The sequence below is a fragment of the Hydra viridissima genome, unplaced genomic scaffold, assembly GCF_058129835.1.
Source record: "Hydra viridissima isolate aposymbiotic clone 2 unplaced genomic scaffold, HvirCarnegie_v1 scaffold_7, whole genome shotgun sequence".
Taxonomy (NCBI): Eukaryota; Metazoa; Cnidaria; class Hydrozoa; order Anthoathecata; family Hydridae; genus Hydra; species Hydra viridissima.
In genome coordinates this window covers 11,851,246-11,991,270 of record NW_028324306.1, presented here as the reverse complement: position 1 = coordinate 11,991,270, position 140,025 = coordinate 11,851,246, and the positions used below count along the sequence as shown (strand labels likewise).

At 29.6% G+C, this 140,025-nt stretch overlaps 17 protein-coding genes, 1 long non-coding RNA gene and 1 pseudogene across 43 annotated transcripts; 12 read left to right on the top strand and 7 right to left on the bottom strand.

Annotated features, from left to right (window-relative positions):
- Positions 1-657: 657 nt before the first annotated feature.
- Positions 658-6,425, top strand: LOC145184760 (matrix metalloproteinase-18-like). 3 transcript variants are annotated; one of them, XM_090093910.1, is made up of 6 exons: positions 658-1,041; positions 1,179-1,293; positions 4,169-4,709; positions 4,836-5,144; positions 5,263-5,471; positions 5,672-6,425. In XM_090093910.1, exons 3-6 carry the CDS (start codon positions 4,400-4,402, stop codon positions 6,134-6,136), a joined length of 1,293 nt encoding a protein of 430 aa, XP_089950036.1. In that variant the 5' UTR covers positions 658-1,041; positions 1,179-1,293; positions 4,169-4,399; the 3' UTR covers positions 6,137-6,425. The 3 variants fall into 3 exon arrangements, with proteins under 3 accessions (XP_089950036.1, XP_089950037.1, XP_079916643.2); XM_090093911.1 differs by lacking the exon at positions 658-1,041 and having other exon boundaries at positions 1,099-1,293; XM_080060517.2 differs by lacking the exons at positions 658-1,041; positions 1,179-1,293 and adding an exon at positions 2,985-3,472.
- Positions 6,426-11,666: 5,241 nt separating this feature from the next.
- LOC145183971 (synaptic vesicle 2-related protein-like) lies at positions 11,667-34,421 on the bottom strand. Of its 6 annotated transcripts, none has more exons than XM_090092905.1 (16): positions 34,272-34,421; positions 26,936-27,030; positions 26,145-26,243; positions 25,952-26,023; positions 24,795-24,919; positions 24,629-24,692; positions 24,022-24,150; positions 23,694-23,825; positions 22,496-22,569; positions 22,283-22,374; positions 14,841-14,927; positions 14,505-14,616; positions 14,228-14,309; positions 13,805-13,894; positions 12,708-12,821; positions 11,667-12,302 (listed from the first exon to the last, which is right to left on the bottom strand). In XM_090092905.1, the coding sequence occupies exons 1-16, from the start codon at positions 34,285-34,287 to the stop codon at positions 12,249-12,251; spliced, it is 1,437 nt and encodes a 478-aa protein (XP_089949031.1). In that variant the 5' UTR covers positions 34,288-34,421; the 3' UTR covers positions 11,667-12,248. The 6 variants fall into 6 exon arrangements, with proteins under 6 accessions (XP_089949031.1, XP_089949033.1, XP_089949030.1 ...); XM_090092907.1 differs by having other exon boundaries at positions 26,145-26,203; positions 34,272-34,412; XM_090092904.1 differs by lacking the exon at positions 34,272-34,421 and adding an exon at positions 27,465-27,815.
- LOC145184243 (uncharacterized) lies at positions 16,170-19,481 on the top strand (annotated as a pseudogene). The gene is made up of 5 exons (XR_016454161.1): positions 16,170-16,633; positions 16,747-17,373; positions 17,426-17,922; positions 19,161-19,222; positions 19,428-19,481. The product of XR_016454161.1 is annotated as an uncharacterized LOC145184243 (transcript).
- A 2,723-nt stretch (positions 34,422-37,144) lies between the features above and the next one.
- LOC145183972 (synaptic vesicle 2-related protein-like) lies at positions 37,145-49,943 on the bottom strand. Of its 6 annotated transcripts, none has more exons than XM_090094015.1 (20): positions 49,303-49,943; positions 45,951-46,089; positions 45,036-45,134; positions 44,508-44,579; positions 43,929-44,053; positions 43,573-43,636; positions 42,878-43,006; positions 41,801-41,932; positions 41,646-41,719; positions 41,442-41,533; positions 41,253-41,339; positions 41,032-41,143; positions 40,652-40,733; positions 40,439-40,528; positions 40,242-40,355; positions 39,873-40,127; positions 39,046-39,573; positions 38,734-38,946; positions 38,131-38,246; positions 37,145-37,741 (listed from the first exon to the last, which is right to left on the bottom strand). In XM_090094015.1, exons 2-16 carry the CDS (start codon positions 46,059-46,061, stop codon positions 40,116-40,118), a joined length of 1,395 nt encoding a protein of 464 aa, XP_089950141.1. In that variant the 5' UTR covers positions 46,062-46,089; positions 49,303-49,943; the 3' UTR covers positions 37,145-37,741; positions 38,131-38,246; positions 38,734-38,946; positions 39,046-39,573; positions 39,873-40,115. The 6 variants fall into 6 exon arrangements, with proteins under 6 accessions (XP_089950141.1, XP_089950140.1, XP_089950143.1 ...); XM_090094014.1 differs by lacking the exon at positions 49,303-49,943 and adding an exon at positions 46,702-48,603 and having other exon boundaries at positions 45,951-46,042; XM_090094017.1 differs by lacking the exons at positions 37,145-37,741; positions 38,131-38,246; positions 38,734-38,946 and adding exons at positions 45,255-45,316; positions 46,702-46,786 and having other exon boundaries at positions 39,394-39,573; positions 40,058-40,127; positions 45,036-45,094; positions 45,951-46,042; positions 49,299-49,941.
- Positions 49,944-52,311: 2,368 nt separating this feature from the next.
- On the bottom strand, positions 52,312-62,900 carry LOC145184254 (uncharacterized). Its single transcript, XM_090092996.1, has 29 exons — positions 62,460-62,900; positions 62,213-62,269; positions 61,897-61,998; positions 61,763-61,803; positions 61,563-61,620; positions 61,009-61,073; positions 60,696-60,786; positions 60,389-60,457; positions 59,896-59,949; positions 59,516-59,554; positions 59,056-59,140; positions 58,798-58,865; positions 58,649-58,714; positions 58,251-58,309; positions 57,866-57,998; positions 57,125-57,201; positions 56,792-56,862; positions 56,326-56,387; positions 55,535-55,632; positions 55,063-55,193; positions 54,648-54,812; positions 54,368-54,465; positions 53,659-54,223; positions 53,440-53,532; positions 53,218-53,308; positions 53,051-53,124; positions 52,835-52,963; positions 52,689-52,751; positions 52,312-52,604 (listed from the first exon to the last, which is right to left on the bottom strand). The coding sequence occupies exons 2-29, from the start codon at positions 62,237-62,239 to the stop codon at positions 52,597-52,599; spliced, it is 2,682 nt and encodes an 893-aa protein (XP_089949122.1). The 5' UTR covers positions 62,240-62,269; positions 62,460-62,900; the 3' UTR covers positions 52,312-52,596.
- A 3,104-nt stretch (positions 62,901-66,004) lies between these two features.
- Positions 66,005-81,815, bottom strand: LOC145184714 (solute carrier family 68 member 1-like). 8 transcript variants are annotated; one of them, XM_090093007.1, is made up of 17 exons: positions 81,596-81,815; positions 79,057-79,141; positions 78,665-78,738; positions 78,361-78,467; positions 77,557-77,632; positions 77,195-77,255; positions 76,562-76,697; positions 76,262-76,324; positions 76,113-76,141; positions 75,839-75,916; positions 72,262-72,306; positions 72,111-72,188; positions 71,929-72,005; positions 71,666-71,749; positions 68,053-68,161; positions 66,421-66,442; positions 66,005-66,236 (listed from the first exon to the last, which is right to left on the bottom strand). In XM_090093007.1, the coding sequence occupies exons 1-17, from the start codon at positions 81,712-81,714 to the stop codon at positions 66,091-66,093; spliced, it is 1,389 nt and encodes a 462-aa protein (XP_089949133.1). In that variant the 5' UTR covers positions 81,715-81,815; the 3' UTR covers positions 66,005-66,090. The 8 variants fall into 8 exon arrangements, 7 of the variants coding, with proteins under 7 accessions (XP_089949133.1, XP_089949137.1, XP_089949138.1 ...); XM_090093011.1 differs by having other exon boundaries at positions 79,041-79,141; positions 81,596-81,768; XM_090093012.1 differs by lacking the exon at positions 78,665-78,738 and having other exon boundaries at positions 79,041-79,141; positions 81,596-81,808.
- Positions 81,816-82,897: 1,082 nt separating this feature from the next.
- On the top strand, positions 82,898-84,031 carry LOC145184572 (large ribosomal subunit protein P2-like). The gene is made up of 3 exons (XM_080060287.2): positions 82,898-83,032; positions 83,445-83,604; positions 83,801-84,031. Exons 2-3 carry the CDS (start codon positions 83,446-83,448, stop codon positions 83,990-83,992), a joined length of 351 nt encoding a protein of 116 aa, XP_079916413.2. The 5' UTR covers positions 82,898-83,032; position 83,445; the 3' UTR covers positions 83,993-84,031.
- Positions 84,032-85,459: 1,428 nt separating this feature from the next.
- Positions 85,460-86,055, top strand: LOC145184311 (NADH dehydrogenase [ubiquinone] 1 alpha subcomplex subunit 8-like). Its single transcript, XM_080059944.2, has 2 exons — positions 85,460-85,605; positions 85,706-86,055. The coding sequence occupies exons 1-2, from the start codon at positions 85,521-85,523 to the stop codon at positions 85,993-85,995; spliced, it is 375 nt and encodes a 124-aa protein (XP_079916070.2). The 5' UTR covers positions 85,460-85,520; the 3' UTR covers positions 85,996-86,055.
- Positions 86,056-86,410: 355 nt separating this feature from the next.
- Positions 86,411-88,398, top strand: LOC145184310 (dynein axonemal assembly factor 11-like). Of its 2 annotated transcripts, none has more exons than XM_090093735.1 (3): positions 86,411-87,195; positions 87,342-87,615; positions 87,693-88,398. In XM_090093735.1, the coding sequence occupies exons 1-3, from the start codon at positions 86,587-86,589 to the stop codon at positions 88,166-88,168; spliced, it is 1,359 nt and encodes a 452-aa protein (XP_089949861.1). In that variant the 5' UTR covers positions 86,411-86,586; the 3' UTR covers positions 88,169-88,398. The 2 variants fall into 2 exon arrangements, with proteins under 2 accessions (XP_089949861.1, XP_079916069.2); XM_080059943.2 differs by having other exon boundaries at positions 86,414-87,195; positions 87,726-88,398.
- A 2,349-nt stretch (positions 88,399-90,747) lies between these two features.
- LOC145184629 (uncharacterized) lies at positions 90,748-92,457 on the bottom strand. The gene is made up of 2 exons (XM_080060355.2): positions 91,877-92,457; positions 90,748-91,464 (listed from the first exon to the last, which is right to left on the bottom strand). The coding sequence occupies exons 1-2, from the start codon at positions 92,331-92,333 to the stop codon at positions 90,800-90,802; spliced, it is 1,122 nt and encodes a 373-aa protein (XP_079916481.2). The 5' UTR covers positions 92,334-92,457; the 3' UTR covers positions 90,748-90,799.
- A 636-nt stretch (positions 92,458-93,093) lies between these two features.
- LOC145184049 (elongin-B-like) lies at positions 93,094-98,082 on the top strand. 3 transcript variants are annotated; one of them, XM_090092986.1, is made up of 3 exons: positions 93,094-93,143; positions 96,025-96,268; positions 97,603-98,082. In XM_090092986.1, the coding sequence occupies exons 2-3, from the start codon at positions 96,037-96,039 to the stop codon at positions 97,698-97,700; spliced, it is 330 nt and encodes a 109-aa protein (XP_089949112.1). In that variant the 5' UTR covers positions 93,094-93,143; positions 96,025-96,036; the 3' UTR covers positions 97,701-98,082. The 3 variants fall into 3 exon arrangements, with proteins under 3 accessions (XP_089949112.1, XP_089949111.1, XP_089949113.1); XM_090092985.1 differs by lacking the exon at positions 93,094-93,143 and adding an exon at positions 93,610-93,763; XM_090092987.1 differs by lacking the exon at positions 93,094-93,143 and adding an exon at positions 93,799-93,932.
- Positions 98,083-98,340: 258 nt separating this feature from the next.
- Positions 98,341-100,896, top strand: LOC145184039 (ATP-dependent RNA helicase DDX55-like). Its single transcript, XM_080059587.2, has 2 exons — positions 98,341-98,805; positions 99,300-100,896. Exons 1-2 carry the CDS (start codon positions 98,613-98,615, stop codon positions 100,850-100,852), a joined length of 1,746 nt encoding a protein of 581 aa, XP_079915713.2. The 5' UTR covers positions 98,341-98,612; the 3' UTR covers positions 100,853-100,896.
- Positions 100,897-101,015: 119 nt separating this feature from the next.
- On the top strand, positions 101,016-104,005 carry LOC145184046 (2-oxoglutarate and iron-dependent oxygenase domain-containing protein 2-like). 3 transcript variants are annotated; one of them, XR_016454101.1, is made up of 7 exons: positions 101,016-101,544; positions 101,848-101,901; positions 101,995-102,105; positions 102,231-102,330; positions 102,415-102,918; positions 103,137-103,409; positions 103,615-103,933. XR_016454101.1 is itself a non-coding variant. In XM_080059601.2 (7 exons), exons 1-7 carry the CDS (start codon positions 101,425-101,427, stop codon positions 103,867-103,869), a joined length of 1,038 nt encoding a protein of 345 aa, XP_079915727.2. In that variant the 5' UTR covers positions 101,016-101,424; the 3' UTR covers positions 103,870-104,005. The 3 variants fall into 3 exon arrangements, 2 of the variants coding, with proteins under 2 accessions (XP_079915727.2, XP_089949110.1); XM_080059601.2 differs by having other exon boundaries at positions 102,415-102,539; positions 103,615-104,005; XM_090092984.1 differs by lacking the exons at positions 101,016-101,544; positions 101,848-101,901; positions 101,995-102,105; positions 102,415-102,918 and having other exon boundaries at positions 102,204-102,330; positions 103,615-104,005.
- Positions 104,006-104,115: 110 nt separating this feature from the next.
- On the top strand, positions 104,116-104,927 carry LOC145184050 (bolA-like protein DDB_G0274439). The gene is made up of 2 exons (XM_080059606.2): positions 104,116-104,270; positions 104,630-104,927. Exons 1-2 carry the CDS (start codon positions 104,214-104,216, stop codon positions 104,819-104,821), a joined length of 249 nt encoding a protein of 82 aa, XP_079915732.2. The 5' UTR covers positions 104,116-104,213; the 3' UTR covers positions 104,822-104,927.
- A 3,833-nt stretch (positions 104,928-108,760) lies between these two features.
- On the bottom strand, positions 108,761-111,546 carry LOC145184170 (uncharacterized). Its single transcript, XM_080059784.2, has 4 exons — positions 110,729-111,546; positions 110,488-110,583; positions 109,309-110,273; positions 108,761-109,177 (listed from the first exon to the last, which is right to left on the bottom strand). Exons 1-4 carry the CDS (start codon positions 110,907-110,909, stop codon positions 108,980-108,982), a joined length of 1,440 nt encoding a protein of 479 aa, XP_079915910.2. The 5' UTR covers positions 110,910-111,546; the 3' UTR covers positions 108,761-108,979.
- Positions 111,547-111,748: 202 nt separating this feature from the next.
- Positions 111,749-114,450, top strand: LOC145184179 (uncharacterized). Its single transcript, XM_080059795.2, has 4 exons — positions 111,749-112,482; positions 112,628-112,723; positions 112,938-113,902; positions 114,034-114,450. The coding sequence occupies exons 1-4, from the start codon at positions 112,302-112,304 to the stop codon at positions 114,229-114,231; spliced, it is 1,440 nt and encodes a 479-aa protein (XP_079915921.2). The 5' UTR covers positions 111,749-112,301; the 3' UTR covers positions 114,232-114,450.
- A 5,735-nt stretch (positions 114,451-120,185) lies between these two features.
- On the bottom strand, positions 120,186-120,761 carry LOC149886145 (uncharacterized). The gene is made up of 2 exons (XR_016453923.1): positions 120,607-120,761; positions 120,186-120,449 (listed from the first exon to the last, which is right to left on the bottom strand). It is a non-coding gene; the product is annotated as an uncharacterized LOC149886145 (long non-coding RNA).
- On the top strand, positions 120,397-123,372 carry LOC145184300 (neuropeptide receptor 15-like). Its single transcript, XM_090092276.1, has 2 exons — positions 120,397-122,798; positions 123,061-123,372. Exon 1 carries the CDS (start codon positions 120,803-120,805, stop codon positions 122,024-122,026), a length of 1,224 nt encoding a protein of 407 aa, XP_089948402.1. The 5' UTR covers positions 120,397-120,802; the 3' UTR covers positions 122,027-122,798; positions 123,061-123,372.
- A 5,964-nt stretch (positions 123,373-129,336) lies between these two features.
- On the top strand, positions 129,337-137,024 carry LOC145184040 (equilibrative nucleobase transporter 1-like). The gene is made up of 11 exons (XM_090093712.1): positions 129,337-130,522; positions 130,778-130,824; positions 130,916-130,992; positions 131,491-131,586; positions 131,704-131,948; positions 132,144-132,310; positions 132,438-132,578; positions 132,654-132,877; positions 132,974-133,047; positions 133,131-133,254; positions 136,677-137,024. Exons 1-11 carry the CDS (start codon positions 130,149-130,151, stop codon positions 136,812-136,814), a joined length of 1,707 nt encoding a protein of 568 aa, XP_089949838.1. The 5' UTR covers positions 129,337-130,148; the 3' UTR covers positions 136,815-137,024.
- The last annotated feature ends 3,001 nt before the right edge of the window (positions 137,025-140,025 follow it).

The window sequence follows — 140,025 nt, the reverse complement described above, 5'->3', positions numbered from 1 at the left end:
ATCCTACTCTACTCAAATTCACATAAACGATTTTCCGTTTACGCTAAAAACATAAAATATTTTTAAAAGTAGCACAACATGTAACATACTTTTGAAAAGAAAAGCATTTCTAAGCAGGATAATTTGTCAATTTAAATTTCTTACATATATGGAAAAAAAAAAGTCATGAAACTACAATTCAAAATATTGCACCCATGGCTAAAGGTGAGCTTCCACTCATCCATTTTAACTACGGAACGGGAAAGGGATGGGAAAATTAATCACGTGAGCATGCGCAATTTAATTTTGAAAATTACAAATTGCGCATGCTCACGTGATTAATTTTCCCATCCCTTTCTTTTTCCCAAAGCTAAATCGGATGAGTGGAAACTCACCTTAAGACGACAGCGTGCAATATACCAGAAAAAGTATTAGATTTCTGCTAATCACGTGCCTTGTATGGCTTATTTGTTGTCTGAATTACTTGCAAGATTTAAAGACCAAATAATTATATAATAAATACCCAAGCGGGTTGTCAACAAGAAACTCCGATCCAACGTTGCATAGTCTTTTAAATAAGCGAAAAAAAAAAAAATAAACAAGTTTGTAATTAATGCTGCGAGAAAACAAACCCCCTGATAAATTGTATTAACGATTTAAGTTCTGACTAAACAACTTTTTTCGACTTTGACAAGAAAGCACCTATTCTAAAGGTGTCTTTTTTCGTATACGTTCTGAGTATATAATGGTAGAACATCATTTTGAACTGATCATTCAGTTTGAGTATTAAAGAGTAGAGAAAATTGAGAAAAAAATTTCTGTTCAAGAATAGTTCATTTCATTTTTAGTTTTATCCACAAGTTTGCCGAAAAGAGTATGGATTTTGCATAATTAGTATACCGGTAGTTTTCAAACGAGATAAATTTGCAGAATGGTTGGCAGAACCGAAAAATTTAGCCTACTTAGCCACTGCTCTTAAAATGAAATGAGTGGAAAATTTTACCATTTTTCCTCTGCCTCTCCTCCGGCAAGTGAAACTGCTCAATCATAACCCCAACGCAAGTAAATAATTTTTTTTTTTTCAAATAGAAAAAGAACTGTCAATATTGTTTTATTGTGCGTAAACTTATCTAGAGTGGCGCTAATAATTTTAGAAAAAAATTGTATCCGAGCGTTGTCTTTTTTTTTTCTCTCAATAGAGTTAAACATTCTCTTCTCGGAGGGCATCAACTTCTCTTGAGCGTTGAAGATTGGAAAAGAGCGTTCTCTGGTGACATAATGGAGTTAACTAAAGCTAGATAAATGTTGGCTTAAGTATGATTTTTATGCATTTTATAAAAACTACTTAAAAACTACTTTGGACTCATTTATTTGGTTCAGATAAATGAGGCCAAAATAGTTTTTGTAAACTGCATCAAAAAATACATACGTAAATGTATAACGTTTTTGAATGGCCCCGCACCCTAAATGTAATAGAAGAAGATTAGTAACAAGGATAAAATTAAAAGATAAAATTTATCAAAAGTACGATTTGTGAGAAACAAGCTCTTCACCGATTCTTCTCGGCTTTTTTTAAAGCTATCTCTTTAACTAATTATATTCAAGAACTGGAGTTTGCAACAACATGCTGCAAGTGGAACTTAAACCTGTTATATCAAAATGTAAATAATGAAAAATCTGTAAGTGCAATTATTAAAATTGACGTTTAACGTAGAAAATCTTGGTATATCCTCCACATTCTCTAAATTTTTCAGATTCTTTTGTTATAGAGATAAATATTTTGAATTGCAACGTGATAGCAGTGGTCATCCTAAGTTATAGAGTTAACGAGTGAACTAACATAAACTACGCCGCTGTCTTCCGGATTTTTCATATTTTTCTAGGCTAAATTTTCAAAGAAATCTTTGAAGAATTCATTCATGTCGCATGCGTAAACAAAAACACATGTTTAATCTTTTATTGGATTTCGTTAATTGAAGACTTCGGAAGATAAAGGATCTCCTCAGTTATAAAAAACTTTTAGGTTTTTTTTTGTAATAAATATTTTTGAATAACTCCATTATTCAAACGCTTTCGTGATTTTTTGGCGAAAAGAGCCTTCATCGGATTCTATCGTTCTTTTTGAGTCTTTTTAAAGATAAAATTAATTTTAGTTATGAAACAAAACGAGGTTTAATTTCTTTATTTTATCGAAATTTCTGTAGAGTTGTTTTGCGGAAGTGAAATACCATAAAGCTACTCTTTTCTTTTTTTTTTTTTTTTTTTCCCACTTTGAGCGCCGCCGTGTCATGTGTATTACTGTTTAGCAGCTATAGATAAGCTCAAATAAAATATTATAGCGCTAATTTCTTAAGTAAACTTTTGTAGTTCTTAGTAATTATTTATTGAAAAGATTTCTTTTAATCTCTTTGTATTGTAGGAATGTTTACGCAAAAGTATAAGAAATAGTAAAAATGAGGAATGATTTGTCTAAAATTGCTTTAAAAGGTCATTCGTGACACCATTTCCTTCGTTTTTGATCAACCAAAAAACGACTGACAAAAAAAAGTTTGACCATGAAAATAATTTTTCTTGCTCCTTTATTATTATTATTAATTAATTTATCTTATAAATTACTTAGTTTTGTAAAAGACAGAGAACTTCTATAAAAACTAAATTTTGATAAATTTCTAAAAAGATTTATAAAATCATCGTTCGCTATTTCATCGTTCGTTCAAAGTCGATAATATCATCATTCATTATTTCATCGTTGATATAACTCTTATTTTTGAAAAGGTCCCCGAAAAAATCATTCTTTAAAAAGATAGAATGCGTTTGGAGCTGCATTTAACAACTCAAGTGGCTAGAGCTATTCGTAATCTAGTGATATAATATGGTTCAGATAACCTCGATTAAAATCTAATAGTAAATTTTCAATGTGGGGTCTAAAGTCTCTCATTTAGATTTCAGTTATCTGCGTGACCAGTTCGAGTTTAATCTGATATTTTTTTAACCGCACGCAATTTCATTGATGATTTCTTTTTCTTTTTCCATTCATAAAAAAACTCGGCGTTGTAGTGTAGTAACAAACTTTACTTATAAATGCGAGTTTAACAATAGAGATTGTCATTACAATGTATCTAAACTTAACCTAATCAAAACACTTTGTAAGAGTTGTTAAGCGCAAGTAGCGGCACTTTTTCGTTTGTTTGCGTTAGAAAAATAAACGATTTCATTCATTTTGTCTGGCACGACGAGATCACCTTCGATATAAAAGCAACGGTTCCGAAAGTGGTAAGAGCAGAACTAGATAAAACGCGACACAGTGGATGCTGTGAGGCTACTAAACGTTGCTGGAATAGGTATTTTCACGCGTGTAAACTTGACAAGCAATACGATGAAGCTCTGCATCGTTGCAAAACTAATAGTTTTTTTTACTAAATTTATTTATGTTCATTCTAAACCTCTGGCAGGGACATTATCGACGATGTCTATTGACAAAGATGAAGCTTTCGTAAGTAATTTTGTGAAACTTTTTCAAATTCTTTTTTGTAGAATTTGAATTATGTAAATGAACTTTCGGTTTTACATCAAAAGATTTGTGATCATTATCATCACTCGTAGATCACTCGTATCATCACTCGTGGATCACTCGTATCATCAGTCGTAGATCCTGTGATGTAGATCTTGTTGACCAGATCGAGATTTTCATTTTCCAATTACAGTTTAAAACAAAGATTGAAAAAAACAAAAAAAATTACTAAAATTTTAAATAATAAATTTTTATATTTGATAATAAGTAGTAATAAATTCTTATGTTTAATGTAATCTGGATAAATAGATATTGCTTGCAAGATTGCCTTCAATATGTTCTTGATTTACATAAAAAAAAAAAAAAAAAAGAAAAAAGATTGCTCTTTTGTAATTGTTCTAAGTGCTAATGCGTGTCTAAATTACGATATCATAAAGAATTAAGTCTAGACTTTGTAATCAAATAAATTAGTTGAACGCAGTAAATTTGATTTAATCTCATGTTATCAATCGTTTATTATTATTCCTCGAATATTCCAAATATGGTATGCTTTTCGGATAAAATTCTTATAATTTTTTTAGTTTAGCAATACGTCACAGAAATCTAAGAAAAATATTTTCAATTTTTGTTGTTGATCTTCCCACGCTTTATTGAATATTTTATATTTAATTCTCTTAGAATTACTTGACGAAATTCGGGTATCTCGTAGAAGAAAGACCGAAAAGATTAAAGGTATTATTAGGTAAAACCAAAAATACGAATACAACAAATCCTGCACCAACTAAAACAGCAGTGTCGCTTTTAAACAAAGAGCTATACACGCAAAAACTTAAGGAAGCTATACTCAAATTTCAAACCTTCTTCAATTTACCAAAAACGGGTATACTCGACAGTGCTACAGCATCACAAATGCGAGTTCCCAGGTGCAATAAAAAAGATAAAGCTGATGATTTCTTAAAGCTAAATGTAATGCTGAGTAAACATGGAAGATTAAAAAAAAGATCATTGAGTGTCTTCCAAAAATCGGGTTTTGCTAATACTGAAATGACGTGGACATTAGATAACAATCAACCGGATGGCAAGTATTTGCATATGGTAAATGTACTCGATCTTATTGAGTTTGGATTAAATATTTGGGCAAAAGTTACCAATATCAAGTTTAAGCGAATGCCATACAGAGATTTTTATCAAGCCGACATTTATTTCAGTTTTCATACAGGTAAACTGGTTTAAATAAATCAATGAAGAAGCAATCCTTAGAATTAAAATATAATTTATAAAATACTGAAAGTAATTTATAATTTAAATTCTAATACTAGTTTTATTATTATTTTTTTTAACAAAGGAGATCATGGTGACGGAAATTCCTTCGATGGACCAGGTAATTCTTTAGCACACACTATAAACAAAGAAATTCACTTCGACAAAACAGAACCATGGCAATACAATCTAAAATATTCTACCCTTATGAAACGACCCGCAGGTACTCCAGACTTTGTATACACAGTAATTCATGAAGTAGGTCATGTCTTGGGCCTTTCACATTCTTCAAAACTAACCTCTGTTATGTACCCAACAGTACAAGGTTCATTCAATAAAGACGATGATTACACTTTAGATGAAGAAGATGTGACACGAATAAAGGCTGATTATGGTAAAAAAAGACATTTTGTAATAAATAAACTTGAATTTGATTTTTTTAGTTTAATAAAACTTCTTTTTTTAAATAATTTTAAAAAAGCCACCTTTTACAAATGTATGTGTCAAAATAGGTAAATGTTGGCCCGACAGCATAAAGTCTGCTTTTAGCGACTTGCGCAATGGAAAAACCTACTTTATCGTCTCTCCCTTTGCTTATCAGCTTAACGATGGAAAACTTCAGGTCGAAAATGGATGGCCTAGGCTTGCGAAAGAAGTATGGGGTGAAGATCAAATTGACGAAATCTTTTATCACGTTGATAACAAAGTTTACTTTTTTGTTGTAAGATGTTTAATACTTTTGTTCATTATTTTTGTTCATTATTTACTATAATTTTTATTTCTTTTAAATTTCAGCGAGTAACAACAAAATAAAATTGTTCATAAAAAGAAATATTGACAAAATAATACTTTTGATGTTTAAATAAGCAAAGTTCTATGAGTATTTCGATAGTAAGAATATGAAACATTGTTTCCTTATAGAAAGATCGATATTTTTTTTCATGGTATGGAACTCTTTCACCTTCATCAGTAATTGGACAAGATAAAAATACCGGGCAAGTAGGCTGGCCTGGTCTACCCGGAACGCCAATAGATGCTGCTTTTGTACATACTGATGGAAAAGCGTATATTTTTATTAACGATCTTGTGTATAGATGGGATCCAAATGCTGTAACTTCCAATAGAAATAGTTATCCTAAAGGTGCTGTAGAAAAGGGATGGCCTAAAAAATCATCCGAGGTTTTTCCAGGAATTCCTAGCAAAATTGACACAGCTTTTCGTTGGTATTACAATGGCAAAGTTTATTTTTTCAAAGATAAGTATTTCTGGGAATGGGTAGAAAAGGATAACAAATGTGATGGCCCCTATGGCACCCATCAATGGAAAAACATTTGCGATGTCATGTTTTGTAACCAAGAACCTTGCAAAAGTTGGGATAATCCTTGAGAACTTTTTTTAAACAGAATTGACATAAATGAATAGAGTTCTTTTGCATATAATATAATATAATGGAATAAAAATTGTTAATTTATAAATATATATTGTACATATAAATATCTCATATAAATATCTCATATTTTATATTACCGCCTTTATAAAAAAAATTTAAAATTATTTATTCTGTAAATATAAATATTAGGAAATAATTTATAAAATATTTGTTTGATATGTTGACAATTTAATTCATCAAATATATTGTACATAATTAGTTATACGACGAAATGAGCTGATGTAATATTCATCATTTGTTTTCAATATTTTTTTAATAACTTTCAATTTCCCTAATAACTATATAGAGCCATTAATTAAGAATTTCTTATTAATTTTGTTACTGTTCCAACTCAAACTTTATTTTGAGCGATTTCGTATTTTTTAGAAAACTTGTTTGGTGTTTTCATTTACATAAAACGTTTATTCGTTTAAACGTTTATCGTGATCTCATCGAAATTTTAATTGAACCGGAAGCTTAATTTGTTCATGTTGCGAAAACTTTTTTTTTATAATTTTCCGGTAATTGAGATGTTCAAGTGTTTGAACAACCATTACTCAATGTTTAATGCTATTTTGACAGACCACTTTTTCAAACGTCGAGTTACAAAAATGGGAAGAATTGTTTTTAGAAAACAATTTACATTCAAACATTTTGAAATACAGACAAGAGGATTCATACTGATCATTTTAAATAAACGCTGACTAAAAGTAATTTAAGTAAGTAGAATTGAAAAAGTTTTGGAAAAATTGAAAAAGTTTTTTTCATTTTCCCAGTCAGATTGTAATCCCCACTTTCTAAAAAACTCAAAAACGTCACAGCATTTAAAAATGAGCTAATTACAAAACGTTGCTGTCATGTTATTTGTAGTTTTTTATTCTATTATTTGATGAAACCACAGTGGGGTGAAGAAGCATGCTAAAATGGCCGTTCGCGGCTTTTTTTTCGTATAGACCTTTCGTATAGACCTTCGTATAGACGGTTTAAAAATAAACGTTTACTAATATGTTCTTGTCTGTTTATGCTAAATTCACCTGTCTTCAAGAATTTGGAATGAAATTTTCTTTCCAGAAATAAGAGTCGAAAAAAAATTTCTTTTCAACCTACATCAAATCTTACTTCTAATCTTACATCAAATCTTAAGCATATTGAGATTTAACTATGTGTCGAATGTTGAGATTTATGTGTCGAATATTCACTAAGTGTAACTTCAGTATCTTGTATACGAATATAGAAACGTGCTAAAATATTAATGATCAGAATTTTATATATTCTGAACAATTGCAACTGCTTTAAGTAACTACAATCAATAAACTGATGCCCCACATCGTCGTATATACTTAAATACTCACCTTTTTGCTTCGTAGTTGGAACTAAAGCGCATCAAGTATTAAGGTGGCTCACCCCCATTAAGTCTAACTTTTTATTTATAAAATTTCTAAACTTGTTTTTAATTTTTTATATAAGGAAATTACATTAAAACTTTAACTTTTTAAAATAAAAATTAAATTTGCATTTTTTGATGCTGAGTCAGCATAATTTGTCTAAAATCTTACCTTATCTAAAACAATGATATCTTGAGTAAAATTTGCACTTATTACACCATATTTTGCCAAATTGTAGCTAAATAGTTGCTTTAGGGCTGGAACTAAAATTTTTTTCAAATGTTAAAAAAAACTAAAATGGCAGCAATAAATGTGCCGAAATCGATTAATTGCCTGTGTCAGTCTGACAAACTACATTGAAACTAACTCATTTATACTTAAAATATTACAATTCTAGTTCCGGCCCTCATAAATAAGTTAATACACATACTGTGAAAATTTGAAGAAAAAAGCTTTAACCAAACTGAAGATATTAACGTTTTCGTAAGAAAAACATATTAAAATAAGAAAGTCTTAAAAAACGCATTTAAAAAAAAAAAAAACAAAAACAAAAAGTTTTTTTTATAAAAAGTTACTAAAAACTGCCACTAGCATAAAAGTTCACATCATCCTTCTCTTTCTCAATGTCTAAATAACCTTCATTTATTGATCTTATATGTTTTCTTCGTTTTTTATTAATATCAGTCAATTTTCTTGACATACTTGATTATCACTTTTTATCTTTTTTGTAAGCTCCTTTTTTCGAAATTAACACCTCCAGAAAACCCAAGCATTTTAAAAATGCAACTTAAAGAAGAAAATCCATCATTGTAATTTAAAATAGAAGAATAAACAGATATTCCAAGAATTTTCCTTGCGGTAAAAGTAGTTTTAGAGCATCACTTCCAAATGAAACCACTCAATGACTCTTTGCAGTTTTGTGTCGTCCCATGTAAACACTTTCTTAGCATTTCAGGGTTTGACAATTCTTGAAAAATAGGTTTAATTTCCTCCATAATTGTCACAGGTAAATTAATTTTTTATCCATAGCTTGTTTTACCCATAATGTTATCTGATTGCCATTTGCACCAACTGTTTTTCACTTTTAAACAAAATTGATGACGAGTGACTTCATATGGAAAGTTTGTACAATGGTAAAGTACAGCTATTACAGAATTTCCTATACTCAGTAGGTTATTTTTATTTTGTCTTATAGCCATTTCAACAAAGTTCTGAATTGTGTCACTAGCTTTGAACTAGAAGCACTTCGATTTATAGATGGTGATGAATAAAATGTACTTTCAAAGTCACAGTTTGGACATTGTATTATAATTCCAATAGAAAATCCCATACCTATAGATTCATCATGAAAAATAGTTAGCTTGCTATTACACTCACTGCATGTAGAATACTGTTCAAATACATTTTTAATAATTCTAAAGTTACAAATAAAGAAAAAACTGTCAACTTTGGAATCACAATTTGTTGCAGCACTTAAGTCATGTTGTTTATTAAGCTTTGATACACTTGTTGTTTCTAATTTCCTGCTACGACCATTTACTTCCTCTGCTCTCCATGTATACCTATTTCCTTGATATTTTCACTTTAAATTTCTAATATTATTTCTTTTGTTCGCCATATCCAGATAGATAGTTTTCAGTTCAGTAACATTGTATTAAAGCTACAGAGCATATTTTTAAGAAATATTATATTTTACAGAACAGTAGAAAAGCATAATAGATCTAACATTGAAAAATACTTTAAAACTTAAAGTTGAAACCTTCCAGAAAAAATGAATAAATTTGTTGTTTATACCGTTGCTATGACGTTGCTAAGGAGTAGGAAACTGTATTAACCACAAAAATGGTATTTTTTGTTACTTTTTAAGCATATAATAGTAAAAATATATTATGGATTTTGTACTTCAATGCTTAAAATAACATAATTCAAAAGAAAAAAAAATTTTTTTTTTTTGATTTTTAATGGGGGTGAGCCACCTTAAGTAAAAGTAGTAAAGGTATTTTTTTGTGAAAATTGCAACCGTTTCTTTATTTATTTTGTAATTCGATTATTGTTTATTTCCTAATTATTCATTCATTGTCGATTGTTTATTTCATCGTTATCCATGTAGTTTGGAGGATCTGTACCTTGACCGATTTGTTGCTAATTGGCTAAAAATTTTGCTTTGATGAATCAATGTATTGTTGTTAGAGTGTATGTTCGTATTTTAGTGTTTTTCTTTTATTTGTTCCTCCCACCTACCAATTTACGTGCACTCGTGAAGGTTACGAAGGGTCCATACTAAGGGCCTCTTAACCTTCGTTGAAGATTATGAGAATTTTTTTATCTTTTGAAGTAACTTCATTGTGACAGATTCTGCAAACTTAAATCTCTTTTGTTCCGAAGTATCTTTCTTTTAATTTGGTTTTTAAACCCAAGAACAAATTTATCACGTAATATTTGATACAAAGATGTCTCAAAACTATACTGCTCGACCACGTTCCGTTTGTGACGTATTTTCTTATCGAGGATTCTCTTTCCTATTTGTTGCCGTTGATAAAATTTGTTTCTGCAATAATGATAGAAGTAGGCTTAAAGTTTTCTATCAGGGTTGTTATAAGTAAAGCGAGTAGCTTAGTTGATGGTATTTCTAGAGATACAAGATTACGTAGCAGATGTTCCTCAAATTAAGTAATTTAAATCACGTGCTTCACCTAAAAAATGTCATGGAAACTTAAAGATCAACTTTTGTATTTGTAGTAAAAAAAACTAACTCTTTGAACAATCAAAATTGAAGACTATGAAGACCTAGTTTAAAGTGTGCTAACTCAAATGGAAAAATCGAAGCAAACGTGAGTATCACGTTGCATCTTGACGCTTACCTGGATTGTTTTTCGGAAAGTAGGTAATGAGTTAAAAGAATATCACAGACATCAAAGTTATGAAATAGTATCGTAAAATTAATATCAGTTTATTTCGAATTTATAAGAGTGTTACAAAACACGGGTGAATGCAACAATGATTTACGCAAAAAAACGCAACGAACTAAGAAACCAAGCAAATGGGCTAGTACTAGAAAGTCCCTTATTTTAAGGGTTATTTTTTTTACAACTCTAGTACTAAAAGTTTCTTAAGAATTTCTTGAGCATCAAGAGAGAAAAAGTAAATAAAATGCAATTTGAAAACATGTTAACAAGATAAATTGTTTTACAATCAACTAAAATTATTTGAACCCATCGACATTTTTCGATGTAATATTATCCTCAGATTTGTCGCTGAACAGAGCACAAATCAGGAAATATTCCTCGAACTCTTAATGAAATAAGTTTCTTATCGAAAAGTCACTTAGTACTTAAAGTTTCTAAAGACTTTTAGGCTTCTACTACTTATTTCTTATAAACACGTTTCTTACTAAAAAAAAAAAAAAAAAAAAAAGTGTAAATTGAGCGGTGGCAGGTTTGGCCAGTGTTTAAAACTACGTAATTAAACTTTCAACCACCGAAAGAATCCTTATCAACTTAAAGTTTTTCAGAATCCCTCTATTTATACTTTTTAAAAAAGTCATTAAAAAGCTGCGGGAGTTTTCAAATTCTTTGCCCATTAAATGCTCATAAAATCTAGCAACTACCGTGGTGTGACCTAACAAAGTCCTATACTTTAAGAAAGTCCTAATTTAAAAAATGATAAATTTCATCTATGTAAAATAAACATTTAAAGAAAAAAATTTAGTTATTTTAACTAACTAGATATCTAGTTAAAATAACTAAGTTATTTTCCCCAAATGTTTATTTTTAATACGAAACTTGTCATTTCTTAAATTAGGACTTTCTTAAAGCATAGGACTTTGTTAGGTCACTCCACGGTATATGAGTATTAAACAAAAAAAAATCTAGCAATTATATGAAACAAAAAAATCTATAGATTTTGGGATTTAACCTATTTTAGGCATTTTACATAAAAACATTTCTGTTGTAAGATTACTTAACTTAAACGCAAATACCAACATTTTAAAAGGGTGACTTCCACATGAAATGGAAAGAAAGAGGAAATTCGACTAAGCTCTTTTTATTTTGTTTGTTAAAAGATTTGATAGAACGGAAAACTAATCGGAAACAACTTTTCATTTTCAAAACTCATTAGCTTCACTTTCAGTAACAGCTTAAGCATTTACACCACACATGTTTATATATTTGAGGCGTATTGCTAATACTTTATATATCCAAATAAACATTTAGTTACAATATCAATAAATTTAAATATTGTTTCTTATATCAAATTTATATGATAAAAATTTTTACTTTAGAGAAAACCTGATTCTAAAATTTGTAATGCATTCGATTCTCAATTATTCATCAATATTTTTATTTATTTACAAAGTTTTCACGGATTCCGTAATCGCCCTTCCGACATATTTTGTAACGAACGGCTCAAAAAGTTAAACAAACATTACAAGGATTTAAGCTTTATCGTGTCTGTAGCGGAACTCGGTGAATTTATATTCAACAAGCAGAGAACGTTCAAAAAAACATCTTATAGATGTTAAGGCAACGTCCGGACGTTACCTTGATGTCTCTTGAACATCCTGTGCCCGCAACCCAATAGATTCAATGAGTCAATGGATTGAGAGTTGGCAATTGGTTTTCATTTTAGTAGTTTTTGCTTATTCTTGCAAAAGAAGAAATACATACAGGGAAGAAAATACTTGTCAAAGTCTGGAATATTCTGTCCGTTTTATTTGTATCTCGAAACCCGTTGAGTTCTGAAATAAAAATAAACAAAACAAGACATGAAAACAAGCGACTTAAACGTAAACAAACTTCAACAATCCAAAGCTCAAAGCAAACTAAAAAACTTTACAAACATTAATTACATTTGTGCGTTAATTTTTACGAATAAGTGCACAAATGCAGGCTAACTGACTTGACGTGACCTTAATTCTTTTTTTCTTTTAACTTTAACATCTTTATCCATAATTTGTGAATAAACTGTCGACTTGGATTTTTATTTAATGCATTTTTTTTTGTTTTATGATAAAGCTTTTGTGTGGAGTGAGCAAAGTGAGTGTGCTATCACACTTTTCTATTTTTTAAACTCCTTTCTCGCACAAAGTAACAATTATAAAGTAGGGGATCATATATATAAAAAAAAAAAAAAAAAAACTTACTAATAACATTTTGCCTTTTGTTTCAATAGTTAAGAAAAACGAAGCCATCGCACAGAAAATTATAACTCCTGAGTAAACACCAAGAACAGAGTAAAAAGATTTCAGAATTAACACCTAAAAAAAAATATATTAACCTAGTAAATAGAAATATTTTACACTTCAATTGTAAAGAGAAGCCATTTAAGACTGTTCAATCTCAAACAAAGTAATAATTACAAGAAAGCTGGATTCCTAAGGGAAAACGAAGGATGTAAAAAAATATAATCATAGCTCGAAGCTATAAATAAATTTCATTCATGTTTCTACATCAAACAAGTGAGAATCAAGTGGACTTTAAGTAAATCACAATTTACGCTGCATCTTTTAAGAATGGAAGGAATCAACCTTGTTCATAAGGCTCAAACTCAATTTTCTTGATCTGCAACAGCATCAAAAAAGAAGAGAGATCACCAGACACCACATGCAAGTCTTTGACAGCACATTAGATAAGAGAATAAAACGTAAGACAAAAACCCATAACAACAAAAAGATGCAAACGAAATGGAGATAAAGAAGAAATATTTCTGAGAAGTAAAAACAAGATTTGCTTTAATTGTAAAAAGGTTTAGAACCTTTTTATAGTTAAAGCAAATCTTAAAAATCTTTTTACAATTAAAGCAAAACTAAAAAATCTTCAACAATTAAAGCAAATCTTGTATAGTTTAAGATTTCCGTCAAAAAAAAAAAAGGTGAATTATTAAAAAATATTAAGCATGTACTATACACAAAAATTTATTTACAATATATAATGCTAATATATCTTATTGTAATACACTAGTTCTTCATCATCCATAAAAAAACTGCTATAAAAAAAAACTGGTATAATAAGAAAATATTTACTGTAAAAATCCTGTGATATTCAAAAAACAAACTTATTATGCCAACAAGAATCCAAAGATAAAAATTTTAAAAGTACCTTCTTTACTAGCAACATAAAAACAGTTAAATTTACTGTAAAAATAGTTAAACATATTGGCTTTAAAAACATTCATAATATTTTCCATATGTAAAAATAAGTACAATGATTGAAGTACAATGTATAAGGAGACTTTTAATACCTGAGCTACGAATGGAGTTGACATAGCACCTAACCGTGAGAACATGTAACATAGCCCTAAGCCAATTCCCCGGACATTTGTAGGTAGAACCTGAGAGAAATAAAATTACTACTGACCATAAAATTAATGAAAGAATTAATAAATTTAATAATGATAAAATCTTTTTGAGAAGATAATTTAGACCCTTTTTTTTTTTAAATTGCTGCTTTCATTCAGATTTAAGGAACAGAAAAAAATGTTATTTTGGTGGAAAGATCTCGCTTTCTTTGGCTTTCTATACCAAACTTTCAAGATGGCTGAAATTGGTTTAGCTGCATGATTTAATAATATTAGAAAATTAAAATAATAGTGGCAAGAACAATTTTTAATGTTAAAACTAAAACATATGAAATGTTTGAATAAGATAATAAAATGAAATCAAACCTCAGGAGTGTAAACATAAGCAATCTGAAATGCTCCAGTAACAAGTCCTCTTACAGCAAACAAGACTACCACATTAAGTGTTCTAAATTCATTAAAATCAACAAAAAATTGTTAAAGTGTAACTTCAAACTGCTGAGATATCTTTCTGATTAGAAAAAATTTTAGCATGAATACCATGATTTGGTACAAATCTGAATTTCTAACATACAATATTTGGTTATAAAATATAGGTAACATAAATTAAAATTATAAGAGGTAAAGTTATTTATATAAATACCTAGTTGTACATAAGCTCAAAAATAAAAACCCAATACCAGAGGAGCCAAAAAGTGTTACAAGTGACCACCTGCGACCTATTGTCTCACATAATATTAGTGCTACAACTATTCCTAAATAAAAAAGATACTTTAATCAAAAATACTGCAAAATTACAAAAAATATCTGAGCAGTCATTCAAATCACTTGACATTTTTTGAACTAGTCATGTGATAATGAAAAGAGATCCTTTGAAACAGTTTTGGTAAATGCTACTCTGATAAAATTTTGTTAATAAATTTTGTTAGTCAGAATTTATTTATAAATGGATATTTTAAAATGACAACTTGATGAATACCTGGAAACTCTGCAAAACTTGTCCACATAAAGTCTATATAATCTTTGTTTGTCAGTTTTATGCAATCTTTTGATAGAACAGTGTTGTCTAAAAAAAATTGAAAACATATAAGATGTGAATTCAATTAAATCAACACATCCTTTTTGATTTTACTAAATAAGAAGGATAAAAAAAATGTGTTGTAACTTCTCTATAAACAAAAAATATTATTTTATTGAATATAGATTTTACATATATACATATGTATATATACATATATATATATATACATATGTATATATGTAAAATCATATACACACACAGATATATATATATATCTCTGTGTGTGTATATGATTAAAGACTTCTTGACTCAAGAGTGCTCAATAGCCTTCTGGTGAGAGCAATTACATTAATACTCCATTTAATTAATACTGCAAGGTACAGAAACGACACTGAACTATCAAAGGAAGTGTGGTGCATAAAAGAAAAAAACGCTAAACCAGTAACTAAATGGAGTATAATCAGAAAATGCCAACCTTACCAACCAGCCACAAGAAGATGCACACTATGCTTAAATGAAAAAACTGAAATTGCCATCTTTAGGGGCACAAATTTTTTAAACAAAAAACAAGAGCTGGTGAGTAAGTCTAGGCATATGAATAAATACATGCTTGCATTATTTGGTAGTAAAGATTAATTTGAACCCATTAATAAGAGCAATTCTTTTTTTAACAATATTTTTAACTGTTTTTTTGTTTTCTATAATGTTTTCTTTTGTAGTGCTTTTTTCATTATGTATTTTGGTTGAAGATTGTCGGTATGTCAGTATAAAACTTTAAGTACCAACAAAGTAGTCATCCTTTCACTGTGTCACGAAATGACTATTAATTCGAACCTCTTGTCCCGAGAAAACCCTTTGGAGGTTTGAGAGTACACATGTGTAGAATTACACTAGAGTTGGTTTTGAAATCTTTCATCATTGTCCGAGAAAGAAAAATCAGTTTAAAGTTTCTAATTTTATGCTTATTTAAAAAGGTCAATAAACTAAGAGTTTTTTTTTCTTTCTCAAAAAAACTGTCTATTTTGGTTATTTGTTTTACAAATAGTACATACAAAATATTTTAGCAAAAAAATAATTAACTAAAAAATTCCGGGAAAAACCTGCAAACAGTTTAGAAACCGTTTTAAAAGAACAAGGTGTGCGTCATTTTTCAAATTGCCTAACCAAGCAAAAACTCATGAAGACAACAGGAAAACTGTCTGTTTTCTCTGTATGAACAAAGCTAACAGGCAGCTGACTGATTTTATGATTAAACGCAGTCAAGAAATTTTGGGCCAAAGAATCAACTTTGAAGACCAAAGAGTACCAATTTGGAATCTGTGAAAACTGTCGAGTAAGTCTCAGAAGAAAAGGTGAAGGGAGAGATGTCCAACTTCTTTCCTTGCCAGACTATCAAAACATAAAGATCCGTCCTGCAACAAGAGAACCAGCATGTGATTGCTTGATTTGTAGTGTGGGAAAAGCAAAATTCAGAAGCCCTCAGATAAGTGGAGCAACAAACACTGCCAGTCAGCTTATAGAACAGCCAATTGTTGAGAAAAGATGTTCAGCATGCTTTTCATTGATAGGAAGAGGCATCCCTCATGTCTGTACTAAAGCAATGTTACGACAGAACTTACTCGAAGTTGCAGAAAAGGACAAAAAAGCAGCAGAAAGAGTGGCTGTTTCTGTAATTGCCAACAAAGTTCCTTCCCCCCATGGCACTGTCCGTCTCAATCAAGGAGTAGGAAGACCCTTTCCAGTAACTCCAGGTAAAAACTGTACTTTTTAAACAAAAAAAACTTTTGTCAAAGGGCATAGCAATAAAATATACACTATGAATTTCGGAAATGATACAATGGTAACTTTCTGTGATTTTTTGCAGGTCCATCGCGACAAAGAGAATTATTTCCTTCATCTACACCCACCTTGACTGCACAACATCTAGTACAAGTTCAAAACCAGATTGGTCTTTCAAATAGAGGAATGAATATGCTTGCTTCAACTCTAAACAAAGTAGTTCCACAGCGTGTTGTGGAGAAAAATTTCAGAGAAAAGTTTGAATCTCTTGGAAAGCAACTTTCTGACCTCTTTGTCACCTCAGAAATTACTGATACATCCAAAAGCACTAGCCAAGAGTCTAAACATTTATTGGTGTAATGCAATGAAATGGAGTCATTAAGAAACACTGTTGCTGAAGTCAGAGGCCCTCAGTCAGACCAGCTTATTAAGGTGGGGATAGATGGTGGAGGCGGGTTCGTGAAAGTTTCTTTTGGTATTATGAGCTTAGAAACACCAGATACTTCTCCTCCATCAAAGAAACCTCTCTTTAAAAATTTCAAAGACTCAGGAGTGAAGCGTCAACTTTTGGTGGCCATTGCAGAAAATGTCTCTGAAAACTATGACAATGTCAAACAAATCCTGGATAAACTGTGTTTAGAGAGAATGTCTTTTGTGTTGTCATGCAACATGAAGCTTGCTAACATAATTTGTGGCTTGCAATCTCACTCTAGTGCACACCCTTGCACCTGGTGTGACATTGAGTCAAAGAATCTTCATCACAGTGGTGAGCTTCGAACATTTGGCTCCATTCGTTCTGATTTTGAAGGCTTCCAAGCAGCCGGTGCCCAAACAAAAAAGGCAAGGGACTTTCAAAATGTTGTTCACCAGCCAATAATAAGACTTTCTGATGATACTCTTGTCCTAGATTTTATTCCTCCTATGGAACTTCACCTTCTTATTGGTGCTGTGAACCACCTATTTAAGAACCTCTGTCAGGTTTGGCAAAATGCAGATGAGTGGCCAAAGATGATCAACATTCAACAACAACCTTTTCATGGAGGACAATTTGCTGGCAATGAGTGTAGAAAGCTTTTGAGAAATGTTGACTCACTTCAACAACTTGCAGAGAAGCATGCTTGCTTTTTGGCATTTCCATTTATTGAAACCCTCAGCAAATTTGATGCTGTTGTTCATGCCTGCTTTGGGAATACACTCCAACAGAACTACTGTGAGCTTATTGAAGAGTTTAAAGCTTCCTATCTCAACCTTCCAAACACAAGTGTTACCCCCAAAGCACATGCTGTTTTCTTCCATGTGACAAAGTTTATTGATCGCCACAACCACTCTCTGGGCATCTTTTCTGAGCAAGCCACAGAGTCACTTCACCACAACTTCAGTCTTCATTGGCAACGTTTCAAGAGGCCAGCCATCCATCGGGATTATCCCAGGATTCTTCGAAACTGTTTGATCGAGTATAACAGTAAACATTTATTTTGATTTCTATTTGTGGAAGAGACATTTACAGTTATTAATTACATATGCTATGTAAGAGTTTAATAAAGGCTTGCTTCTTAATCAATTGAGTAGAATAATTTTGTATAAGTATCTAGAATCATTAATGTTTTTCACAGCTTGAATTTCAAAGCTGAAAGTAGAAAACTGTTTGTCTTTCAAGAATAGTTTGTATGTATTTTTTTTGGTTTTGCTTTGTTTAGAGTTGCAAACACATTATATGTTGAAGAAATTTATATGTTATAATAGAGAACAAGATTTTTTTAAAGAAATTATTTTTTTGTAAAATTTTTATTCTGAGCAATAAAATTAAAAACTTTAAACTGATTTTTCTTGCTCGGACGATGATGAAAGATTTCAAAACCAACTCTAGTGTTATTCTACACATGTGTACTCTCAAACCTCCAAAGGGTTTTCTCGGGACAAGAGGTTCGAATTAAAAGTCATTTCGTGACACTGTGCATTGCTGTATTTTCAATATATGCATAAGACTATATATATATATATATATATATATATATATATATATATATATATATATATATATATATATATATATATATATATATATATATATATATATATATATATATATATATATATATATATATATATATATATAGGGTGGTCCTTAATTTTCAAAGTTTGATTTTTAGGGTGGTCCTTAATTTTCAAAGTTTGATTTTTGTACAGGGCACCCTTGAATTTTGTTTATATGCATGCATAAAAAATTCACAAAAAAAAATCAGCTAAATCTGAAAACATTTAGAGGTCCCTACCACATATATAATAGTTAAGTATCATGTGGGGTTCTGTGGCTGCATGTCACTAGTTGTTATGCTGGTGAACTCTTTCACTGCACACTATACCACCTGCATAATTTATCAATATGTTACTTATTTATTGTTAAATTATCCACAATGCATTTCACCAGCTGTCAGCCATTTGTAATCAGACACTGACAGACACTCAATATAACAATAATATTTGATGAATCTGAATTAGTGACTACTGACTCTCTCAGGGAAACTTCCGTACCAACTGACCTAGTGGATACTGGATCAAAAGTGAGTGTTTTCTTTGTTTATTTTTGCTTAAATATTAATTTGCCAATTTATATTGATTTAACAATGAATTATTATAAAACAGACAGAATGACCGATTCGCTGTGCTAAGTCCATTTTAAATTGTTAATTAATATCAAAGTGCCATAGTATTGAACTTGACTTTTCATTTATGCACATAATTGTGTATTTTATTTATTGGTTTTAGACCTTGTCAGAGTTTTCATATGTCATTGTTGTTTATTTATATTGCATAACATAAATTTTTTCAGTTAGTTTTCTGAGCTCTATAAGTTTTTGTTAGAAATTACATATAATTTGAATAATTAAATTGGATGGTAACAAATAAAATTTATTATTTTAAGGGAGATGGCCAATGCTTGCTGTAGGACTTCGAAACCAACTACAAGACGAGAAACTGAGTTGTGGCTGATAGGCCAATGTCTGAAATTCTCAGCTCTACAAAGTTACTGTCAAAGAAGGAAGTCATGGCACTTTTCTTCTATTACAAAGAGGCCACCAAACAGACCGTTTGTGAAGCATCACATTCAACAACTAATGACGTTCTTGAAGTGTGGGCTAAAGCCCGCATCCCGACACGGTTGAAGAAACACGTTGTTGAAAAAGTTGAATGTCTGTTCCATGAATATGACAAACTGAAGAAAAATAAGGAAAATAAAGCAAAGCGCTCTGAAAGTCTACTGAAGAAGGAAGAAGAATGGAAGGATGGCTTAGAGAGTCTTTTTGACATTGCTCATGCGGACGCCATGAAGGTGATTAGCATGCAGGAGGACAGGGAGTTCCTGTTAGCTCAGCGTGAGGCGGGACGACGTGGTAAGATGGGAAGTGTTGACAAAGCCATGGCCAAAAGAGAAAGAGATGTTCACAGTAGAGAAGAAAACTTCAAGAGAAGAAAAGAGAGAGAAGAACAGGACAGAGTGGCCAGAGAGGAGAAAGCTATTCTTCAGAATTCCGAAAGCGAACAGGAGTCTGGTAATGATAATGAAGCATTTGGTGAGCCATCATCAACCACAACTTCAAAGAGAACTAAACGTAAACGTGGCACACACAAAATACTGAATGACAAGTTAGTATGTCTGGATATGGCAAAGGTCAGTGATAGAAATGCTGCACTAGTCCTGACTCCAGCACTGCAGCACCTTGGTCATGACCCAGCAGAGTTTAATATCAATCGATCGTCCATTCGAAGAGAAAGGATGAAATGTAGGCAGAGAATGGCAGAGAACTTGAAAGCAGAATTCAAGCCAACAGTTCCATTAACAATACACTGGGATGGAAAATTGCTGGAAGATATCAGTAGCAAAAAAATTGTGGACCGGCTCCCAATCCTCGTGTCTGGACTAGGAGTTGACCAACTTCTTTGTGTACCGAAGCTGCCATCTGGAACTGGAGAAGCTGCAGCAACAGCTGTTTATGATGTTACTGTAGGTCCAAGAAATGGTGCTTGCATCCTACTGGAGCAGAAGTTTGATAAAGATTTGCTCTGGTTTGCTTGCCGTCATCACATTTTAGAAATAGTCTTAGAGGCAACGGTTACTCTTTCTCTTGGCCCTTCAAAGGGTCCAGACATTATGATTTTTAAAAGGTTTCAAAGCAGTTGGGAAATCATTGACCGGTCAAATTTTCAGGCATCTAGTTCGAATGACATCGTGCACAGTGCCGTTTCCAGTGTTGCAAATGAAATTATTGCATTTGCTGAAAACCAACTGCAACAGTTTCAGCCTCGTGATGATTATCGCGAACTGCTAGAGCTGACAATAATGTTTCTGGGAGGCATTCCATCTAAAGGATGCTCATTCAAAGCTCCGGCAGGACTGCATCGAGCCAGATGGATGGCCAGGGCTATTTATTCATTGAAAATATGGATAAAAGAAGAGAAGGGAATAGCAGACGTGTGTCTTTTCACAGTGACTCTGTATGTCAAGGCCTGGTTTAGAGCGCCGTCAGTGCCATCTTCGCCTCGTGTTGATCTCGAGCTTATCAAGGAGATCGACAAATACAAGGCACAGAATCAAGCAGTCTCTCAGATCGCAATGAAGAAAATTTTAGGACATTTGTGGTACTTGTCAGAAGAACTGATTGCATTGGCTTTCTTTGATGACGAAGTCTCCGATGACACTAAACGTCTGATGGTCAGTGCCCTGCAAGCACCGGGTGCAGAATATCCTTTGAAGAGGATAACTGTTGATCCTACGCTGGTGAGCTCCAAGAACTTGGAAGACTTTGTCACCGAGAGCAGTCGTAGATTCTTCACCATCACTGGTCTACCGTCAACTTTCCTCAACAAAGATGTGAAGCTCTGGTCTGCAGATGCTGACTATCAGTTGGCGAAGAACACTGTCAGTAGTATGAGAGTTGTGAATGACATAGCAGAACATGGAGTTGCCTTAATGGACGAATACAACAAGCTGCACACAAACGATGAGGAGCAGAAACAGTGCCTTCTTTTAATTGTAAAGAAGTACCGCCAGCAATTTCCTGATCGAGCGAAGAATACCCTGGCAATGGACTAACTAGACGGTTTTTGTCACTTTGACAGTCTCAACACAGAAGGACAATAATAATTACAATATGTAACACTGTAACAGTTGTTTAAATGTGCTTCAATAAAGCAATGTTGTGCTCTGTGATCATATTTGTCCTAACCATTCATATTGTAGAATACTGAGCATATGAGCCTTCTGTGGGCACTTTTATAGATATAAACTCTGCGGTAGAGACCCCTAAAATGTATTTTTTTCAAATAAAATTTTCAGTACAATTATTTTTTCATAAACGTCAACCATTGAAGGGGGTGCCCCGTCAGAAAACTGAAGAAAATTTTTTTTGTAATGAATAAGGACCACCCTAATATATATATATATATATATATATATATATATATATATATATATATATATATATATATATATATGTAGAATATATATTATATATTTACATATATGTATATATATTTATGTAAACACAAACATAAATATACATAAATTTTTGAGGTAGAAACCTTTTTGTTTGCTATTAACTAAATAAAGAAAAAACACTAACTAGTAATATGTGGGTTACATGCATTAACTTTAGTTTGGAAGACTTCAGTGGTTAGTAAAACAATTCCATAATAAGCGAAAGGTGATGTAAACCTTAAATTAGGTAAATCAATAGATACAAATATAATTCACTTAGCTATAGGATATAAAAGCAATACTCAGGAAAATACTATATATAACACAGTACTATGGATAAATAAAAAATAAACCAAACCAGATTATCAGCAATATTACTGTTGTCCTACGCCAACTTGATGAAAACAAATCAAACACGTTGCCTCGTTTTATCTAAAATAAGAAACTAGGATTCAAATGACTGTGACCAAGAGAAATGACACCAGAAAATATCAATAGAAAAATGTTTTGAAAAAAAAAAAGAACACTGTTGTCTGACTTCTGTACAAACTTAGATTGCCTTTTACAACTAGGTCACAACTTCCCGTCATTTTTTTTTTGTATTACTGCCACTGCATTAACATGAACAACAAAATCTTATTTCAGCATCTTAACTTTTAAAACAAAGCTCTACTAAAACTAGCTTGTACTTAAAACAACATTTTCATAAATTTTATTTGCTTTTTTCAAAAAGCATCAGGAAAATACTGCTCATGTTTTTTAGGCACAACTTTGATCTTATGTTTAAAACACTACTCATCATATATTTGATAATACACTGTCTTTATAAAAATTTATGATCATTTTTTTCTGTGAAGGTACTTTTAAGTTTCAAATTTGTAAGCCTTACATTCCAAATTAGGGCTAGCACATCTCAAGAGCTTGGTACTCTGCTTCTATTTCTAAACTGTTAACACTCATTTCCAAAATTGGTACTGTTATATAGCTTATGCAATTTTAAAAGTAACCTCTTTTTTGCTCTTATAAAATGTTATAGAAAATTCATAAAAATGTTGTTCCATACTTGATGAAAGTTTTGGATAACTTAATATTACCATGTAGAAATGGCCATTTCTAAATGGTAATGTTAAGTTATCCAAAACTTTCATCAAGTATGGAAAAAAAATATCAACAATATATTACTACAACATTTTTAAACACGTTTAATCTATTGGTGAAAACAGGTAGTTTTGTGTTTCATACATCATTGGTAACCATCTGTTTTTTACATGAATACATTTTAAAAAAAAACAACTTAAGTCATGCAAATTTAAAGACATTTTAAACATGCTAAATATAAAAATATCAGTACTTAATTTGAACTAGATTTTAAATTAAAAAATAAAAAACCCCTAATATCAAAACACCAACACACACATATTATATATTTTTTCATTCCTTTTTATAATTCTTTTTATAGGAGTTCTTTTTTAAAAGTTCAGATGTTTGATATGAATTTTTTGTTCAAATAAAACTATTGCTACAGAAATATTATACTAAATCATAATCATACTCACATTATGCATCACTCTCCTCAAGTTTCCAGAAGGTAAGTCTCTCCTATTGCACTTGGCTATCTGTTTGAGCAATTTTAAAGTATCTGTATAACGATTTGAAACAATTAAGTATCTTGGTGATTCAGGCAACCACTAAAATAATGAATGATGTATAAATTAAACATTTTCTTTAATGCTCATTCAAACTAAAGAATGAAATTTTTAAAAAAAGTTGCTAATATGAATACATCAGGGAACTTACTAAAAAACTAAGAAATCAAAAATAGGACAACTAATTAAAACACATTTGAAAGAAATTGTTTAAAGATTTTTACTAAAATAAACTTACAAACATCCCCACAACTATAAATAGTAACATTGGAATTGTAACAAATGCAAGGTACCATCTCCAACCCATGGAATTAACTGAAGCTATTGCTAAAACAACTGCAAGTACAGACCCACATGCCCAAAAAAACTAAAAGTAATAACAGTCTAGCTTTTCTTATATATAATTATATTACTTTTAAACATATATATATATATATATATATAAAGATATAAAGATATAAAGATATAAAGATATAAAGATATAAAGATATAAAGATATATAGATATATAGATATATAGATATATATAGATATATATATGGACAAAATTTTACACTTACTGTCCACTATTTGTGTTTTTGTTTCCCTGAAAAATATTTCTTTTGTTACTGTCCTCAGTTCTTTTTTTAAACTATTGCTTAATGTAGTTTTTTCTAATCTATTATTTGTAAGTGAACAAAAAAATAATTTGTAGAGAAACAAAATTACAAATAGTGAACAAAGTCATCCCAGTTGACAGTACTTATCATTGTTACAAAAATTAATAAATTCAAATTTTGTAAAAACTGATAGTGATTGCATTTTTCGGAGAAGTATGATAACTAAAAATTACAAATAAAAATATACCGACAAAAAAACAACAGATTTTCCTCGGTTTCTTTTAGGAAGTATCTCAGTCGCAATTGTGACCCTAAATTAAATTGAAATTTAAAGAAAAGTTTAATTTTTTACTGAAAAGCAAATTAATAATCAAGTGACAATAAAAATAGCAGCAAAACAAAACTATACATACGCTTGAGGTACTCCACCAACACCAAAGCCAACAATAAATCTCATAATCAAAATACCAACATAATTGGGGGATACAGAAGTTCCCAGTCCAAATAAAAAAACAATGACTACACTAGCAAACAAACTCTAAATTAAAAAAGAGGTTAACTGAGAGCTAAATTTACTAACAAAATGAATTTATTCTAATCAACACATTCAGTTCTGCAGTACAATAACATGATTGATATATATTTTGATAAGCTCATAGTCTGACTAAATAAAAACTTTACAGTTAAAAAAACATAAGTAAAAATCTGTACAAAACAAATTCACTATTTCTATAAAAACAAAAGATTTTAGTGAAGTTTCTCAACATATTTATCAAATCAAAAGGATAGCTCATAAAATTCTTTTTTTGCTGATGTTTCAGAAGGGTACATTTTTGATTAAATTTGTTTATTTAACAAATTAGCTAGTAAGCTCACTTTTAACAACAGACTCCAAAATACTGAAGCCTAAAGATGTCTTTATCTTGCAATAAAAATACACAATATTATTTTCAGTTCCTAATGAGGAATTTGTTTAAATTTATTTGAAGATCAGTACTGACAGTCATTATAGAAAGTATAATCTACAAAGCCTCTATACTTTAGGTGTTACCTTTATACAAAGCCTCTATATTTTGTCTGCTACCTTTATATAAAACCTCTATACTCTGAGTGTTACCTTTACACAAATCCTTTTTATTTTGAGTGCCACCTTTACATTTATCTTATCCTACTCTCACCTCTGAACTCTTACAGAAAAATTCACAAAAATTCTAAATAAAATTACTCTGCAAAAATGATGCAGAAGGTCTCATACAAATCTAGACAAATATAGGCTCCTTGTAAACATTAAAAGTTATTAATATTTTTTTAATGTTAAAAATTTACCACGCTAAAGCAACCTAACATAGTAGAAATGACAACCTAACATTTGTAGAAATAACATAAGATCATGTTAAAAAAAAGTAACAAAGTTAAAACTTTTAATTTGTTGAAAAATCATTAAACTTTTTTTTTGTTTTTTTCTTTTTTTTTCTTAATTTAATTTTTAACTCTTTTTACTTAAGCAAGTTCAAAAAAACTTAGATGCAAAATTTAAAAAAGTAAAGAAATAGATAGAAAGATTAACTACCTTTGATCTTCCATACATATCACCTACTAGACCCCAAAATATAGACCCAAAACCAATACCAACAAAAACTACCTAAATAAAATTGAGCCTATAAAATAACATTTTCCTCTTCATAGATGCTTGTTGCATCCATGCTTGTTCCATCATTTAATAAAATGATACTTTGCATTAAATATTTTAAAAATTCACATACAGTAGTTATAAGTGCTTCCTGATACTTTTGAAGATTCCATTCACACAACAATATTGGAGCTAGAATAGAAAGAACCATCATTTCCATTGCATCTGCCATCTTAAAATATAAAAATCGCATGCATTTGTTAAAAAATAAAATAATATAAATAATATAATAGAGATAATATAAAGTATGGATGAAGATATATATTTTATAGACAGCACAAAATTTATTTCCTTTAACATAAAATTAATTTGTTTCATTATTCAATCTTGCAAAAATATTCCAGAATGTAAAAGCCAGTATAAATCAACCTGTAATATGATTTTATGATTGTATACAAGGATTCATTATTTTTAAAGGAGATTATCTATATGCATGCATACATGGGTCTTTCTTTATGTTTTTATATGTTTACTTATCATTTGCATGAAATAAAAATTTTAAGTAAAACAAGAAGAACTAAGAAATAACCACTTCTTATATGCTACACATTTGCATTTATTTAAATAAAATAAATAAAGAACTTTTCTAAATGTGTCAACATTACACAAATGGTTACTTTTAGTAACCATTTGTGTAATGTTGACACATTTGGTAATATTCATTCTAAAAAATATAGTGCTTAAAAAAAAAAGTAGATATATATAGGATGGAAAAAATTCCGCAATAGTCAAAAAACAAAATATTATAAACACTTTTATTTATTAATTTTTTTCTTAGATTAAACAAATTATAACTTAATAACATAAAATTTATATAACTATATAAGTTTTAATTTGAAATTAATCAATTGGAAATACAAATACCCATGACAAACCAACAACAAATGTAAGTCGCAGCTGATAAAATCCAAATCCAAAATGTTCAATGGCATCATCTAATGAATACTCACTTTCATCTTCTAAAAATTAAAAAAAAAAAAAAAAATAGTATTGCAGTTAATATAACTTCTACAAATTATATTATTATAACAAAATTTCTAAAACACTGGGGAGTTAAATTTATCTTACATCTTTTCAGGGAGGCTGTTGAAATTGGTATTCTTTCCATGTCATTTTTCTTAATCTCTAAACTTACTTTGATTCTTTAAACTAGTAGCTTATGTATTGATCATAAAAGTGTTTTTGGTAGTTTTGAGAATGTATTTTGTAAAATCAAAAAAAGGTGTTTAAATGAAAAAAAAAAAAAACTTCTGACTCATGAATTAAATTTAGATAAAATGTAAAAAAAAAAAAAGTTAAAAATAAAAACAAACTTTTTATAAAAATACGAATTTTAATTCTTTTATTTAATGTTTGGGAATGCAAAGCCCTCAGTGCATGTACTTATGCTTACCATGCAACGATGTAGACTCTTCTAAATTTATCATCCTGACAAAACTTCGTTTAGGTATTATTTATCAAACTGTAAGATGTCAGTAACTGCTTTATAATACCATGGTAACCGATCTTATGCTTTTTCTAAGTGCACGTGTTGTATGGGTAAAATTTAATCAGTTCCTTTTACCAAACTTTCTTTCATAGCCTAAGACAGATGTTTAACAAGTGAAGAGTTTGTTTTTTAAATAATTCTTTTTAATGTGAATTTTAAACATGCCATGTGAACTGTTCAGTTCCTAAATATGGTGATTTTAGAATGTGAAGTACTATCGTGGGATAACTAAGGCTGAAATATACGATCACATTTGTTCCGCATGGTATCTTATGATATTTATTTCCGTGTTAAACCGCATAAGATTATTTAATATCAAATAGAAATTACGGCATCATTTCAAGCGAATTAAGTAAAATTTGAAAGTTGTAAAGTAATAAAAGTATAACAAAAATAACTGGCATAGGGTCTTACAATTTTTATATAACAATTACGGATTTTACTTCGATTATGGAAAATTTACATATTTTAAAAATAATAAAACGTTACTCGATATTTCTAGTAATGATAAAAGACCTTGATAGTGCTCTTAAAGCAATAGTGGAAAATGATGGGACCACGACCACCAACTGCACTGAATCTCGACATAACCAGAGTTTGTGAGTTTGCATGGTATGTTTTGATTAAGTACTCGGACATGTCAAAACAATTTTGATGTTTAGAGGGGGGGGGGGGGGCTAGGGTTCTTGACTATGGAGGCTGTTTTAACCTTACTAAAGTGATTTTTGAAAAAAAAATTTTTTAAAAGAAACTTTGTGTGGAATTCAGTTAAAAATCATTTAACAGAGCTGGGCAACTGATAGTTTTTTAAAATCCAACACCCGATAGTCCGATCATTTTCCAAGTTCACCGGTCCGTTAATCAATATTCCGATAGTCCAATAGCTCAAAAAAAAAACGGGTCAATTAGTCTAAGCCCGATCTTCTATAATTTACATATATATATATATATATATATATATATATTGTAAACTTGTTAGCATTTTTGAAATTTCTTTAATCGAGACTTTCCAATTTCTTTAATCGTCAGAAAAGATCGGTATTAAATCAAAATTCTAACTTCATTTTTAATTTTTCCTCAAAAGTTTAAGTTTAAGGATGACATTTTTGCTATGGGACTGTAAAAAATGTTCGAAAAATGGAAATGATCGAAATAACGCGGTTCAAAATAAGCGGTATAACTTCTAAGAGATTATAAGGAAAATTCCGGGGACTTAAAGTTTTGTTCTAAACTGCGAAAGCTTGAAATAAGCAGCTTTCGAAATATGGACATTTACTTTACAAAAGTTGGACTGTCCGATTGTTGAAGCCTGAGTTGTTTTTAGCCCGATAGTTTTTACTTAGTCCGATAGTTTTTAGTTTGTCCGATGGCCATCGAATAACAGAAGTCTAATGTTACCAATCCGATAGTCGATAATGGTAATCGGAATAATTTCTATACTTAGAAATAAAGATTTCTTTCCTGTCATAAACTTGTGGTTTTTAGATAATAATTCGTGAATTATCATTAAAATCACCAAATATTTAAAATATTTGGTAATTGCGAAGAGAATATCGCTTTATCAAAAACGAAAGAAGCGATTTCTAAAGCCCTCTATGAAAATTTCTAAAGCCCTCTATGAAAATTTTGACAAAATATTTTTTTTTACTTGTTTGTTTTATGTACGTGAGCGCTAAACGTCAATCGCTGCTGAACTGAGTGAAAATAAGTTTCATATTTTCTCCTTGAAATCAGGGATTCCACAACACATCCTGGTCCTTCGATTGTCTTCGGATGAATAATAAAATGGGATAAACCATATGTAAATTATTCTTATAATTTTTCCACAAACTTATCGATTGTTAGAATTTGATTTACATAAACATCGTGAACGTCATGGCATCTGAAATCTTTAACAAAAAAAAAAGTTAAAAATTTCAGATGTCATAGCGCAAATATTTGCTTGATGAATAATTTCATTGTTTTAGAATTTTTCAACTTTTTGAAGATTTGTAGAAAGTCGTTCATTAAACAATTAAAAAAGAAGCCATTTCTCACTAAAGTTCAAATGCTAAATTCGAATATAACAAAGTTTAAGAAAAAGTTTCAGAAAAAAAAAGCCATTTCTCATTAAATTCACATACTGAATTCAAATATATTACATTTGTTCGTTTGCTCTTCATTCAAACGGAAAGTTTACGGCTCCATTTACCTTGATATCTTCTACATTTTTTCCATCAAATTGTCGAAGCTTTTAAGGACATGTTACAAACAATATTTGTTGGCTTGGATAAGCTTTTCTGCTACTTTTAATTTGTTGGTTTATTATTTACGAAAAATTTGATGTCACGGATATGAATGTTATTCACGCAGCCTCCTTTCTATGCAACAGATAAAGAAACTCATAATCCTAAATAATCTAACTGATCTGTGGAGCCAACAAAAAAACAGTTATGATGTGCGGTTTAGCAGATGAGAATTGCAAATAATCCAGATTATGAAAGGCTTCATTCATAAAGCTTACTAAGTTTCTTTCTCATTGAACTCAATTGAAATCAGGTGCTTTTGGAATCGGCAGTTCTTCTGTGAGATTAAAGGTGTTGCTGATGGAATATTTGGATATCGCAAAAACAACTTTATTTCTTAATAAGACCTTTGTCAATTAAAGGCAACATAAAGCAAACGATAATTACTTGATCAGTTGGTCCTCTCCGAATTGATAGCACTGAAAAAGTTATTGATCGTTCTAAAGACCTTTTACCCTCATACAGTACTGTGAATGAGTTTTAGCCCACTAATTAAAACTCATGTTTTTTTAAAATATTTTAAATAATAGCTTCCGATTATTTTTTTATATAAAATAATGTCTAACTTCAAACAATACTAAACACTATTTTAACAAAAAAAAAGCAATATCTATCAAAATTTTAAATAGATTTTTGTATTTAGATATATAACGTGTTTATTTTTATTATATGCTGATCTGAACCCAATTTGTATCAGCTCATTTGTTTTTAGTTTGCTCTTGCATTTTTGTTTATTTATTGCTGTGAAGGCTTCATATTAGATGATAGTACAGTTTACAAAGATATTTCATAGATATTGTGTGTTTAATACTATTTTTTGTTTTTCTAAGAGCAAAACTTATTTTACTTTAAGTATTATTATGTTTATTGTTATTAAAGTGGTAAAATGGGTAAAATTCCACAACTGAAACGTAAAAAAATTATTGTCCTTCATGAAAAAGGTTATTCTAAATGACAAATTGTCCAAAAGATAAAATATTCAAGGACAGCCATTAAATAAATTATAAAAAAATTTAAAAACACGCGATCTCTTGAGGATTATCGCCCTGATTGTCTACATCCAACAGTCAAGCATGGGGGAGGCTCTGTTTTAGTTTGGGGTTGCATTTTATCATCTGGAGTAGGTGATTTAATCAGAATTGATGGCAAATTGACAGGAAAACAATATATAGAAATTTTAAGATATCATGCAATACCATCTGGAATGAGACTAATTGGTAATAATTTCATTCTACAGCAAGACAATGATCCCAAACATTGTTCCCGAGTGGCCAAAAATGTTTACAGGACATGTGTGAGGAGGGAGTTCTCGAAGTAATGAACTGGCCTCCTCAAAGTCCAGATTTGAACATTATTGAACATGTTTGGGATTATTTGGATAAAAAAAAGACTGATTATAACCCCAAAAATGTCGAAGAATGTTTTCGAATATTAAAAAGAGTGGGCCAATATACCACAAAACTTCATTACAAATTTATATGAATCAATTCCCAGGAGATTCGCTTGTGTGATCAATGCAAAAGGCGAACATACAAAGTATAAACTATTTTTTTCTTTTTGTATCATATTTTACTAAACTATTTCTAAATATTTTTGTTTGTAATATGTGTCTGCAAACCTGATTTTTTTTTTCTTCATAAGTTCTTCATATTTTTACGATTAAATCAAAAGAATTATAAAATCGTGGTAGGTTAAAACTTATTCACAGTACTATGTATATCCTTTGGATCTCTTTTCTAAATAATATCATTTAAGCTTTTATCACTGTTTTGCTTTTGACCACAAATTTTTTTAGTAATTCTTGATGAGACAAATCTCAGAGTACTGCTATGAGTATACTATAATGTATATCGACTCTTGACTCTTGAGGTGGCAATTTTAAAATATTCTCAAATAAACGGTTGCTATTGGCGTTGCTAGATAAACTTACCTCTTTCTTAATTTGATCATTTTATAACCAAATTTAACTAATAAATTCACCTCCATCATGTTCTACATTTTTAGAAATATTTGATTACGTCGTGTAATTTAAAAATGAAAAAATTGGAGTCGGAAAGGCTTTACAAGTAAATTAGTCCAGGATCTCTCTTTATCTAAATCCGACTCTAATCAAGAGTCACACTAACATATACAGTTGTGCATATATAGTTATAGACGCATTATAATTTTTACACAGATAAGTGTTTTTTTTTTAAATTTAAACAAAAACGGAACATAAAAAATGCCCATTTTAAGCTAGTCTTATTAGAGTTTTTTATCACCTATCTCTATATACTACTTTTATTTTTTAATTCTTTTAAAAATAGTTGAATTTTAACAAGTGTTAATTAGTATGAGATGAAACAAATGTGCGTATATAGTGTGTTTAAAGACGAAAGCGGAAAACAAAAATTCCGCAAAAACCTTTCCAGATTGGAATTCTGAAAATTTGATCTTCTAAACTTTATTTTAAATAAGACCTACATGCAAAAAATTGTCAAACTTTTTGATAATTTGCTTTAAAAGTTATTTTAGTTGGTAAAAAGTTGGTAATTTTCGCAGAAATAAGAAAAAGCATAAGAAAAGTGAGTTAAAAGGATTTTAGATAAAAAAGAAATCATTTCATATAAAGGTAGCAAGAAAGTCATTGTTCAATGTCACGGATCAAAAGGCGCAAAAGTCATTGTTCAATGTCACGGATCAAAAGGCTCAAAAGTCATTGTTCAATGTCACGGATCAAAAGGCTCAAAAGTCATTGTTCAACGTCACGGATCAAAAGGTTCAAAAGTCATTGTTCAATGTCACGGATCAAAAGGCTCAAAAGTCATTGTTCAATGTCACGGACCAAAAGGCTCAAAAGTCATTGTTCAATGTCACGGATCATAGGCTCAAAAGGCAAAAAGTGATGCAAAGAAAGATTTCATTAGACCCTAGACAAGTGGTGCAAAATCATCTTTAGCGATTAATTAAATTTTGAAGCCTTCAATCGAAGATCAATAGTTATGGTAAAAAGATTGAGTTCCAGATGATATGTGGACCGATTTGTTATACCAAGGTATATAAAGGAGGAGGAGGCTGACCTATCTGGGGTTGCATTTTCCAAATAGGGGCAATGAACGTTGCAAAATGTGTCCTTGAAAATGAGCTTTTGCCGTCTGCTGAACTTTTTTATGTTTGAAACAAAGTTTAGAAATTCTAGCAAGACGGAGCTACAACTCATACGGCGTTGTCAGTCTAAGACTGGTTTAAAATTTAGATCTTTCCATGATCTAAAGCCGATCGAGAGCATTTCGTCATATATGGATTTCAAAATGGTACCAAATATGATAAGGTCCGTGGAGCCTCTTAAGAGTTGGAGAGAGTTTGGCCCGATATTCTGAAAGTATGAAGTTAATCAAATGCCGAAAATAACGTTGGAGTCTGTTGCCCAAGGTGGCTGCTTCAAATATTGATTTGGCACTCGTCTTTAAATATATGCAGTTTTTTTTTAGTGCTAATTAGAAATGAAAATTTTTTTACGTTTATGCTAAAAAAAACTTTTTTTTTATGTTTCAAACAAATGTGTTTTTTCAATTAAAATAAAAAAATTACAAATAATTTCTTAACCCATTTTTTTAATGGAAAATTTAACCTCATCTGAAAATATTAAGTTCGTCTATAAACACATGTACAACTTTGCATTCAGTGAAATTCATAAAGGTTAACCTTAATTTTTCCGTGGAAAAACTTGTTTTAGTCGACGATTTATTTACGTAAAACCGTTGGGATGTAATCCATGAGGAATGTGGCGTGGTACTAAGAGATTTATGGTTTCAGATTTACCTCATTCACTTAAATTAATCGCGTATTAAACAAATAGCGATGTAAAATATAGTAATTCAATTAGCATTCAAAATACGAAATAGCTATTTCTAACAGGGCTCGAACACATTTAGCAGAATTACGAACTAGTTAAGCGCGTAATTTCTACGCATCAATATTAGTGAAGTATTCGTAACACTGATGAATATGTGATTTTTATTCTTAGCAAGATTGTTTTCGGTCGATAAGTAGCACTGCTAAATCAGGGAACTCGTTGTTGCGATGCGCGTCTTTATTTTCATATATTTTGTCATTTAACTATACCCAATTCAAAGCGTGCAATTAAAGTCTCGCGTAGAAATGCGATAAAACGTAAATTCATCCCGGTGAATTTGCGTTTTATCGCTTTTCTACGCTAAGAGTGCCGCAATTCGGTTAAATAGTGGTTTGCATTTTTTACTTTCGTTTGTAAAATATATTCTTACAAGATCAAGTTTCTTAAAGCTATCCTTAATGAGAAATTGCTTCGAAAAATTTTGTACCCTGGACAATTCACAACTTTTCATCAAAAATTTACTTTAATGGATCAAATGTAATATGTAGAAAGCGCGTATATCAAGAAAGACAAAAAAAAAAAAAATTTCACCTGATTTGACGGACATTTTTTCGTTCCTGTTTGTAATGCGGTTTATTAATAAAACTGAATAAATATCCTACATGGCAAAAATCCCACATAAAAACTTTAGAAAACAGCAACGAAGTAATCTCACAGTTTACGAGTCTGTTTGATTTTTATTAATCTCTGCGGAGAAGTAATAAATTTCTACTGCGAAGAACAAATAGTTAACAATTATAAATAAACAAAAAAATGATTGTTGCTTATTTATGTATGGTGTTATACAACAATATAGTTAATTCGCATCAGCATTGTTTTGAGATAGCTCGCGTTAAAGTTTAGCGCTTTATAGAAAATAAAGAATTTTAATTGTTGATATTTTTAAGCAATCAGAAAATAAAAACATTTTTATTTGCTTCAAGTTAGAAGTGTACCCAACAAGCTAGATGCTTAACTCATAAGATAATGTCGGTTAACCACATTGTTGCATAACACTTTCTAAGCGTGATGCTTTCCAGTACACTGTAAACAAATAGTCCTGGGATCAAACAAATAGTCCTGGGATCAAACAAATAGTCCTGGGATCAAAGTATCCTATATGTTTTTTATTTCTTCTTCAATGATAAGAACAACTTCTACAAAGAAGGAGTTTCATACTCAAATTTAACTCTTCACAAAATTCCCTTTTTATCGATCGAAACTCTGTTTTTACGACCATTTAATTACGATTAGATTATTTTCTAAGAGTTTAAATATAAAGCCTTAAGGCGGATTATAGACTATAATTGCTGTTTTATGGAAGTGCCCCAGACCAAATTATGATATAATAAAGACAGCTTATCTCCAACGTAATTTAAGCAGCTATTAACACAATGTAAAGTAATTCTATGTATTAAATAAATTTATCAAAGCTGTTAGCTTACAGATAACAATAGAGTATTCAATTATAGCTGCTATAGATAACAACTGAGTATCCAATTTTCAAAAATAAACCGGAAGTTCTTAAAAAAAAGTTACTTTTTCTTTTTACAGCTGTAATGAATTTTACAGCATGATTTTATTTGTCATTTGTGATGCTAAATACTGTTTTACAATGGCCAGCATTGGGGCTTATGGAAGGGGTAATGATGCTGCCATTTTAAATGCAAGTACAATTGGTAGAGCATTTAGTAAGGGAAATTTTCATTTACCAGAAATGTCTGAAATCGATCCTAAAGTTCCACTAGTCCTTGTTGGAGATGATATATTTGTACTTAAACCATGTTTAATGAAACCATTCCCAGGTAAAAACCTTACTGTTCAGTAAAGAATTTTTAATTATCGCCAATCACGGAGCATGGAGAACAATTCAAGATAGTTTTGGAATTTTGGCTGCTAGATAGAGAATTTACAGATCTCCAATTAAAGCAAAGCCATTGAAAGTGGAAAATATAATAAAGGCTACTGTCTGCTTCACAACTATTTGCGTTTAACAGATGGAGCACATTACATTCCTTCTGGTTTTGTTTATAGTGAAAAGTAATTTAGGTTTTGTTATTCAAGGAGATTGGAGAGAAGAATTACAAGACCAAGCATGCTTGCTTAATTTCTCCAAATCAAAAAGTAATAGATCTGTTTTTGATGCAATTGCAATAAGAAATACTTTTAAAGATTATTTTAATTCATGAGAAGGAAGCCTTTCGTGGCAATTGGACAATGTTTAATCATGTGGCCACAATCCAGTTAATAACTAGAGTATATGTAATATACTTTAATAAACTTTCTTTTAAACGACAATATATATTTAACAAAGAAATAATTTTTTATTTTTTTAAATTTTAGATATGCACAAATAGTTACTTAAAAATTAATAAAAGATGTATATTATACCTCTGTATATATCATGTATGTGTATATTATATATGTATTATACCTCCCTGATTTTAATGAAAATGTGCAGTGTTTTACATCAATTGGTTAAACAAAAATAGTAAGCTAGACTGTAACATTTACGTTATTTATTCACATTAAAAGGTTAAACAGAGAAGCTAACGATTCGGAATCTGATGTTAAACTACTTGTATCTAAATCGGAATCGTTCCTTGTCTCTTGTCTGATGACTTCAGGTTGTTTTAACAATTGTAAAGCTTCTTGATGTAGAGATTTTGCCGGTCTTTGGGGCAATTTCCTGATGCTCGAGAGGGGTTGTTAACGTGACATCTTTAACAACTTGAGCAGCATGTACTTGACCAGAAGTCCTTAAAATCATTTGAGCAGCATATGCCAATTCTTCTGTAGAAAAAGTAGAAAGTAGTTCTTGAGTCTTTCGCCTCTTTGATCTATTACTAGATGAAGCAAAGGATTGCGAAGGTCGCCCACATGTTCCTTTTTTATTATAATTCTTCACAATCTTCTAAGATGTTGTGCATTCAGTATTAGATAATTTTGAAAATTGTACGGTGCCCTTAGATCATTCTTCGTTTTTTTTTCAGAAAAAATCTCCCCATCTTCCTGCTGCTCTCCATCTTGATCGAAAATTTGCAAATAACCGTGATAATGACATTTCATCCTCGCCTACTTGTATCACATGTTCCGTTTTTTTGAAAATTGCATCTGTCAAAACATCAATGATGAATTTATATTCATTTTTTAAACTGTCTTTCACCTTAAAGAATAGGGGAAAGGTGCCTATGATGGCATACTTAACTTTACCGTTTCTTTGAGTCATTACCTGAAAACTTAAAAAATAATTTTTGACATGGGTGTATTCCCTTTAGCATGCAGAATAATAATGAACCTCAGAATTTTAACTACTTTGCTTTTTTATAAGTTTATACCATTAAAAAAAAAAATACAAGTATGCCATCATAGGCAACTAACTGCTCCTATGATGGCACACTTTAAATAAAATAGACAAACAAGAATTTTTTTTGTTTTTTATTAATCGAAACACAACTTATCAAAAAAACAGAGTTAATAATAAATATTTGGTCTATAAGCATAGTTCACATATAAATTTTTTTTTACTTCTCTTTATGCTTGCAGATAAACAATGACACCAAGATCTGCATTTTTGACAACAAATCCATGGTTCTTTAGAGCAAGACAGCGTATAAAGTTCATAACAATACAAAAATGCTGTATCAGATTTGAAATTCATATTATTATTACTTCCTTTAATCTCCTCACTGTAGTATTTTTCTTCAACAGTCGTCTTTCTTTTTGTTTTTCTAACAAATTTTTCCTTTTCTTTGTTATCTTTTTCTTTTGCCTTATCTTTTAATTCTTGGATATCCGGTGTGGTATTCAGAGGTCCAGTTTTTCCACGTTTTCGTGCCCTTTTAAATTCGATTTTAGGGGTTGCTATAGGCACCGGACACAACTTTTGTATTACAGATTATATCCTTTCGTTGAAACAGAAGATCCAATGTATATGGAAGCTTGTGATGGGGGAGATTTCATTTCCAAACGTGTTGGTTTCTCAAACTCTTGTATTTCATCTTTGTTCTAAGCCTGATCACCTTTTTATTAGCATAAAAGTTTATTTCAGGCATTTTTTTCAATTTATTTTGCAGACTTTCCAATGTTGGCAACTCCTCGGTATGCCATCATAGGAAAGAGTCACCATATTTATTAAAACAAGCTGTGTCTACCTTATTCTACACATAGCATTAAAATAAGTATTCTAATAAATGTACAAAGCCTGCAGATGAAATGCATGAAAATTTCACTTCTGTATGATGTATAATAAAATCGTAATCCTGAATATATGAGGGCATTAAAACTACAACACAACATGCGAAAATTTATGTTCGTTGATTACAAAAGCATTATTTATGACAGAGGGACGAATTTTTACCAGAAGTAATGAATTACTAATATACACATGTTGGTCTAATCACTTACGTACCAAAACTAATATTTTTGGAAATATGACCAGTATGTCATCATAGGCGCTATGCCATCATAGGCACCTTTCCCCTATATCTTTTCTTGACAATTCCATATTTGATGATTTGGAAGATTCTGTAAAAAATAATACAGTTATAAAGGCTGAGAGTTCTTTGAGGAGTATTTCATAAAATTTTGAGATTATCATAAAACGGAACGAGAAGTAACTTGTAAAGCATATATTTAAAATAATAAATTATTGTATTAAAATGTAATTAGTGCCATTAAATAATGTTAATTCACTAATTTCTATGACCATTTTCAGACATTAATCTATGTTAATAGAATAATGTCGCACCACGCATTCCTCCATAAAATCTAGTCTCACTATTAAAATGGCACTCAATGGCAGCCAGTTTTTTTATATGTTATATTTAACGCTATACACCATCAATTCCTTGTTGAAAGAAGGTGAATAACCGCGGTTCAATTTTTAAAACGACATTAGAAAATTGATTTCAGATAAAAAATTTAAAATTTTTTATATTTACTTGTCGCGCGATTTAAATATTAAAAAAATTAAAATTAGCAGTAACAGTGCATAACCATATATTCTACATGCCTTCAAGAAAGTAATTCCATTTTGCTGAATTCCAATTGAAATAGTTTCTTCAGTTTAACAGCACTTTAAAACAGGCAAGAATTTTTCGACGTGTCTACTTGTTTAGTGCGTACCGAACGGAGGCTAAATGTCAACTGATGTCCAGGCCAGCCTAGAGCAGGTATATACCTACCCTGTTCGGAATTTTGTTCTAGGACTATCTGTAAACAAGATCTGAACGTAAAAAGACGAAAATTTAAAACTCAAAAATTTGACTTTTGGCTACGAAATCGGGATTTCGTCCCACTGTGCGACGTTAAGTTTGCAACTTACACTAGAAAGTGTTTCCATTACAAAACAAAGTTGTTGTGCGCAACTGTTGTACGACATTCCTACAACTATTGGAAACCAAGCTTGAGTGCAAATGCGGAATAGAAGATTTTACTCAAGACTGAATAAACTTTCTTAAACATCTGCTGAATTGAGGGTTTTCCCTTATAAAGTAAGCCATGATAGAGCATTATAAAAGCGATGTAAATGAATTTTTTGAATTTATTTGTTTGGGATTGGTGAATCTTCAAATGCATCTTTGAATTAAGCATGATAACCACGAGTTCTTCTGCTTATTACGATTAAAATATTTTACAGTTTCCAAGTAAATTTTTGGTTTTTGTAAATATCTTTTTTTGGAAATTTCAATATCCTAAAAATTTACACAGAGGTTCAGGCTGATTTTTCGATACGAGTCTATCTTTATTTCCGAAAACAAGCCGTATTAAGATCGCGTTCGAAAAAATTGTAAAAATTATCAGTAGACATGCGAAGAAATATTTTGTGAACGAAAATTAGTCTCTGCCGAAACTATGAGAAAGAAAAAAAAACTTACTATGGTTTTTTAACATCAAAAAATATTGAACCATAATAAATACTAAAATATATAAAAAGTAAGATTTATAATAAAAGATTGTCATAAATAAATACAACAATATAATTATATAAATAGTAAGACTTGGAATAAAAAAGATTGCCTTAAATAAATACAATGCGTTATATAAATATAAAGACTTAAAATAAAAAAGATAATAATTTCAAAAACTAATTTCAATGAAAAATTCTGATGAATAAAGTAATATAAAATTTGATAAATATAGAAAAAATACCTTAAAAAAAATCCAATTTCGAAAAAGCGAGTTCCACTACTATTTTTGCGTTAAACCGCAGGACTAAAATAAGTATATATTCAACTAAGACACAATCACACCGAAAAATAAGTATATTAAACTAAGACACAATCACACCGAAAAATAAGTATATTAAACTAAGACACAATCACACCGAACCACACTTTGAAGAAAGGAATAGTATTTTTAAAAACACTTCTTCCTCATTTTGGCGATTCCGTCTCAGGTTGAATTCTGAAAGCAACACAAGAATACTAAATAACTTCCAGAAAAATATTGCGACTTTTATCACACGCGATTTTAAACTTGCGTGTTATAAAAATTAACTTATTTACTGAAAAAACCTACCGCCAGTAATTTTCCTTTTGTTTCGATGGGTAGAAGATACGAAGCCAACGTACAGAAAAACAGAAGGAATGAGTAAACACCAATTACTGCATAAAAAGAATAGTGGATGAGAACCTAAATTAAACAATCAAACAGTTACATTTATAAAATGCTATTTTACAAATTAAAACAGTTTCGCGTACATGATTTGCTCATACCTGAGCAACAAATGGTGTTGCCATAGCTCCCAGTCTAGCAAAAGTACTACACAGCCCTAAGCCTACTGCACGGACATTAGTAGGTAGTACCTAGCAGAAAAAAAAAAAAACTTTAATCATAGTTCAATAATTTCAACGACATGTTTGCCTCTTAAAATGTCAAAAACTTCAACAAGCACAAAGCAAGCCTTGTAATTTGTAAATTATCTCTACCTCTGGAGTGTAAACATAAACTGTTTGGAAACTCCCTGTTACCAGCCCTCTCAAAGCAAACAATATAACAACAGTAGCACTCCTAAATATATATATGTATATATATGTATGTATGTATGTATGTATGTATGTATGTATGTATGTATGTATGTATGTATGTATGTATGTATGTATGTATGTATGTATGTATGTATGTATGTATGTATGTATGTATGTATGTATGTATGTGTGTGTGTGTGTATATATATATATATATATATATATATATATATATATATATATATATATATATATATATATATATATATATATATAAAGGGAACTTATATTCAAAAAACTTAAAAATATTATTTGTATGCAAATATTTTTAAGCAACATACCTGGTTAAACAAATACAAAGAAGCAGAAAAGTAGCAACAGAGAAACTAAAAAGCAGCATAAGAGTTTTTCTGCGACCCAACCTCTCAATAAACAGCATTGTTACAAATAAACCTAAGAGTAATAACAAAATGATGTTGTCATTCTCTAAACAAATCTAATGAAATTTACAAATTTATTGAGTAGAATTAATTTTAACTGCATTTTATTGCATATAAATCACCTGGGAATTCTGCAAGACTTGTCCACATAAAATCTAAGTAGTCTTTACTTGTTAACTTTATACAATTACTCGAGTTACCTGTTGCATCTAAAAAAGACAAAAAAGGCTTCAATTTTTTTCAGAAATAAATATTGTCAGAATATTTGGATAAACGCTGATACAAATCAAATTATTTGAAAAAATAATTACTTATAATATGTGGATTACACCCATTGATATTTGTCTGAAAAACTTCAGTCGTGAGCAAAACCACCCCATAATAAGCAAAAGTTGATGTAAGCCTAGACATAAATGAAGAAACTTTAAAAAGAAATACATATGCATTCACACACAATTAAAATGTTGTTTTCCATTAGAAACTCAAGTATAGTCAAATATAAGAAAAAAACAAACCAGATAAATAGCAGAAGAGTTGTAGTTCTACGCCATTTAACCATAAATAATTTTGAAACTTTGCCTTGATTTGTCTAAAAAAATACTTTTAAGATGTCTCTCATTGCAATTATTTAAAACTTGCTCTAGGAATAAAAAAAAAAAACCGCTCTTACATTTTGCGTCACCTTCATTAACTGACCATCAGGTAATGATTTTTTATTACATTTTGCAATTTTTTCAAGCAATTTTACAGCATCTGAATGTCTGTTTGAAGTTAGTAAATATCTTGGTGATTCAGGCAACCACTAGAAAAAAGATAACAATTTTCACCTATAACAAAGTGATTGGCTTAGTTTTAAAAAAGTTGTGATTGATTGCAGATTGCATCACAATAAATGACAATTGCTTTGAAAATTTTTTTTTTCAATTCATTTTAATGAAAATGTTATTAAAAAATCAATAAAAGATAATTTTAATGTCTGATATAATCCTGATAATAAAATCAAAACATCTCTGAGCTCAATTTACAAAGTCAAAAACAGTTTAAGAGAACAAGGAGATATTGTTCCATCTGACCATTAAAGGCTCTCAGACTGGAATTTTCCAAAAATCTCCTTCATCTGTTAAAAAAAACAACTCCAATTTTCTTGGACAAAAAAATATTTAACAATTGATCCAGCCAGTAACAACCAAATTGACTGCTTCATCATCAAGAAGATTACCAAGGAATTTCCTGATGTCATTAGATCAATCTAAAAGTCTAAGTAACCTGCACAGGTTATGATTTTGATGCCACTTTCAAGTCTGTCTTTAGAAAGACAGACTTGAAGATGGGTACTACAGTGTGTCTGGATCAAATTTTAAAAGTGCATGCACTTCCTTGGATTGTTACCACTTTTCCTGAACCACAATAAGTTCTCATTTTTCAAAATGGCACTTATTGACACAGCAGAAACTGTACAAACTGGCTGTCTGAGACCATGAACTTTTGTATAAAGCACATCTGACCTTAATTTCTCAGTGTGGGCATATGTTGAGGGCATACCCTTTAAAATAAAAATTGTTATTTTTTGCAAAACAATCTGTAGGAAAAGCTGCTTTAGAAATTTAACACTGAAAATATTTACTAACAAGTATTGATTACAAGAAAAATAAGATAATATGAACCACCATTTATGTTAATTGTAAAACTTATAGCCCAGTTTGCTTGCAAAGAAACTGTGCTGATTACACAAGCATAAAAAACTTACCAATAATCCTCCAACTAAAAATAACAAAATTGGAATAGTGATCAACACAAGGTACCAACGCCAACCAAGTAAATGAACTGAGGGAATAGCAATTGCAGCTGCAAACACAGCACCAAGTCCCCAAAAAAACTATAATTGTAGTATGTGTTACTTAAATACTTTTGAATACTAATAATGCTTTATAGATATAAAAAAAAAAGCAATAGTTATATATTCATTATAAAAACATCTTATATATTTAATGATTTGTGCAAAGAAATAGTTTAAATAATGATTCCATTATCCAACTCCATTTTAAATTTGTATTGGTTGATAATTTTTTTTACTTGCATTAGAAATCTAGAGTGGGTTTTTATCTTGTATTTTTACCAGCTTAAAATTGCTAGCATATTATTACATTAATATTTATGAACTTTGCAAAGAGATGTCCTTTTGAGGGATACTTTTGTCTTTCAACCAACAGATTTGTCTTTCAAACCACAGATTATACATTACACATATATATCAACTGCTATAGCATACAAATTATGCACATAAAAAAAGGTGTTTCCTAAGCTAACCATTACATAACCATAACCAAAAAAGTTACATTTTAAAGCAGCACATAGAACAGGTATAAAACTATAGTACAACTCATGCACAAATGCAACAACTTAAAACCTCTAAATAATAAGCTTTTTTAATAAAAAGTATACCTCTAAAAATACAATTGACTTGCCTCTACTTTTTTCAGGAAGTAATTCAGTAGCAATTGTAACACTAAAAAACATACAAAGTCTTACTTTTTAAGTATGACCTTTATAATACATTTATTTTTATAACCTTTATAGTCTTATACGTTTATTTGAGAGTATTAGAATGAAACACTTCTCAACCAGTACGGGAAAAGAACTAAGAAAATATTTTTAAAGAAAAAGCAAAGAAATGATTTCTTATTGAAATAAACCGTTTGATTTTGTAACACTATTTTACATCAGTATTTGAAAAACTAATTGACAGCAACATAAGTTATGAAGTTAAAAAAAAAAAGAAAAAAAAAAAGAATTTTTACGATTGTGGTACTCCTCCAATTCCAAAGCCCACAAGAAACCTCATGGTTAAAATACCAGCATAATTAGGCGATAAAGAACTTCCCAGTCCAAATAAGAAGACAATGGACACACTAACAAGTAAACTCTAAACGCAAAGTTATATAGAACTTAACAAATATCTGAAATCTATTTTACAACTTCAATTTTTTCTAAAAATAAATTGATTCAATGTGAATGTTAAATTTTTTTGCAATTATCAAAACTCCTTTGGTAATTTTTTTAAATATCAATTTTCAATTTTTTATTGTAATAGCAGGGTACTTTTTTATTGTAATAGCAGGGTACTTTTTTATTGTAATAGCAGGGTACTTTTTTATTGTAATAGCAGGGTGCTTTTTTATGTATTTAAAAAAAAAGTTATTTTTGTAATTTTTGTATTTTCAGTAAATTTTGCCTTTATTTAATCTGTACAGATACATAATCAAATAACTTTACTTTAAATATGTAGGGCAAGCAGAGAGTTACAAATAAACAGCTTAAAAATTTATCTAAATATTTTCATTTAATAAATATAAAAAAAAAAAAAAATATTTCTATACCTTAGCCCTTCCATACCTATCTCCAACAAATCCCCATAAAATTGATCCAAAACCAAGACCAATAAAAACAACCTAAAACATTTTAAGTGAAATGGTAATGAGTTAAATATTTTAAACATTAAAATATTTCACTTCAATAGTTTAACTAACCATTTTTTGACTAAACAATGATTACTTAAACAATATTTAATTATAAGTTGAAATGCCTTACTTCTGCAAAAATTAAAACATTAAACCTTCAAAGTTTCTTGTTTTATTACTTGGTTTAATTCATGATTGTTTAAATTTTAATTGCCAAACATACTTTCATTAGTACATAGTGTTTAAACCCACTTTTCTCAAAAAAGTGTTTTTGTTTCTTAAAATCATACAGCCTGAATATGAAAAAAACTATAAATCTAGCTTAAATTGGCCAACCTAAATATAGTTGAAATGCTGAAATGGTTGAATGAACTGAAGCATTAAATCTTTTTTTACTAAAACAAATTTTATACTGAGGTATTTAAATTTTAAATTTAATTTGCATACAGTTGTTATGAGTGCTTCCTCATACTTCTGAAGGTTCCATTCACACAATAATATTGGAGCTAGAATAGAAAGAACCATCATTTCCATCGCATCTGCCATCTTAAAAATTAAAGTTTACAAGTAAATTATAATTCTATAATTTAATCTGTTTAATCATTCTTTTAGTAAAAAAAAAAATTTATGCTAAAAAAACTCAATTTAATAATAATAAATATATACATTAAGTTTGTTCATTCTGCAGATAAAAAACGTCTTTCATAAAGCGCTTTTTATGTTCCTTTCTATATCAATAAAATAAATTACACTTATTTTTGGGATATTATTATGTTTAGTAGTGCCTCAAAGCAAATGAAATCTTTATGTAAAGCTGGTTAAGTTGTTTCTATGCAAAAAGAGGACTATTTTTCATGCTTGCAAAAACTAATAAACAAAACCAATATCTAATACCTAATGAATTTAGTAATAACAGACTTGTGATTGTTGATAATGAGACTTTATTTAGGCTAAGAAAAGAATGGTGGTAACAAGTGCTAAAAAAGCACTTAATTTGTGAGCCATAGGAAGCATTTAATGTATAGAGTTATTATCAACATAAAGCTTTCACAGCTTATTTCCATTTTAGGTTAAAAAGTGATTACTTGTTAAAAACTTACTAAACAGGGAAATCATGAATAGTATGTTGAAAGTTATTGAAATTCAAAGACATTCCTTGAAACTGAGGCTGTTCTAAATAGCTATAAATAATCTACTGTCAGATTCGTTTTTTGATTGAAAGAACATAAAAAAGAAATACTTATGAACTTTAACATTTCATTGAATAAATCTTACAAACATAATAGGAAAGCAATGCATTTACATGAATCATTTTTGTAAATATAATAGAAAAAGAATGCATTTATATAAAAAACATCTTACCCATGCCAAACCAACAATAGAAATAAGTCGTACTTGATAAAATCCAAATCCAATGCACTCAATAGCCTCATCCAAAGAAAATTCGTCATTCTCTTTTGAAAGATTGAACATGTATAATATTGTTGTACAAATAAGATATCTTTAACAAAATAAATAATTATTGTAGGACAAGTAAAATTCTTGCATAAAAATAAGACATCTCTAACATAATGTAAAAGTATAACAGTGTAAAGCATGTAAAGACTTTAGTAGTAGTAGTAGTAGTAGTAGTAGTAGTAGTAGTAGTAGTAGTGGTAGAAGCTGTAGCTAGCTGAGCCAGCAAGTTATGTAACTCTTTACATTCTTTTTTGTATCTTTCAATTAAATTCTTGTCTAACCAATTAGATGCACAGTTTTTATATTATAGTTCTCTTTTCACCCTAATCATTTTTCTTAGATTGGAGTTGAACAAAGGTGAGTTTTGCTTTTTTTATGAGTTTAACCAGCACAATCAATTTCTCTTATATGAAAGGTAAAAGTTAAAACAAGATGTCACTTGCTGATATCTCCCAAGACCAGATTAGAAACCACACGACACACTCAATTTGCTGTTTTTTAACAATAGATCAAGCGTATTATTAGAGATCTCATTAACATAATTAATATGATGATGTTATTCTGGGTTTTTTTAGTTGGCTTTTTCAATAAATGATGAGTTGATGCTTTACAGAGCAAATAACTTATTAATTTAAACAAAGTGTTGCTAACCAACCTGGTGAAGTTAAAGTAGCTAAATGTCTACTCTCAGATGAAACTGAAACAAAGCCATTATTTTCTTCTTCCATTGTTCTTTACAGCTAATATTATGAAATTCTTAAAGCAAATACATTAATTTAAACTTTTGTTTTACCTTTAATCTAAAGATAAGACTGATTGAGTCCAAGCTTCAAACAGTGATTAAAACTATTAATATATCTAAAGATTAGAATATAAGATTTGATTATTGTTTAAAGCCTAGCTTAAAATGTTTGAACCTTTGAAGTCTTCAAGCAGTGATCAAAGTTAATAGTCTAGATTAAAGTGACCGAATTCCAATCAGTGACCAAATTCCAGGCATATTTTGAATTTAGTATTTCTGTTTTAGGGTCTGCATTATGCTTATGAATGCAACTTTTTTGAGACCAGCATGAATGCAGCTTTTAAAAAAACATAACTTTATTTCACAGATGCTTGTAATAGAAGCAACATCACCAAAATATTTAATTTTGTAAAGTACCATTACAGATTAAGTTTGTTGCATTAGCATTCACTTTAAAGGCATGAATTATAAAGATGTATTACTTAAGATAATGCTATAAAGTTTAAATAACAAATGTTGTTCATAAAAAACAAAATTTATATTTTATGATTATGCTAAATCATCTCCATGGTTGTATTTTTGACTTAATTGCTACCTGGTTGAATGATTAATATCCTGCAATGCCTTAGCCTTATTCCAGCTGAAGGCCAAATGTAGCACATCTATATTAAGAGATTAGCTATATGTGGATAATAAAGCTTTTAAATAAAATTGGAATTAAAATTTTCATAATTTAAAAAAACGTATCCAGAATAACTTTGTAGAGCAGGGTAAATAGAAAAACTGAGATGAGTGCAAAAGCAGGAAGAAAAAAATTGATACTATTTGAGCTTGAAGAAAAGTAACTAGATTTTGCAGATTGATCCAGGATGGGCATTGGATTGGGAAAAGAAAAACTTTTGACATATGTTGGCAAGCTTGTAAACAAATATGGCTAGCCCTTTTAACAATAGCAAACCATTTAATAAATGGTGTAGACTACTCAACACCCAGCATAAAAAAATCCATCAGCTATACCATCTGAAAGTTACTTATCAAGCTATGTGTATCTGTAGAAATGTTAGTGACTGATCCAAACCTATATTAAATTAGAGGTAATTGATGATGCAACAACAGTCAAGCAGGTTTATCAAACAACAGATAACACAAAAATAATTTCATCTGATATCGAACTGGGACACATTGAGACTGATCTGACTATGTTTGAAGTTGATAAAGCACCTTTTAATTACCAATCCAACATCTACTATAGCAATGGATCATGACTATTTTACTGAACCATTATTGATAGAAGAAATTCCAGCACATAAGTATGATGTTTTAATTATGATGAAAGCTCCATGGGAAAGCAACAACTGGAATGTTTTTAGTACTGCTTACTAAAAGGGTTTCATTTAGACGTGGATCCAATGTTTGTTAAATGGAAAACACTCAAAGCAACATATAATAAAGCTGCAATAACTAGCAAGATTGATGATAGCTTATTTAACTAATGCACACATTGGATTCATATTAGAAATGCTAAACCATACCAAGTTCTGTGTTTTTATTTTATTATTTTATGTATTTGTTTTAAAACTATTCTTAACCAACATGTATTTTTATATGTATGTATGCATGGATGGATGGATGGATGGATGGATGGATGGATGTATGTATGTATGTATGTATGTATGTATGTATGTATGTATGTATGTATGTATGTATGTATGTATGTATGTATGTATGTATGTATGTATGTATGTATGTATGTATGTATTATGTATGTGTACATAGGTATGTATGTATACAGAGGTTATTTTCTTACTCTTATGGATTGACCAGCCCAATCCATAGGAGTAAGAAAACAACCTCTGACATTAATATTTGATTTTCAAGAATATCTTTGTATGTCTCTTTGGTCATAACTGCCTCAGTTTTATGCAACAACCCCACTTCATTGTTACCAAAATAACCCCAAACCTGCCTCCTTGTTTTACTATTGGTACTGAACAAAATTGATGCTTTCTTTAGCTCTGCCAGATCTTGCTTTACTAGCATATGACCTAGTATTCTGAAAGCACTTCCATGTATTTTTATATACAACCACATAATTTTTTTATGGAAATCATAACTTAAGAGTAATCAAAATTCTTGATATAAATGAATAATATAAAAAACATTTTATTTATAAAAACAGAATTGTATGCTTGTATAAGTATTTAAAACTTTAATTTTTTTACTCAGAATAACTAAGTATATTATAAGGATAGTGATACAATACACAATTGAGGTTATATATATATATATTTATTTTGGTCTGTACCCTGCTACAAACTTTTTGTATATGTATATATCATTTTATCTTAAATAAAACAGCTTTTGTTTTATATTTATTAACATGATATAAGAAATTTTAAAATATCAAACTCTTTTAAAACTTTTTCTTCATAATGTCGCTGCGATTTTTAGAGTTATAACAGATTATTAACTCAAATTTTAATAATACTCTTATTTTAAAAGTACTTTACCTACCATTCCCTAAAAGTATTGCTGGCAAAGGCTTGTTTTTATAATGACTGGAATTAGATTCATATCGAATAAGCTTGACTGAAATTCGGTCAAAGAGGCTGTGCTTTGGTCAAATTTATATCCTTTTGTTTTCTGAGTTTGTCTAAGCATTTTGTGAAAACAACAGAGATTATGTCCTCCATGCTGAAAGTTTGCTCTTTCTAACAGTTTGTCATTGTCATAAATGTCTATTCTCAAAATACTTTCAGAAACCATATTGTAAGGATGTGGCTGGATTTCGGTCACTTCACCCTAATGATCAACAATAAGTTTTAATACTCCAATTAATTGAACGTGTCGTTTTTTTCCTAAAAGGGTTTTGCCGATGTCATAGTTACCGCAAATTGCAGGTTATAATTAAAGAAGTTTTGGGCTGGGCTATAGAAACCTTATTTAAAAAGAACTTATGAAGGGTACTTCTAAGTAGTATTATGAAAAACGTATACAATATTCATCTTTTTTATATTACTACCAGAAAGAAAGTTATCATTAATAAGACGGAGTAAACATTAGGATGATAAAACACCAAAAGTTAGACCTCGAAAGAATGATGCTTAAATTATGTTTGTTGCTGAGGAAAAAAATTTTTTTAAATTATGTAAGGCCCTGAGTTGCTATGCCTAAAGGTTTTCATAAGGTCCTTAGTTGGGAGAACATTTGACCATTCCGCAAATAAAGAGCGAGCTCTACGAGAAAAAGAGATTAAATAGAAAAAAAACATTTCTTGAGCATGTAAAAAGAATGTATGAAAATAGCTCTTAGCTCACATTAGAGCTTTAAATATAGAACCAAACACGTCAAAATTTTATCTGAAAATTAAAATACTAAGCTCTTAAGCAGAGATTATGAAAGAGAAATCACTGTTCCTGCTTAATTTAAACTCGCAGTGCATTCGGTGGTTGAAACATGGTGGCTAAATCATGTTGAAAAGAGTTCTTAAATACTGCGGCAAAAAAAACTTTTGTCCAAATCGAAAAAAAAAAATGCTCCTATCCACAAATAAAAAAGAAAAAAGATTGCTTTACGCTAGAAAGTGCAAAAATCTCATGTTAATCAACAGAAAAAATCAGTAGCGTAGCCAGGTCGTTAGGGGCCCGAGTTAAGGTTTTTGGTAGGGCCCCTAACCACCCTGTGGCTATTTAGTAACATACTTAAGAAATTTCTTACGTATTTCACACAATTGAATCGCAGTAAAAAAACTACTGTAATTGACATAACTAGAATTATGTAAGAATTAATTAATAATTTTATTAAAGTAGTTATTTAAATAATTCTTAAAAGTCAAAATTCTCGCTTTTTTTTCGTTAGCAAAATCTCTAACTATTGTATTTCTATCAAGCTCTTTTAAGAGCTCTTATTCAAAGCTCAAAAACTTAAAAGTTCTTGCGTTATTCCAGATCACAAATATGTTTTTATCAATTTAAGCTTCTTAAAAGTTCTTACGTTATTCCAGATCGCAAATATGTTTTTATCAATTTAAGCTTCTTAAAAGTTCTTGCGTTATTCCAGATCGCAAATATGTTTTTACCAACTTAAGCTTCTTAAAAGTTCTTGCGTTATTCCAGATCGCAAATATGTTTTTATCAATTTAAGCTTCTTAAAAGTTCTTGCGTTATTCCAGATCGCAAATATGTTTTTATCAATTTAAGCTTCGAAAAGCTTCGTTTATCAGAGGCCACGGTTAAAAAAATTACAAACGCAGTTACTAAATCTGAAAAACTGGACATCAATTTGAGCTAAATTGTGGTATCGATGAGTTCCTTCACAAGCTGGTCGTTTTCAAGAGTAGGAGCCAATGATAATCAATTTTTATTCCAGCTTTGTTGTAATCTTTAACGAAAAGTTGAAAATCTTCTACTGCTACCTGATTTTGTAGGAAAAGGACCATTCGGTTTGCATGGTCTGTGTTTTACTATGACGTACCTCAAACTGTCAACTTCAATTGCAGTAGGGACCTCTGTCCGACGGGTTCGGATTATTTATATGAAATCCAGTAGTATCGATAATAGACATGGATAAAGTTTTAGACGTTTGTTGATCGGATTTAGTGTTTGTATCTAAAGATTGAGATAGAAAAACCAAAACCAATAGTTGTCCCTCTTGACTCTATTGAGTCAATACAGGTGTCGATGAAGTGTCATGATCTAAAGTTAACACTGAAAGGCTAAAGTATGTGTTCAATTTAGGTACGTTAGCAAAGGCTCGCTTTTTCTTTTCATACTTTTTGAATACGTTTTTGGCTGCCACTCTGGTATGTTCTCTTGGGCATTTTACTTACCTATGTTATGATATAAAAATGAAATCTAGTAATTACTTAGTAGAAAACAAGCGATATTAACATAGGGAACTATGTTAATATCGCTTGTTTTTTACTAAGCATTAGCTGAACGACACTAAACCACAATACCTCAATAGCAATCCATACAATACTGGAAATTAGAAGTCATCAAAGAGAAAGCCACAGTAAAGACAGGATTAACAAATATCATCTGGAGAAAAGTTTGACATCATAGATCATTTTTTTCCATTCCTACCAAAAACAATCTTTATAATACTAAATTCTTAAAAAAAAGTTGTCATTTAACCTGACCATTCGGGCAGGTAAAAATTTATCGATGTTTAAAGACAAAGTTGACGAGCTTATTATAACAAAGTTTAGTTAAGTTCAATCGCATTTTCAGTTCCAAACTTTATGCTAAAATACTTTCCGAAATTTGGTTCTAGCACTGAATGTCTAAAAACTCCTAACTTTTAGTAGACTTGCTCCGCCAAAAATATTTTAACGATCTTTTCTAGCCCAGACGGCTCTAAACTTTCACTTTTACACTAAGAATGGACTATTAGGAATCCTTTATAAACAAATGCCGCAAAAAAATATTGAAAAAAAAAGTGTAGAAATTTAAAAAAAAAAAAAAAAAATTAATAAAATCAAAAAAATATACCGCACGCATTTACAGCAAAACTGCATAAACATTTTTAATGTAAAAAGTTATTTTAAAAATTGGAATAAATATCTATTAAATACAATTAAACAAAAGTTATATTAAATTTAACACCGCTAAATGTTTGCAATTCAGATGTATAAAAATCTTCGGCTGATGTTTTTCTTTAAAACTTTACGTAAATTTTTATTTCTTATTGCTTCTTCCAATACTTTGATAAAACTCTCATAATTATAACAAAATTTAGCCCGAAGCATTTTTACGATTTTCACAATCAGGTGCTCGTAAACTCAAGCGATCAGAAGTTGGCGCGATGTTACTTTTCTAAAAGAATCAAAAAACTTATCGAACTGAAGAGTTTTTTTGCAAAAAATCTCATTGCAAAGAAAAAAATCAAGAACGATTTACCATTTGTTTCGTCTGTTGGAATAGGGCTATCAGCAACCCAATTTTCAGAAAGAACTGATAATCCTAATAAACAGAGTTTAAGAGTTAGACAACTAGCTACTAAACAATTCACAATTTCTTAATTAAAGGAAGAAGTCACAAAAAACCTTCTTCGTGGTATGTGACATCGGTTTTTTCAACACCTGATGGGTAATCTGATTCGTATTCTTCGTTTGCAGTTCTTTCAGAGGAAATTCTTAAGTCTAATAAAAGCTGTGAAGTCCATTTCTCTAAACCTGAGCAAAAACAGAATATTACACAACTTAAGACGATTAGTGAAATAAAAACCAGTGAATTAATAAACTTAAAAACAAAAATATCACCTTGAAATTCTCTTTCGAGACAGCTAGCTGTGCTTTTAGCCTTATTTAATCGATTTTCAACAGATTTTTGCTCTCTAAAAAAAGTTCAATTAAAATAATAAATTCAGCAGGGGCTGATATATATATACATAGAGAGAAAGAGAGAGACGTTACTTTTGTAAATTCACCTTTTACAGTTTGAATTAGCGGAGCGTCGGAGTTTTACACCACCAAGATCTAATGATACAGAAGACTCAGTAACTGATACTGGAATTGTCTCTAAAAAATAGTAAACATTTTAGGTTAAATGTATAATATCTATAGAATTTACTAAAGATAGAAACAGATTATACATAATTATACAAAAATATGTAAAAGAATGTAAGCATAAAGGTACATATAAAACATACCTTGTAACATAGGATTTGCACTGTCTGTCACATGAGTAAAATTACTTTGATTAGATCTGTTGGATGAACAAGAGGATGACGATTGAAGAGCATCTATATTTGACATATCAGATTGATTAACTTTTAGGTTAATGGATTTTTTAACTTTTTTAAGCTTCATTTAGATCAAAATAAATAAATGAACTTTTCAAGTATCATTGTTAAAAAATTGTAACTCACTACTGACAGCTTTTTTTATGTTAGCTAGAGTTATATTGAACCCATTTTTGTTCAGAATTCTCCTATTAACTTCAGATTTATTTTCATCATCAACATTATCATCATCAGCGTCATTATTAAACTCCTCATCAGGGGGTCGAAAATCCTGGTAATAATTTTGATAAGCAACAGAACCAAAAAGGTTGCCTAATATTTTAGAAGCATTTATTGAACTACTTGGGTATAAAAGAAAGTCAGGATTTATTAAACTACTGTCTTTTTCTTCTATTTCCAGCAATTCAAGCAAAGCTCTCTCTTCAGGATCAACACAACTAAAGCTTTGATCTGATAAAGCAGAAGCAGAAACTGAACAGTCAAGTAAAGCAGTTGAAGGAACAACCGATAGTAAACTTTGTTCATTTAAACTAAGATCAGTTATAAAGTTAGAAGAACCATGCTGCTGCTGTTCATCTACATCATTCATATTGCACCTCTCTTCGTCTTGGACATCATGCTCTCCCTCATGTAAATCTTCCTCATCCTCTTCAATAGTTCCATCAGTCGAGTCTGATTGCTCTTCAAGATCCTGGAAGGTTATTAAACTTTTATTTATCATTAGCTTCATATCTATGATTAGCTATAGAGTCAGAATAAATATTTATGTAATTATCTGAAGTTCATAAATTCTTTAAACAGAAATTTAAATCTCTTGCTTCACTTTAAAATCTACCTCGTAGGGATTATCTTCTTCACTATCACTACCATCAGATGAAGACATTTCTTTGTGGAATCTTACTCTAATACTGGATGATTCTTCATTTTCTGATTCTAGAAAAATAAGAAATTTTGCTCATTTAAAAAAAATTAAACTATTTTTTAAGCAATTTTTATTCATTCATCAATTTTATTTATTCAAAGAAACAAAAGTTATTTTCAAAATCAAGAAAACGTAAACTTTTGACTTTTAAAACTCCACAAAAAAAAAAAGGATTTAAAGCAAAATAACAAACTTTTTTCAAATGATGGTAACTTTCTTTTTCCATTGCAAATATCTTTTTTAGTAATAGATCTTAGTGGTATCTGTTTTGTTAAATCTTTTAAAGGACGTGGAACAAGAGACTCAGTTTCAAGCCCTTGTTCAATGGACTGCTCCAATAATGAAATAAAACTCAAATCTATAAGACAATTTAATATCTAAAAATTACCAATAGCTGTGTGTAAAAATTAAAAAACTGTACCAAAAAATTTAATTTTTATATTTTATTTATTCTTACATATTATTAATGTGCAAGAATAAAATTTATAAACTCCTGTAAATTTAAATGCTAATGAATTTATAGAAATTAATAATAAATTTATATTCAGAATCCAATTTTAACACTTAATCTTTAAGCCAACAAAACTTTAGAACTTTTTGCACATTACCTCCTGCAGCCTGTAGGTGTGCAGACACTGCAGCATGATGACTTCTTGATAACTCCATTGCTAATCTATCTTTCAGCTCATTAACCTGTGCAGCATATTGCTTTGATTGTGCTTCTAAGTGAGAGATATGCCTGAAAATAAAAAATGACATCCACAGTCAGCACTATGTGTTTAGAAATTTTATTAACATAATAGTATGACATGGATAACAATGCTGAATATTTAGGCAAAAGTCTGTACAAGAAAAACCAAGTTGATAAATTGTCATAAAAAAATTAATCAATATTTAAATAGAAACACTTTCTGCAGTTATATCATAATAAAACATGACATCTCATGCCATATTTTAATATGGCATCTCATGCCATACTTTATTATGGTATAACTGCATAAATAATTTTTAATTTTTATGTAGCTATACCATATTAAAAATACTAAAAAGGTTTTTCTATTGAAAATGTAAAATAACTACCATTGCTGATCTCGGCATTTCTGGTGATAAGTTGGAGCACGAACTTGAAAGCTTAGCAAGATATTATCACTTTCTAAACTTAGATATCCTTCATTGGCCTTAAAAATAAAGAACCAAACAAACCTACATAAGTTAATATGCCTAACCTTTATACCTAATACAAATCATTTAACAATAACAACAACAACAACAACAACAACAACAACAACAACAACAACAACAACAATAATAGTAATAATAATAATAATAATAATAATAATAATAATAAAAATAATAATAATAATAATAATAATGATAATAATAATAATAATAATAATAACAATAACAATAATAATAATAATAACAATAATAATAATAATAATAATAATAATAATAATAATAATAATAATAATAATAATAATAATAATAATAATAATAATAATGATAATGATAATAATAATGATAATAATAATAATAATAACAATAATAATAATAATAATAATAATAATAACAGTATTAATAATAATAATAATAGTTATTATTATTTTTCTTGTTGTTGTTGTTGTTGTTGTTGTTGTTGTTGTTGTTATTAAAGATATCTAATACAAATAATTGTAAAGTAAGCATTAACCTATGATTCAGCAACATTAAGCATCTTTTTCCAAAACATTTAATATATCATTTAAAAAATTAGTTTTTTAAATTTTGCAGCCTTTAGTAAGTAACCATTAACAACTGAGACTACATATCCTTTGCTTCTTTTTAAATTTTAAACAAACTTTAAATATTAAATAAACAATTTATTTGCTTACTAGCAAGTCCAATCTAAAGAAGCGGTTGTAGCCCCAGCATTCTCCTACTTCAAAATCAGATGCTAGAAATAGTAAAATAAAGTAATATTCAAATCTATTGAGGTGTGAAAATATAGTTGATATAACAATATAGTGATATAGTTGACATAGTTGAGTATGACAAACATAGTTGACATATGTCATAACTAACAAATTAAACCCATACACTGACCTATGAATTTAAATTATGTAAATATTATGTTAAAGTTTTACTCCAATTTTTTTTTGATATCACTACATAAACAGTGGTTTTTATAAACAGATTAACTTTAGATTTTTATTTATACTTGATTCTTCAACAAGAGGATTTTAGTTGATAAAAGTTAAGTTAACAAAAATTTAAACAAAAAAAAATATATAACAATTACTAAATACCTTTACTGGGATAAAACATAAAAATCATTTGATTGACAAGAAAAATGTTTACCAAACTCCCTGACAATATTCTTAGTATTATCTTGGCATAGTTGATGAATCATTTCAACTCTGTATTCATATCTAATTCAAAACACAGACAACACAGTAAGACTTTATATGAAAAAATAATGTTAATCCAAACAAAAAAATTTAATACAAAAATAAACTTTATTTTAAACATTCTTTAAATATAAACCTCTTTGAATTTAAATAACAGAACTAAAGGATTTAAAAAAAACAACAACTTACAAAATGACTAATTGTTAATTGTAGATAAATAAAAATGTAAAGATTTACATCAGTATATTCTTTAAACTTAAAAATATAAAAAGTATTTTTTTACTTTGAAGTTTCAGGAAGACCTGATGTTAACTCAAGAAATACAGATAAGTAATTGCCACGCACAACACCATTACCATCCTAAATGGATATAATACATAGGTAAAAATATTATTATTACTATTATTATAATTATTTTTATTATTATTATAATTATTATTATTATTATTATTATTATTATTATTATTATTATTATTATTATTATTATTATTATTATTATTATTATTATTATTATTATTATTGTTATTATTATTATTATTGTTATTGTTATTGTTATTGTTATTATTATTATTATTATCATTATCATTATTATTATTATTATTTTTATTATTATTATTATTATTATTATTATTATTATTATTATTATTATTATTATTATTATTATTATTATTATTATTATTATTATTATTATTATTATTATTATTATTATTACTATTATTATCATCATCATTATTTTTAATTATAATTGTACCAGTGAAACAAAAAGACTTGTATTTTACATTTAATTTTAATTAGTTAAAATTTAATTTAGTTGTTTTGAACCGTAAACCCATGAACTGATCATTTTCAAAGTTAACAATTAAACTAAAATGTTGATAAAAAGTGAAATAAAAAGTAAAATTAAAAAAGTTATTTGTAAAAAAAAAAAAAAATGTCATATCAAGAATGTATTACAAGAAATTTAGATTTCTGTTTAAATTGAAATTTATTACTAAAATATCTATTCATTTTCTAAAACACATACAGGGTAAACTTTTAGCCTCCAACTGAGACCGTTGATATTTAAAGGATCACTGTAAACAGGATCACCCTTCTGACGTAGTTTGCTGAAACTGCCTATACTAAACATGCTTGAATCATATGGTGGAACAATTTCACTAAAAACAGCAGATCATTTAAGTCAATTAAAAACAGAAACTCTTAAAAAAAAACCAACCTCAATTTTACTGGTTCAACTTTCAGATCATCAAAGTAAATTTTATTTATTATAATTTTTTTAACAAGCTGATAAAAAAACAATTTTCTTTAATAGATTTAGCCTATTTCAATATTTTATCTATTTCTTATCAAAAACATACTTTTAAAAAGAATACATCTACTAAAAGTTACTACTTAGAAAAAATTTTAACCTATTAAAGTCAGCAGGAATTGAAGCAGTAACAAATGAAGCCATTGGTTTTCTATGCACCTGAAAGTCAAAACATTTCAAACTCATTCACAACTTGATATCACAGTGCTGGAACACAAGATGCTTACAGATCAAAATCTAATATTAAGCTATACCATTTTTAATTTAGTTAAATTTGCTAAACACAGGTCCATGAAATATAAATCATGGTGGGTTATTCTCCAAAAAAACCATTAAAGAGTATATGTATTACTTTTTCAGAAAAGCGATAAAAGGATCTTATAGTTTTGATTTTACTACTTTTTGGCTGATATTTTACTAATTACAAGTTTTTATTTTACTAATATTTGGATATAATTTTAAAAATCATTAAAGAAAAATTTTGAACAAAATTGAAACCTGCTGAAACATTTGCAATAGCTCATCACTTTTGTTGATCAGAGAATTTTTAGTTGATATTCGTAACTAAATGTCAAACTAGCATTTTAAAAAATTTAGTAGATTTAAAGAGAGATTTAATTTGAAAATGAAAAATAATTTAAAATTACTCGATGTTCAACATCTTGAAGTAAAGATTCCAGCAATTCTGTTTCCTGAGTCAATGCATTCTTTTGGCCTAACAATAAAATCAACATTAACTCACAAACATTTAGTTATCACTCATGATGAGAGCACATTATACTGGATAAAATACATTTCAAATGAATCTAGTTTAATCAACTTTAAGAATAAAATAAATCTTTGAAGAAAACTAGTAGCATAACATGAATCAATTTTGAAAGTTTTTTAAAGCCATATATGCTTACCCATTAGAGTTAAAAGCTTATTTTTAAGTTGCGTATCTAGTCTGGCAATCATCAACTCTACTGCATTACGTATCTCTCGAACTCTCTAGAACAATAAGATGATATTTCCAATACTACTTTTAAAAAGCAACTTGTATGGAGAAACATTTTTTTTTAAGAAACTAAAAAAATGAGACAAAAAAGGGATAAATAATTCTGAAAATGTTGGCTAAACAAGACAATAAGTCAGCTTTAGTAATAAAAGATTAGAAGATTAATACTAATTCTTTTTTAAAAAGATAATAAATTATATATTAATACTAATATATTTTAAGGTCATAACATTGTAATGCAACTAGTTCATCATCATCCTTGATTACTTTCAAGTCCACTGTTTCTTTAATATATCCTTCAAAATGTTGAAAACTTATTAAAACACCTGGAATAGTTTAAACAAATTAGGTTTCAGCTAAAAAGTAACCTCTTCTTTTGCATTTCTAACACTTTCAACATTTTTTTCCTAAAAAAGAAAAAAATTATAAAAATAGCAACATTAATTTCAAAATTTTAAATCAAATAATTTTAACTTAAAATAATATCAATAACAAATATGCTCAATATAATTATAATAAGCATAATAATAATTATAATTAGCATAAAAATATCAATTTTAAATAGAATTAGCTCCTTTTAATATATAGCTAAGAATTTTCATAAAATAAAAAGATAAAAAGTGAAAACTTGTTTTTTAGAAAAATTCACTAAAATATGATAAATTATTTGAAAGATTGTGATGAAATTGAATAAAAAAAAAAATTACAATTAAATATTTTAAAAAAATTATATGCAAAAATTTTATACCACTTCCTGAACCAAACTTATCACCTCCATAAGTCTTCTACGCAAACAGGTGATCTATAAGGTTAAAAAAAAAATTAAGAAATGGAATTTTTCATAAATATTTTAAATAAATGGCTGTCAGTACTAATATCTCAAAACAAGTTCTAAAATAAATATAATAGCATATTTTATTGCAGAATTAACAGATTTTAAAGATTTTAAAGATGATTCTAAAAGACAAAATACCTTTATGATAAGTAAAGGGCATTTTATGGCAGATTGCCAAAGAAGTAAAAATTTTTGAATTCTCTTAAATAATTTTAATGGATACCTTAATTTATTCTAAACATATATAACAAACTGAAAGTTTAACTAGCTAATTGATCTAATATTGCAACTGATATTCATTAATATTTTACTGGCCTTTGAATTTTTTGTTTGTAATTTTTTTTTTTAGATTTCATCTTAAAGCAGAAAAACTTTTAAAACAAATGCAGAACATTTGTATTTCTACCTGTTCAGTGATTTGTGAAACTCTGCTTTCATAAACAATATCCAATGGCTTAAAACTGTGTTGAGAATGCTAAAACACAAAAGAATATAAAACAATAAGTCTGGTTGATAACTGAAGCAACTGATGATTAACTATAATAGACAGCAACTGAACTTAAAATAAACAACACAACAGATACAATAAGGTTGACAATCATAATTAAGTATTATTTTATTAACTTATAAAAGGAATAAAAGCTGCATTACCCTGTAAGATTTTAACTTACAAGCAATACTTGTTTAACATAAAAATAATAAGTAAATTTCACCTTTCCACCCCATAATGCACACATATGACATATGCAAGCCATGCATGTTTCACAAAAAACACTTAGTTTTTCATTGTGTGTTCCACAGTTTCTAAAGAAAAGAAGTAAACAAATCCAATATCTAAATACATAAATCTTAGCATGAACCTTAGAAAAAAATCTTTAACAAAAAGTTAGCAATCAATAATAGGCTATTTTTACATATTCTACAAAAAATGATAACAATTGTTGAAATCATTATCACTTCTTATAGAAAAATTTTATAAATTCATAAATACTTTATTTCCTTTTTATATACGCTACAAATAACCACCTGTCTTTGTTCTCTTGCTGTTCTTTAGCTGCACTCAGTTGGGTTGTTTGCAAGTTGTCTATTTGCTAGACAAAGAGAGATCATTTTCATTAAATTAGTATTTAAAAAAATTTGTTACAAAATATAATGTATGTTTTCCACTGAGTATAAACATTAATTGCATCCTCATGCAACCTTAGCAAAACACACGTGCATTTTATCATCTATTTTCTGTAGTACTTGCTAGCTAGTGCAGCAGTTGCAGAAATACAGAAGCATGAAATTAAACAAGAGTTATTATGTAAATCTTTTTTGTTGGTTTTATGTTATATTTTAAATCTAACAAACAGTAGGCATCTCTTTCAAACAAACAAAATATTTACTTCCATATTCAATTAGCTCCTAACTTTTTAAGGAAATATGGTATTGTAATTTTCTACCTGCTAAAAAACCAACTAAAACGAAAATAATAAAACAACTAATTTATAGTAATTATACAATAAAGAGAAAAATTGACTGGTTTTGGAAAGCATTATGACAAGGTCAGATAATCTTAATCATTAGAATAAACATACCTCTGTCACATCTTCTACCCAACGACATTGAACAAGTTCATGCAAATGTAAACAAGCCCTGATAAACAAATCACACTTATTTTTAAAAAATCTATAAAATAATCCAACTTTAAAGAAATCATTGAAGAAAATATAAATTTTAATACTGCAGCTACTTAAGAATTTTTTTTCTTTTACTTATAGCTTTAAAAGTACTCTACCTGCAATGAGGGCATTGTGGCCGCTGCTCTGTTAACCATCGCTAAAAAATTACAAAATGTTGTTATTGAAAAGTAGAAATGCATGAAAATATCAATTTTTAATTCAACTAACTCATTTTTAGAAAACTTCTTACTCGAATACAGAGAAAACAACACAGCTTTGAGCAGTGAGGACAAAGCCTTGCATCCTTCACTCGTTCCATGCAAATAAAGCACCGAAACATTTCTGCCAGATTCTGAAAAAATTAACATACATACCTTCATGCATTAATACATACATACATACATACATACATACATACATACATACATACATACATACATACATACATACATACATACATACATACATACATACATACATACATACATACATACATACATGTGTATGCATGCATATGTGTGCATATGCATGTGTTTAATGTGTGTATAGCTACAAATAATTCAAACCTCCATTGTTCCCATTCCATCATTCATGACAATTCTAGTATTGTAATGTTAAACAACCTAGAAACGTAAATCAAAAAATATATACATACATGGCATATTTATGTATACACGGCATTTAGAAGGAATCTTTTATATTTTAAACTGAGATGATATAAATCTTAAGATGAATATTCAACAGTTAAGTTTAAATCGTGGAACTTACAAAAATATAGGAAGATAAGTTTGAAATAATCGGGGTTATATTTACCGAGTTTGTTTGCTGAAACACTAAACCATTAGGATTAACATTGGTTTAACATTAAATGAAGCAAGGAGAATATGAGGAAATCAACGTTGTAAGAAAACTAGCTATGAAAAACCATAACTTTCAGTTGTAATGATTTTTTTTTTTTACTATTGACGATACCGAAGAACAAAATTTTCGGAAACTTGTTGATTAAACAAATTTAAGCAAAACAAACTTCTTTTATAAGTATCGACTGCTTCGGTGCCGGAAGTTTAAAAATACGGACTGGCCACTTTTTACATAAATACTTATGTATGAGAAGACAAAATCTAAAAACCATAGCAATAGCGTCATTATTCATTCGCTGCCGTAACATCTGCTCAACAAACATTTTAACAAAAATAAGCTTTTCTTCTAAATTTACCAAAAAATTTTGTGCTATAGTTAAGAGATTTTTTTTATAAAAGAGTATTGCAGCTGCAGAGGGAGTTAATCTTAATCTGTCTCTAAATCTACATTATTTAAAACTCCCCTTGCCTGGTTTATTACACCTTAATGCGTCCCATATTCAATCTTGGGTTTTTTTGTGCACCTGGCTATACTATCTTTAGGAAAAAAATTCTTAGACAAAAAAAATTTCTTAACTTTAAGCACTCTTAATCTAATTAAGAGCAATCTCATAATTGCATTTAGCAACAAGAGTTCTCAATATTTCTCGTGAATCAACATGCTGAGAATATCACCAACAGATCTATAATGGCGTCATACAAAGGAGATTTTTTGTCTACCTTTTGGTTTATAACTTTTAATTTTTATCGTAAAATTTTGAAGGAATTTTTATAGCAGGTGGCTCTTTGTACTAGCTTTTCATTTTTATGGCTTTCTTTTTATTTTTTTTTGGAATTTCAGAATTATTGAGAAAACTTGGAACAAGATACTTACCGACGTCATCATTACGGTTGTAGACTTCTAGACGTCTTTTTTCATTTTTTTTTTCAAATAACTTAATTATTTGAAAATTAATAAACTTTTTAAATAAAGCAAAGTTGTGGAATGAATTTTTATAGATGTTTTCAAGTAATTTTTATCGTGCTGATTTCGAAAATCCGATCGATTTTTAACTATCAAGTATTACTTCTGTTTTGAAAATGACCATGATATAATTTCTGAATTTGTTCAACAAAAGCTTCTATGAAACAAAAATTAAATTTCATTGATCAAATAAAAAGTTACAAAATTTGAATTAAAGAAAAAATCTTTAAAGTATTTAAATCTCCTTTCATAAAAACTTCGTTTAACGATAAATAACTGGTATTCAACAAAAGTTTGAATGAATTCAATCTTTTTTTGTAGGATTGCTATAAAAAGAAATATGATATTAAAAAGTCTTGTGCATCAAGTAAAAAGACCTTTTAACATTATAGTGTTTAAAGTAGATGAGGAGTCCAGCATAAGAAATACTCAGTTTTATAACGTATTATTTAGTTTTGTGAAAGATGTTTAACAAGGTTGAGAGAATGCTTTTGTGTCAAAAAAATGCTAAAAAAGCAGAGTTATAATGTAGAAAGAAAAAAAAAAAATTCCCAGAAGAACTGCAGACCAATGGGTTGTGGTCTTTACCGTAAGCTTAAAGATTTTTAAATGTCTTATTGATGATGATTCTATTTCTCATTCTCAGACGTCGTAAACAGTTAAAAGAAACAACAATTTCATCAAAATCTCGTATAAATAAATGTTTAACTAAAAGACTTTTTTCTTTCATTGAAACGCTAAATCCGCTATAAAGTTTTCTTTCATTGAAACGCTAAATCCGCTATAAAGTTTTTAAGTTAAAATAATATCGATTTTGTTGGGAAAATAAGAAAATCCTCTAAGTATTTTAGAATACAGAACCATTGAAAACTTTTGGAGTATTTTGAAAAGCGAAGTTTAAAAAAGCAATTGTCTAATCTTTATCAAATCGAATCTAAAATAAAATACCTACAAAGAATCGATCTTGAAGTTGCACAAAGGCTGAGTGCATTAGTCAAGTCTCAGCTAAATCATATTTGCAGAAACAGCTTTATTGAAAGCTAAAAGTTTTCATCCTCCTGGGTTGTAATGAAAATGTTTAAAATACATCTTTTGCTTTGCCATAGAGAGTTTTCAAGAAAACCTGAATGTAAGTGATCGAATTTCTACAGAACATTAAAACAATAGAGAAACATAATTAGAGACGCAAGAATAAAAAATGATGGTTAACTTATGTTGAAAACAGATATCATAGAAAACCATACAAAGTAAAGTTTTTTAACATAGAAATTGAGGTAGACTTTTGTGAAATTATCCTCTAAATCATCTACAGAAAATCTGGTGTATTATGCCACCTAGAAAAGACAGACATTTTTCTGTTTTATTGTTAAGTACTGAAATGTATCAAAATTACCCAATATTTTTTTGGCTTAAGTAATGCCGCCCTATCTTTCAAAAAGGTAGTCCTACCTTTCAAAAAGGTAGTCCTACCTTTCAAAAAGGTAGTCCTACTAAAATATACTGCGAATCTAATTTTCCAAGTTTTACAAACTTTTTATGTTCCGTTCTCTCAATACAAAGATTTTACCGATTCATGCCTAAATATATGAAAGAAATGTAAGTATGTAAAAGTATGTAAGTAATTTAAGTCAATAAAAAAAAAGCTCGATATCAAGAGCAAACACTTAAGTTAGACAATTAGAAGTTCACTCACAAATCAGTTTTTCCATTTCAGAGATTAAAATTATAACACAAGCCATGTGGCCACAGGAATTCAGAAAAAAATTAGATATAATTTTAATTATTGCCAGATTTAACAATTATTTTTCATAATTAGAATTTAAATAATCAGGTGAGTCAATGTCTGCGGAGTGAGAATCGACATCACTACCAGATTGTTAAACTTTAGATACGTATGTATTATCATTATTAACAACATCCTTGATGATTAAACAACTCTGTTATCATTTTTCGTTATACTAACCTTCATCAAAAGAAACTCAAAACGGTCCTTTTTAAGCATTCATATTGAAAATTCTTATGATAACAGAAATAAAATAGATATTTATTTCACTAGATAGTCAACAAAATGTAGAAACCATTTCTGTTGAATAACATTTTATCATAGATCAAGTACTACAATTTTGAACTCTGGTCTCCAACATTAAAATCTGTCAAACTTGTTTCTATTTTACATACGATATTATTATACGATATTATAGTACTTCCAAAAGTTTTTTTTAAGTGTAACCTAGGCTATAGTAGCCATAAAGACCAATGATTTGTTATAATTCTAGTAAACATTTTTGTGTTTCTTTTATTGCATAAAAAAATTTGTGCTACTTGTTCGATTTTTTTTTTTTTTTTGGGCAATTAAAACTCAACTATGTTTTGAGCATCAAGACTCGAAATAGGTTGCACAGAAAAATCATCTAAAAACACTAGTGAAACAGAATTCTCAAGAAAAAAGGAATCTAATCTTTGGAATCTGAAAAGTTTTTCATTAAATATTGCATAAAAAAAAGGTAAAAATTTCCAAAAAAAAAAGCCAAAAATGATTTGTGAGAAATATTTCTACCGTTGAAATAAATAATACAAATAAAAATATATCGAAGTGTTAAATTAATTACATAAAACAAAACTAGAATTTTAGATCTTTTTCATTTCCATCTTTATGCGTATTTTGTAGCGAGTATATGTTCCAAAGCCAAAGCTGCAACACTCCGATAAAAATAGGAACTATAACCATTATGGAAAACATTGCTTCAGAAACTTCAGATCTCACAACTGAAAAGGAATAATATGAAACCCATTAGCCATAATTAGGCAATTAATAACCAATTCTTTAAAAACACTATATATAAAATAAGGATTTCTTTGAAAACTCTCTATGTAAGAAATAATAGCGTGTTATGGTAAAACATTTTACATTAACACCGCAATTTACATTAATATCAAAAAAACACATTACCAGCATTTGCCTCTTGATCGCTCTAAAAATAAAAACATCGATTATTACCGGGGAAAAGACTCTTTTTCAGTATCATCATCAATCATCGATCATCATCATCATCGTCATCATCACATCATCATCGTCATCATGATCATCATCATGATCATCATGATCATCATCAGAAAATTGATACTTTAGAAAAACTTGAACAAAAGTAGTCCAGCTCTCAATTTTGTAAACGGCAACTCTAAATGTTTCCCATAAAATATTTCCATTTTTTAGGTTTATATTTTGATGATCTCTTGAACTCAATGGATTTTGATGAGTACATTGCCAACTGATTCAAAAAAATGTTTGCTTTTTTGTTTTCGTTTTGTTTTTAGCAGTTTTGTCTTACGTATTATTTTCATTTATCAAGTTTTATTTTATATTTGAATTATTTTTTTTTAAAAAAATAAAATAAAAATGGAAAGTGAATGGGTGACCTTCAAGAAAACAGCTGAAATTTTAAAACATGCATTAATCTCAACAAGGGATGAAAATATTAACTTTAAATATTTTCCTTTAACTTTTAACACAAAACAAGCAACAACAGGAATATTCTATCATTTAGAAAAAGTAGAAAACATAAAAAATGTTTCTAGATGTTTGGGATATTTTTTACAAATTACTGAAGCTGGTGCTAACAACCTTAGCCCAAAACACCAATTTAGTAATGAATAAGTCTTCCTTAAATGAATTGGCTTGCATCAAAAAAGAAATAGCTGTATTTGAAGGATCAAATGACTGTTCAAAATACTTTAAAAATTGCACAGTGCTTTAAAGTCTTTATCACCATTAACAAAGATGCTTTAGTATTACTGGACTTTTTATTAAGTTGAGAACATCATTGAGTGATAAAGTGATTGATACATATTTTTTGTATTCTTACTAGAAAATTTAGCTATGTTAAGTCTTGTCATAACTATATTACACTAAAATGTATATAACATTTGATTGCTTGGAAAATAATTTAATTTAAATATAAATAATTTAAATTATTTAATTTCCTTAAGTAACTTGAAAAAAATTACTTAAAATTATTTAAATAATTTTTTCTTATTACTTCAACACCACTTAACTTTGACCCAACAAACTTTGATGCCTTCATCAAAAAAGAATCATAAATTATTAGGTCAAAATGCTATACCAAAGTAGAAAGAACCTAATCGGTCAAATATTTTACCAACTATTTATAAATAAAAGACTATTATAAAATAAACTTTTTAAAAATAAAAGAAACTCATAGAGGACTCTAAGTTATGACATGACTACCACAATCATGTGAGCCATAATCACAAGAGTTTACTGAAATTTTGAGAAAGAGTATAAGTATAACTTTGAGAGCCCCTATTCTACTATGTACTGTACAGCCATTTGAGGAATACCATAACCAAGAATTGGGTAGTTTTTCTGAACAACACAGTGAAATTATTCAGGCAAAATATGGACTGATAGCAGCAATTACTTGAGCAAACAAATTTTAGAAAAATTATATTGTCTCTATCAATCAATTTAAAATTTTGTTTTCTATAATACTTTACACAGATTTCAAAAAACATTACAGAAAAACTAAAAAATTTTTTTAACTATTATAATTAAAAAAACTACCTGATATCCAGCTTTTTTTAACAAAAAGAGAATTATGATCGGAGCCAGAGATTGTGCAGGTTTTGTAAAGAGAGCATTTAAACCAAATATCATTGAGGAAATAGGATGACTTTAAAAAAAAAGACTAAAAATGCAGAAAAAAACACAATTAAGTTAAAAATTATTCCAAAGTTCCAAAAGTTTGAAATCTTTGTACAATTAGTGCCAAAATTCTTTTTTCATTCACTAAAACACAATATGCAAAAAATCAAATTCAACAATTTTTGATAACTTGCTCTTATCTAGTAGACAAAAAAAACCTGTCAACAAATTTGAATGTGTTTATAGGGATTCTTTTTACACACACATACACACAGAGTCAAATATATATATATATATATATATATATACAGTAGCGTCCAAAAGTAATTGGACAAACACCTTTTTTGTTATATTTTCTCATTAAGTAAAGATATTTAAATGAAATTTCGTGTAAGTGTGTCAAATTATACTACAATTATGAAAAACAAAACAAAAAATCCCTTTTGGGAGTAATTACTCAAAATTTTGCTAAAAGAATGGAAATGATTGGCTCAAAAGTAATTGGACAAACTAAACTCTAACAATGTTGATATAACTTACACTATTTTAACTTCTTTTTCTGAAGGCAGATTTTTATAAATTATTAAATGATCAATAATTTGTAATGGAACATAATAAATATTTAAGCGAGGCAGTGAAAAAGTTGATTGTACAAGCATTTAATAACGGTTAGACTGTGCGACAAATTTCAATAGAGATGAATATTCCACGATCAACAGTTGGTTATACATTAGGAGTTTTTCAACAACGGAGTCACTTCCAAGTATCTACAAAGTCAGGACGCCCGAAATCAACAACTTTTCGCCAAGATAATGTTGTAGTAAGATCGTCAAAGGGAGATCCGCGCAAGAGTGCTAAAGAAATTCATAGAGAACTTACACAGTCCTATCAAATTTCTTGCTCTTATGCAACAATATAGCGTCGCTTAAGACAAAACAACCTTTTTGGCCGTCGTCCTGTTAAAAAACCTTTTATTTCTGCAAAAAATCGTAGAGCACGTTTAAAATCCGCTAAAGAAAATCTAAGTTGGACAGCAAACCAATGGTCAAAAATACTATGGAGTGATGAGTCAAAGTTTAATATGTTTGGTTCTGATGGTATTAAATATGTTCGACGTCCAATAGGTCATCGAAATGATGTTAAGTACCAAGTTCCTACAGTAAAGCATGGTGGTGGTTCAATTATGGTTTGGTCATGTTTTAGCCGTGATGGAGTAGGTCCAATCTATCGAGTTCAAGGCATTATGGACCAAAACATGTATAAAGGAATAATCAAAGCTATAATGCTGCCACATGCAAATAACAAAATGTTGCGTGGTTGGACTTTCCAACACGACAATGATCCAAAACACACTTCCAAGCTAGTCATGGATTTTTTAGCTCAAAAGAAAGTTCGTATCTTGGAATGGCCGTCACAATCTCCGGACATGAACCCAATCGAACATCTTTGGGAACATATTGAGAGAAAAATTAGTGTTCGGAAACCATCTAATCAGCATGATTTGTTTGAGTTGATTAAGCGAACTTGGGAGGAAATACCAATTGATGTTTTAATTAATTTGGTTGATTCAATGCCACGTAGATGTAATGCTGTCGTTGCGGCAAAAGGTTTTCCAACGAAGTACTAGGATTATGCTCAGATTATATACATTATGTAACAGAATATAACACTATGTAATATTATATATATTATTTAACAGAAATCTTCATAAAAAATGCTGAAAATTTATCCTTTGTTGAGAAAGTTTTATTTTTAAACGACATATTTAGTTTGTCCAATTACTTTTGAGCCAGTCATTTCCATTCTTTTAGCAAAATTTTAAGTAATTACTCCCAAAAGGGAATTTTTGTTTTCTTTTTCATAATTGTAGTATAATTTGACATGCTTATGCAAAATTTCATTTAAAAATGTTGACTCGATGAGAAAATATAACCAAAAAGGTGTTTGTCCAATTACTTTTGGACGCTACTGTATATATATATATATATATATATATATATATATATATATATATATATATATATATATATATATATATATATATATATATATATATATATATATATATATATATATGAGTATGCAAAAGTTTTGTCATTAAACTTTAGTTTTGAGTTAATTATAGAAATTAAAATATAATCACAACGCTTTATGCATGATTTAAAAGAGACTTTTTCTCCTTAAATATGACTATTTACTTTAAGTGAAGATAATTTGTTATTTTTGAAATATTTTCTCTAAAACAATCGAAATAGAAAAGGTTCATTTAAGATATTTCATGTTTTGTGAGTTTTGACAAGGAAAAAATGCTGTTGAAGCTATCAATGCAAATCCTTCTTTTATGGAGTTGATGCTCTAGAAGTAAGAACTTGTCAAAGATGGTTTGCTAAGTTGAGTGGTTTGCTAGGTTGAGTGGATGCTATGACTTTGAAGATTTGTTAGAGCTGTTTGATGAAAACTCATGTCAACCAACAACAGAATTAGCTCAAAAACTTTCAGTTCATCAATCAACCATTTCTAGATAATTGCATCAATTTGGAAAATTCAAAAAAAAAGAGCTGAGCAAAAGAATTATGATTTAATGATTGAGCAATTTCTCATTTAGCAAAGTTTAAGAAAGAAAATTCTTTATGGTAAATAGTTACTGGAGATGAGAAATGGATCTATTTTGAGAACCCTAATAATAAAAAAACAGTGGTTAAGTTATGGTTAAACAACATTTGTAACTCCAAAAGGAGACTATTACTGTAATAAGGGAATGTTATGGACTTGATGGGATATGAAAGATATATTGTATTTTGAGTTATTGGAACCTGAGCAAACTGTTAATGCTCAACATTATTCTCAGCAATTGAGATGTTTGAATGAAATAATTTTAGAAAAAAGAACTGGACCAGGTCATGGAAAGCAAAAAATTAATATTACATGACAATTGTTGTCCACATGTTGCTATGGAAACACAAAATACAATATTTGAACAAGACTGGAAGATAATGCAAAAATCTGCTTATTCACAAGACTAAGCTCCATCAGGTTACCATTTGTGTCGCAAGCATCAGACTATTGTTTGTACTCACTTGACTATTCTCTTAGAGAGAAATCATTTATAAGCCAGCAAGTTGTTGAAAATCTCCTTGTATCTTTTTTGAGTCCAAACCAATATTATTTTACAGGAATGTCATCAGAGACTTACCTACAAGATGGTAGAAGGTCATCAATTATAATGGAGATAATTTCAATTATGACTAATATAATAAAATTTATTTTTTGAAGTAAAACAAAACAAAACAAAGACAAAACTTTAGCATACTCCTGATATATATATGTTCAATTAATTTTTTTGCTCCCTTTAGATCTCAGTAGATGAACTGATTTCATCTATTTTAACAAAACCTAGTGAAGTAATCATATTTCTAAAAATGAACTTTAACAGTGTAAACACATTTAGATAAGTTTCACCTTTTTTAACAAAACCATAGTTCTAAAAAAGTAAAAATTTTAACAGTGTAAAAATATTTAAAATGTAGCTCACCTTCTGTTATAGCAAATTTGATCATGATCAATTATGTCAGATATAGAAAGGTTGAACATTGAGAATGCAGCACTAACTAATGTGCTGAAAATATAAAAATTCTGGTTTGAATCTCACATTTCCTATAGGAAAACAGCTTTTTCTATATGCAAACAAAATTTACTATATCTCAACTTAAAAGCATAATTTATTCTTCATTGCAAAAACGGACCGCAATAGATTTTCTAAAGATTCTATATTGATGTTTCAAACAAAATTCTCACCTATCAAGCACCATAAAAATTGCAACTAACCAGGGATGATTGTATCCAGATATGAAAAACAACACACCAAGTAAAATCTGTTTTAAAAAAAAAAGACCTTTGATGTTGAATATTTTCTTGAATTGGCTTAATCTATTCACAATCATAAAACATTTTTGTTTTTCTAGTCAAAAGAGACATACCTTGAACAAGAAGGATAGTTTTATTATAAAATATGATCCATACTTTGAGATCAATGGGGATAACATTAAAACTGTGACCTTAAAAAAAGTTGATTAAATTAACTAAGAAACTACTGAAATATAACAAAAAAAAAAAAAAAAAAAAACATACAGAAGGAAGAAGAAAAGCTCCGCCAGCCATCAAACTTTGAAATAGCTAAAGCAAAAAAAACTTATTGAATTATCGAGTGATTTTGGCTTTTTTATGATAAAAATAAAGAAATTGAGTTCATTTGCAAAATTGCTTGTCTAGTATATCTTCATAAAAATTAATTCAAATAAAAGAACTATTAACTAATTAGATGATTATGACATTACATTAAAACTTTACTAAAACTTGACTGAACCATTATCAAGGTTTAAATGCAATTTTCAAATAGCTTTTGAATTTAAATACTTTAATTTTTTTTTTTTTAATTACCAAGTTCCACTAATTCAAAATGATCAATAGGAAGTCAAACACTAGTGAATGATTAACAGCCTATAAACTGAAAGTTTTGTAAACTAGTGTGGTGAATGTAAAGAAAAACCTATAAAGGTCTCTGGTTCAAAATATGTGAATGATTAAAAAGAAAAAGCATGCATTACTCAAAGAGTATGTCTTGAAGCATCTAGCTCCATTTATAAAGAAACTGAAACATGATTGCCACTTTATCTTCGGTTCAGATATGACTAGCACATTATGTACAAATTGCGAGCAATGATCAAAGCATGCACAAGATGTGACCAAAGTGAAAAATGCACTAGCTGTACCTAACCAAAGAATAATTCTGGGCATTGTGCAAGAGAAAGTACAAGCAGGTGAACAATTTTCAAATTTAAGAATGCTTAAATAATAATGATTATGAAGTCTAAGAAAAATGGAACTAATTTGTTTAACCATTTCAAGCATAACCTGTATGATAGTGGTCATAAAGGCCTTTAAATTTATATAAATATAAAACATTTTTGTGTCCTTTCTATTGAAAAAATAATTTTTTATTGCTTTTTATAGTTTTGATTATATTTACACACTCCTGTTGAACCAGATTTTAATTTGATGAAATGACAAGCTTGTCCCATACCTTTTTAGAATCATTAGATATACACCATTCAAAAACAGATAGTGTGAGAAATCATAAAACTATTTATTTGTTAAATATTTGCCATCTTTTCAGTATAATTTATTGGAGAATATATTGGGGAAATGAATTTTATAAAGCTCTGTAGTTACAATCAAACCATATATAACCTTAACATGTAATCAAATATTGTACATACATATAATTTATACATTAAATACAGGTTTGCAGCAAATAATGGGAACAATAATGATGTAAGCAATATATGGGTGATTTCCCCCCTTATACTGAAAGAAAAAATGAATTTTTAACAATTATTTAAAGTTTAAGGTTTGTATATGCTTATGCAGAGCAATCACTAACAAGAAATAGCCTCCTCAATATATTTTGTTCATAAAAAAAATTTCAAAACGTAAGAAAAAAGGAAAACAACTAAATAAAAGTTTTCCATCATAACTGTTTGTTTCAAGCAATGTAATGGTTGAATAATAACCGAGATGAAAATTCTTGTGATGGTTTGTTATAAACTAAAAAACATTCCCACAGTTCTTTTACAAAGATTAGTGAACTGTTTCACTGCTAAACATTCATTCTGCCATGTATAAATATAGCAAGGATAACTTGTTTTTGATTATTTTATCATTATTTGTCAACATTTATGCCACTAAATAGGATCAGTTTTAAAAACTTCTATTCCTCTGGTGATTTAATATCCAAAATTCTATATCATAAACAAAGAAATCACCAAGTTGCTGATCTACATTATTCAGCTCTAATTTTACTCCAGGTTCAACAACTTTTATGTTTTGTGTACTTAATTCTTTTGCTAGCTTAAGTACTTTTCTCAATTTTAAAGTTGACTGTATGTTTATTTTTAATCATAGCAAAAGCTACTTGCTCCATCATCTTTATATTACTTTCAAGCTTTTCCATTATGTTAAAGTACAACTGGGGAAAAATTTGTGGATTTCTTTATTTGCCAATATACAATAGAGAAGTTTAACATGTTAGAAATTTAGCTGAAGACTGAGTATAAATTGATTAGATTTATACCATAAAAAGGGGTTACTTTGTGTCATGAGGGTAACTTTGATCCAGGAAGTAAAAAAATTTCTTTATGCATTTTTATATTCTTTAACTGCTCCAAAATATCTCAATTGGATTAAAAAATCAAACCTAATAAATGATAATTTGGTGTTTCAATAATGTATATCTATTGCATGAGTATTTTTTCAAGATGACCACCATATTCATGTGAAAGTTGTAAATGCCAAAATAAACTGTCTAAGAATCCACCTATTTTTGTAAGTATATCAATATTTATCTTAAAACTAATGTATGGAATAGGAGATTATATATAGTAATTAAACTTATTTTTTACTATTAGAAAAAATTAGAGGAAGCCAAAATTACCTCATAAAAATTGACCCAGAGTACACCCCAAAAAATTATGTTAATAATGGTAACTTGATGTGTACCACTAGCATTTATGATTGAATGACAATGATATATCATGTAATGGTATAAATATTCAAATTTGACTATTACTACTTCATATTTAATATACACATCAAAACCAAGGGAAAGAAATTGTGTCAGCTGTAATGAAGACATTCTGACAAAAGCCATGGTGATAATTGAGATGAGGAACATCTCAAAGAAAAGTTTGCACTGGAAACCACTTGAAGCAAACTCCACAATAAACTGAAGGGCAGAAGCCTGGTTGTCAAGCTGTCCTAATCAGTCCAGAAATGCAAATCATTGTGAAACACTTGATTATCACTACTGATTGGGGGTTTCTATTTGATGGACCTGACATTCTGGAAATAGTCAAGGCTTACCTTGATCAGCTAATGTTTTTTAAAACAACAGGCCAGACTCTGACTAATTGGAAACATTTCTCTATTGCCATAAAGGTCAAATATAAAAGCGAATGTATCAGAACATTTTAAAAAGAGTTAGTGTTTCCCAGCAATTCATCAATGAATTTTTTCTTTGTCAGCCAAACACTTAAATTCAAGTTCAGAAACCTTGCTCTCTGAGCTGGAAATACCAATTTAAATATCAAATGATGAATGAGTCCCTACAAAAAAAGTCACACATTCAAAAATTATTTTTGAAAGATTTGTTCATTTTTTGAAAATTGCTTTCTTAGATTGCCATTTATTTTTTTTTATTATTATTATTTTTATTTTCAAAATATGCTTTAGTTTTAGTTAAATATAATGAGTTTGAAAAAATTTGAACCAAATTGTGGGGAGTACTTTAACCACCTTACTTTTAGAAAATAACTTTTCACTACTGAAATAAATATTCCATCCTAACATATTTGACTTTTCAATATTTGTTCTTAATTGTTTTATTCTTCCCCCTGGGGACCAAATAACATTATTTAAAAATTATTCAGAGAAATAAAATTGTAACTCTTTTTTACTGTACTGTTATTTTTTGAAGGTCCTATTTCTATAAATAAGGTTATTGTAAGGTTCCACCTATGTAAACTTAAGAATTTATTAAATCTTTCTCAAAGAATTGTAACAAATTTAATCTGGTCCAACAAGAGTGTGTTTACCTTTAAACACAGCACAATTAAGCTTTTATCATGCTTTTAAAGATGTTTTTACTCACCGAAGGTAGGGCATCTGTAGCAATAATATATTTACGAAAAATAGTGAAGAAGTTAATACAATATGTAGAGTGAAAGACCTAAAAAGAAATACACCAATCATGTAATCATTATACAAGTAAAAAGTGATTTAATAATCACACTTACATTGACAAATTCAAAGATTTATGTAAGCCATAAATGCTCCATTTTAACACAGTAATACCATACACCTTCAAAAAATGACCTCAGAGTTGTAACTTATGCTTAAGTGAAATTTTCAATAAGAAAAATTACCTGGCAAAAGTTCATCAGAACAAACGAAACTAAAGAAAAAAAGTAAAAAATCAGAGTAACCATAATCGATTCTACAAAATTTAAATTAATTTAACCTACTAATCAACTTTATATTGAACTTTTTTTAAAAAAGTGTTGTTATACTTTACCAAAATTTTTATTTTTGAGAATCTCTAGTGATGTCTTGATTGCTGTTTGGCAATGTTCAAAACCTATATACAAAATTCAATACAACTACAATAGAGCAACAAAAAAATTGAATAATTATCAAATGATAATCAAAACAACTTACAATTAATTACTAAAAGTGAAAAAATCATTAAATACAGCTATCATTGTTTTGTACTTTGCTGTAGCTAAAGCATTTTATCACCAAAAATTTCACTAAGCAGGTAAAAAAGAGGATAAAGTATGGACAAATTTTCATTTAATTTCAAAGATTATTTTACTTTTCTTTGAAACCATTTCATCATCTGTGGATCGATGAACACTAACTTTCACATTGTAACCAGTATATGACATTAACCACCAACTTGCTATTGCAATTAAAACACAAGTGATTTGAAAATTGTGAATGTTGTGCATCTAAAATGAAAATGCTTTTACATTATTTTGGTAAAAAAAATAAAAGAAACAAAAATAAATTTAGGTTATCTAAAATTTGAATATTCTAGAATTGGAGTAAACATTACTCTTTTATCAACTTTTTACAGAATTTATTTCTACTTTTATCCCTTTTTGCATAATATATCTCTGTTTAGTTTAAAGTAAACAATGTTCACATACAGAACTAGGAAGCAAATTAGATCAAAGCTTAGTGAATACTTGGGTTTTTGAACTTCATGTCTCTAAGATAGATTGTGAGATTTGCTTTGGTATGATTATACTTTCAAAAGAACACTAATAAAAGTAATCCTATTCAGAAGTGCACGAAGAGGGTATTTATATTTACAAAAAATCATTTAAAATTATTTTCAGTGATTTCAAAAAGATATTTAAATGCCTAATTGAGCCTATTATGTTTGGGCTATATTACAGCTTTAATGCTTACAAAGTTACATCATTAAGATAACTTGACTTACATTGTTTGATGTAACTTCAGTAATTAAAACAGACGAAGAACCTATAACAGATGCCACTTGACTAAAAAAAAAAGAATAAACTAAATAAGAAAATACAGAAGAACTATTTATAAACTTTATATAACTTTTTTGTCTGCCTAAACAGTTTTTCACTTATAATTGTTTCCTTTGTAAAGTATATTTTAATTTACATTTAATTTAGGTAGATAGCGATCAGAGCCTTTCAACTGCATTTTTATACTAAAAAGAATGTAACTTTTTATTTCTATCAATACTTACAAAAACAATACATTATAATATTGTTAAATTTAAACATCATTTTCAAAGAACTTTTTTTGAACAAAGTGAAACTGATTACTTACCTATAAAACATTAAAATCTGTCTATCAGATTGATTTCTTGAAATCTCTGCAAACAAACTGCACTGTGCAAGTAATACTAAATGTAAATGTTATAAAAATAAATAGTAAAACTGAGTATTGGCTTTTTGTGATGAAACTCTGCCATTTTTAATGTTTTGGGTGCAATATTAATCTAAAAATTGTTGTTTTAAATTTTGTGGTAAGGAATTCAATGAAATTACTTATAATATTTTAAACAGACCCTTTAAGATTATAAATTTATCATAAATTCAGTTGACTGAGCTTAAATTTAAAAAAAAATGGTTCAAGATTTGTACAAGGATTAGACAATAACTTCTATAAAACAAGTTTTTCCATGAAAAAAATGTTTAAAATGTTTCAGCAAAATCAAAAAAGATTTATAATTTTGGCAGAAATTTTTCAAAAAGCCAATTTGGAGCAAAATTAAAATACTTACATCTTTGGAACACTTGAAATAAGAGGTGAACATATAGTGTATTTAAGTGAACTATAAGCTATGTTATAAAGCTATAATTATTTAAATGAATTTATAGTGTATATAAGTAAACATATAGTGTATATAAGTCAACAGATAGTGTATATAAGTGAACAAATAGGCGTATATAAGTGAGTATATAGTGGTGATACTGGAAAAGAAATAATAATACTGTATGGATTTTAAATTATTACCAAATACAGTATTTATAACAATGCCTATTTTAAAACTTTCTTACATACAACATAAACACAATGCAAGAACAATGCACAACAAACTACATAAAAAAAGAAAGAAAAATGATGTACCAAAAGTAAACAAGCAATCATAAAATGAGAGAGATACAATTAAGTGAACACCAGCCACCCATTCTGGAGATGTGTTGTCCACCCATCCAAACCAAGGCAATAGAAAACTATAAATAGTTTTAATTTAAACTAGTATTTAAAAAACAAAATTAAAAAAAAAACAACAAAACACTACCACCATTCAAATATATACAGAATGTAAACAGTAAAAGAATTTGAATTTATTTTGAAATTTTTAAATGCCTTAAGTGTGTATTTATAAAAAATAACTCTTTTTTTATAAAAACAATTCAAGGCCACATACCTTAATGAAAAAAGAGGAGCTCCATATAAAATATTCAAACGCCGATGTTTTAAAAAACCAAATTCAGAATGATCCTGATAAAAATGTATTACTACATACATACATACATAAATACATACATACATACATACATACATACATACATACATACATACATACATACACACATACATATATACACACATACATACATATATACATACACACACACATACATACATACATACATACATACATACATACATACATACATACATACATACATACATACATACATACATACATACATACATACATACATACATACAATATATTGAATTTACATATTATATAAACGATAAACAAAAATAGTGAATTTATATACAATATGTAAAACCTTTTAAAATGAAAACCTGAAAATACCCAAACAGTGGGTCATTAATTGCATTCCAAATCAAATAAATTGTCTGAGCAGTGTTAAACCAATATGAAGAAATTCTAAAGTAAAAAAATTCTTTCAGTCTTTATTTGCAATACATTTAAGTTTTATTACCAGATTTAATTGTTTAAAAAAACTCAAGATTTGTCTAAAACAACTTTTGAATAAAATTGTGAATAGAATTGATTTTTAAATTTTATAAGATTTGAATAAAATTGTGAACAAAAAATATTTATTTAAAAGTTTTACAATGGAAGCCAAAAGAACTGAAGTTTTAAATTCACTTCATGCATGTTTGCCTGCACGTGAAGTGGTTCATATTTCTGGAGTGTCTAAAACTGCATTTTACAAAGTGAAAAAACGTGACAGTGCTGAGTGAGCCCAAATGCCTTTTCCATTAAACAAAAAAAATATATAAGAAGTTCACAGAAAAGCATGTTGAAAAGAATTCTACTGTATCCATCAGAAAGAAAGCAAAACTGTTGATGAGAGGAGCATCAGAAGAACTCTAAAAACACTTGGAAAATTCAGTGTGGCCTGAACAACACACACCAACTTTTGACAGAAAGGCTTAAAAATTTGAGATTGGAGTGATCAAAGAAGCTTCTAAATCAGCTGAAAAGCCAACATCAAAAGTTAAAATTTTCTCAGATGAAAAGCATTTTAGTGTTGATTGTGTGCTCAATAGGCGAAATGACAAATTCATTGTGAAGAAGGGTGACAAAGCACCACCATGCACCCTCAGCCCATCATGATGCTAGGAATTATTGCTTCTAATGGAGAGAAATGTCCACCAATCTACATCAGAGAAAGAAAAAGTTACCTCTGATTTGTATACTACCTTACTAAAACTTTATGTGGTGCCATGGCTAAAGAGGACATTCCCAGAAAACAATTACATCTTTCAACAGGACAATATACCTTGTCATGGGTTAAGAAAAACCCAACAATATCTTTAGGACATTATGGCTAATCTCTGGCCCAAACACTTTTGGCCACCATCTAGCCCTGACCTAAATCCTTTTGACTATAATGTGCTGAGCATAGTTGAGAATAAGGGTTGCAAAAAGGTCCACTCAAGTGTAAAGTCACTTAAGTCACCAATTACCCGTGCTTGGAACTCAATGTCAAGGGACTACATAATCAGCACCTGCCAGTCCTTCTATCCTAGGCTTGAGGCAGCTATCAAAAAAAAAAGAGACCTAATTGAATGTTAAGGTAGGAAAAGCATTTATCTTCAACTTTTCTTTTATTAATATTCATAAATATAATTTTTTAGTGCTTTAAAAATTCATTTTGAAAAATGTTCTAAAAGGTTCATAAATTGCTGCATACATACATACATACATACATACATACATACATACATACATACATACATACATACATACATACATACATACATACATACATTCTTACTTACATTTAGCAGTTTAACTTAAACCAAGAAAAAGCATTAAAAGTTTCAGAGGGAAAGAACAAATAGAGGAACTATTTACATTTTCACAAATTGAAAAATAAGTTTAAAAAACTTGTGACACTAACTTAAGTTGATATCATACTAATCTAGAAGTATTAATTTGTATATTTAACCAATTTTCTTATTACTTTATTTCAAGTAAATTCTGAGAAAATCTAAAAAAAAAAAAAATTCTGAGAAAAACACAAGATCAACAATGTGGTTTGTCATTTAAAGGCTGGAATTAATTTTTTGACATGTCCATAGTAAAAAGTATAAATGCTTTGTTTTAAAACAGCAGTAATACTCAACATTTTTATGTCTATATTTAACCAAATAGGCTTAAAAGAGAAGAAAAGCAAAATAATAGATTCATGTCCTGACACTTAATAACACTAAAATTTATTTTTATTTAAAAGAACCCTATTATGACCAACAATATCTTGTAACCAAAGATATTGGTCTAAATGTTTAATACACTAAAATAGTATAAATTTTTGGTAATGACTAAATACAATATTTATTTACACCAAGAAAAGGTAAAAAGTTTAAAGAAGAAAAAACACAGTTTTAGCAAAAATTGCTAATTTATAAGAAAATAACTTTACAAATACCAGATAAATAAACAACAGCTGTTTATTTGTTTGACTTACATACTTGTTTCAACTATTAAGTAGTTTTTAAGGCAATCCTGAATTTACTGTTAGAATTGAAATTTTACTGTTTTATAATCAATTGAGAACTTGCTTTATAAAATTCTATATTGAAACTTTTCTTTAAAAACAAATTTATGTTTTGTTTATTTATTAGTGTTAGACATAAAGTGTTAGTATTAGTAACACTAGCCATCAAGACTAAATATATAATAACATTTCAGGTAAGCATGGGATTTTCCGGATAAAAGATGTAACTTTAGAAGATAATATTTTAGCGATCACCTAAAGATACCTTTTGCAGCTGAGCATTTTTTGCGTTGTATGTGTAAAAAATTTGGTTTGACGTTGTATACAAAGTGCTTAAATAAGATAACTATCTATTATTTTTAAATACTTACTTGTATTGAGTTAAGAATAAGTTTACATAGTAAAACTGAAAGACAGAATTCATCATATTAGCAGCAACAATTGTTGTTGCATAGGCAACAAAATTTGATTGACGAAAGTGAAGAGACATTTTAACACGTGCAGTTTAACAAACGTTATCAATATTGGATATTATATTTTATTTAAAATAATTAACAACGCTAAACTTAACGTCTACCGAAATTACAAATGTATACACATAAGCAGATATGTATATGCACAAGTATATATGTACATACATATATTTACAAGCGTATGTTTTTTGAAGTCGGTATCAAATTCAGTACATTTAATACAGGTTTTTTTTTTTTTCTCGCGAGTTTAACTTCTTTTCGTAGTCCACACTGCGAGTGTCCCCATTAGTCTATTTAATCTAGTCAGAATCAGTTTAATCCTTCTATTCCACTATTAGTTTATTTTACGTTATGTCGAAGTTAGCTTTGTGAAGAATTACAGCCATTCATATCTTCGAAGTAAATGTTATGATTCTTCATAAGACTCAACCAATATTCTTTCTTAACTTTTTACCATGTATCCCTACATTTTTAGTTATTTAACAAACTTTTCAGTATCTGACGGCAATATTGTAGCGGTAGATGCAAATAAGTTTGTCATCATTAGATATATTGGGTATGGAATCAATACTTAATAACATTTTGTCACAACTACCTCTTAAATTCCAAAGAATGTCTTGACAACAACTTTCAGGAAAAGCAGAGCAATCTTTAAGTATTTTAAACTTCAAGCCATTGCTTAAACTGGATCTAAGCTATTTACTTTTTATATTGGCGTGGGAACTCCAGAATCCCGGGATTGGTCGCATCACTAACTTGCTGCTGTATTAAATCCCTTCCTAATTATGAAATATGGCAATAATTATATTTAGATTAATCAAGTAAACTGAAATTAAGATATCCTGAAAATTGTTTCGCATGCCACAATTCCCTGTGACAGCAATTTCATCCAAGTGTAAAGACTTTAGACAAGATGGTACTACTTGAAATGGACTTTTAGATGAATTGAAATTTTTGAAATATCTCTAGTGAAGTTTCTCAATGCAACCCCCTCTTTCTTCTTTTTCCCTAATTTTTTAAAGAATCTAAGCAACGTTAGCGACTACTGGATGCAACTTTTCTTCAAAATCCCATTTTATTTTATCTTAATAAGTTTAAATATTTTGACCTACTCTATAAACTAACACATGGTCAATTTTTTGATTTTTTTTTATTAGAATGATTTCTTCTCAGCTGTGGTGGAGAATACACGATTGGAGGGCTGGACCGAACTGTCCTTTATTTTTACTCAACTTGTACCACGCTATCTTTTCGAAGTTTCCAACAAGAGTGTTGGTTTACCTTAATCAAACCTTCTAGCGTGCTCACGATTTCGTGTCCAGAGGACTTAAAAGCGTAAGACAGCTATTTTTTAAATCTGTAACTCATAAATAATGATATCTAAATAAATTTACTTCTTAAGACAAGAAAATTTTTAGGAAACTTATGAAAGATTTTAACTAGAATGTCACACGTTAAACCTGATTTCGGAAAAATTTGCTAGATTGTAAAAATTTGTTATTAATAATGTGTTAAAGATAGACCTATAAAATTCAAAATAAGATACCAAAACAATTTCTGTTAACTTAGTTGTAAATAACTCAAGAGAAAACTCCTGAGGCTAATTGTAAGTTTTAAAATCTGCCTAGTGAATTGTTAATGATACAATAGAAGCAATCGTTGGTTTCTGAAATGCTCTTGTGTCTATTATGTTTTAAACAATATGATTAATTTTTATATTTATGTAAGAGTACAATTTATTTACTAGTATGCGTTACGTGGCCGCTTATCTCCTTGCTACCCTTGGTGGAAATGCTTCTCCTTCTGAGAGTGATTTGAAGAAGATCTTAGAAAGTGTTGGAGTTGGATATGATGCAAATCGAGCATCTACTGTTGTGAAGCAACTGAAAGGAAAGTCACTTCCTGATGTAAGCTCCTCATATTTATTGATACTTTTAGAATTTGTGAAGCAGTAGTTAGCTATTTAAAAAAGTCAACTTACTTGGAAATGTTATTTGTAACAAATGGCATGACTATTGTCTAGTTTACGAAGTCTGGCTGTTAAAGATTAAATATATAAAATCTTTGTATCTGTATTGTAAAACATTGTATTTGCTTCTTTAGCTAATTGCAGAGGGATCCAAAAAAATGGCTAGTATGCCATCAGGAGGAGCCGCTGCTGCTGCACCTGCTGCTGCTGCTACTACAGAGAAGGCTGCTGCTGCTGCTCCTGCTGCTAAGGTAGAAGAGAAAAAGAAAAAGGAAGAATCAGAAGAGGAATCTGAAGGAGATATGGGATTCGGCCTCTTTGACTAATTATGTATTATATGTTATAATTAAAGAAGTCTCCTTCAACTTTTGTATTTTCTTAAACGTGTACCTTAAAATACCTTTTTAGTGTAACTCTGTATATGCATTCTCAGTACAGAGCATAATAGGCATCAAATTTCCATCAGTATTGTATTTCATTTTTAAAACTCAAATTAAAAGAGCTGTTTTAATTTTTATGCATTTCCTATGATCTCTTGAGGTAATTTTTAATAGTGCTGAAAATCTCTTGGAATTCTTTAAGTTAGTGGCAATCTTTGTCCCTTTGATTCAATCTACCATGGATTCATTTTATTAATATTAAATGAAACCATGCAGTTTATTACTTAAGAAATTTTTACCGAACAATAAAAGTTACTCTAAATTCTTTGACCTTTTTTTTTTTTCCACTATTGATATCTAATAAGAGATATCAATAATGGAATCTGGTGAATTTCAGATTGTCAAAATATCTAAACTTGGTAACAGCTCTGAGAAGTGTATGTTTAATTGTAATGGAACAGCACCTCTGATTTGTGCTATCCCATAACAATATTTAGCCCTCCTACTAAGGCAAATTGGAACTTGGTTTAAAAGAACTTCAGAAATGAAACGTAATTACTTTTTTTAAGCATATATGGACATCTCTATGCCTATTACAGATAGCAAACGTGCTAATACTATTAGGAAGTGGAATCTTTTCTATTAAATTGATCTAAAATTTTGTCTTCTGCGATATTTGTTTTTTATTAAACGTTAGTTTCTAAATCAAATGCTCATTTGAATGTACCTTATAAAGCTATCAACTTAACCGGTATCGTTCGCACATAGGCTAACTTTTAAGTTCTGTCGTCTAACAGCATTTACAAAGGGTAACGAGGCATTTTTTACACTTTCGACTAGTTTTACTATAAATACTTTGCAACAGCAATATAATGAACTTTTTGAATTAAGAAGTAGAATATCGTCAGGGATAATCACTCATAAAACATTTCATTTAAAATATATCATTTACTTTGAAAATATATAATTTACTTCTCAGCCTGAATTCCATTGATTGGATGTTAGTTTTCCCCTCCGTACTATCTTCTTCCCGTACATTCTTTTTTTTTAATAAAAAAAACTCTCAAATTTGTTCGAGTATGCATGGAAATCAAAGAAAATAAACTACGTTTATTAGCATAATAAACATAATAGCATAAGAGTGTACTTTATTATATTTTGGTCTATAAATCTTAAACCCAATTAAAGTGTAGCATCCTTGTACAAGTACGACACTTGACATTTGTTAATAAGAACCAGTGCATGCACCACACTATCTAACTTCGTTAGTTTTGTAAAGCGAAAGCAACACAATTAATTTCAAACTAACTTAGGTTTTAGATTTTTTGTATAATTTAGATGATAAAATAAGATGTAATTTTTTTTATAAAAAGGTGCGTGTAATGATAATAATATACATGAGAAACAAACATGTAGATATATCTTTGACCAACAACTTTTTAAATGATAATATTTTACTTCTTAAGTGAATAAAATGGAAGCATTTGATATAAAACAGATAGAGACAGAAGAACTACCTGCTACCTCATCTGTGTTACTTGCTGGTGCTCATCACTTAGGTATTTTTTTCTTCTCGTTTTTGTATTCTAAGTTTTTTACTTCCTATTTTTTAAACACAAATTTTCTAAGTGAGATTCTTCTCTTCTTTTTTTTTAAAAGGTAACTACTGCAAACAAGATTTCACTACTTTTGTCCAAAAGAGATTTGAAACCAAAGATCCAAGAGCAACTTTGGAAGAAGGGAAAAAAGTCACAAAATGTGCACTTGAATTTTTTAGATTACTTAGTAAGAATTGTAACAAGGAGTTCACTGATCATTGGAAGTGTCTTGATTACAATAATCATCATTTTGGTTTGTGTAGAAAAACTCAATCCAAATATGACGACTGTGTGTTCAAGAATTTTAATCTAACTACTGACCAACCTATTCATCTGGATGGTGCTGAATAAGATTAATTATGTATTTAAGCCTTGGTTAAATTTTTTCATTTCTAGATGATAGAAATTACATCTCCTTTGTTTTTATATCTTTACATAAACTTAAAGTTATCTATTTTGTGAATTTTTATCATTAAAAAAGAGTTGACTTTTTCAAATACTCATTTTGAATTAAAATAATTTGAAAGTTTAGGATGTTTATGGTAATGATTTTAAATGAAATTTGGTAGTGGTGGCTTGTTTTCTTTTTAATGCTACATTCAGTGTTAAGAGATTCTCAACATGCAAATTCACCATAATAGTTTTGATTATTAAGTTTTACTTTTAACATTTGGTTGTAATTTTGGTTCTAGATAGTATAATTATATTTTTTACCAATCATAAAATAAATAACTTATAAAAAATCAGAAACTGATTCTTAAAAAAAATTTGGTAGCTACTACTAGTAATTTTTTTTATTTTTATTTAACTAGTTTTGTTTATTATAGTTCTAGTATTCTGTCTAAGTAAATATGTTTTTTAAATTAATCCCAAACAGCTTGAATCTAGATTTCAGTCTAAATAACATTTAATCTCCTACAAATTGTTAAGAATAGACTCAATATGGTTTTTATAACTGAAAATCTTATTCGAAAGCGAGCTGAACACAATAACTGTGAACTATCTACATTGGAAGAGGTGGCTTTGCATCAGCTTGACATAGAAAAAATTGACTACTTAGATAAATGGTGCAGGGAGTTAAAAATTTTATATTTACAATCAAATTTAATAATGAAAATTGAAAATCTATCACGATTAAAGAAGTTGGAATATTTAAATCTGGCTCTTAACAACATTACACTCATCGAAAACTTAGAAGGTTGTGAATCTTTGTCAAAACTTGATCTTACTGTCAATTTTATTGTGAAGATAACATGTGTAGAATGTCTCCAAAAAAATGTATTTCTGAAGAGTCTCTATTTGACAGGTAACCCTTGCACAGATTTTATGAATTATCGCGAGTATGTTCTAGCAGTACTACCTCAAATAACTCATTTGGATGGACAAGAAGTTTCTAAAACAGAACAAATATTAGCATTACAAAATATTGTTGCATTAAAATGTGAAATGTTGCAACAGGAAAAAAAATGTTTAGATAAAAAAGAGAAGGAAGGTTCTGATGCTTTAAAGAAAGAGAACTCTTTTCATCAAACAGATTCTCTTAATAAAGTGGTAGACAAATTGGCTTTTTCATATTTAAACACTTTCTTTTTTCTTTTTCTTTTTTTTTTTTTTTTCTTTTTTATTTGCTTATTAGTTTAAAATGTTTAATTTGAGTTTTTTTAATGTTTGTGTTAATTCTCTGCAACTGATAATAGACAGATAAAGAAGATTTTTGGTCTAAACCTTGTAAGTACACTCCAGAAAGTCGTCTTGAAGCTCACAGATATTCAGAAGAACAAAAAAAAGAAAAGGAAAAAGAACAGGAAAAGAGCAAGTTTTCTAGTTCAGATGTTCCTAAGCGGGTAGTACACTTTTTTAACAATGAAGGAAGACCACTGAATATCAATCAGCCTCAGTTAGCATTCAAATTAGAAGATGATGAAGAAAATGGGCAATATATACTTGATGTGGCCTGTTACAAACATTTAGGTAAATTATATATCTTTTAAATTATCGAATGGTTGTTTATGTTTATATTTATGATAAAGTCTTGTGTTGGTTAGCAGACAAAATTTACTTTATGGAAAAAAACATTTCAGACACATCACTAATTGATGTTAATGTGCAGCCCTCTTATGTTCGCATAACATTAAAAGGCAAAGTGTTTCAGCTGGTTTTTGATAAAGTTGTAAGTCCTGATAATACTTCTGCAAAGCGTTCTCAAGTTACTGGAAGTCTAGTTTTGACCCTTCCAAAAGCTGAAGCTTTTATCCGAAGTAAGAAAAATCAGATTGGGAACAAAATCTCTGCTCCATTTGTTGACGTGACAACAAATGATAATAAAAAGTACAATAGTAAAGATATAAAATCTGAAAAACTAGAAATTGAAGAGAAAAAAGTGCCAGACATTTACAATATTTGCGTTCCTGCTAATGGTGAAGTTAATAAAATTATGAGCAGGAAGAAAAATTTTCCAAATCACATACACTTAAAGGCACTTGAGAATTTTACTGATGATGATAGTGTACCACCGTTGGAATAAAAGTTGTATGTTTTCTTTACATTAAATAGATTGTTGAATTTTGAAGTGAAATTGTGAAATATGTAAATAGGAGTTATATAAATATATTAGATTATAACTAATACGCATGTAATTCATTGATGTTTTAGTAAAATAATTAGTTTCTACGAATTTGTATGACGTTTAGATTTTAGCTATTGTATAAATATTATTAGAGAAAGCGTTTTCATATTTTGCGTTAATTTGTAAAAGTACCGTAGTGTCTTTTTTTGTGCAAAAGTACCTTAATGGTAATCTATGGCATTAAAATAGGCAACGAAAATCCGACCCGAATTCTCGAGGGTACCCGTAGACGGACAATTTTAATAAGTTTAGGTACCCAATAGCCTAGCCTTTGGGTCGGGTATTACCCGATATAAACTACCCGCAGTATTACCCGTAGAAGTACCCGAAAATCGGGTAATAAAGTTACCTAATCATCGGACCAAAATTTTCGCACGATTGTGTATTTTTGTTATTTTTTTTTTTTTTTTTTTTTTTTGCTATATTAAATTTTATTTTAATTTTATTTCGATTCTTTTAATATCGCTTTTATTTCTATTTAATAGTTCCACCTCCTCCATCTAAGTATTAGTTTTTAGCTAATTAAAAAATGATATTTACATGGAGTAGGTGGAACTAGTACTCCATGTAAGTATTAATTCCATCTACTCCCTGTGAGTATTAACTTTTAATTAGTTAATACTTACATGGGGGCAGGTGGAATTGATACTCAATTCTCAACAGTTTTTTTTATTTGTGCTATCACTTTTTAAATATAAAAGTAAGTAAAATAAATTTTTTTATAGTTTTATTTACTTTTTTACATAATAAACTACCTGCTTTTGTTAATCGATCATTAGAACTACCCCTATTTTGGAACTACTCGCCAAACTGTTAATAAAATCGGATATCGTACATTAATCATAACATTTCTTTAAAATATGTAAAATAGTTTTATATTTTTTATGACTATTTTAAGGTTTTCCTTTTATCAATTTAATTATGACTATTTTAAGGTCTTTCTATAAAGTTGTGTGTGTGTGTGTGTGTGTGTGTGTGTGTGTGTGTGTGTGTGTGTGTGTGTGTGTGTGTGTGTGTGTGTGTGTGTGTGTGTGTGTGTGTGTGTGTGTGTGTGTGTGTGTGTGTGTGTGTGTGTGTGTGTGTGTGTGTGTGTGTGTGTGTGTGTGTGTGTGTGTGTGTGTGTGTGTGTGTGTGTGTGTGTGTGTGTGTGTGTGTGTGTATTTTTGTTGGTATGTAGGTATGTATGTAAACTTCATTTTAATATTTCTGTTTATTTTATGCCTATTTTAAGGCCGGTTTTTTATGGCTATTTGTAAGGTCTTTTCTATAAAGATATATATATTAATTTATTATGGGAAATTTTCGCTGGATTATGATTACTAGCATCATCAGTTTGTAAAAATATTTTAAGTTACTAAAAACGGTTTAAAATTAACTGACGTCAGCAGTTGAATGGCTTCTTTCGTTTTTATCCTTACCTAAACACGTGAAAAATGGTGTCCTAAATTTAGTTTTTACAAATTACCCATTATCAAGATTAATACCGCCATTTAGAGGGGAACATTGGTGCCTCTGTATCTCAAGAGCCTCACGCTGGATTATGGTTACCAGCATCTTGTATAAGATGCTGGTAACCATAATCCAGCGAAAATTTCTCATAATAAATTGATATTTGTATTTAGAGAATATGTATTATTTGATGTCTTCTTATTAATATAACATACACTCTTATACAAGATGTTAACATTCAAGTCATATATAAATATGTAAATGGAGCAGCTAGTGTTCATGAAGGACAACAGTAAATTACTAGATGAAATTTCAATTTTAAAATGGCCAGGCTACTTCTTATTTTGCTAATGCTGAAATTTGAACTTTTTCAGTGCATATTTCAATTTTTTTTGTACTTTGTAATTCAATGTAATAAATGAATTGAGTTGAATTGTTTCGGGTATTTTTTCTTCTTCGAGTATTTTTACGGGCATTCTACTGGTATCAAGTACCGGGTATTAAAAACAATCGGGTATTATCCGATTTAAAGAAAAAAACGAGTATTTTATAACTTTCGGGTAATTATCCGAATATACTATTCCCGGAAAATACCCGAAATAACTACCCGGATTCGAGTTCGGGTCTCCGGTCCCTACATTGAAACCTAAAACGTTAAGTTATTATAATGCGCACTTTGATTCGTGTTTTAAACACTTTGGCGCAGCATAACTTGCCACGCGCTAAAAGAACTTATTTTGCTAACATCTTTCTAGATCTCATGCCAATTTACTTAAAGACTAAAATTTAGATTTTAGGTTATAATATTATAGAATGCCATAAGGCACTACGGTACTTTTGCGGTTAAAAATGTTGTACACGTGCTGCGAATGTTATCCTGTGTTATGTAAACACTAGTTTTATTTTACGCTTAGAATTGATATATCAGCACTTCGTGTCATCGTGATGAGGTCGTATTTTCTTACAGTATTAGAAGACGAGTAAAGGCCTATGTACCTATCTAATTACAATAGATAAGTAAAATTCGAACACTCGAACATGTGCTAAATATATTTATTATATTTATATCTGTGACAATATTCAACGGAATGACGGTTTTGGATTTTTATTTTTAATGTTACTTTTCCTCTCATAAGTTTCTTCTATACCTGGTGCAATTTCAATTCTTAGATTTGCAATATCTTTACGCATGCGCATAACTTGTTTTCGAACTGTGTCATTTTCTACCTTCAGTTCATACATTTGGTCTTTGATTTTATCCGTATATATTTTTATTGAGTTTTCTATTTCTTGTTTAGCAATTTCTAGACTTGCATTAGAATTAAATTCGACGCGTTCAAGCTGCGAATGAATGTCTTTTAAAATAAGGTCAATGTCGCCGTTAGATTCGTTGTTGTCTTTGCTTCGGGTCATGTTTGGAACATCTTGTGATGTTACATTGGCAGTATTTTTTAATGAGCCATCTAAGTTTTCACTTTGCTTTTGGTTATAAGTACCGCGCCTAAGTAATTCTTCTTTGAATAAGACTTCCCTTTCTCGGCGTAAAAGCTCTTCTTCTCTCCTTCTCAGGTCACTTTCATATAATTTTTTGTAAGAATCTTCACTTAACTTTGTTTCTTCTTTTCTTTCGTCGGTTTTTCTGTTTGCACTTCGATTTTCGCTTTCTAGCGGATCCTCCGGTATTTCGTTGGCCATCTTTTTTTCCATTTCTCTCTTTATTTCAACCGGGGATTTTATAGTCATTCCTAAAAGTTAATATATTTCTATATTTATAATGGTAATAAAAGTTATACCTTAAAACAAATACCATCACATACATAAGATCTTATAGAAACTTCGTTAGCTATTAAATATGGACCTAATTAAAATAAATACAAAAAGCCTCTAAAATTTCAGCTTTTAATTCTTTACTTAAAACATAATTATCGAGTACTAAGTTGATAACTATAATGGTTTTCGTCCGATGGTTTTTTTTCGTTCGATTGTTTTCGAATTGATGCAAAAAACAAACTTCGTTTTAGTATTTTCTAGTCACATTAAAAATTACTTTCCTTAAAAAGGGACATGTAATATCATTGCTCTAAAATTTTCATAAATACTTTTATACATTACTTGCACGAAGAAAATTATTTCGGATAGATATCATTATAATCCCACCTCGTCTGTCGTGATACTTTCTTTTTTTATGCGGTACTTGTAACATGTTATACTCTCTCCATTGATATAGAAGGTGTTCGTAGCATGGATAGCAGATTTTCACCTTAGTAGGCTCTTTTCCTACTTCATGTTCGCCTGTTTCTAAGAAAGGAAAATATACATCTGAACTGGCTGGCATGTTAAAAACTCTTTTTATTTTTGATTCTAATATTTCTTTGCAAACTGGACATCTGGGTAAACCATGATTAATTTTCGGCTTTATTTCGTTTCGCTGATGAGACATTGGATTAGGTGACGATTTGATAATGCTTTTACTTTTAGATTTTGGTTGATGTTGTCTTCGTTGTTCCTCGTCTGAAGAATCGTCGTAAAAAATGAGGCGACGTCGTGAAATAGATGGAATATCTGAGTCCGAATCATCATCTTTCTTTCGAAAAAGAACCGAAAACTCTGCCATAATAATCTACAAATAATAAAGATTTAAAGTATATTTACTTGATGCTATTTGATTTTTTTTATTTAAACATAAAAGACGCTGAACAGGACGGTTTGTCTTTAAAACCGTTTTTGTTTTTTTGCGACTGTTACACTACCTAGGTAACTAAATGAATGACTTCTTAATATTTAATGTTATGCTACAGAACAATTCATGTTACTGGGATGAATCAAATATATTTTGATAAGAATATCTCATTAGAATATCCTTGCGTGAAAGCGCTTACGGGTTTTGAAATAGAGCATGGATATACACAACTTATTTTAAATTTAACATCGAGTAAAACCCGGTAATTGAGCAAGATTTTCTCAAAACTGGCTTTAATTCTTCATAAACTAATAGAAGCCAACTGGTTACTTTTTACAATAAACAAACTTTATAGTTTGCAGTAAGAAAGCAAATGAATTTTAATTTTTATAGACTTCGATGATGAATCTTTATTTTCCTGTTAATGGGCTTTATGCTATATGATGTTAATTATACAAAGAGAAAATTTGATCTTTGCTAAAATACTACGAGTTTAAAATTCTATGTAGTTTCTTTACTGCGTCACAGTATTTTATAAAAAAAAAATTTTGGCAATTGAAAATTTTATTCAAAAGAAAATCAACGCCCAAAAAAATGTAACGCCGTTCGAATATTGCTTAAAGCCATTTTTATTTTTGATTAAATACATTTATTTTAATGCTGTTATATCTTCAGATGAAGATTTTGGAAGAACATTTGGAACTCCAAAAGTTGGTATAACACTAAATCAACTCTTACTCCGAAGTAATTAATTTTAATTGCAATTCTACAATTTTGAACTTTACCTGGAGCAAACTAGTGTATAAAATCTCATTGTTTTAAAACATACACATTTACGGTGAAATAATATATGCACCCTTTTTTAAACGTCAGCTCCAATTGTCATTAGCACAAGGAATATGTATATACAGCCTCTGCATGTTAATTAAGCGCTTAGTAAAATAAATGACATTTAATTTCTGGGCACAGCGTAAATATTTTATAGAGAGGTTGGAGTGGGAATTGTAGTCTGAACAAAGAAAGCAGAGGAATTAGAGATGGAAGTTTATACCCAATTCGGCATACCGATATTTTTAATTCTAGCATCGATCACCTAAATCTAAATGAAAATTATTTAAAATAAATATTGACGTATAAAGTTTAGATAAATCTATTAAATTGACAGTTAGTTGAGGATTCTATTCAATAACTGCTATTCTGATCTTAAAAGCTGCCATTATAGACGATTGAAGAAATTTCTTATTCCGTTAAATTTTAAAAACCAAAAAAAAAAAAAAAATGTATTGTTTCACAAGGTCTGAATAATTCAGCTTTATTTCTGTCAAGAAGACGTCATTTCCAAGGAAATAAAAGATAAACTCATGGTTTGTATAATATAAAGACTGTTTTATAATTTTTATAAAAATTCGACAGTGTTTGAAATATCTTTTTTTATTTTTTTAAAATCTTGCCTACAGGGCCGGATTAAGGCGGAGGCTGGGGTGTCTATAGCCTAAGTCTTACTACAAATAGTCCCACTGAGAAAAATTATTGGTAACACATTGCATAGTTCGTATTTTAAGTTTTAAAAATTTAAATCTTATGTTTCAATCTTAATTTTTGAAAAATTAGTTGTAAATATTTTGAAAATAATATTAGCTGCATGTTAAAAAAATAATTTTTTCTTGCAATTTTTATTTTCAAAATGCTAACAATTTTTTTGTAATAGACCAACTGTAAATCTCTAGCCTTAAGCCCACTTAGCCTTTAACTTAAAATTAATTGGCTAATATTCAAGTATTTTTACATCTCATAAAAACAGCTACTTACACAAAATTTCATGTTTCAATATTAAACACAAAGTTTTGCTCTAGATAATTATGACTGAAACAAGATTTAGTCTTGAAGTTATACTGGCTGAAAGTTTCTAAAGAAAAATAAGAAAATGACCTTGTAAGCTTACAATCTACATACTCTAGCACTACAGTTGTATTTTACATAATGTATTTTTAATCTGATTTAGAAAGCAACAAGAAGACTAAAGTCCACTGTTTTCTAACTACAGTTGATAAAAAAATTCATAAAACACAATATATAATCAAGTTGTTTAATTAGTAAATTTTAATAAGCTAAACACTTTGTAACCAATTTTGTTATAAACAATAGTATAGCTTCGTTTTCTAATAACCATTTTTTATATCCAAAATGCTAACCAAAGTGTCTTTAACATTTTTTAAAATTAGAAACAAAATTTTTTACATCTAGAGTATCTAAAATAGGTAGTATCCCACCCAATATATGACATTTTTAAGTCATCTTTAAGTTGTCTAGATTTTTTAAAGACATCTTAAAGATGTCTTATCTTAGGTGGTGTATTAGGGTGCTAATGAAAACAACTTTTTTTAAAAATGTCACTAAATGTTTTCTATATAATAAAAGTTTCTAATAATAAAAAAAAAAGTTCTTCAAAAGTATGTCAATCTAGATCTCAAAATGAGTGAAATTACAATTTCAAAAACAATTTTTTTTAAATTAAGATCATCTCATAATAAATTATTATAGATAAAACCTAAATTTGTTCTTTACAAAAATGATTAAAATCAAATAATTTTTTTTTTTAAATCTTTAATTTTGCTTCTTTTAAGACTCAGGTTGACCTACTTTTGAAGAGTCTTTTTTAAATATAATATTAGACTCATAAAAAATATTATATTTGTTGGGATCCTATAGAATATAATCAACCAGATCTGGTTTTTGTGAAATTAAAATTATTGATTGGTCAAATCTCTCATTCATCGCAATTTTAAAAATGTTTATAATAGTTTAAAAATATTTACAGTAAATAATCTTAAAATTTAAAAAAAGAGTAAAAAATTATTAGGATTAAACCACAAAAAAGCTTTAATCTTATATACCAATTACAGACAAAACTTTTTAGCTAAGATTTTATATTGCTGCAAAAATAATATATTATTGATTCAGCTAATACTCATATTTTTGTTATCATTTTCTGTGTCATACTCTTACTGGTTTTACTGGTTTGGATTTTAAATAAGTAGCACTTTTATGACTTTTAATGAGTAGTAGCAAATAAATAACAAATAACAAACTTCTATATCAGTCAATTGAAAAAAAGTGAATTTAAAACAATGTATTTGTTATAAGATCCAAAAAAAAAAAAAAAAAAAAAGAAGCAGTATCTTGCCTTTCTTATTTTGTTTCAATCCTTTAAGACATTTTACAGCATTCCAATCAATTAAAACTGTTCAATTAAATGAAAAAATTTATGTATAATTATAAGCTTCCCACACCAAATCTTTTCTGTTTTAAATACATAAAGGATTCTATTTTTGTTCTAATTTTCTTCAGAAAATTCAATATATCTTAAAAAATTGGCATAGAAGTTGTTTACTATTAGTTATTTGTTAAAAACCTGATACTTAATTTTAAACACTGTAACTATAGTATATAGCAGTGTGGTAAAAAAATATCAGTAATTTATTATTTGAATTATTTTTAAATTTCTGTTTGAATTCTGTTAGACTTTATTTTTTAAGGTTGCAATTATGTCTTGCAGCTGGAACCAATTAGAAATGAGTTCTAGCTGCAACACATTATTTTATGTTGATTTTTTTTTTAACTTTAGGAGGTCTTTCTTATGGTAAAGCGTGAAAAAACAGCAATTATGTTAGATGTTAAGGAAACAACCTATGTGGATGAAGTCAAATCAATGTTAGCAAGCCTTTTGAAGAAGTCTGCTGATGATATGCGCCTAATTTATAAGGACAGTATATTGGATGAAAATAAAACTGTTGCAGAATGTGGTTTGACAATGCATACCACAAAACCTCAGACTCCTGCATTAATTGGTCTTGTTTATAGAATATCTGGTACAAACTTATAATTTAAAATAATTGTTTTACATTTAATATACTTTTAATCTTTTAAATTTTTTTCTGATTTGAAGATTTTCTTCAGTAGTTTTTAAATTTTAACATTAAACTAGTCAAATTAACCCATCATCCTCCAATTTGCTCTTTTTTAATACAGATGCAATAATCTGTGGCAAAAAAAGTTGTGCCAATAGTTTTACCGACTAGTTTAGAATCTAGGCTTTAATATCAGAAATTGTAAAAAGATTTTTAGTAAAAAAAATACATTAAAAGTATGGTTTTGAATGAATCAATATTCCACCAAATGCCTAAAGGTTATTAAAGATTTACTGAAGATTTACTGAAGATTTGCTATAAAAAAAGGTATTTTGAAAAAACACTAAATTTTTTAATCTACAATTGTTTCATGTAGCATGTATCTCCAATAATTGAAATTGATTTTATTGTCAATTTTCATGTAAGAAGGTCATTAAACAGAAACATAATTTCAATATCAACTCAATATCAAATTTTTAGAACTATGCTTACAGAAACATAAATGCATTAAAAAATATTATTGAGGCTTCATGAAATGTCTCAACAAACCTATTTCATAATCAAAACTTTTTAAAAAATGTTCCAACATTTTGCAATCTAAGTTTTTTGCATTTATTATTGCTGGTTGTATGGTTGAAATTTTGATTTTAAATTTAGAAACCTGTTTTATAAGTTAATAACAAAATTTTACTAATCTGAGAAAAGGAAAGTTATATTTTGCTTTAGACTGCACACGGGAAAAGAGTTGATGAAGTAGATTAGAAAAGAGTGGCAAAAAGTAAAATATTTTTTTAAGAATATTTTAACATTTTCAAAAATGTTTAAATATTCTTAAAAAAAATCTGTTTTCACTAAAAGTTTTTCGCTGTTGCATAATCTTTTGTTATGCTCTTACTTAAAAATAACAAAGTTGCATAAAAAATTTTGTTTGAAATTTATAAACCATTCTTGAACCTAATCAATTAAGTGGACTTAGTTGATTATATTTGAGAATGGTTCATATGTAATTCAAACCTGTAAAACTTTAAGTTTTAAATTTAACTTTTTTTTTTTTTTTATCTGCAGGAGATACCTGAAATCACTTTCATGTTTAATAATTTTGCAATTAAACTTTTGAAATTATTGGAATAGGTACCAAAAAAAGGTACCAAAAAAAAAAAAAAAAAAATTTGCACAATTATTTTGACATGGTTAACTGTATCTAAATCATTTCCTCTACATAATATACTCATTAAGATGATTTAACATAGAATGACCTGTATATATTTATATGTGCTATTCTAAATTAAATTTAGAAATGGATTTTGAAGAATTAAACATAATCCCAGTATCGTTACCTCCTGAGTTACCAGGGACAATGAAGCCTCAGGATTCACCAGTTGCTGGTTCCTAGATCTGAATCTAAGTTATGCCCTTCTCTTGCATTTTGTGTGCTGTTTAAGCTGTTAATGTAATTTTGTTATTTTTAAAAGGTTGTTACATAAGTCTGCAAATTATTAAATAAACTGGTTTGAATTTATTTCTCTTTTTTTTTTTTCTCCTTTTTGCATTCTTTTGCAGAGGACATGAAAAAGGACTAAGAACCTGTTTTTTTATAAGAATGCTTATGTCATGTTATTTTTAGACTTTGGTTAGGTGTTATATGTTTTTTGAGATCTTCCTATAACTGATTGTTACTTTTAGACCTACATTAGCCAAAATTTTTATTATTCAGTTTGTTTGATTGTATTTTTTTACAAAAGTTTGAAAGAAATAAAATTCTAAAAACCCTGAAATTTTATGAAAGTAAATTTATTGAGATTCCCATATATACTTTGGAACTTTTAGTTGTTGGCATAGTATACTTGTATATTTATTACTCTATTAGAAAATATTTAATGATGTAAACAATTTTATTAGTGTTTAGATATGTCACTTACTGTTTAGAATTGCTTTTGAATTTGAGACCAGTCATTTACTTTTTTTTGGAAGTTAATAAAATTTTATATCTTTTATATGAGATATTTTGGTTAAAGTACAACTCAGATATATATAATTTTTATATTTATATTTTTAATCACTATTTATACTTTTATCAGCAGTGTGGCTTTTGAAACGCAAGTTTAAAATGATATTTTTCTCAATATTACAATAACCCATATCATCAAATGTTTATCCCACTCTGACCTCGATTTTATTGCTCAATCTCATTCTATCAAACCATAGAACCTAAAGTAATATACTGAGGTTTACCCTGCTGTCCCCTGACATACATAACACTCAGTTGTATTAACTATCATTATTACCTTTTGGTCTAGCTAATATTATGGTTGACAGCTTTAAAACATTGAACATTTCTCATCCTTTAAATGAAGCAACTCTTAAAGCAATTGAAAAGCTTGGCTTCACAAAACCAACTCCTGTTCAAGCTATGTGTATTCCATTGATACTTTCTAGGAAAGATGTAGTAGCTGAGGCAGTGACAGGATCAGGAAAAACAGTTGCTTTTCTTGTACCAAGTATGTAGTAATTTATAATTCTTGTAATCTTTTTCAAATGCATACAATTATTTCTTTTGTTTACTTTGTCTTTTTTGTTGTTTTTTTCTTTACATTTGTTACAGATCATTTTTTCAATTTTTTCAAATATTTTTTAAAAAAATTTTTACTTATAATATTATAGACATTGATTTATGAACAAATTTTTGAGGGTTGTGTTTTAACATTTTTACTAGATATTTGAAAATTTTCTCTAATCAATCCTCTACTAATCAATAGCATTCAAATCTTTTTTTTTTTTTTTTTTTTTTTTTGCAGAAAATTTCAAATTAATCAATTTTACATTTGATAGTTTTTCTTGTATCAATCAGCAGCTCCTTAAATCACTTTAGCTGCAAACAAAAAGATTTTAGTGTCAAATTGAAATTATTTGAGTTGTTTACAATTACTAAGAAATATTTTTAGTTAGAATTAATTTTCTTACTTTTTGCTCTTTTACCAAAAATTGTTTTAAGTTATCGAACTACTAATCAACAGAGAGGAAAAGTTGAAGACTTTTGATATTGGTGCCATCATACTCACCCCAACAAGGGAGCTTGCTCAGCAGATCAGCAAAGTGCTTGAATATTTTACCAAAGAAGCAAATCTGTCACAGATAATTTTTGTAGGTGGAAAAAGTATTAAGGATAACATTTTAACATTCAATAAAGTTGGTGGCAATATTGTTATTGCTACACCCGGTAAACTTCTAGCACTCTTTGAAAATAAAGATATTGACTTAAAGTCATCAGTGAAATCTTTAGAAATTTTAATTCTAGATGAAGCTGATCGTTTATTGTCACAATCAAACTTTGAACAAGCTCTAACACAAATATTTCATTATTTACCTAAACAAAGACGAACTAGTCTTTTTTCTGCTACTCAAACTGATAAAGTGGAATCATTTATCAAAGCTGGGTTACGAAATCCTGTTCAAGTGTTGGTTAGAGAGAAAAAAAAATTGTTAACTGAAATCAGTCGCACTCCAGATTCTTTACAAAATTATTATTTTATATCAGAACCAAATGAAAAGCTAAAAAATCTGGTTGCTTTTCTGCGTTTACACAGAGATAAAAAGAGCATAGTTTTTTTTAATACATGTGCCTCAGTGGATTATTTTTCAAAACTGTTATCTATAATATTAAAAACAATTCCAGTTGTTTCACTACATGGTCATATGAAAAAAAAAAGAAATAAAGTTTTTGAAAAGTTCCATAGCATGAAATTAGGTGTTCTAATGTGTACAGATGTAATGGCTAGAGGTATAGACATACCTCAGGTAGATTGGGTTATTCAATTTGATCCACCAAGTAATGTGGAAGCTTTTGTACATCGATGTGGACGCACAGCAAGAATGGGTAATGAGGGCAATGCTTTAATATTTCTCCTACCAAATGAAAGCTCATATATAGATTTTGTTCAAATTAATCAAAAGTGCTCTCTTGTTGAGTATGCTGGATTGGATGAGGAAATTCCAGATATAAAATCTAAAATAAGGAAACTTGTCTCAAAGGACAGAGAACTTTATGAAAAAGGGCTTCGTGCATTTGTATCATTTATTCAATGCTATCATAAACATGAATGTAGTTTAATATTTCAGTTTGAAGAATTAGATATATGTTCACTAGCTGTATCTTTTGGTTTGCTTCATTTACCTAAAATGCCAGAATTAAAGAACAAGGATCTAAAGGGGTTTCAGCCTATGGAAATAAATTATGCAGATATCCCCTACAAAGACAAAACTAGAGAGAAACAACGAAAAATTAATTTAGAAATCCATAAAGAAGATGTGAAAGTTTTTCATAAAAAAAGTGTAAAATGGTCAAAACAGAAAGAAAAACTTGAAAAGAAAAAAGATAGAAAAGAAAAACTTGAAAGAAAGAGGAAGTTGAAAGAAGAAATGCAAGATAATGAAATAGAAGAGTTGATGAGAGAGGGCAGATTGTTAAAGAAACTAAAAAATAATAAAATTACTTCAAGTGATTTTGAAAAAATTATTGGTTCAGATGATGTAGATACCATTTCATAATCTGTTTTTAAATTATTTTTGTGGAAATATAAAATAAAATGAAATTTTCTAGTTTTTCTTTATTTACTATTTATCATTTTATTGTTCTGATAGTTATAGTTTCAAACTTTGTTTTTGTAGTCAGCATTTAACTTATTCAAAACTGCATTCCAATTTGTCAAATACATTGGCTTTTTTGTATTTTTATCTAAAATATATTTAACTGACTGTTGTGCAGAGATCCTCTTTTTCTGTCCAATTTAAATTTAAATGGACACAAGGTGTATAATTCTGGTTTCTTTACCCAGACTAAAAACAAAATTTTTAACTTTTCTTTTATTATTTTTTTTTTCATTCTTGTTTTCTATTATTGTGAGAACAAGTATGAGAACAGTTGTCATTTGCAAATATATACTTACATTTACTTTTGTTTGCAGCTAAAAGATTTGAACCAAGAATATACTAAGATTGTTTATTAAGATCAAGATTTCTAATAAAAATTGAGTTGATTCTATTTGCATGAAATAAATTCAGAAACTTCAAAATAGTTATGAGCTGGCTGAAAGCATTATTTGAAAGGTAAGGTTTTGAAAATGGCAGGCAATACTGAGATGATCTGCAGATGTTACTTAACAAATAATATTTTTATAAAGTCTTGTGGCATCCATTTCACATACAAAGGAGATGAAGAATTCAAAAATGATTACAAGCAGGTAGTTTTTTTTGTGACAATTGCTATCCTATATTTGTATATGAAGTATATATGATAAAGTAATCTTGTGGATTTAGTTTCATTAATCACATTAAAATTTTCATACTTGCTTTTAAGTGGTTTAATCACACGACTTAAAGTTGAATTTTACTAAATATATGCTTGCTATAGATTTTAACTCTCAACCCTTCAGTTTAACAAGAAATAAACTATAAAGTAAACTCTGGAATTATTGTTTTTTAGAAGACACATTTTTGCTGAAACTCATTTTTGTTATAATTTTTCTAAATTTTTGTTATTACAGTTTTTTTTAGCACATGGTTATGAAAATGAAAAGATCAATAGTATTTTGAAGGAGGTAAACAAAAATATTGTTTCTGTAGTTATAATTGATTTACTATAATCAAGACCTTTAAACTTTAAAAGTTTTTATTATTGCTAAATCTCTTAGATACATGCTGAGATAGAAAAGCGAAAAGAGAATGGAAAACTCTCAAAGTTCCGTAAACAGTTAATCAAAAACAGTTACACTCCACTCCATAGAGATGTTTATAATTTGAAGGTGCATTTTTATCAAACACTAAAAACGATGATTGTAATGATGACAATAATGATGGCAATCACAAAAGTAAACATTCTTATCATGTTTATCTTGGTGATTAAATCATAGTGATGTGATTTCTATAGGAACAATATCTACACAGAGATTTTTTAAGTGTGGTTGAATATGTCTGTCAGCCAACAGCCACAAGAGAGGGATTGATCAGCAAACTTTTAAAGACAGATGGTAATTTTCTTAAAATACTTCTTTAAATATGTTTGAAATACTTTTACTACTGTGCTATGCTGAACAATTTTTGTTGTGTTATAGACTCAACAATATTCCTTTTGAGAGTTTTTACTGAAGAATTCTGTGAAACATTTGTTGAAGAGATCAGCAACTTTAATTTAACTAGTCTTCCGAAAGGAAGACCTAATACTATGAATACATCAGGAGTATGTTTTTTTCTGTTATTAGTTGCTAAATTACTTCTTGTAGGTTTAATATATCTTATGTCACTGTACCTTTCAGAAATTGTCACTTCAAATAAATAATAGCTACAATTTTTAATTACTCTATAGTAATTTTTCAGTTAACTTGAAATTTATTGAGCACTAAACTAAGCTCTTCGTATAAAACCTACAATTGACACCAGGTAAAGCTGCTGTGATTGAAAATTAGAAGAAATAAAATATCTTTTTTTTTCTTTCTGCCATTTTCCTTTCCACATCTGTTGTGGGGAGTTAAGAGAAATGTAAAAATGATGTTAATTCAGACCATCTCCAGCTCATTAAACAATTATACTCTGTATAGAAAACTTGGGAAACCATTACAGTAAGAAAGTTTTACATTCTCAACTTGCCTACAAAATTGTTTTAACTTGCCTAGAGTTTTTTAAAAAATTTCTTAAAAACATAATTTTCTTAAAAACGAAATCTATTATTTTGGAGGAAATTTTTATGTCATAAATGATTCATTTTTTCAGATTCATCACAAGCACTTTATCTGTTAAAAAAACATCTTCAGTCGATTGTTCTTTTTTTTTTTTTAAGATTCTTCTAGGCGAACTTGGTTTCAATGAAAACTTTTTTGATGTCTTCAGGACAAAGTATCTGAATCCTCTTTTTTCAATGTTATATCCAAACTGGGTAGGAAGTTCTGGTTTCGATTCACATCGTGCATTTGTGGTTATCTATGATTGCGAAAAAGAAGAACCAGACGATACAGGCTTGAGTCTTCATTACGACAATGCTGAAGCTACTATTAACATTTGTTTAACTCGTGATTTTAAAGATGGTGAATTATTCTTCAATGGTATGCGCAATGTAAGCTAACTTAGTTAAACTGCTTTATCTTATTCAGAAGATATTTGATTCCATGTTTTCCACGTTCTAAAAAATAGTCTAGTATTATTGAATATAAATATTCTTTATGGGTCTGAATTTTAAAATTAGCTTATTAAAGAGTTGGTGAAATATTCACGATGATATTTAGACTAGTATAAAACTATTTTACATTTGTTTTTTTAAGACAAAGTCAAGTAAATTTACGAGAGTGGAGCATCGTTTTAGCTTCGGTGTATTGCATCGAGGACAGCATCTACATGGCGCAATGCCGATATCAGTTGGAAAAAGATATAATTTAGTTATGTGGCTGAGATCGTCAGATGTGAGAAATTCACTTTGTCCTATGTGTGACTCAGCACCATCATTAATAGAGACTGAGGGGGATGGCGATGGATTTACAACTAACAAATCCATTTTAAACGTTTGTGAAATTACATAAGTCTAATCGATCCGGATTTTTACAAATTACAAATGTTTTTTTTTTTATGACATTTTTTGTTAAAGTTCGCTTCTTTTTTTTTGAAAAGTGTTATTTACGAAAATACATTGTCTAGTAAGAACTATCCTTAGAGCAATAACTCCTTAGTGAATCATCCTAAAAACTCACTTTCCTTCTTAATTCTTTATAAGCATAACGAAGTTCTAATTATATCCTTCAAGTTATAAACCTTATGTGGGATAAAATAGCAAATGAGACATTGAATTAAAGTTTTGTTGTTGTAAGTTATAGAAAAATTTAAGTTTTACAGACTTCTTTTGTCAGGTAAATCAGAAAAATAAAACATGTCAGCTGAGGCAATCGAAGCTTTGTTAAGAGAGAAGTTGGATCCAGTCCATTTTGTAAGCTTATTGGTGTTAGCAAGTTATTTAAAATCTTTTTTTCGAATATTTTTTGTTTTTGTTTTTTTTGTTTTTTTTTAAAAAAAAAAAGAATTTAAATTTATCGAGATGTCCGAGAATTCGAGATGAATTCTGAATTTTAATCTAAATATTTTCTCATTACGAAATTTTTTCTTAACAGCCCATGTTATATAGAAAACTGAGGTTTTCTTTAGGAAACAAAATGTTAAAGAATGTCAATAACTTGTTATCCGCTTACCTTATGGAGATAATAGTTTGGATTCAAGAGATTATTTAAATAACTTTCGTTAAAATAATCTGCTGATAATTTCGGAAGAAAATTAATGACTTTCATTTAGGAGATTATTGACAAGTCAGGGGGCTGTGGCTCTATGTATGCTGTCGTTATCGTATCTGAAGAATTCAAAGGTAAAACTTTACTGCAGCGTCATCGTTTGGTTAATGAAATTTTGAAAGATATTCTTCCCACGATTCATGCATTTGAAATGAAGACGTTAACAGTTGAGCAATGGAAGAGTCAACCAAATTGATATTTTTTTTTTGTTTGTTTTTTTTAAGCTAATTTTTTTTTGTTTGTAAGAGCAATTTTTTGTAATAAAAAGAATTATCTAAGAAATAAAAGAAAAAACGAAACCATCTTATGAACACTATATTTCGTGCCATTTATACAAGAGTGCACCATAGTTGTTACACTTCAGTCTGTAAGTGATAAATGAAGAAGAAAACAAAAAGTTGCACAATTTGAAATCATTTTCCAAACAATTTTTTTAATGTTAATTTACATTAAAAAAAAAAATTATGGTAAAACTGAATGTTAAGGTATCGCAACAAAGTATTTTCCACTTGGTAGCTTAGATAAAATCAAAGTTTGAGATAAATATAGTTGAATGGAAAGATAAAAGTATACTTTGGGAAAAAAAAAACGTTTATTTATGGAAAAAAAATCTACATTTATTAACTTTTTCAAGAGTTTAACACGAATAGTTCTTCAATCAATTTAACTGCGAATAAGTTAAATACGGGAGCTCCAATCCGTAAATTTTAATGCTTAAGAAAGCTTTTTTATTTACTAAAGCAACAGAACGACATTTTTTGGTGAACTTTTTACTTACTTTTAGACTTCTTAACAAGTTTAAAAACTCTTGTTCTAAATGATAAGAAATTTTAACGATAACTTAAGAAGGTTCTAAATATCTCCTTATTCTCTTATCTCCTAAAGCTCTTATCCTAAATCACGCTTTTTTTTATTGAAATGGCATTTTAAAGATATGCTGATAAAAATTTATGTTTTGTAAGTTTTTTAAGATATGCTGAAAAAGCAAAATAGTGTGAATATATTAGCCAAATCATGCTACAAGTTCCACTTTCCCAAAAAGTCCAAATACAAAACTTTGTTTATAAAGTTAGTTATTAAGTGTCTTGAACTCTTTGTCTCATATTGTTACAAATGTGCAGCAAACTCAAAAACCTGGTTAAAATCCCATATAATCTTATAGGGTCAACTGTTTCATATTGTTGTAATAATGTTACATACCACAAGTACTTGTTTAATTTAGTTTCAAAAGTATTTTTAAAATTATTTTTCTTCGAAAGAACACATCATTACCGTAATTTTCTTCACAAATAAGAAATCGAGCATGATGACATCGGCGGACTAATCGAACTAATTAACGCTCCACAATGCTGTGGTATAGTTCACAAACACTTTGGTAAGCTTTCATGTGTTGGTAATTTTTCAATCCATTTTAAATTACTTTATTAGTTAGAATTTCACATTATCACTACCGGCCTTAAAGGTAAAAGCAAATTCATTATAAAAATTGAATTAAACAACAAAAGTGATTTTAAAAGGTGACAATCAATAAAGTTCTAATAAAGTTTCTAAAAAACTGAACAAAAGTTGATACACTTAATCGACAAGAGAATGGATTTTACATCAAAGCTCAATTTTATTTAGGCTTACAACAAGTGACTCTCTACTTAAAGATACAATCACAATCGTCATATTGAAATCTTCATAAACAATAAATAAAGGAGCGAGAATTTTATCTTTAAGATTTGTTTTTGTTTTTTCATTTTCAGGACATCATATTAAGGATTTGGATAGTTTAAATATACATAAAAGATTGGCTGTACTTTTCATTGTGATAATCCTTAAATTAAAAATGAATCATCTCCATCGATCCAAGTTTTCTTAATCCTATTTTAGAAAAACGACGGAGTCAGAGCTGCAGAAATGTGCCTGACATATGCCTACACTTATGTGATTTAGAGCGATAAGTTGATAAACACTATGATAAAATCGATGAAAATTGACGCATTGAATATAAACCAAATAGCGAATGGCTTGATAAAACTGCATGAGAATATGCACAGCAAAAAGTTCAACAAAGGTGATATTGTTGTGAGAGCGGGGTTTTCTAAGTGCGTAGAGTGTGAGATTCTGTAATGGACTGGGGTTTATGAGTAGCACAAATTAGTATAGCGCAGAGATGTGTGGGTGACAAAAATGTAAGAGTAGTGAAGGAATAGTGCAAGGTTTGTGATTTTGTGTGGCGCGGTTACTTTTGAAGCAATAGTGTGATGGGGTCAACAATGTAAGGGAAGTGTTCTTGAGTAGCGCGGGAAGAGAGTGCGAGAAAGGTGAAGATTTTTAATGAAAATGTTAATGCATGTAGTAACAACAGTAATGGTGCCTAACTCGAAATCTATACAAAACGATAAAACTTACCACTGGTTTTTCTTTTCTTAATTACATTACTTAATAAATATTTTCAACAACTTATCTCATGAATATATCCTTTTAGTATTTACAAATACAAATAATAATCTTTGTAATACCGATAATATTATGTAATCAAAGTCACTCAAATATTTTCTCTTACTACCTTTGGACTCGTGGCCAAAAAGACTTTCTACATTAGAACTATTTTAACTTTGAAACCATCCTTTTCTCTTTTTCAAAAAAATCTTTTTAAATTCTTCCTCAAAAAAATTCTCCCTTTGATTTTCTCATAAAATTTTCTCACAAAAGAAGCAGCTTGTAAACAAACCACATCCGTTTTTATTTGGCATGTAGCTAACACGTTGAACAATCATTAGGCATCGTAGTTATTGCTCTAACAATATTTGCTTTATTAAGGCATAAAGAAAAACAACTCTTAAACTATTTTTGTGTGAAATATCAAAAGCTTCATAACTATTAACTGTCAAAAGCAGTACTCCACGAAATATTCACTAATACTGTCGTTGTAATCTTATGTAAGTGAAACTACAACGCTTTTTATACAAGTGGCAACTTTTTACAGACTTATACTAAGTATGAATAGCTTCAGTAGAGGTTTTAATTGGTCAATTGTGTAAATAGCACTTTTGACAGCAAGATAATGGCATTTAATGAACGAAACGCTCCTCGATCCGTTGGTTGCAACATTGAAGTTGTAGTCTCTAGTTACACACACCCTGTAAAAATGACAATTAATACCAACTTCATGTCCCCTGGAAATCCTTTTAGGGGTAAATAGTATATGGGTACAAGGTTCACCACAAGAAATTTCAAAATCAAAAATGGCCGTCCGAGCGAGATATTCACATTCAAAGTTTTTGGTCCATAGTTCTCATTTTCGCAGATTAGATTTAGTCAAAACTTAACATGTTGTTTGTTTTTTTCTATATTGAGAAGCTTTTTATTGCTACTAGTAGAAACAGCAACTGTTTGCAACATTGGTACCACAATCATGTACATGACTATACTAGGGTGTAAGTTTTAACCATATCATGAATTTTAAGCCAAAGCATGAAACAGACAAATAAAGGTAACAAACGGAATTTTATTCTGGTCAATTCATTATAGCATGTATAAAGAACACACTCTGATGCTACAATTTCTGTCATTCCAGATAAATTCACATATGTTTACTGTTTAAGTCCACAACACATTGCAAAAGTTGAAGATTGTAATCAGGATGAGTTTGGTCCCTTTTGAATCGCTGCCGATAATTAGCAAAGTTGGAATGCATTGCCTCGGTTGTTTGTTCACTAAAGAGTCCCAAAGAACAGTGATTTCTAGAAATGAACTGAGGAACATGATGGAAAAGAGAATAAACTTTCGGTGTCCCAGTTCTTGGAAGATTTAAATGCCTCAATCTTCTGACTGTAATAGTTATACTTATCCTCAGGTAGAAACACGCGATTTGTCTCAAGCAGTAATTTGCAATCCAATCAGTTATTCGATTAAATGTTATGTCTCGAACAAAGTTCGAGTGAAGCTTACAAAAGTATTCCCTTGAGGTCAAAAAAGCATCATTAGAGAGGTAAAAGCTCGAGTTAACCGAGGGTTTTATAAGCATTGTTCGAGTAAAGCAACAGTTAGAGACAACTTAGTTACTTCGTATTAGAAGTAAGTTTTCTTAACTCTCGTCACCTGCTACAAACATTTTCCAATTCTTAAACTTAATCAAAAACACGACTTTTATACACCCAATTTTATTTTCATGTGCTCACCAAAAACATTACAACCGCTTACTAACACGTGCTATATACAGTACGATAGAAGCTTACATGCCGTTCAACATATCAAAGAAAAATAAAATACATTTTAAGTTTGGATAAATTACAAATAAATACATTTAAAGTCTAAAGTTGCAAAACTAGACTAGAATAAACTGGATTGGGATAAACAAAGTTATTTATTTAGCAGGACTCAAAGCATCAAGTACTCTATCGATGCTGCAATCTTTGGAAATCAATAACTGGCGCAACCATCCACCTTCGTTGTCAAAACCCATTGCTTCCATTTGGCGAAGAGATTTTTCGAGCTTTGACTCTTTCTGATTATTGCTTTCTTTCTCCACAAAAATAAAGTCGTTGGGTGTATTTGAAGGTGGCTAAAAATTTGTAAAACATTTTTTAAGCAATAAATTTAAAAAATATGAAACAACAGCAACATGCTTCAGTGTATTTTAAATATATATAAGTTTTTTGCAAATTTTAGCTATATATTAAACTTTAACTCTACCTGCTGAGCTACAAGTTGAGGAAACAGCTGCCCAATAAATTTACCAAGACCATTTTGTAGATCACCCTGCTGCAACTCAGAAGTCTGTTGCGGCAGCGGATCAACCAGGTTTGTTTGTGGTTTTACAGCTTCTAAAATGTTGTTTGCAACTACTTGTGGTGACTTCATACAATTTTGTGCTACATCAGTAGGTTCAGCTTCAGCTTTGGACTGCTTTTCAATGGTAAAGTCCTTTGTTTCAAAAGAACTTGCTTGATTTACTTCTTCTTTTTTTCCAGACACTTCATTAGTTGATGCAACTGCATTTTCTTTTTCATCACCTCTAGCACATTCTTCATCGCAATTAATATTACATTGTCTCATGAAAGCTTTTGCCATATCATGCATCAGCTCAGCATCTACTCCAAATGCCTCATTTACATGCTTTATTACCTCCTCTAGCTTCTCACGAAAGTTAAACTTCTTGGGTTGATCAGGATTTGCAGACTGTTGGCAACCTCTCAAAGCAATCTCAGGATCAAGACCTAACATTGACATCCACAGCTTTATCGTCTCTTCAAAACACCTTTGATCCGATGAACTGTCATTTGCAGCTTGCTCTTCAGAATGGCAATTTTTGAAGCACTGCTCAGAATCAGTATTCTTTTCTGTTGCAGTATTATTATTCATACCTTTAAAAGGACAACTCTTAAATCTTTTTCTATCTCTTCCTCTGCATGTATTTCTTCCCAAATGATGTGAAAACGGAAATTGACAGTAATATAAACGCTTAGACAAACGTGGTACAGTAATACACAGCATTTCATGGTCTAACGGATGTTCTCCTTTTTGCTGGCACACAGAGCATAAGTCATAGTCATAACACTGAGTGCATTTGAATCGAGAGCCATAAATTTTGGAGTCACATCCATCACACAAAACTCCAACATGTTCTTGCTGTAGTACACTTGGTTCACTGAGTTTTACTGAAACAATAAAAAATAAAAAACAAACTCAAAAAAAAAAAAAGAAAAAGAAAGAAAAAGCAAGTTAAAAAGGAAATTTAACAACTATCTTTACTACTTTCATATTACATAAGTTTGTTCAAAGCTTTTACATAAAAAAACTAGCTTAGCAAGGAACAAATCTTTGCTGTAACTTACTAAAAGTGTTTTGTTTTTAAATAACCTATTTATATACCTTTGACATAAAGTTTAAGGCATCCGTTATTGATGCATTCAAAGGCTTGCTGCAGTTCAATGTCAGATGAGATCGAAATGAAATCACTTTCTAGATCTAAATTTAAAAAGATAAAATTAAACTCGTTTATTTAGTAGCCTATAAAGCTAGGGTATTACATGTATATTTTAACAGCACATAACTATGTCATTAATACTTTAGTATATAAATTATAACGTAGCTACACACTTTAACACTATACCTTGATAAAATAACTCAAGATCTTTTCTTAACAAATCTGTAAACACTTGGCGAATCTTTCCTAAAATGTATTCGTAATTGCCAGCCAGTTGTGTTTCGACTGTAAACTTTCGAATTTCTTTGTTCTGTTGATTTTCAACATAATAAACTTTAACAGAAACTTCCCTCTCATAAGTCGACATCTTTTTCCTTTTGTCCGTAGTTGCTGAAGCAGTTTCTTTTTTTTTCTTTCTTAAAATTTTAGTTGATTAGAACATATTTAGCGCTGGCTTTTAAACAGATTCATAAAATCCTGAGTCATTATGAGTATGCATGACTTGCAAAAAAAATAACATATTTTTTTTGCAAGTCATGCGTATTCTTTACGAAATTTTTCTGCTTTGTTATGATGTTTTGAACAATTTCCAGAAAATACGAAACATGCTTCCTTTGCTTTCTTGTAAAAGTTTGAGTAATAGCCAATGTTTAAAACGGTTGAGAACGGCTAAAGGTCACACGACTACGACACATTAAATATTTTAATATTTTTAAAGTAAAGTTTTTTACAGAAATTGTTATTTTATATGCCTTATATAATTTTGCTGAAAGTCATTTTATATAAATGATACTAAATGTGTGGTAAAATCCCTTTGTGTAAATGAGTCCTTAACTTCTTCTTCAGTTACAGAGGGAATTCAAAAAAGCCCTATAGTAATTTCCAATAGGATATAATTCCATTAAATGATTTCAGCGAAAGTACATAATTTTCCTAATAGTATAGAATTTCATTAAAAAATTTCAGCAGAAAAAATGAGCACTGTCATGTAAAAAAAAAAAAAAGGGGCTGATTTATAAAATCATGTCTCTTTCCTTTTTCTTTGGAATTGCAACAATGCTAGACAAGGAAAAGAGATTTCTGTCTTCATTTCAAAATCTTGTTGACTTAAGATACTTGATAACATAAGACAACCTGGATTATCAAGTTTTTTGTTTGATGTCAAATGCATGTAAACACTTAACACAAAACACATAGATTTGACGCTTGCCGTGAAAATATTTCTTGAGTGCAACATTGACAAATTTTTAAAACATTTCTAACAAATTAATTAAATAAATGTCGTTCAATTGGAATCCTGATTACAACTTTTACATTATTTCAATCTTTCCTTTATCAAAATCCAAAATTTTTAATACCATGTATTTTAGTGACTGGATTTCAAGACGGAAAGTTTTGAATTTAGACACTTATTTTGGTTATTCTTGATCTCATGATGATTTCAACGATTTATCAAACGGTTCTTAGACCAAAAGCCCAAATCAGTTGTGACAAACGTTGAGAAAACTAACCATTACTTTTTAAACCGTTTTAAAGCTAATTGTTCAAAACATCATAACAAAGCAGAAAAATTTCGTAAAGAATACGCATGACTTGCAAAAAAAATATGTTATTTTTTTTGCAAGTCATGCATACTCATAATGACTCAGGATTTTATGAATCTGTTTAAAAGCCAGCGCTAAATATGTTCTAATCAACTAAAATTTTAAGAAAGAAAAAAAAAGAAACTGCTTCAGCAACTACGGACAAAAGGAAAAAGATGTCGACTTATGAGAGGGAAGTTTCTGTTAAAGTTTATTATGTTGAAAATCAACAGAACAAAGAAATTCGAAAGTTTACAGTCGAAACACAACTGGCTGGCAATTACGAATACATTTTAGGAAAGATTCGCCAAGTGTTTACAGATTTGTTAAGAAAAGATCTTGAGTTATTTTATCAAGGTATAGTGTTAAAGTGTGTAGCTACGTTATAATTTATATACTAAAGTATTAATGACATAGTTATGTGCTGTTAAAATATACATGTAATACCCTAGCTTTATAGGCTACTAAATAAACGAGTTTAATTTTATCTTTTTAAATTTAGATCTAGAAAGTGATTTCATTTCGATCTCATCTGACATTGAACTGCAGCAAGCCTTTGAATGCATCAATAACGGATGCCTTAAACTTTATGTCAAAGGTATATAAATAGGTTATTTAAAAACAAAACACTTTTAGTAAGTTACAGCAAAGATTTGTTCCTTGCTAAGCTAGTTTTTTTATGTAAAAGCTTTGAACAAACTTATGTAATATGAAAGTAGTAAAGATAGTTGTTAAATTTCCTTTTTAACTTGCTTTTTCTTTCTTTTTCTTTTTTTTTTTTTGAGTTTGTTTTTTATTTTTTATTGTTTCAGTAAAACTCAGTGAACCAAGTGTACTACAGCAAGAACATGTTGGAGTTTTGTGTGATGGATGTGACTCCAAAATTTATGGCTCTCGATTCAAATGCACTCAGTGTTATGACTATGACTTATGCTCTGTGTGCCAGCAAAAAGGAGAACATCCGTTAGACCATGAAATGCTGTGTATTACTGTACCACGTTTGTCTAAGCGTTTATATTACTGTCAATTTCCGTTTTCACATCATTTGGGAAGAAATACATGCAGAGGAAGAGATAGAAAAAGATTTAAGAGTTGTCCTTTTAAAGGTATGAATAATAATACTGCAACAGAAAAGAATACTGATTCTGAGCAGTGCTTCAAAAATTGCCATTCTGAAGAGCAAGCTGCAAATGACAGTTCATCGGATCAAAGGTGTTTTGAAGAGACGATAAAGCTGTGGATGTCAATGTTAGGTCTTGATCCTGAGATTGCTTTGAGAGGTTGCCAACAGTCTGCAAATCCTGATCAACCCAAGAAGTTTAACTTTCGTGAGAAGCTAGAGGAGGTAATAAAGCATGTAAATGAGGCATTTGGAGTAGATGCTGAGCTGATGCATGATATGGCAAAAGCTTTCATGAGACAATGTAATATTAATTGCGATGAAGAATGTGCTAGAGGTGATGAAAAAGAAAATGCAGTTGCATCAACTAATGAAGTGTCTGGAAAAAAAGAAGAAGTAAATCAAGCAAGTTCTTTTGAAACAAAGGACTTTACCATTGAAAAGCAGTCCAAAGCTGAAGCTGAACCTACTGATGTAGCACAAAATTGTATGAAGTCACCACAAGTAGTTGCAAACAACATTTTAGAAGCTGTAAAACCACAAACAAACCTGGTTGATCCGCTGCCGCAACAGACTTCTGAGTTGCAGCAGGGTGATCTACAAAATGGTCTTGGTAAATTTATTGGGCAGCTGTTTCCTCAACTTGTAGCTCAGCAGGTAGAGTTAAAGTTTAATATATAGCTAAAATTTGCAAAAAACTTATATATATTTAAAATACACTGAAGCATGTTGCTGTTGTTTCATATTTTTTAAATTTATTGCTTAAAAAATGTTTTACAAATTTTTAGCCACCTTCAAATACACCCAACGACTTTATTTTTGTGGAGAAAGAAAGCAATAATCAGAAAGAGTCAAAGCTCGAAAAATCTCTTCGCCAAATGGAAGCAATGGGTTTTGACAACGAAGGTGGATGGTTGCGCCAGTTATTGATTTCCAAAGATTGCAGCATCGATAGAGTACTTGATGCTTTGAGTCCTGCTAAATAAATAACTTTGTTTATCCCAATCCAGTTTATTCTAGTCTAGTTTTGCAACTTTAGACTTTAAATGTATTTATTTGTAATTTATCCAAACTTAAAATGTATTTTATTTTTCTTTGATATGTTGAACGGCATGTAAGCTTCTATCGTACTGTATATAGCACGTGTTAGTAAGCGGTTGTAATGTTTTTGGTGAGCACATGAAAATAAAATTGGGTGTATAAAAGTCGTGTTTTTGATTAAGTTTAAGAATTGGAAAATGTTTGTAGCAGGTGACGAGAGTTAAGAAAACTTACTTCTAATACGAAGTAACTAAGTTGTCTCTAACTGTTGCTTTACTCGAACAATGCTTATAAAACCCTCGGTTAACTCGAGCTTTTACCTCTCTAATGATGCTTTTTTGACCTCAAGGGAATACTTTTGTAAGCTTCACTCGAACTTTGTTCGAGACATAACATTTAATCGAATAACTGATTGGATTGCAAATTACTGCTTGAGACAAATCGCGTGTTTCTACCTGAGGATAAGTATAACTATTACAGTCAGAAGATTGAGGCATTTAAATCTTCCAAGAACTGGGACACCGAAAGTTTATTCTCTTTTCCATCATGTTCCTCAGTTCATTTCTAGAAATCACTGTTCTTTGGGACTCTTTAGTGAACAAACAACCGAGGCAATGCATTCCAACTTTGCTAATTATCGGCAGCGATTCAAAAGGGACCAAACTCATCCTGATTACAATCTTCAACTTTTGCAATGTGTTGTGGACTTAAACAGTAAACATATGTGAATTTATCTGGAATGACAGAAATTGTAGCATCAGAGTGTGTTCTTTATACATGCTATAATGAATTGACCAGAATAAAATTCCGTTTGTTACCTTTATTTGTCTGTTTCATGCTTTGGCTTAAAATTCATGATATGGTTAAAACTTACACCCTAGTATAGTCATGTACATGATTGTGGTACCAATGTTGCAAACAGTTGCTGTTTCTACTAGTAGCAATAAAAAGCTTCTCAATATAGAAAAAAACAAACAACATGTTAAGTTTTGACTAAATCTAATCTGCGAAAATGAGAACTATGGACCAAAAACTTTGAATGTGAATATCTCGCTCGGACGGCCATTTTTGATTTTGAAATTTCTTGTGGTGAACCTTGTACCCATATACTATTTACCCCTAAAAGGATTTCCAGGGGACATGAAGTTGGTATTAATTGTCATTTTTACAGGGTGTGTGTAACTAGAGACTACAACTTCAATGTTGCAACCAACGGATCGAGGAGCGTTTCGTTCATTAAATGCCATTATCTTGCTGTCAAAAGTGCTATTTACACAATTGACCAATTAAAACCTCTACTGAAGCTATTCATACTTAGTATAAGTCTGTAAAAAGTTGCCACTTGTATAAAAAGCGTTGTAGTTTCACTTACATAAGATTACAATGACAGTATTAGTGAATATTTCGTGGAGTACTGCTTTTGACAGTTAATAGTTATGAAGCTTTTGATATTTCACACAAAAATAGTTTAAGAGTTGTTTTTCTTTATGCCTTAATAAAGCAAATATTGTTAGAGCAATAACTACGATGCCTAATGATTGTTCAACGTGTTAGCTACATGCCAAATAAAAACGGATGTGGTTTGTTTACAAGCTGCTTCTTTTGTGAGAAAATTTTATGAGAAAATCAAAGGGAGAATTTTTTTGAGGAAGAATTTAAAAAGATTTTTTTGAAAAAGAGAAAAGGATGGTTTCAAAGTTAAAATAGTTCTAATGTAGAAAGTCTTTTTGGCCACGAGTCCAAAGGTAGTAAGAGAAAATATTTGAGTGACTTTGATTACATAATATTATCGGTATTACAAAGATTATTATTTGTATTTGTAAATACTAAAAGGATATATTCATGAGATAAGTTGTTGAAAATATTTATTAAGTAATGTAATTAAGAAAAGAAAAACCAGTGGTAAGTTTTATCGTTTTGTATAGATTTCGAGTTAGGCACCATTACTGTTGTTACTACATGCATTAACATTTTCATTAAAAATCTTCACCTTTCTCGCACTCTCTTCCCGCGCTACTCAAGAACACTTCCCTTACATTGTTGACCCCATCACACTATTGCTTCAAAAGTAACCGCGCCACACAAAATCACAAACCTTGCACTATTCCTTCACTACTCTTACATTTTTGTCACCCACACATCTCTGCGCTATACTAATTTGTGCTACTCATAAACCCCAGTCCATTACAGAATCTCACACTCTACGCACTTAGAAAACCCCGCTCTCACAACAATATCACCTTTGTTGAACTTTTTGCTGTGCATATTCTCATGCAGTTTTATCAAGCCATTCGCTATTTGGTTTATATTCAATGCGTCAATTTTCATCGATTTTATCATAGTGTTTATCAACTTATCGCTCTAAATCACATAAGTGTAGGCATATGTCAGGCACATTTCTGCAGCTCTGACTCCGTCGTTTTTCTAAAATAGGATTAAGAAAACTTGGATCGATGGGGATGACTCTTTTTAAAGCTAAAATATGTCAGCTGTTTTTTCATTGACTTCTCCATGGTTTTACTCAACCTAAAATGTTCTTTTATAGTTATCCTTTCGCACCTCTGTTGGAAATATCCTTAAAAAATTATCTTCCATGAAGATAGTCATAAATCACATTTGAAAGGATGCGAAGATTTAAAGGGTGCTTGTTAAGCGAATTTAACTTTTCATCAAAAATAGCCTCTTTAAGTCGAGTTGGCATTTTATATGCGCAAAATGCGGAAATGTGTGTGAATATGATGGTCCCAAAACTTTATTTTATGAACAAAAATAAAAGACTTATAACAAACCAATATTTTTATTCTGTGCATTGAAGTCATTTTGTGTTCTGTTTATTATCAAAATATTCCTGGGATGTAAAGGTCTGACTTCAAAGCTATAGCTTGATTGTTTTTAAACGCTGAGCTTTGACGATTTAGTAATTTTCTGTAACCTCGCCTCTATGAATTATTTACCTATGAATTCTGGATAGTACGTAGTATAAGGTACAGCTCTATAAAAAGCTGTATTTAATGCATCACTGTTGGTTAAGTAACTACAGGTCAGTGTTCAAATAATAGTATTTTGATGAAACCTTTATTAACTTATATTCCCAATTACACTATAGCTAGAAAAATTGCCCTGCAGTATTACCATCACTTGTTGTTTCACTTCTTGGCTTCAAAATGTCGAAAAGTAAATCCACTTGTGATCTTCACCCATACATTACTTGCTTTTGATTTTAAACGTTTAATTTTAAAGTTATTTGGAGCTAATCGTATACTTCTTATTAACAGCGCAAATGCAGAAAAAACAAAATTGTTTTAATAGCTCATCATTCACAATTCAAAAAAGCAAACAAATACATATAATTATAGACGATTGGAATTTGTGAAGCAAATATTCATCACAATGTTGCGATTATCTAACAAGTTAAAATTTAACGTTTTTTTCGATAGAATTTCGGGAGTTGTTGGTTTGAAGGAGAGAAAACACTGGCAGTACCGAAAACTCTACCGGCGTTGATAATCATAACATTACAATACTTCATTTCAAATGTTAACAGGAACAAACTTGAATATAACATAAAATGTCTCTAAATATATTTTTAAAGTGGAAAAAAAAAACACGCAATTTTTTTAGCATCAACAACAATTGTGGTTAGCACAAGGAACGAATACATAACCCCTCTGTAGTAAATCCGCCATAAAATCAATGCATGTTGTTTAAAAAAATACAATGCAAGAGTAGCTTGGATTGTATTTTTTTAAACAACAGCCCCCCTCTTTTTATCAAATTGAGAAACTTGTGAAGATGGTTAACTTTCTTCTTGGTCAACAAAATAGCTGCACAAAATATCTTTGCTTTCAAATAAAGATAGAATTATCCTGGTACCATTACATATAAAACTATGCCAGATTAAACAAGTTTTGAAAGGTTTTAACAAAGATTGTACCTGAATTAGATAGAAAACCCATAAGTTACCTGGATATACAATGGAAATATTGAACGCAGAAGTTTTTAACGATCAATAAATAAAAGCATACAGCTACACTCTAATAATAGATATTTTCATTCATTTTAAAATTCTTTTCTGTAAAATGAACGTTTAAAGCCACCTACACAGTCACTTAGTTTTTTAGAGAACCTTGGTGACCGAAAAGTAAGAATTCATTAAGAAACCAGGAAACAATATGCACACACGTTTAATAGTTTACTATTAGAACCTTTTACTTTCGAGTATAAAAGAAGCTTCTTTTGTGTTTGAAATCAGGAGGTCAAACACAAACCTTCTGATTTCAGAGACAATAACTTTTTTTTATGAATACTTATGCTGAATAATTTGCGAATCATTTTTAGATCATATTTTAAGGTATGATCTGAAGTTTACATTGGAGACTTTCACTGTAAGCGAATTAGAAATAAGCAAGCAAAGTTGTATGTTGATAATTTCAGATACCAGTGTTTTCGAAAACGACTACAATTTTCATGTATGCAAACTCTACTCGATGATTGGGGCGCCTAAAACTAGCATAGAGAGAAGAGGGGAAGTGTAAAAAAGAAGTTACATTAACTCAGGGTATTTTTCTGGAAATCTTCTTTATTATTGGAAAAATAACAGAAATTAGCAATACTTCTCTGATAAAAATTATTTTCAGTGAAAGATTTTCTTGAGTGAAATTTAGTTTTTTTAAAAAATTGGAATTTAGTCTTTGAAAAAAATCCAGGAATACTTTTTTCTAACCCTCGCTGGTGACCTGGGGGACGGGAACTGGAAAGATAGAGCGGCCACTCAAATTACAATAGGATCTTCAATCTACCTCAATCAAGTCAAGCCAATGATGCCCATCTTAAAAATTTAGTTCGCCGGAACTTTTATCAAGTAAGCTTCTTGGGGTATTTTTGAATACATAAGCAGGACCGTAAAGCCTAACAAAGTTTTTAATTGGTAAGTGTTTATTGAGAGTGCGCTTAATCTGCGTTAATTCTACTCTCTCTTTGATCATTAATTACTTAAACTCCTCACCATTTTCAACACCTTTTTTTTTTCTTTTATCTTTTGTAAAAAAAATTCTTGGAAAGCCAACAGTTTTTTTATAATTAGTGAAAAGTTGTGAATAAACAAGAAAAATCTGTGTTTTTAAAAAATCTCTGGGCACTCCCTTAAAAATAAAGAATGTGGGATTCGCCATCCATACATAGATTCCAAGTTACAAGAACCCTTGTAATTACTCTACTATGCAAAAATTCCAAACAAAAAATGTGATGTGTAGAACTTATTTTGAAAGCTCTAAATTTTTTTTTAAACAAACGAACAAAAAAATCACAAATGATTGCAGTTCGCAGATTTCGACACGCACATGCAAATTCTACAATATTTAACTGAGAAATTAGCGTGTTATCGATCTGCTAAGCAAATATTTTGAATAGAGTAAGTTGCGGCAGGGAAAAGATTTGTTAAAAGATCAAGAGCTAACTCAATTTTATATCTAAACACCATATGCCGTATCTAAGTAACGTATGATGCAAAAGTTCCACAGAGTTTTTGCTGAACAAAATCCGGATTGGACATGCTTGTAACGCAGCTTAAATCTCTTGAGTTTTGTTAACTATTGCCGACAAAGTTTTTTTTTTTTTTTAACTAGATTGTACTTTAATTTTCAAATTTGATTTTTGCTTTTTTGAACCAAGAAAATAAAAAAGCGGAAAGAAATGCAATTAACACTTTTTTAACAAAGCCCCTTTATTATAAAGCTTGTCTTGTTTGTCTTGCTTATCTTTATGTTGTACTAGCGTCAATTTATAACCAAATAAACTGGAGTTTTTAAGACATATTAACGATCTTACACATCTGAGGAGATTTATTCATTTTATGTTTTTATAAAACCTGCTTCAGACGTAAGTTTTACAAAAAAAATAATTTCTTTTTCCAAATTTGCTTTTTTTTTTTTAGCTTCAACCATTCAGTCAAATTTTTCGATAACATTTTTAAAAAGTTTTTCATCCAAACGCAACGCAACTTTCCACATTTTTCAACCATTTTAATCGTGTCGCTCATCTGTAATATCTTATGCCACGCATTAATATTTTTTGGAAATTCCTGTTTGTGACTTTTAAAATCATAATCGTGAATGTTTCTTCACATCGTAAAGTCAACTTATTTTAAGCTGGTAAAGATAAATTCCTAAAGTAGAAGAAAATTTTCCGCATTTATTTTCTTTTGGAATTGAAATTGTTTTAAACTCACACCAAACACAATGAGAAAACCAAAAAAAAAAATTTTAAGAAATCAAAGGATAAATTTTAACAATTTGGAAAAGTAATATAATAAATTTAAAAACCTTTCTGGCTTGCGTTTTTTTGACGAGACAATATTTACACTTTTGCAATACTTAAACAGTTTTCTTCTAATATTTGTTTTATATTGCACTAAGGTTCGTCTAATGAATGATAAAAGAAATCTTAGGAGACTCTTAGCTTTCTAAGTTCCGTTATTCTGAAAACAACTTTAACTAAATACAACTAGTTAATTTCAACATGCATTTTTTTCCCAGTTTTGTAATTTTTGTAACAATCCTTTTTATGAAAGTTGATTCTACATCAATACAGAAAGATTGGGTGCACAATAAAACGAGTGATTTTAATGTCTGTTCTGAGAATTCGTCAAAAGAACTAACGCTAGAGAAGATATGCTGTGACTCAAACATAACAGCCGAAGAATGCTTATGCGAGAATGTAATCCTAGAAGAGATATGCGAAATTTTAGGTTTTAAAACAGACGTTAAGCCATTACATCTGTGCGACTCTAATTTTCCAAGGTCAATACCTAATATCATACTATCAGTTCTAGCACTTGCTGGAAATGGCTTGGTTATTTGTTTAACATTTCAAGATTGGAGCGTGACTCCAAGGTTCAGAAAATTAATATGTGGATTGGCAATGGCGGATTTTTTTTTTGGATTTGTTTTACTTCTTGTAAGTATACCTGAAGTGTGGACGTGCAAATGGTTATATGGAAACTTTTTATGCAAAGTACTTCCTCCTGCATTACTCTTCTGTGAGAATATTGGCATTGGATTTATAGTCATTATTGCCATCGATAGATTCACAGGAATTCTGTTTCCGTTTAGTTTTTTTTTGTCGAAAAAGAGAGTTTGGCTGCTTATTGTTATGAATGTTTCTTTTGCAGTTGGATCAGTTGCACCACATGCCAAAGCTCTTAATATAAGTATTTTTGGGACATGCAAAGAGGATATGTCAAAAAAAAGTTCCCGAATTTATACTTGGGTTATATTTCTAGCTTATTACTTTATTCCAATACTTTTCACTTCGATAGTTTACGTCATCATGATCGTGTGGTTACGCAAAGTTCATCGAAAAAATAGAGCGCTAAACGACGAACAGCAAAGAATTCGACTGAAAGCAAACAAAAACATCATGACGATATTGATATCCATTTTAATTTCATTCACACTTTTGGTGTTTCCAAACAAACTTTTGTGGATTTTAAAAGATGAGCACAGTTTAAGTAAGTTTAGCTCTAACACCATCGTGATTTTAAAAACGATTTCGGAGACTTCTTACAGTCTCCATGCAGTAATTAATCCTCTGATATACACGTTTTATGATTTATCGTTTCGCAAGAGGCTGATCGGCTTGTTATATTGTTATAGAAGGAAAAATAGATTGATTTCCAAATTTTCACTATCACTGCAAAGTACTCGTACTTCGTCTGCGATTCAACTAAATAGTCTCAATTAAAAGCTTCAGATCAACGCCTCTTAATTGTTAGAACGTTTTAGTTCTTTTATTTGTTACGTTCTTTTATTTGCGATCGAAACGCGATCAAGATAACTGAAGCAAGAAAGGGATAACAAATAAAAAACCAAAGACTCGCTGAATACAAAAAACCAAAGAATTGTTGAAAATATTTGTGTAATAAATATAGTATCAATATAGTATTAAAATAAGTAAAAATCGATTAAAACAAAAAATAATTATCTGAAATGTCTAGCTTCATGATAAAGACGATTTTTTTGTTTGTTTTCAAATTCATCCTTTGTAATCCAAACCGATTTTTCAGTTTTATTTTTGAGGTTTCAATTTGATATCAACTTTGGTTTACATTTGGATAAACTTCATTTTGGATTTCAACTTGAATGAAAGAGTTCTTAATTGAGTATTTTCTTTTAAACTCAAAATTTGAAGAATAATTGTCTCCAAGCAATGATGAACTAGCAAGACTATATATTGAACGATCAGGCACCTTTGAAATAAAACAACTGTGGAAAATTTGCTGACCAGAACATCACTACTAAAATCGTTGATCCCAAAAAAGATAAAACTATTTTGAATATTTGTTGATGACAAACAAGACTTACTTTTTAAATAACATTGTACGTCATAATATGGAGTTATAAATATACATCTTTTTAAAAGATGCGAAATTTTCAATAGATTCATCATTTGAAACGATTACAAAGAATCAAAGAAAAAAAGTTCATTTATTGACTGGTGTTGTGGAAGATGACAGGTATAATCTTTCGAGAGATTTTGATTAAATGGTTCATATAACCAACACCTTGTAGAGATATTGAAAAACCATTATAAATAAAAAGAGGTTTTGAACTATACCAATTAGTTTCAGGAGGTATTGTCTCAGACATGCGCACGTAGATCTACAGCTTGTTAACTGCAAGGCAATATGACAGATTTAAAATACGTGCATTTACATATTGCACGATTTACGCACTTAGGGATTTACGTATTATTTATGCGGATTCATTTTACTCTAGGATTTGTAGATTGTGAGAGCATCATGGAAATCACATTATTCCAAGTGAAATGCGAAATATCTTTTAAAAAAAAGCAACATCACCGTGCCTCCGTAATTTAAGAAAACGTATTGGGCGTGATTTGACTATTTTAATTCGGAAATCACAGAATTGGAAAAAGATTTGAAATTTTAAATATTTTTTGGCACAATTAACATTTATTGTAAAATTATTCAACAACCTAGCATATTACTAAACTTTGTTTTCATACTAAAATGTGATTATTCTTTATTGCTATAAAAAAAGATAAATATGTGTAAACATGATAATAAAGAATAATTCTGTGTTAACAATTATGACGTTAAGTTATCATGTTTGATTATATTTAGTGTTAAAAATTTGATTATATTAAAAGTGCAATTTTATATACGACATAATTATTCATACCTGATGATTTTTTTAGTGTTATAAGTTTATTTTTTTTAGTGTTATAAGTTTATTTTTTGCTGGTAAGTTATTTAACTTTTTTTTGTCTGCACCACAAAAAGTAAAACTTAAAATATTTTAATACCTACTTTTTTTGTTTTATTTTAAAAGTTTTCAAAAACGTCTGAGATCTACGAAATTAGTATTGAGATACGGTAAATGATTTTTGATGATTGTGAAAGAGGCTTCGGGTAAAGAAAAATTACTGAAAAATATAATAAAAGCAAAGGCAACGGTAAAATCAATAACACAAAAAAATGAAAAATTGAAAGTGTGCAAAATAAAGCACGTTCAGGCCGTCCACCAAAAATAATATTTAGAGAAGATAAGGTTGTTGGACGAGAAGTAAAGCGAGAGCCTGTTACTTCTACCAAAGTTGTTAAAGAGAAACTATGCGTGAACGTTTCTGAACGAACAATACAACGTAGACTTCGCTCTGCAGGGTTTTATGGATCTCGTGTCACAAAAAAATCTTTCATTTCGAGAAAAAAATAAGAAAAACGCCTTTCCTTTTCAAAAAGTACTTTTCAAAGCCACTAGATGTTTGGAAATCAGTTTTATGGTCTGATGAAAGTAAATTCGAACTAAGGAACTCATAAAGCAACTATCAAACATGGAAGTGGTAATGTACTTGTTTGGGGCTGTTTCAGTTGAATCGGAGTTAGTAACTTAGTTCAAATTGAAGAAACTTGAACATGAACTGGATTTGTGAATATTTTACAAAACAACCCCCTCCGTCAATAAATTAGGATTAGCAGATCAATATGCTTTCCAACAAGACAATGATCCGAAACATATATTTCAAAGAAAATGAATTAGAGTTATTGGATTGGCCTGCTCAAGGCCCGGATATCAATCCAATTGAAAATTTGTAGTGTTATTTGTAAATATAACAATTTTTTTTTTTAAGTCAATCAAAATTATTAAAAACAATTTGGTTTTTGTTTTATTGCTACAACACATTTTATAACAAGGTTTGATTAATTCTGTCGAGTACTGCATCCAAACTCATTACATCAATTAAAACATAATTTGCTCTACTTGTTTTCAAATCAGTTATGAGCACAATTACTCTTTCCATGATCTCCTTTATAACAATAAATAATCAAAGAAATTTATCAAAAGAAAAGCCGAAACAAGAAAGAATTTATGTATATCAGCTGTTATATTTGACAGCGCTACAAAAATAATTAAAATAGATGATTGATTCAATCAAATGTGCATTGTAATAAGTATGGTCTTTACAGACAAATACAAATGCACCAAAAAATACATATACAGACACGGGTATATAAAAATATATAGATATAGTGGAGTAATGGATTACATTATAGCTCAACGAAAACTTCAATCAAGACAACTTTAAAACTTCAATCAAGGAAATAAAAGAAAGATTTGATTCACCGAGGCAACGTGATTGCACGTTGACGTTAAATCTCATTTCCTTAAGTTTGAAGATACTACCGTCTCGTAAAGCGTTACCGTCTCGTAAAGCGTTAAACCTCATTTCCTTAAGTTTGAAGATACTACCGTCGATCGTAAGAAATCGATACAAAATTTTGGATTCTGAACATAAAAAAGATTTTAGAAATTTTATTGCGAAATAGTTACAGCTACACTGTATGCAAAATTGTTGACAAGGTTTGCTGAACTGAGTTTAATTACAAATGACACGAGTTCTTTCTTTTACTATAAAATTGCCATTGAACAAATTTCACTACGCGATGATATGAACACCAAGAAATGATTCCATTGAACTATTGGAAAAATCTGTAACAAATTTGCTATGAATTCAATATTAGCACAAGTGGCTGCAATATATTCGGCACTGTCATTGTCATCTATACCAATAGAATGTATGTTTTCTACCACTGGCATAATTCTAAATTTTAAAAGGTGTATGTTAGGGGGGCTGATAAGTTTGCATAGAATTTTGTTTATACATGATAACTTTGACATTTTACTATATCAACTGGCATCATGTGATGTGGATATCCGCAAATTCATTAAATTCTTTCTTCCTAAATTTGTTACAGATTCTTCCAATAGATTTTAATGGAACCATTTCTTGGTGTTCCATCGTTGTTGACAGATCCAACAGCTGCAATACTGAAACGCAGTGCTTTTTGGTCCGCCATATAATGAGAGGAATGAGCTGGTTGGTTAATAAACAAACCAGTGAATGACTGAAAGGATTCAAGAAACCTTGCCAGTTCACCAAGCAGGCAAATTTCGTCTGCATTTAGACACAACTTAACTTTCGCAATTTTTTTAGTGAAACCTGTACTTCACGCAATATGTCCAATACAGACCATATCATTTGTATAATTTGTAAAAATGAATTCTATTAAAAGTTGTGTATGGTAGTTTTAAACTTAAATGACAGTGCTAATGCTTTGACTGTATGCCGTTTGTTGATGTTTTTGCACCTTCCTGATCTTCTAACTCCATAAACTTGGACGGTTAAGCTAGCTTTACTTTTAAAATTTCCAGAACAGTTTTCTCTCTGTCAGCTCTTCATCCACCAGCTCAGTCTAGAGTGTAGTGCTGACGCAATATCTCGATATTTACATGACAGTTCATCAACTTCAGACTCTGTATTTAGGCTGTCTACAGTTAAAAGTAAGTTTAAAATATATACTACACAGTGCTGCACACTTTCAACTTTTAGCAGGCTCAAGCATTTCTTCATGTTTCCGCATCATCATTGCAAGTAGAGATCAAAATTTTTGAAATAATCAGCATTACCACAACCAATTTTTTCCGTTAAAATATAGTAGTCTAACGTAACAACGTTAAAATTCCAGTCCTTGATAAAGCTAGCCCTGACCCCAATATAATGGTTTGCCCTGTATCTGTCAGTCCACCCGTCAAACATGAGGTACATCAAATTCATATATTGAAGCATGTCTTTGACAACAGTTGAAGCAGCTTGTTAAACATTGTCATAAGCTGTGGATGACAGTGTTGTAGCACTTCGCAGTCATTTTGTTGAGAATACCTTCTGAAAAAATTTAATCCAAACCTCCCTTTACAACAGCTTTCAAAGGGTAGAAAGTCTCTGCAAAACTAGATCACCAAATCTCAACTAAATTCATGCGTTGTGATGAGAACTTTTCACAGACTTGTTATACTTCTCAATGTAACCCAAAATTGTTGAAGTTTTCTCAGCATTGTCACCACTTAGATTGTGTTTAATATTAAGAGGAGAGTTTAAGGTAACAGCTCCATTAGTTTCTGAAAAACTAGCTACTCGCAAAATGTGACCATTTGTGCCAGCCCGCTTTTGATCTTCAAGACACACTTTACAATAATATCGTAATACCTTAATTCGAACATTTTTTAATTCGCTGTATAATGGGCCAACGTGTTTCCAACAAAAAGATTTGTAATTACCGTGGATACATGATGGTTTGATTCTAACCAAAAGTTCTTGTATTGGCTTTTCGTGGTCAGCAGCTAACAAAGTAATAGTAGCAAATTTCCGTCAATCGCTAACGTCAGGTTGCTTACATCGCATTGCGTCAGCAAGAAAACCAGAAACAGAACTAACATTTTTCGTATTCGGTTTAAATTTAGCAGTTTCAATTCATCAGGCTTTGGGAAGTCTTGTAACTTTACAAAACAATTTTGAAATGTCCGAATCGGCGTGAGGGTGGACTGAAGGTTAATAAAAGATGTCTCATCATTTTTCTCATCATTTTGTTTTTTTTTTTTTTCTTATTATTTCTCTTTTTTATGGTTCTAAGTTTGGTTGAGTTGCTATTTTTTAAATACACTTTAATCGAGAAAATGAAAAACTTAAATTTCATCAGTTTGCTCTCAAGTTTTTTTAGATAATAACGCAACTTTTACCTCACAGTTAAAACCATTTTTTATCTTCTCCACATCTCTTACTTATTTGTGACAAATAAAATCTCTTTTCCATTTGAATCCTTGATTGAAGTTTATTAGGATCTGTTGGTGGAGTAGTGATTTCTTAATACAAATACTTTGGAGTTGGACAATGCACTCAAGATGATTCTGTAGCTTGTGGTGTTCGTATATCTATGTGCAAAATTTTATTTGAGGGCCTGTTTATATGGAAAGCGGGCTAGCTCGGCAAACGAGCCAGCCCGTTTACCGAGATCTCGACGTCGTCCTTATTTCAACTTAATTTTATTTTGAGTTTATATGAATAAACGAACTAGCCCGGATCGCTATAATAGCTCGTTTATTCATATAAACGCAAAATAAAATTAAGTTAAAATATTGATGACGTCGAGATCTCGGCAAACGGGCTGGCTCGCTTGCCGAGCCAGTCCGCTTTCCATATAAACAGGCCCTTAACTTAATTTTATTTTGCGTTAATACGAATAAACGAGCTAGCCCGGACAGGGAGATCTCACTATTTTTTGCCGAGATCTCGGCAAAAAACAGTGAGATCTCGCTATCGGGCTGGTTAGTTTCTTATATAAATTTGTACGCATGCGCACAAGTTCTTACATTTTATTAAATTTGAAAGCTTCCGCATAAAATAATAAAGTTGATAATAAAACTGGCAACTTCCGTGTTCTTAAAATTTTAGTTGTTTTGCTTTTTTAATTTACCAAAGATCCAGTATCTTTTAAGTAATATAAAGTAATAGCTACTATTTTTTTATCTGCTGATAGAGCTCTAGAGTTAGGCGAAAAAGGGTTAGGAGATAAATAAGGGCTTAACTCTGAAACCAAATTCATGAAAAGAAACCGTGAAAGGCTAAAACTTGTTTTCCATACATCACTGGGAGCTACACCAGTTATTATATTATGCCACCATAAATCAGTTCTGCCAGTTTTAAACCAGCAACGACGATTTTCTCTTTTAAGACGCCTCTCTCTTGCTTGTTTCAACTTTTGAAGTGATTATGATCGTTTTCGTAAAAGAATAATATTTAAAAAATTATTAAATTTAAATTTGTGAAGCTTATATAATATAATTAGGCTTTTAAGAAACATTATTTGTGTTATTATACCAGTTAAACATATTTTTAAAATGCAATGTGTTTTTTTAGTTGCTAGCCGCCACCTTTAAAGCTATTATTTTACCGATAAAGAGGCCAGCCCTGCTAGAAAAAAGCCAAGCTGACCTCGATATTATTTTTTATTTTTTTGGTCAAAATTCATATAAACGCAATTTTAAAACTGGTTCGTTTTCAGGGCTAGCTCGGCAAACGGGCCCTTGTCCATATAAACAGGCCCAATACATTCCCTTAATAATTCATAACTTTGTTCAGAGCTCTGACTTATTTAAAGCTTGATCTGAAATTGACAAATTTCTGATCAAGCTTTAAATAAGTCAGAGCTCTGAACAAGTTATTCACGATTTTTAAAATTACAAATAATTAATATCCTCAAAAGGAATGAAGCATGCAAAATTATTGCTTGTAGTTAAGTTTATTTAGAGCGTTGACGTGTGCGAAAACATTTCCATTGAAATACTTATTGACTTATTGATTTCAAGTGAATTTACAAATTTACATAGTAGAGTTTGCATTGGAGTTGTTTAAAAGGAAGTCAGCAAATTTCAGAACATAATTTAAAAAAAGTTCGTTTCTAAATAAAAAAAGATATAAAGAACACGATGAGCAAAAAAAATATTTTATTTAAAAGGGATTGTAAAGTAAAAAAAAAAAAAAAGAAACTTTCATACTTTTTTCGAATACAATTCAAAATTAAAAGCGTGACTTTTAAGCATTTGAGAATGCAAATTCAGTATAATTAGTTTCAAAAATGTAAAGTGATATGTAAAGGTCTGGTGACGAAACTTGTTGCGATGAAACAAAAAAAAATTGTCATATTTCTCGGGTGATGACAAAGAAGTAGTTTTAATGGAAAAAATTTTTAACAATTTGTTAAAATTGCTTCGGGATCATACAATAAGTTTCTTGCATTTGATGTGTAAAATGACGAGCTAATTTTTTTTTTTTTTCGTTTTTTAAATTCTATATGATAAAAGTTTAAAAAATAGGTGAGTTTATTTTGTTGACTTTTTTAAAGTTTTGCTCGTTTTACGGAAACTATTTGTTAAAGTGCTCACACCTTAGACACACTCACGCACGTACGCATTTGGAAAATACTAGAAACGATGTTATTTCATTCAAGTGATTTCAAAAGCATTTTAAAAAATGGTGTTCTGCAACTTTTTCATTTGGTGGCTTTAAAACAACGCCTGTTTTAAAAAAAGAGAGATGTTTTAGGTTTAAACTTTTTAGCGCATATTCTTATCACATGCAGCTAAATAGGATGAAGGTTTTAAGAGAAAAGAGGAGGTTTTCTGAACGTAAGGCACTATTTATACACGTTGTGTCAAACCTATCTCTTAGATGGATCAAGATTCTGGCGAGTTTTCATAACGCTAGTATTCAAGTTGAAAGCTGTACAACCAGTCACTTATTTTGTTATTTAGTTTTTGAGATGAGTTGAAATTGTTCTTTTGTTATTTGGTTTTTATGAATTGAATTTTCAAACAATAAAAGCGCTAACTAATCATCACAATTTTCAGAAGCATTCACAACTTGGATTTTTACTTTATGCTTTGCAAAGAAATATTTAAACAGATTTGAATATAATTTTTCTTTAAAAATTGTTTTAGAATAAGCAACAATGATGATCTATAATATAAACAACAAAGTCTATTTGATATCGTTCTTCTTCTTTGCGCTTTTGGAGACTTTATTATGCAGCGGTATTATATACGGATGGGCAAGCATGGTTGTTGTTTTAAAGATGGATCATTTTTACCTGGACTTGTGTCGTGAATGGTACAAAGAGCACAATAAGACGTTTCCTAATATGATAAGATCCTACGATGGGCTGAAAAATAGTTTAATGACAGAAGAATTACCAGGTTGTCCAAAGCAAGACGACATGTTAAACTTGATATTTACAGTAGCATCTTTTTGCTTATGTGGAATCAAGTTTCCAGCTGGCATTTTTGTTGACAAATACGGTCCAAAACTCACCAGGATGGTTGGAGGGTATGTATTTTTTTTCAACAAGAAGTTTAGATTCTTTGAAAAGATAAAACTCTAGTGTTGAAAATACTAGAGTTTTATTTTTCAAAGTTTTTTTTTTTATTACTTCATTGTTAATACCGTTTACGTTTCTCACATCAGGTTATTTATTGACTTTCTTGTACTCGCAAAAAAAAGAAACTTGATTCATATAGTATTTTTTGTGTGATTTTATACATGTGTATTGAAACATGCAAATTTTGATCTTTTTCATTTCAGAGTTGTGTACCTGGCTGCGTCACTTGGATTGGGCTTTCTTACTTTAGGTATTTCTTTGAAAGCATTTTTTATTTTCTCTTTGCTCAAATATTTCCCTTTTTTTATTTTTTTCATCTCAATAAGTATTTTTATTTTAAGGTTACGAAAATGTTTTATTCGCCGTTTTTCCAGCTATTGCTATGGGAGGCAGTCTGTTAGTGGTCTCAGTTTACCAGGTAAAGATATCTTTGAAAAATGACCATTTTTGTTTGACCAACTTTTTGTTTTTCATTAAAATTGTTATATTAAATTTGTTAGCACCAAAAATACTTCGTCATCGTTTCTTTGCTAAACTTTTGCTAAACTAGTAAATATAAATTCTTTGTGAGTTTTAGTTTTTGCGATGACTTAAATCTCAGGACAAAAAAAAATTCTTCGAAGTTGTTAAAGTTGAAGTTGTAGGTTGGGATTAAGTTAAGCGCTTTGTTTCTCTAGCAATCATTCCTAGGACTATTAACTTACGTAACGTCTGGCAATGTCTTAACGTATAGTTTCTTATTGTATACCAAATGAGTTATTTTTATTTCATGAAAAAAAACTTTCTTTAAATTCAGTTTTTTTTGTTCCTGTAAAGTTTCATTTCGTTGATTCGCTTTGTTTCACATTGAGTCAACAATATGAATTATTAAGTTTGTTAAAGAGGTATTATAAAGAGGTATTATAAACTTTTAAAGGTGAGCAACATACTGTATAGAGAATCGAGATCGCATGTTTTGTGTATTTTACACGGAGCGTTTGATTCTTCAGCTGTCGTATTACTCATTTTCAAAGTAAGTTTTCACCACAATTTTTTATCAAATAAAATTTTTTAACCCGACGTTTTAACCCATGTCTTTTATATTAATTAATAACACTGATTATAATCACGTTGTTTTTAATTGTTCTAGCTGATACATGGGAAATACATTAAATTAGAGTACATAATGTCTGTTTACAGTGGTATCACATTCGTATTTGTTTTCTTTGGTACGCTTATATTGATCCCCCCTCTTTCGGTTTTGTTCGATTGGTCTTCCTCGGAATGTGAAATATCCGTCAAAATCCACAAACACACAACCGCTGGTCCTGATTTTGTTGTTCGTTCATTAGTTTTAAAAAATGGAGGAACAGGATTTGTGGGAAGTGCATCAAAGTATGAAAATATTTTTTTGTAAAAATATTGTTCTTTTATGTAAAAAAAAAAAAAAAAAAAAAAATCCTTTCGTCTCGTCATAAGTTTTATTTACATAATCATCCTATGAGCATTAAATAAATGCAAAAGTATTTTTCAATTAGTGATAACTAGATTTTAATGAATTAAAAGTTTCTGCACAATTTTTTTTTACAGTCATAGTTGTAGTACTCCGCTACCAGTATCACCTGTTCCAAGGTGTCCGTCTACGCCATATAATGAGTATAATGCATATGATAGTGACGATGAGGAAGATATCTTATACGATGAAAAAACTCCTCTGATGCCATCCTCCTATTCAAAATCCTCCATATTTCCAAGAGGTATTAAATAAGTACCACGCAAATATTCAAACGTCAATGTTTTGCACATTGTGTGTGTAATATACTACTATAATTGCGTGCATTTCTACAATTGCGTACGTTACTATCAGATACTTTGTTTTTACAGGCTCAGTGCTGCGTTCTGTATTTACTCCGCTCTATATGCTGGAACTGATATTTCTTGTCACGTTTCAACTAAAGTTATGGTATTTTGTTGGTTCTTTGCCACATTATCTTGAAAGATTAACTAAAAATAATCAAGACCAAGGTAGGATATTTCAATTATTTAAACCTTTTGCGATAAAAGTAGGTTTTATATTTTATCATCTGGATTTTCTTTCAGTGAGTTATTACATTGATCTTTTTGGTTACATTCAATTTGGAGGTATCTTAGTCACACCTTTTATTGGTTTGGTGTTTGGGAAAGAAACACAATCTGTTCCAGGAATATCTCCTGCTGAGAGGCGCATAGATGAGCTCCGTGGTTGTATCACACCGTTCGCCATAACCAATTTACTATGCATGACGTTTTGTATATTGTCATTATTTGATAAAATATATTTACAGGTATAAAGTATTTTTAACAAGTAATTTCTTTGCATAATATTACAGTTATAAACTACTATATTAAGCATACCATAAAACTAATTTTTAAAATTGCAGATACCAAGTTTCATTCTATATACAACTGTAAGAGGTTTTCTTTACGCAAACCATGGTACATATATGGGAAGAGCGTGAGTAATTAAATTTTCTTCATCCTCATGCATTTATATGTCTGTTCAACGTTACGTGTTTAAAATCTAATTAATTTATTTAGATTTCCTGCGTCTCAGTTTGGCACTTTGTATGGCTTAGGAATATTTCTTGGAGGAACATTCGGCATCATGCAATATGTGCTATTTAACTTGACCAATAAGACGTTTAATGGAGATCCTTTTTGGGTAAGTTCTTCCACAGTGCAACATGTTAAGAAGTAAATAATGTCAAAATCAAGTTTTACAATATTAACATAAGTAATAGATATTAACATAAGTAATATTTTGTAAGTAAAACTTAATATTATCAGAGGCGTAAATCAAATAAGAATAATTCGGAAGGGAGGAAAATATTCTATAATTGTTGATGGTTTTTTTATGTTTATGGTCTGTTATGATGGTCTGTTATGTTTATCTATTTGGTCTAGGAATTAAATCGTGCGGTTTGACAAGGGATTACGAAACTAGCTTATTGTCTCAGCGTTTCGTTTAGCCACGCATGCGTGCGAAGATCACTGTTATTGCGCATCACTTTCATTATAAATCATTTGATTTAAGCGTAAACAACACTATATTTAATTTAACTGATAATGTCGATTTTTGTTCCTGATAATGTGTTTTTGCGGGGGATTCTTCTTCATTACTTTAACATGAAGAAAAGTGCTACCGAAAGCCATCGTATTTTGGTTGAAGTTTATGGTGACCATGCTCTAGCTGAGCGAACGTATCAGAAGTGGTTTGCACGGTTTAAAAGTGGTGATTTTTTTTTGGAAGACCAAGAGCGACCAGGACAGCCGAAAAAATTTGAAGATGCAGAATTGGCAGCATTGCTCGATCAGGATTCTTGTCAAACGCAAGAGGACCTTGCAAAATCGTTAGGAGTTGAACAATCAACAGTTTCCAGACGCCTCAAAGCCATGGGTATGATTCAAAAAATGTCTCATTGGGTTCCACATGAATTGAAAGACAGAGACGTGGCAAGAAGAAAGACCATTTGTGAATTGCTGCTTAAAAGACAGAAAAGAAAGGGATTTTTGCATCGAATCGTTACTAGTGATGAGAAATGGATTTATTACGAGAATCCTAAACAAAAAAAGGCCTGGGTAAAGTCAGGTGAACCAGGTTCATCACAACCCAAACGGAATATTCACTGTGCAAAGGTTATGCTGTGTATATGGTGGGATATGAAAGGTGTGGTGTACCATGAGCTTCTGACACCTGGTGAAACTAATAATGGAGAACGTTATCGACGACAATTAATGCATTTGAAGCAAACTCTGGTCATAAAACAACCAGATTGGGGTAACAGACATGATAAACTCATTTTTCAGCATGATAACGCTCGACCACATGTCGCAAAACCTGTCAAAAACTATTTGGAAAATGTCAGATGGGAAGTGTTACCCCACCCGCCGTATTCTCCGGACATTGCTCCTTCTGACTACTACTTGTTCGATTGCATGAATAACGATTTGATTGGACAGCGCTTCACTTCTTCAGAAAATATTGAAAAATGGGTCTCTGATTGGATCACTTCTAAGGATGAAGCATTTTTTCGACACGGAATTCGTAAATTGCCGGAAAGATGGGCAAAAGTAGTGACTAGCGATGGACACTATTTTCATTAATGTATTCATCCATTTAGTTTTTGAAATAAACCTTCAATTTTCAATTACAAACCGCACAAATTAATTCCTAGACCAAATATTATGTTGAAGGGTGTTTCCGAAGGTTTTTGTTTTGATACGTCATTAAGTAAAGTTACGGTTCATAAGAATTAAAATGAAAAGTAAGTAATAAACATAATCGAAAGTTTCTCAGCACAAAAAATTAAAAACTTTTTGGAAAGATGATAACTAATAGGGTTTTTGAAATATTTCGAAAATGAACTTTGATCATTTTTTAAAAAGTGTTTTAAAGCAAATTTTTTTCTAAATACAGAAAAACTTTTAGAAAAAAAAATCTTTGAGCTGATAACAATATTTTCATGATTTCATGAACGGACACCTTGCATGAGCTTTTGGACGAAAGTCTTCGTAACTTTTCATGATTGCTCACCCCAAATTCTACAAAATTGATTGATGTTTACTGCAATTTTCCCCTTCTTACACAGCTCATGTTTCATGCTTGCTCCAATTTTTTCAGTTGGGCGAAATTGTGGCACATTTGCATGTTTGTTGGGACAAAATTGATGCCATTTTGTTGATATCAATCGATTGCACTTCTTGATCAATGGCGAGACGGAAGATCAGTCTAGAAGACGGGAGGGTCACCATGATATCGAATCATAAGCATAAATCGCTTTTTTAAACATTCTTTTACGTAAACCTCGGAGTTCATGTTCTCGTTTGTGAAAAATGAGCTTTGAAACCACGCAAACAGATGGCTTGCCAAACCATAACTTTCTGGTCAGATTTTTCTGTTTTAATTACTTTTAGCAAAACTTTTGGCTGTGAGATTTTATAAAATTACTTTCAACCCCTCTTTCAACGTAAAAATAATAGTCAAGTTTAAAATAAGTATCATCAGTTTTCAACCGCATTTTTGGCCTTCTCTGAATTGCTGTTAGGGTCTTCCAGGAAATTCCTGCTTCTTGTAGTTCCTGAAGCCCTTTCAAAAATTTCCATTTTTGTCTTCTTGGATTGTTGATTTAAGGACACCTGTTTTTCTTTCAATAACTGGATTTGCATCAATCCCCCTGCTCACTTTTTTGATCAGTTTGAAGGATCTCTTTCTCGGTTTCTCGACTTTCTTTCCAAACCAAGACCTCGCTCTGACTTTCTCTCTGACCTTCGCTCTGACCTTCGCTCTAACCTTCGCTCTAACCTTCGCTCTGCAATTTAATGATACTACAGACAGTTTTAATTTGAACTTTATACTTTTTTGCTGGCGAAAAAATTGGAAAATTTTAGCTGCTTGTCCTAAATGAATTTTCTCAATTTTTCTTGCGATTACATTTTCCTTTTTTTTACAATCAACTTTATTAAAACTACCTTTATATTATCTGAAAAAGTGATAAATTTTGCTTCAAACAATAAAAAAAAAAAAAAAAAAAAAAAAGATCGAAAACATTTAAGTGGTTCTTGAAATATTTAGGAAATTAGCACTAAAAGTAGCATAGCAGTAATTAAAACTTTTAGAAGTTATAAAAATTGATTTTATAATAATATCACAAAAAGTATTTATGCAATAACATTTATACAATAACATTACTAAGAATATTTAAATTTAGTATCTTTTCGTATTCCCTATACCAGTGCCGTAGACAAGTTGCAGAAATTTCATAAACAGAAATTTTACAAACATAGAAATTTTACAAACATAGAAATTTTATAAATATCTTTAAAAGCGTGCGCTATCGTCTGTGTATATAAAAGAATTTTTAACGTAATGCTAATGTTTTTGTAAGGTGTTTTAAATGCACCGGTCACCGGTAACAATAAGTGTTATCATCAGTAATCAAAATAGGTGCGATTAGGTGTTTAAGCTTCTCTATTCAGCAGGTTTGATAAGACACTGGAGGACTGAAGTCCCCAGTCACCCCTCTTGTCTATGGCCCTGACTTTTTTTAAACAAACTTTTTTGAACATTGTTTTGTTGTGTATTAGACAAACATCATTTTGCTGATTTTGGTTGCTGTGGGTAACATACATCCTATCTACTTGTGGTATTACTGTCGCCGAGAAGCTATCAAGATAAAAAATCGTTCATTCAGCACACAAGAAAACATTAATGCACCAAACTGAAAAGAACATTCGTAATGGTCATTTAAAAAGATTGCAACGCTAGTAAAAAAATTGAGCCTATGTTAGTTTTTAGATAGAAATATAGCAATTAAGTTAAATAATTAAGAAATATATTTTCTGTTTATCTACCGATCTTGAAAGAAACTCTAAAACTGAAATTTTTTAAAAAGTAGTTTTTAAATATTAACGAGAATAAAAAACGAAAATCTTGAAGTTTGTTATTATTAAAGTTCTATAGAAATTTTCGAAAGCTTTCAAATAACTTTGTTAATTTGCCGAGTTTTATAAAACTTTTAAACCTCTATCAATCAAGTAGTGATTAAAGATCTTGATGAAGCAGTTTGTTGCCTGATAAAGCATCGCAGGAGAAAATATTAAAGCATCGCAGGAGAAAATGTTAAGGAGTAGCGTCAAAATTTTGAGTTTCGAAAAAACAAAAAAAGCAAACACACAACACACACATATTATATATATATATATATATATATATATATATATATATATATATATATATATATATATATATATATATATATATATATATATATATATATATATATATATATATTTTAAATGACTTTTAAATGACGACATCTTGTATGAGAGTTGAATAAATTTAATAGATGAACTTCAATAAATACGAATTCTCTCAATACTAATTTTTTATTTTATCTAAGAAATTTTCGCTAGATTATTGATACTAGCATCTTCAGCTTAAATTACAAATATATATATATATATATATATATATATATATATATATATATATATATATATATATATATATATATATATATATATATATATACATATATATATATATATATATATAATATGTAATATGTATATAAAGAAGAACTAATAATTTTATTGAAAAAATATTCGTGCAGAAGTTTATAAACAAAAAAAAAAATTCAAAAAAGAGATATAAGTTCCAATTCTGCTACATTTTTTTATTACAGTACATCAGTATTTTGTTGGATAGCCTCTAAATTTCAATATTGCTTGACAAGTCAACTAAGTTGATAAGAACTAGACACTAGATAATCGGTCTCGAGTCTCGATTTCTCGTCTGGTATCGGTGCGATACCATACAGTATCGGTATCGAAATCACGCGATAATGGTATCGAGAGTATCGTTAATGTTGGTATCGTTTGGTATCGTTTGGTCTCGATGCGATACTTTACAGTATCGACTTCGAGATCACGCGATACTGGTATCGAAAGTATCGGTTATGTTGGTATCGTTTGGTATCGGTGCGATACCATACAGTATCGATATCGAGATCACGCGATACTGGTATCGAAAGTATCGTTTATGTTGGTATCGTTTGGTCTCGGTGCGATACCTTACGGTATCGATATCGATACTAGTATCAAAAGTTATCGGTTATGTTGGTATTGTTTGGTACCGATAGTATCATTTGCTATTGCAACTCGGGTCATCATGAGAACTTCCATGTTATTTTTATAAACGATTTGTAATTTGAAATAGTAAATTCGTATAATTAATGAGATATATATATGGCTCATTTATTATAAAAAAAAAAAAGTTCTCTAAGCTGGTTGTATGACATCATGTTTATCATTTAATTTCTCATCTGGTATCTTTGTTTTAATTTAAATAATTGTGTGGTACCACTTCTGTATTTTAATTTCTCATCTGTTATCCTTATTACAATTTTTTCTACCGTGATTAAGACGAAAGAAAAGATTTTTTCAACATTTATTTCTATATTAAATTTTTACAAACTATTAAATTATGTTAAACAGTGTGTAAGGGCGGACAAAAAGGTAAGGGAGGGCGGTGGTATTCGGTGTAACTACCCCCTTCCCCTACCTAAGAAACTTCAAACTTCAAAATATTATTGATAAAATTAAAAAGATAAGAAAAAATAAAAAAAATTATGTAACCATTCAATATATTTATTATTACTAACTATCTTATAATCTTTCTAAAATCATTCTAAATATCAAATGAAACAGTTGTTTTATTTTGAAAAAACGCAAACCTTATTTTTTATATTTTTTTTGGTCCGACTACCCCCAAAAGAAAAATGACCTGGATCAGCCCCTGCAATGAGTAATTTTCCATGTCGTTATTCCAACTCTATCGAACTTTTATTCCATTCAAGTGAAAATTTTCACGAAAACCCTCCTATTAAACTTGAAATGGAAAAATACCAAAAATCAATAAGATCCAAAAATGCAGGAAAAACTGACACCTTAACATGGTGGAAGCAGCATGCAGCGGAACTTCCTATCCTTTCGGGTGTTGCAAGATCTTGGTTGGCAACTCCACCAACCTCTGCATCATCTGAAAGAGCATTTTCTGCTTCTGGCCTTGTCATCACTGATCGTAGATACAATCTCGATAGTGACAAGGCAGATAAGCTCGTATTTATAATGCAGAACTATTCCGCTCTTGAAAATTACATTAAAAAATGGCCCATCGAACAAGAAAATGAAAGTGATATAGAACATGAATCAGACTTATCTTTGCCAATATTAATAGAAGAAAATCCTAAAATACCAACGAAAGTTTGGCAAAGGAAAAAACAACGAATGGACGATAGCCAAAGTATTGTAGATTATTAAAAAACAATAACTAAATCTCTAAAAAGCAATTGTATTTGTATTTAGTTTATAAAAAATTCATTAAGTCACATTTTAATTTTTTGTTTTTTTGTTTTATTGAGTCTCGATTCGAGACCATGCGATACTATACGATTCTTTTTATTATCGGTATCGTTTGGTATCGAAGCGATACTGATAGTATCGACATTGGAACATAAGCGATACCACACGAGACGAGACCTTCCTTCTCGGTATCGAGTGGTATCGAACCGATACTGATAGTATCGACATTAGTATATAAGCGATACCACGCGATACGAGACCATTCTTCTCGGTATCGACTTATACGATACCGATTATCTGGTGTCTAATAAGAACATCTATGGGATATTTGCCTAACAATCCGAAAGCATTCTGAATAAATCATATTTATTAGTCGGTTTTTCGTCGTTCAATTAACGATCGAAATGTTACCAAAGATGTTCTATTGAATTTAAATATGGGTTTTGAAAAGGCCAGCTCAAAGTTGGAATTTTTTTCAAATTGAAAAAATTTTTGATAGAATTTGCACAGTGCTTTAGATCATTGTCTTGCTAGAAAATCCAACCACGAGGCATTTCGTCCTTTCCATGTA

Coding starts and splice junctions, on each gene's coding strand:
- LOC145184760 (XM_080060517.2), top strand. CDS start 3,356: ATGAAGCTCTGCATCGTTGCAAAACTAATAGTTTTTTTTACTAAATTT. Junction 5,145..5,262: donor ACGAATAAAGGCTGATTATG/GTAAAAAAAGAC, acceptor GTGTCAAAATAG/GTAAATGTTGGCCCGACAGC. Junction 5,472..5,671: donor ACAAAGTTTACTTTTTTGTT/GTAAGATGTTTA, acceptor GTTTCCTTATAG/AAAGATCGATATTTTTTTTC.
- LOC145183971 (XM_090092904.1), bottom strand. CDS start 27,498: ATGATAAATTTAGAAGAGTCTACATCGTTGCATG. Junction 26,024..26,144: donor AGGAAGCACTTATAACTACT/GTATGTGAATTT, acceptor AATTTTATTTAG/GTAGTTTTTGTTGGTATTGG. Junction 22,570..23,693: donor TGAGGAGAGTGATGCATAAT/GTGAGTATGATT, acceptor TTCTTATTTTAG/ATAAAACGAGGCAACGTGTT.
- LOC145183972 (XM_090094014.1), bottom strand. CDS start 46,774: ATGGAAGAAGAAAATAATGGCTTTGTTTCAGTTTCATCTGAGAGTAGA. Junction 41,534..41,645: donor ACTCTTCTGCTATTTATCTG/GTTTGTTTTTTT, acceptor ATTTATGTCTAG/GCTTACATCAACTTTTGCTT. Junction 40,356..40,438: donor CAACACCATTTGTTGCTCAG/GTATGAGCAAAT, acceptor TGTTTAATTTAG/GTTCTCATCCACTATTCTTT.
- LOC145184254 (XM_090092996.1), bottom strand. CDS start 62,239: ATGAATGATGGAATGGGAACAATGGAG. Junction 60,458..60,695: donor GTGCATTATGGGGTGGAAAG/GTGAAATTTACT, acceptor TTTGTGTTTTAG/CATTCTCAACACAGTTTTAA. Junction 53,309..53,439: donor TGCAAATCCTATGTTACAAG/GTATGTTTTATA, acceptor ACTATTTTTTAG/AGACAATTCCAGTATCAGTT.
- LOC145184714 (XM_090093007.1), bottom strand. CDS start 81,714: ATGTCTCTTCACTTTCGTCAATCAAATTTTGTTGCCTATGCAACAACA. Junction 76,325..76,561: donor TGAAATGGTTTCAAAGAAAA/GTAAAATAATCT, acceptor TTTTGTATATAG/GTTTTGAACATTGCCAAACA. Junction 72,189..72,261: donor GAGCTTTTCTTCTTCCTTCT/GTATGTTTTTTT, acceptor ACTTTTTTTAAG/GTCACAGTTTTAATGTTATC.
- LOC145184572 (XM_080060287.2), top strand. CDS start 83,446: ATGCGTTACGTGGCCGCTTATCTCCTTGCTACCCTTGGTGGAAATGCT. Junction 83,605..83,800: donor AAGGAAAGTCACTTCCTGAT/GTAAGCTCCTCA, acceptor TTGCTTCTTTAG/CTAATTGCAGAGGGATCCAA.
- LOC145184311 (XM_080059944.2), top strand. CDS start 85,521: ATGGAAGCATTTGATATAAAACAGATAGAGACAGAAGAACTACCTGCT. Junction 85,606..85,705: donor TGCTGGTGCTCATCACTTAG/GTATTTTTTTCT, acceptor TTTTTTTAAAAG/GTAACTACTGCAAACAAGAT.
- LOC145184310 (XM_090093735.1), top strand. CDS start 86,587: ATGGTTTTTATAACTGAAAATCTTATTCGAAAGCGAGCTGAACACAAT. Junction 87,196..87,341: donor CAGATTCTCTTAATAAAGTG/GTAGACAAATTG, acceptor AACTGATAATAG/ACAGATAAAGAAGATTTTTG. Junction 87,616..87,692: donor GGCCTGTTACAAACATTTAG/GTAAATTATATA, acceptor GTTGGTTAGCAG/ACAAAATTTACTTTATGGAA.
- LOC145184629 (XM_080060355.2), bottom strand. CDS start 92,333: ATGGCAGAGTTTTCGGTTCTTTTTCGAAAGAAAGATGATGATTCGGAC. Junction 91,465..91,876: donor AAAGTATCACGACAGACGAG/GTGGGATTATAA, acceptor ATTAACTTTTAG/GAATGACTATAAAATCCCCG.
- LOC145184049 (XM_090092985.1), top strand. Junction 96,269..97,602: donor TCTTGTTTATAGAATATCTG/GTACAAACTTAT, acceptor AATTAAATTTAG/AAATGGATTTTGAAGAATTA.
- LOC145184039 (XM_080059587.2), top strand. CDS start 98,613: ATGGTTGACAGCTTTAAAACATTGAACATTTCTCATCCTTTAAATGAA. Junction 98,806..99,299: donor AGTTGCTTTTCTTGTACCAA/GTATGTAGTAAT, acceptor AATTGTTTTAAG/TTATCGAACTACTAATCAAC.
- LOC145184046 (XM_080059601.2), top strand. CDS start 101,425: ATGGCAGGCAATACTGAGATGATCTGCAGATGTTACTTAACAAATAAT. Junction 102,331..102,414: donor CAAACTTTTAAAGACAGATG/GTAATTTTCTTA, acceptor GTTGTGTTATAG/ACTCAACAATATTCCTTTTG. Junction 102,540..103,136: donor ATACTATGAATACATCAGGA/GTATGTTTTTTT, acceptor TTTTTTTTTAAG/ATTCTTCTAGGCGAACTTGG.
- LOC145184050 (XM_080059606.2), top strand. CDS start 104,214: ATGTCAGCTGAGGCAATCGAAGCTTTGTTAAGAGAGAAGTTGGATCCA. Junction 104,271..104,629: donor AGTTGGATCCAGTCCATTTT/GTAAGCTTATTG, acceptor ACTTTCATTTAG/GAGATTATTGACAAGTCAGG.
- LOC145184170 (XM_080059784.2), bottom strand. CDS start 110,909: ATGTCGACTTATGAGAGGGAAGTTTCTGTTAAAGTTTATTATGTTGAA. Junction 110,584..110,728: donor TCTTGAGTTATTTTATCAAG/GTATAGTGTTAA, acceptor TTTTAAATTTAG/ATCTAGAAAGTGATTTCATT. Junction 110,274..110,487: donor CCTTAAACTTTATGTCAAAG/GTATATAAATAG, acceptor TTATTGTTTCAG/TAAAACTCAGTGAACCAAGT.
- LOC145184179 (XM_080059795.2), top strand. CDS start 112,302: ATGTCGACTTATGAGAGGGAAGTTTCTGTTAAAGTTTATTATGTTGAA. Junction 112,724..112,937: donor CCTTAAACTTTATGTCAAAG/GTATATAAATAG, acceptor TTATTGTTTCAG/TAAAACTCAGTGAACCAAGT. Junction 113,903..114,033: donor CTCAACTTGTAGCTCAGCAG/GTAGAGTTAAAG, acceptor ACAAATTTTTAG/CCACCTTCAAATACACCCAA.
- LOC145184300 (XM_090092276.1), top strand. CDS start 120,803: ATGCATTTTTTTCCCAGTTTTGTAATTTTTGTAACAATCCTTTTTATG.
- LOC145184040 (XM_090093712.1), top strand. CDS start 130,149: ATGATGATCTATAATATAAACAACAAAGTCTATTTGATATCGTTCTTC. Junction 130,523..130,777: donor CTCACCAGGATGGTTGGAGG/GTATGTATTTTT, acceptor TTTTCATTTCAG/AGTTGTGTACCTGGCTGCGT. Junction 133,048..133,130: donor GGTACATATATGGGAAGAGC/GTGAGTAATTAA, acceptor TAATTTATTTAG/ATTTCCTGCGTCTCAGTTTG.